The sequence below is a fragment of the Cryptomeria japonica genome, chromosome 2 (genome assembly GCF_030272615.1).
Source record: "Cryptomeria japonica chromosome 2, Sugi_1.0, whole genome shotgun sequence".
Classification (NCBI taxonomy): domain Eukaryota; kingdom Viridiplantae; phylum Streptophyta; class Pinopsida; order Cupressales; family Cupressaceae; genus Cryptomeria; species Cryptomeria japonica.
Genome location: NC_081406.1, coordinates 226,932,040 through 227,076,218, shown reverse-complemented (window position 1 = coordinate 227,076,218; position 144,179 = coordinate 226,932,040). Strand labels below are relative to the sequence as shown.

General features: G+C 36.6%; 1 non-coding gene across 1 annotated transcript; it reads right to left on the bottom strand.

The window, feature by feature from the left end:
• Positions 1-44,512: 44,512 nt before the first annotated feature.
• On the bottom strand, positions 44,513-139,833 carry LOC131046275 (uncharacterized). Its single transcript, XR_009359391.1, has 6 exons — positions 139,124-139,833; positions 137,928-138,106; positions 136,552-136,729; positions 45,990-46,865; positions 44,933-45,016; positions 44,513-44,842 (listed from the first exon to the last, which is right to left on the bottom strand). It is a non-coding gene; the product is annotated as an uncharacterized LOC131046275 (transcript).
• Between the last annotated feature and the right edge of the window lie 4,346 nt (positions 139,834-144,179).

The following is a 144,179-nucleotide window of genomic DNA, read 5'->3' as shown; positions in this document are numbered from 1 at the left end:
ACTCCTCATTTTGTACATATGTGCTACTACAGTGGCATTGGGGGTATTACTGGCGCAAACAAATGATCAAGGGAAGGAACACGCCATTTACTACATCAGTCGGACATTGGTAGGATATGAACTCAATTACACCGCCATTGAAAGAGCATGTTTGGCATTAGTGTTTAGCACACAAAAACTTTGACACTATATGCTGAATAACAAAACAAAGTTGATTGCCAAGATAGACCTGCTTAAATATCTCTTTTCTAAAGCTGCTCTCACTGGAAGAACCGCTAAATGGGTCATGCTCTTGAGCAAATTTGACATTGAATACATGGACAAAAAGGCAATCAAGGGACAAGTTATTGCAGATCAACTGGCTGAAGCTCCACTTCTAGGTGACCATCCTCTTCTAATAGAATTACCAGATGAGTTCATTATGGCTGTCAACACATCCCCCACACGGCAATTATACTTTGATGGCTCTTGCACCCAAAATGGATTGGGAGCAGGAATATTATTGGTCACACCTCAAGGAGATGGCATCCCCAAATCATACAAGATAGCCTTTGCATGTACTAATAACATAGCAGAATATGAGGCACTCATCACAGGTTTGTGTCTGGCTATCCACTGGAAAATAAATGACTTACAAGTTTATGGTGATTCTCAGCTTGTTATAAAACAAGTTAATGATGAGCACCAGACAAAAGATGATAAACTCCTTCCTCACCGTACCATGGTTGAAGATCTTAAGAAACATTTCACAGCAGTCACATTTAATCAGATCCCATGAACAAACAACAGGGCTGCAGATGCAATGGCCACCATTGTCTCCCTCCTTCAAATGCCAACACATAGTCAGAAGTGTGAGCTCTTGGTCGAGCAATTATTTATACTAGCATATGACCTACCAGAGTCTGAAATGGTGTGTGTTCTCATTGGTCCTAAGTCCCCTTGGTACCAAGAAATCTTTGCTTCCGTCAAACACAACACCATTCCCCCACATCTCACAAAAACCCAACAACAAACCTTCATCCGTCAATGTGCTCGTTACACCATCCTCGGAGACACCCTATTCAGAAGGCATTTCAATGGTTCCCTCCTAAGGTGTTTAGATAAACAAGAGGTGGAATGGGCATTACGCAAAGTACACAAGGGTATCTGTGGGCCACACTCAAGTGGGCTCACATTGGCTAAAAAGCTTTTGAGAATAGGATACTATTGGCCTAAAATGGAGGTAGATGCATATAATTATGTGAAGAAATGCATCCCTTGCCAGCAAAATGGTGACAAAGTTCATGCACCGTCACAAGAATTGCAGCCATTTATAACACCATGGCCCTTCTCATAGTGGGGGCTTGATCTCATTGGGAAAATCCACCCTTCATATTCCAATGGACATAAATTCATTATCACCACCACCAAATACTTCACCAAGTGGGTAGAGGCTATCCCTCTTACTTTCACCACTGACAAGCAAATATCCAAATTCATCCTGAACTATCTAATCTGCCGATATGGCATCCCAAAAGTTATTATCACAGATAATGGCAAACAATTTAAAAACTAGGATGTCAAAGAACTCTGCCAAAAATTCAACATCCAACATCACTTCTCTACCTCATATTATCCCCAAGGCAACGACCAAGCTGAGGCTTCTAATAAAACCTTAATCAAAATTCTCCAAAAGACAATTAATGAAGTTGGCCGTGATTGGCACCTCCAACTCCATCCCGCTTTGTGGGCCTACCGCACCTCCATCCGCACCCCCACAGGTACCACCCCTTACTCCATAGTCTTTGGTTCCAAAGCCATCATTCCCCTTGAGATTGAGATCCCCTCTCTAAGGGTATCGCTGCAAGACATCCTACCAGAGGAAAATACAGAATTGCCTGCTTACAAGAGCTAGAATTGTTAGATGAAAGGCGCCTCAAGGCCTTGAACCATCTCCAGGTATATCAGAACTGCTTGCAGACGATTTATCACAAAAAAGTCAGAACCTGAGAATTCCAAGTTGGTGATCTTGTCCTCATGGAGAATCAGAAAAATCTACAAGAAAGAGAAAAGAAAGGCAAGTTTGAGCCTAATTGGCTTGGACCATATGTAATCACAACAAAATATAGATCAGGAGCTTATCAGTTGGCTACTCCTGAAGGTGATCCTTTGGATGATCCAATGAATATCATGCACCTCAAAAGATTTTATGCTTAGTCCTCAGAAAGTCTTAAATTGTCAAAAAAAATCAAGAAAAAAAATATATAAAAATTAAAAAAATGAGAAAAAGATCCTGAAAAAATCGTCACTTTGGTGAAAACCTGGCAAATAGGCACCTTATGACACAAAAAAATTTAAAAATTAGAAAAAGAAAGAAAAACAATTCGTCCACCAGTGAAAACCACTTTTTGGCGCTATGGACAAGTACCTTGGTGAAAACTTCCATGCAGGCGCCAAGGTAAATAACTGGATCCACTGTCTATCTAATCGACACTGCAAATCATCCGCCATCCAGCCCACCCATGCATAACATTCCTTCTTTTCTGCCTCCCAATAAAACATGTGTATGATGATGAGTCTTCACCTAAGTCATGAACAAAGAATGTCCCATTAAAACTGAGCTTTTATGCCTCTGTGTAAGCTTCAAGAAGTCTTCAGAAACAATCCCAAGTCCACAAGTCACTCCCCAAAACCATAGAATCACTTTCCTAATCCAAAAGCCCACTTTGCCCTAGGGATGACCCCTTCCCTCGCCAGGCAACCTAATCCTTCATCCTAGTTCTACTCTTGGCAAGAGGTATCATTTGGTCGCAAGGAAGTGACTTGTTAGATTTTGTTAGATCTTTTCATATAGACTTGCATCTTTTGCCCTACGACTGCCACTATTTATGACTGCCTGGGTTCTTTCATATCCAGGTACGTTATGATAGGCACATACTGGAGCATATTTCATAGTAGGGCATATTTTGGATCCCTCTTGTATAAATTGATGACCTGGTACTAGTGTTTATCAACACTTACCTTCTCGTGTACAAGAGGTATCGGTGTGTTTGAGGGTTTCCTTGCACGAACCCACAAACTTTGTATTAGCGTTTCTTAACACTTGCATTGTTGTGTGCAAGAAATTCCTACTTGTCTATAGAGTCAGTCCATGCCCTGGGTTTCTCATGGCATCCTGATTTTTATAATCAGTGGTGCAAGCCACTCAGGGCAACATCAAACTAGGTTGGCTCTCCATATTTGTTGTGCACAAAATCTTACCATCATTCCATCAAATCCTAAACTCAATAATTCCATGGAGTTCTCAATTTCCCTCACTTCCCATCTATTCCATATTCTTCTATCTAAGTTCATTGTGTTATTATTGGCATATTCCCTCTTTTTATTAACTCATTCACATCATGTAGACTGCATTTCGTAGACAGTCATTTTTTTTTCCATAAAACATTTACCATATAAGATCGCATCAATAAAAGATACACTCATCCATATAGCATTACATTTAGACTGAATCATAAATCATTCACACATGCGTATTTATACATAAAGCATAAAAAACACTCATCTTGCATCCAAAAACTATGTCGGTAACCCATCATAAACATACATATATAAGCATCCACTCTACATCACAAAATAGGTTAGCATAGCACATCCATGATTGCATCCATATAGGACATCATAAGACAAAAAAAAATAATCCATCACAATAAATGCTACACATCATCTGTCACCAATCGAATCATGTATACATATATATATAAAGAGGAAAATATGTCCATCATGATACAATGACCCCTCATTGGGTCCGTTGTGGCGTATATGGGCCCCCAGGAGGGCCCATCTTCCCCCGCGATCTTGCCTCTCCTATTCTTCTTTCCAAATTCTTCACGACTGCTTCATATTTTTTCCCCATTTATCCCTTCCACCCTGATTCTTCTTCCTCTCTTTTTTCGATAATTTTTCATCCTTTTTTTTGAAAAAAATCTCGAGGGGGCATACACCTCCCATGCTTTACGCTAGGGCATCATTTTCTTCTTCTATCTTCTACACATCGCCATACACCTCACATAATTAATTTTGATTCTGATCATGTCTTATACAGGATGAATCCTTCCTGAAATCAGATGTTGCGCTCTGATCATGTCTTATATGGGATGCATCCTTCCTAAAACCAGATGTTGTGATCAGTCATGTCTTATACAGGACGAATCCTTCCTAAAATCAAACGTTGTGCTCTAATCATGTCTTATACAGGATGAATCCTTCCTGAAACTAGACATTGTGATCAATCATGTCTTATATAGGATGAATCCTTCCTGAAACTAGACGTTATGATCAACCATGTCTTATATAGGATGAATCCTTCCTGAAACCAGACGCTATGATCATCTTTGTCTTATACAGGATGAGTCCTTCCTGAAACCAGACTGAATCTAGATCTTATCAATCAAATCAATGTCATCATCAGAAAACAAGATTATTCTTTGAATCAACGCGTCATCACGCCTCGCTTCAAAGAGGGGCAAAATGTAGACACTTAAAAATAATTATTTTTAATTCCTTACATAATTAATTAATTAATTATGTTAATTCAAATTCTCCTCAATATTAATTAAATATAATTGATATTGTCACTATAGTATGTGACTGATTTATTTAATAAATCAATCCCTTTCTTTATTCTTCTAAAAGATTAAATCCTCACAAATATTCCTCTTGGCTAATTAATTTCAATTAATTAGTTAACCCACATGATTCCTACAATCCATCTTCTTAATTTATCATTAACCTAATAAAGTCTTCTAGAAACTCCCTAAACTCACTTAACCTTATTCTTCTAATTTTTAAATTCTCTCCACTCATTCTCTCTCCTAGTCAAATCTTCCTACAAATCCTAATCCCACCTAACATTTCCTCTAATCCCCCTCCTAATGAGTTGCTAATGGCTAATCATCATGATTAGCCACGAAATCAACTCCTTGTCCCTTCCATCCAACCACTAGCTTTTAATGCTCTTTTCCTAGGTGAATGTGAAATCTTCAAAATCTCACAATCCTCTAGGCATCTCCTCTCCCAGGGAATTTTTAATTCCTTCTTATTCCTCCAATCCCCATGATTATCCCCTTTTGGAGAGTTTTAAATTCCTCATCTCCATTCTTCAAGGAATGTCACATCCCTTGCTCTTCTCAAGGCACATTGGTAAGTCTTCCCAATGCACTTTGCTCTTCTCAAGGTACCTTGGGAAGTCTTCCCAATGTACCTTGAGGAGTGTGGAGACAAGAAATGTCTTTAAGGCATATCTCTTGGTCTCCACACCCTCTCTTGGACCTTGTGTGATCTCACAAGCGATCCTACCCCTTCATCTTGAATCCATCTCAACCATCCATTCTTCCTCTCCTCCTCTTATAAATTGAGGACTCCATCCCTTCATTTTTCATTTCCAAAATTAGTAATCTTATGCTGTCCTTTTAAGCCCAAAAAATCATCTTGGCAACCTTATCATGTTGAAATCATATCTCATCCACACTTGATCATCTCATCCTTACCATCTTCCAAATCCATTTCATTTGTGCACAACATTGGAGAGCCATCCAGATCAAGCAAGCAAACAAGAGGAGCACATCAAGTAGAGCATCACCCAAGGGCACCTTCACTTCATCAAGCTCCATCCGAAGGAGAAGGTAAAAGGATTGTGTGAGGTATATACATTTTCATTATTCATGTTTTCATACATTTCAAATTATGTCTTTGATTTCATATGCTTCCATGTTTGATTTGCATGCTTATTAACTAATCCACCTCACATGTCTTTTTCCCCTCTTCATATAGTTAATAGTAATCTTTAGTATTTTTAAGAAGAAAGGAAGGAATGGAAAAACAAAAATCTAATATGTACTAGTAAGCTTAATTCTACATTATTTTAAGCAAATGTAACATATAATAAATGTATTTTTCTTTTTAATTTAAATTCTATAATTAAGTACAATTTTCTATCAATTTAATTTATCACTAATTTATTCTTTAATAGATGAGGTCCTTATTTTTTTGAGTGACTCTGGTTCTACTATTTTTTCCCTTTCTTCTGGAATCATGTTTTGGATAATTGATTACAACTAATATTTCCCTCCCTTAAATGGAATCTAGTTTTTGATAATTTATTAAATATACTTGAGCAAAATCTTTAGAAGATTTTTATATCTAAGATATGTTGACTCATGGATATCCTTTCTCTTTTCTCACTAAATTAGCCTTTTCAGATACTTAGTGAACATGTCTCTTGTGATCTATTAAAATCTACTTTTACTTGTAAACTCCTAACAATATATTATTCATTGAACATTGTACATTAATTATTTATTGTACATTATATATTAATTATACATTATGTATGTGTTAATATTAATATGACATCAAGAGTTATAACCATAATCTAGAACTCCTATTTTTAAAGGAAAACAACAATTTTTATATATTTAGTGGACGAAGAAATAAATACAACAGATTAACACAAATAATAAGAGAGAGTGAAAGTCGTAATTCCATTATTCAACATACTTGAGAAAGTACATCTCAAGTCATAGACACGTTAGTCAAAGTAAGTCATTTGCATTGCACAAAACCTAGCACACCACAATGAAAGGTTGTTTACGAGATTGCTATGATGGAAGAGGGTGATTGAAAACTATGATGGAAGAGGGTGAGTGAAAACTCTCTAGTTAGCTTACGTATAACCAGAGGCATTAAGGATTTAACTGAAATTATGATGTAAGAGGCGGCTGAGTGAGAACTCCTTAGTTATCTTATCTATAAGTAGTGCATGTAACAGAGTCATCCATAAATTACAGAGGTAACATGGAGTTAACACCCCTTTGTTAGCAAGTTTTCCTTACCTTTAATTTTTCCTTGTTTTTACAGGTGTTGTTGCAGTTTTGATCTATTGGAAACTGTTGTTTGGTGGTTTTTCTATATAAGCTAACAAAGGACAACAATTTTATTGCTATTTTTTGTTCTTTGTTTTATGCTTTAACAGAGGCTATAAGCCATATAGGGCATGTCATTCCATTCATTGTAATTAATTACTATTTTTTGTTCTTTGTTTTATGCTATAACAGGGGCTATGAGACATATAGGCCATGTAATTCTATTAATTGAAATTACTTAATGATATAATTTCATTTTAAATTGTTTTCAAATTCTTTTATTTTGTTCAAGTTTTTTTGTTATTTTCTAGTTAGATCATATTAGATCATACTACTGTGATTGCGAGTGTTGTTACCCATTTGAGAGTTGTTGCCAGTTTTGATCTTCCATGAATTAGGAACTGTTGTTGTTGTAGTTTTTCTATATAAGTTAAGAAAGGACAACAATTTTATTACTATTTTTTTCTTTGTTTTATGCTTTCACAGAGCCTATATAATTTCATTTGTTGTAATGAACTTTTTGTTCTCTATTTTATGCTTTCATAGAGCCTATATAATTTCATTCATTGTAATTAACTTCAATGTAATTAATAGAAAAAAATTAATGATATAATTTCATTTTAACTTCTTTTCAAATTCTTTTATTTTGTTCTACAAGTTTTCTTCTTATGATAATCTACAATTATAATCTACAAGATTAAATAAAATTTTACACCCTTAAGTCTAATTCACTAGGAATAAAACCTCCCTTAAAATTAACAATACAAATTTAACTGTGTATGGTATCTATTGTGGCCTTCACTTCAAGGAGGTCTCAAGTGGCATGGAAGGACAAATCATTCCTCCATGATGTGTAGTCAATGGTAGATGTGCAGTCAATGGTTGATGTGCAGTCAATGGCATGTGCAATCAATGGTACATGCTCAAAATTGGATGTAGAAGGTGGTCCACGATGGTCGAATAACAATTTTCCCTTTAGGAAGAAATAAAATTAAATGCAAATGTAGGAATGCTTCTCATTTTTTATAGGAATTGGTTGGAAGTGGAATACAAATGGATGATGATGTTATTAAAAATTGCTTAGTAGTCTCTAAGATAATGTCAAAGTGTGACAAATGTTGATAAGATAAATCAAGTACCATAGAAGATTCAGGTATAGTGACCATGGATGTATGGTGATAGATGGACTAATGAGAATCTAGTACTACCATGATAGAAGCAAATATAGGCAAAAAGATATAAAGATGATTTGAAAATGCACCCATAAAATCAAAAGAAGATGAATCAAATCCCTTGGAGCTATTAGCAAAGAGGATATGCAGGCCCTCAATGGTGTCCTCCAAGTTAACAATGTGGGACTATACAAATAATGAAGCAATGTCTATCAAATGGGAATCCCAATTAGGAAGACAAAGAGATGAATGCTTAATAGGAATAAGATTCTCAATCAATGAAGGTATAACAACTATCTCTACAAGTGGAGAAGGAGCAACATTATATTTTGATGCACTCAAGTAAGAGTTGAAAAGCATTGTGTGAGAAATTAGGACATAATTCATGTCCATGTTGATTTCTCCCACAATAATCACATCTACAACCCTTATCCATGATTCACTCCTCAAGATAATCTCGAAAATGATACAAAAAAACAAGCCTCAATACAATGGATCTTTCATTCTAAATTATCTCTAATTTTTAGAACTTGCCAATAAAAAATGTTTATGCTTCTTCATAGCTCCTAGGCTCTAATACCATTTAAAGAAAACTTGCACATAAAAATAAAGAAAAACAAAGTTGCATGAATGAAAAATCTATCTCATTATATATTAACAAATCTATATGAATTACAAAGATTAAATAATTATAGGAGCAGAAATTATGAAGAAATGCATGTATTTTTTTACTACACATAAATTACAATGTAAGAGGCTGAGTGAAAACTCTTTAGTTAGCTTACGCATAACTAGTGCATGCGACAGAGTCATCCATAGATTATGGAGGTAATATAAAGTTAAAATTGCACTAACACCTTTAAGAAAACAACCTTTTTGCATTAGTAATACTTTTTACTTTAAAATGGCAGATAAGAGCTCCAAAGCCACCAATGCACACTTTTTTAACTTTGAAACGGTAGATAAGAAATACTAAAATTTGACATATTGCATAAATCAAGGTCTATAAAAGTGTTTGTTAATTTTCTATTTAATTTTTTCCTTTTTTGTTATCATCTCAAATTATTATATTGGTTCTTCAATCTATATATTGACATAGAAAAATTGACCTCTTAGTTTATAAGCATGCAACATAACCAATCTATGGTTCTTCAATCTATTTCATAATATTTAGAAAAAAAAGACCTCATAGTTTACGAGCACGCTACTTAACCGATCTATGGTTCTTCAATATATATTATAACATTTAGAAAACTTGACCTCTTAGTTTATGAGAACCCTAGTTAACAAATCTATTGTGATAACATTTTAATAATCTATGGTAATTATGGTATTTGGATTAAAGGTACAAACTATTACATCTACAATTTACAATACAAATATGATTCAAAATATCAACATTACTAGTGAAGCTTAGACCTTAGTAGTGAAGATTAGTAATACTAATGTTAACTAGAGCAAATAGGTGAAAGAAGTGTATTCATATTTATAATAATTAAAGATAATAGGAGTTCAATTATAGTGTTAATTAATTACTTTGATTTAAAAGATTTAACAAACCTTGATTTTCTATTTATTTTGGCATGTTTCATCCTTATCTATATCATTTAATTCATCAAAACCATTTTCTTCATTTATTACTCACCTTGATCTAGTTCTTCCACCAAAAATTTTGATCCCTTTAAAACTTCATCAAACATAGTGTTACTCAATTAGTTTGATTGCAATAATTTAACAAACCTTGATTTTCAATTATTTTGGTATGGTTTCATCCTTATATCACTTAATTCAACAGAACCATTTTATTCATTTATGACTCACCTATATCTAGCTCATGTACCAAAAATTTTGATCCCTTTAAATCTTCATCAAACATAGTGTTACTCAATTAGTTCGATTACAAATCTTGAACAATTTTTATTTGGCATGGTTTCACCCTTATCTATATTATTAATTCATAAAAATTAATTTCTTCATTTATGACTCACCTTTATCTACTTCATCTATCAGAAATTTTGATCCCTTTAAATCTTCATCAAAATTCAATTATAATGTTACTCAGTTAGTTCTATTTCAAAGATTTAACAAACATTGAACAATTTTTATTTTGATATTGTTTCATGCTTATCCATAACATTCAATTTATCAAAACCATTTGTAATAATCCAGGAATTAAAGAGATTAGAATAAGGACAAGATTACAACCCAAATATGAGCCAAGTTGACCAAATGTATTAGCTTATGAGGATGTACATATAGGGAGTAGAAAAGGCACCCAATCTCCATGAAATGAGGATAGGAATCCTCAAATATGGAGTGGTGGCGGGTTGCCTACCACAAAGGTAGGATAAGGTGTCAAAACCGAGTCAACATCTCTCTAACAACTCCTACCCGACTTGACATCTTTCATGAACAAGTGTCAACTGTAAATGCATGACTAAGTAGGACTAAGTAAGCCTAAGTGTAATAAAATAAAATAAATATAGTAACACCCCCTTTAAGCATAACTTAGGAGGACAATAAGAAAAATGGGCCTCGACTACTAGACTGGTGAGGTATCCATTGACAATGAAATATCTCATAAGTGGAGAAAGATAGAAAACCTAGTGGGAAATAAACTATCCTCCAAAAAGAGATGATAAAATAATGAATGTATTAGTAAAGAAGATATGTCATAGAAGAAAGGACTGATTAGGACTTCTCAAGATCTACATCTACGCACAATTATAGTAAATCATCCCTCCATAAGAGAGAAATGAGAGATTATGCAAACCCTCATAACGTGTGCAAGATGACTTCCCATTCTGGATGTGTAAGAAGTGATGTGGCTATCTCTTAAGTTTGCACATGATCCAAAGACCGAACCTCATCATACTAGTTTCCAAACCTACAGTGCTGAAAACTAGTAGGGTATGTGCAGAATCATGGTGTGCAAAAACAGGCCCTTAAGTGGCAATGAAATTTTAGAAAATTAAGGTTATGCAACTTGACATGAAAATTTGAATAAGTTGTGAACATTATTTTTAAAACATGTAAGAAGAGAATCTATAGAAAATTGAATGTAGTTTCTAAGATACTAGATAATTTTTGGAAAAAAAAAATCCCATTTGATGAAAATTTCAAATTTCAATGCAGTGGTACTAAAATTTCAGGAAAAATGATAAGAAGTAGGCGTATGTCTGACCAGCCTAATCACAATAAAATCATAATATTTTTTTTATAAGATTTATTATATAAGTATTAGACTCATGTCTGGATGTGACACATATTTTTTTTATAATTATTTAAGATTTTTTTACTACAGCTTTTCAAAAATTCAGAAACTCCTACGTCTGACTACCTTAAATTGGTCAAAACATTATGAAATTCATTTTATTTTTTATTTTTCCCTATAGTAGATGAAGCATAGGATGTGACGCATGTTTCGGATTCAAAAAAATTATACCGTTTGAAAGTTATGATTGTTTTTCAATCAGTCTATCGATCAGGACTTTTGTTAGAATTCAATTAGAAAATAAATAATAATAATTTATTAAAGTCAAAATAAGACAAGCCTTATATTGTTGGAAAGCTGAAAACATCCTTAAAAAACCCTTTTTGTTTTATCACTTCCAAGCCAAATCCCAAAGAAAACCTGAGCCAAAATTTCAAATTTGAAATTTGTACAACAAAAATCGGATATCCGATAGAATCGAATCAGATATCCGGTACAATCGGATATTCGATTATATCAGATATCCGATTTTAATAAGTAAACTCAATAACTAAATTTGCACATAATTAATCTATTGTTTATTAATATATAATATATTAATTTACAATATATTAATTTATAAATAAATTAGTATATGATATTAGGGAGAGGGAGAGGGGGAGTGGGGGAGAGAGAGATAGAGAGAGATAGAGATATTAGGGGAGAGAGAGAGAGAGAGAGAGAGAGAGAGAGAGAGAGAGAGAGAGAAGGGGAAGAGAGATAGAGAGGGGGGTAATATAGAGAGATTAGGAGAGAGAGAGAGAGAGAGGGGGGGGGGGGGGAAAGGGTCATATTGTGTCCTATGACCCCTTAGGACACCATATGACCCCCTTAGGTGTCAAATTTTTGTTAGCAATATTGGCCTTGGTCATATTGTGTCCTATGACCCCTTAGGACACCATATGACCCCCTTAGGTGTCAAATTTTTGTTAGCAATATTGGCCTTCCTTTTTATATTGTAATAATGGTTCATCTTTCCTCTTTATGACACAATATGACCCCTTATGACACCATATGGTTTTGCTAGAGGTCATATGGTATCCTAAGGGGTCATGGGACACCATATGACCCCTAAGGACAACATATGACCCCTTATGACACCATATTAAGTCGTTATGGGTCCTATGGTGTCCTAAGGGGTCATATTGTGTCCTACAACCCCTTAGGACACCATATGGCACATTATGACACCAAATTGTGTCATTATAGGCCATATTGTGTCCTAAGGAGTCATATTTTTTCATATGACCCCTTTAAGACACCATATGACCCCTTAGGACACAATATGACCCTTTACGACTCTATACGGTGTTGCTATGGGTCATACGACTGCTTATGACCCCTTATGATACCATATGGTGTCATTAGGGGTAATATGGTGTCCTAAGGAGTAATGGGATACCATATGACCCCTAAGGACAACATATGACCCCTTGTGACACCATATTGGGTCGTTATGGGTCCTATGGTGTCCTAAGGGGTCGTATTTGTGTCCCACGACCCCTTAGGACACCATATGGCCCATTACAATACCAAATTGTGTCATTATGAGTCATATTGTATCCTAAGGGGTCATATTGTGTCATATGACCCCTTTAAGACACCATATGACCCCTTAGGACACAATATGACCCTTTATGACTCTATACGGCATCGTTATGGCTCATATGACTCTTTATGACCGCTAAGGAAAACATATGACCCCTTATGACACCATGTTGGGTCGTTATAAGTCCTATGGTGTCCTAAGGTGTCATATTGTGTCCTACAACGCCTTAGGACACCATAAGAGCCCTTACGACACCAAATTGTGTTGTTATGGGTCATATTGCATCCTAGTGGGTCATATTGTGTCATATGACCCCTTTAAGACACCATATGCCCCATTAGGACACAATACGACCCTCTATGACTCTATAAGGTGTCGTTATGGGTCATATGACCCCTTTTGACACCATATAGTGATGTTAGGGGTCATATGGTATCCTAAAGGGTCATGGCCTACCATATGACCCCTAAGGACAACATATGACCCCTTGTGACACCATATTGGGTCATTATGGGTCCTAAGGTGTCATATTTATGTTCTACGACCCCTTAGGACACCATATGACCCCTTACGGCACCAAATTGTGTCATTATGGATTATATTGTGTCTTAAGGGGTCATATTGTGTCATACAATCCCTTTAAGACACCATATGACCCCTTAGGACACAATATGACCCTTTAGAACTCTATACGGTGTCGTTATGGATCATGTGACCCCTTTTGACACCATATGGTGTCATTATGGGTCATGTGGTGTCCTAAGCAATCATGGGACACCATATGACCCCTAAGGAAAACATATGACCCTTATAACACCATATTAAGTTGTTATGGGTCCTATGGTGTCCAAAAGGGTCATATTGTGTCCTACAACCCCCTAGGACACCATATGACCCCTTACGACATGAAATTGTGTCATTATGGGTCATATTATGTCCTAATGGGTCATATTGTGCTATATGACCCCTCTATGATAGCATATGACCCCTTAGGAAATAATAAGACCCTTTATGATTATATACGGTGTCGTTATGGGTCATATGACCCCTTATGACATTATATGGTGTTGTTAGGGGTTGTATGGTGTCCTATGGGGTCATGCAATACCATATGACCCCTTATGACACCATATTGTGTCTCATGGGTCCTATTTTTCCTAAGGGGTCATATTGTGTCCTACGACCCCTAAGGAGACCATATGACACCTTACGACACCAAAATTGTGAGTTGTTGAAATTAATTAGCCTTTTCTTATTATTTGAATTTCTAAATTCAAATTCTCCTAACATTTAACCACCTAACCTAACCATTCCTAAACCTAACCCATTCCATCTAATCACATGTCCCCTTTCCTTGAACACTTTACCCTCTCATGAGCCAAGCTTTGTGACACTTGTCACTAAGTGTTCCCTTCCATCCAACCTCTTCTAGAAGCCTCTTGACACTTGTCACCATAGGGATGACAGATGTTCCCTTTAATCCAACCTTTTTGCTAACCTCCTCCAATTTCACCATTGATATCTTTATACTTAATCATGACCTTTGATTCTTGCCACCTCTCCCTTAGCCTTGGAAATCCTATAAATAGACCCCATTTTGGAGCACAAAGGGTCCCTAATTTGATCCCATCTCGTTTGCATTCAAGCATTGTTACTAAAGGCATATAGCTCTTAGCAAATCATTCTTAGCATTGTTATCATGTTCAATTTTAGCTTAATTGCATCTTAATTTTAGCATGTTTTCTAGCATAATCATATAATCATGTAGCTTAATCATTATAATTTATCATTTAAATCCTCCATCTAGATGTCGTCAAGTCACTGGAATTTGCCTAACTAGATCTGAGAGAAACATTCATACTCGCATTTACTAGGAGGTGATAGATCGCTTACCTATGGTTTTATCTTTCTTTGCTTTAAATTCATTAACCATGCTTGTAATGATCTATTAAGTGTTTTGTGTTGTAGTTGCAGGTATAACAGGTACACACTTCACAGGCATGACAAATATTTATATTTTTTATTAATGTTTTGATTCATTTGTAATTCAACATTAGGACTTGTTCCTTTCTTGTTTAATACTTTTCAAATTTCTTGGTATTAACTTGCATTTTCTGTTTTATCCTCTTGTCATCAATTTGTACTTATATTTTGATTTCCATGTTTTCTTGTACTTTTTTAGTTGATTAATTATAGTATATAAATTTTTAGCTTCTTTCTTCTCTATACCTCTATTCATTTTATGTCATTGTTTTCCATTTTTATTATTTTGAATTTCATTATTGTTGGCTTGTTATTTATCTTTTAATCTGTGTTCTCTCTTTATGCATATCATACGTGTTAGTAGTAATTTGCACCTTTTTTCCACTTTTTTTGCTTTTTGTATTTGGTCTTATTTTTCTTCTCTTTGTGATACTTTCTTTAGAATAAATAGTATCCCTTTTAAAAAAAAAATTATACTCATTATCTCTAATCCATCTCTTGATGCATATGTATTTCTCTTTGTTTTTTTTTGTTTTTTTTGTTTTTTTTTGTTTTTTTTGTTTTTTTTTTCTTGTTTTACTGTTATTCATTAGATTTTTTTAAATTGAATTACATTTTTCAAGAAAAATATTTTTTATATTAGATTAGTGGGGTTTTGAAAGGATTGTAAATTTTTTTACAACACAAGAAAGCATTCAACCTAGCACATCAGAACATAGCCCACAAAACAAAAAGAACAAAAACATGGGTAAACACAAGGCACCCAAAACCTTGAAGGGTTTTAACAAGGACCCCAAAACCTTTGTGGGTTTTCAAAAGGCACCTAAAACCTTCACATTTACAAATAGACATATAAAAATACATAACCAAGATGGTAACTAGATCATCTAGCTAGAAAATTACCCAAGAAACCAAGTGCGATAAGAGGGTGGATTTTGCAAAGTTCCCCAAACCTTTAATAAGGGTTTTAAATTGGCGCCTTGAACCAACCATCTTCATATAGCCTAGAGAACCCAACAACGAACCAACTCCTTGCTATCATAACTCCTCTCCACCTTCGTAGGAGAGGATCCCACCTCAATAGGAGCTATGGGGAAGAATATTAACATAAGGGTGAACCAAAGAGGACCCATCACTACAATCGAGGAACTACCGTTGAGAGAACACCACATGAAGCAACCACCATATTCCTTCCACAAGTAGATCCCCATATCAATAGGAAATTCTCCCACCTCAAAAAGGAATTGGAAAGAGAACAACATTATAAAAATATGGCATTCCCACAATATAGCCAACAATAGAAACCCCACCTCCACAAGGTAAGACTTCACCTCCATAGAAGCCATATAGGAAGGAGTCCAATTATCCTCAACAACACAAGGTAGAGGAGTAAGATACGACCCCACACAAAGAGGAAACCACTGAAAGATCAACCTCACAACTTCAAGAAATAAAACAAGACTTAGAGAGAGCCATCTCCACTCAAGCCAAATGAAGAGAACCAAATCATTTTTCTCCACCTGCAGGGAAAAGAAGCATGCCTGAAAACCATAAAACATAGTAGGAGTCAGAAGACAAAATTGAGCCTCACCAAGAATATGGATCAAAGTCATGACTAGACATAGGAGCACAAAGGCACAAGATGGAGAGGAACACATCTAAACAAGATCCACAGGTAAAAAACTGAGAAGAAGTCCACATGGGAAAGGGGCCACCAAACCAACAAAGAGGGAATAGCAAACCAGGAAGAGGTAGAGGGCACGAAAACACTTAGCAATGATAGATTTACACAACCTAGAAACAAGCTACCTATATCCAACAATAAAGAGCACCGCAACAACCATGGGGCCCCAACAAACCATAGACACCAACTAGAAACATAGCCCTTCTCCAAAAGGAATGCACTCCAAGGCCAAAGGAGGGATTTGTAGGACAAAGCATCCCACCAAAACAGAGACCACACAAGAGAACATAAGCTCCCCTCTTCGACAAGACCCAAGGGATGCAGAAAGGGCAAGGCACATGGAGGCTAGATAATGAAACCCCCAAAAATAACATGACCAACAAGGGCCCTCCAATAGGAAACACAACATAGAATATAGCGACCAGGACCCCAACTGCAACTGACCCCACACTAGACACCACAAATAAGACACCACCAGATCACCATGAGTGAAGTACTACAGAGAGCATGTAGAAAACGACATTTAGCAACATCCTCCTCCCATTCTCTATCATCCCCTTCTTCCTCAGCTTCCCCTACATCCTCCATGCCACTTGAAATCGTAATGCCCACACTACAACAATTCTTTCTCCCCATCATTTTAATTTTTAATAGGTGTATACCATGTTGTTGAGCAATATAATTTATTAAATTTAATTTCAATTTCAATTTAAGGTGGCTCTTTGTTCTATGAACCAGCTCCCCCCCCTCCTCTCATTTTTTCTTTTAAGTTTTGCAAGTTTGTAATTATCTACTTTCTACTTCTTGATCTTTCTAATATCATGATGATGGATCGTAGAGTGTGATCTGAAACATTGATGCAAACACACACACAGACACACAATTGAATTTAGAAGAAGAAAGAGGAACACTGTATGTTGTTTATTTTTTTTATAGAGAAAAGTTGTTGAGAAGATTCTAATTTTGTCTATCATAATTGAATGGAAGATAATAATCATGTTAAGTTCAAGCATATTTACATTATTCTCTTTACTTCCTAATATAAATATTAAGATTGTGGATTAAAACCCCGAAAGAGTGTATACTAAGATGTAAGTCCATTTATTAAGTGTATACCATGTTTTTGAGCAATATAATTTGTTTTATTTAATTTCAGTTTCAATTTAAGGTGGCTCTTTTTTCTATGAACCAACTCCCCCTCCTCCTCTCCTTTTTCCTTGTAAGTTTGGTTAGTCTATAATTATCTACTTTCTACTTCTTGAGATCTCTAATATCATGATGATGGATCATAGAGTGTGATCTGAAACATCGATGCAAAAACATACACACACATTTGAATTTAGAAGAAGCATGAGGAACAATGTATGCTATTTATGTTTTTTAATAGAGAAAAGTTGTTGAAAAGATTCCATTTCTGTGTATCATAATTGAATGCAAGATAATAATCATGTTATGTTCAAGCATATTTTACATCATTCTCTTTACTTCCTAATATAAATATTAAGATTATGGATTAAAGCCTAGAAGGAGTGTTTACTAAGATGTAAGACCATTTATTAGGTCTATAATAGGTTTTTTTGTATTATTTCTTGAAGTCTTAAAATCATATAAGTTCATTCTATCAAAAAGATGTTGCTTTGGAGTTTCAACCATTCATCAATAAGTATACTTGTATATATGTTGCAGGCCTTTATAAAAGAGAATTCTTAAATATTATAAATTTAAATAATAAAATATTTATATAACAAAATTAACAATATAGATTCAAAAGGATAAATAACAAATTAAGAGAAAAAAAATGTTAACAAGAGAAAAGGAAAGAGGGACAAAAACCCTGGTTTCCTATGAAGGAGGTCTCTTTGGCTTTGGTGCTTATCAGGAAGATAGAGACAATGAAGATGGTGATGAAGATCTCCCTATAGAAGATGATGAGATCCTTCTCAATGTCATGTTGGTTGCCTATATGCTCAAGCCTATTTGGAGTATGAACTGACTTGTGTTTATACTCTAATGACAATTTGGAATGTTGGTCTAATTTTATTTCTCTCCACTTGTGGTTTCTATAGAGGATTTCTCTTTGCCCCTTTGGCTTCTAAGAATGATTGTTTTGTGAGTGGTTAGGTTAGTGTGGCCTCCATAAGTGCCTATGGGAAAGGTTATCCTCTACTTTGTATTACCTATTCTATGATTTTCTTGTCTCTCCTACTAATTTGGTAATTGTTGGGATAGATTCTATAGGGTTGGTTGGTTTAGTTGACTTAAATGGGCCCATATTTGAAGGTGTTTGTAAGATTGGGGCTTGTCTTTCTTTGGAATCTTAGAAGAGGTATATTTCAAATGATAAAGCTTAGCCTAAGTTATTTCTAGAAGGTAATAAAGGGGAGGATGTCCCCACTATTTCTCTTTCCCCCACTAAGGTCTCGTGGGTTAGTTGTACTGCAGAATGGTGTCTTGAATTATGCTAATGAGGAGATTTGCATTGGTACTTTAGCAGTTTCTACTTCCTCTAAAAGCTTTAAGGCACTAGTTGAGCCCCATGTCATTACTACTTCCCCTAAGGCTATCCCCTTTACTTCACTTGGAAATCCTTATTCTCTCTATGAGAAGGAGATTGAAGTCCATAGATTGATAATTCATTTCTTATTGATTATTTAAAGTGGCTAGGAAGCTCACTTATCAGGCTATTTTGTGGCAATATTCATAATATTGACACTATTAGAAGATGGGTCTCTCATTTTTGGAAGCTAAAAGGTCAAATTAGGTTAACTACAATGTTTGATAATTGTTTCCTATTTTCCTCTTTTGATACTAAGGACCATTTTATATTTTCTAGCAAGGCCCCCTGGTTCCTTGGTTTGAATGACTTCTAATATTCTAAATGGTCCCATTGTTTCAACCCTCTGAATGATTTCAAGTTCTTAGTTTGGGACCATTTATTGGGTCTAGCAATAGAATTTTTGAGTGAAAATATCCTTATGTCCATTGCCAACTCTTTTGAGAAATTGTGTGCTATTGATCCTATCACCAAATTCAAGAAGAATCTGTTGTATGTGCAATTTTTTTTTCTAATAGATAAGAATAAGGTGCTCCCTTATTAGCTTGCACATTCTTCTAATCATGGTAAATGGGTGCACAAAATTGAATATGAAAGTTATTTTATTATTTGTAACTATCGTAGTCAAGTGGGTCATACTTACACTACTTGTAAGATTAATAAGAATACTTTTGTTCATCTCTACTATTAAACCTAATCAAGACCTCCATGTGAGGATCCATATAGAAAATCTAAGTTGTGGACACCTATATATAGGATTTTGAGGGGAAGCTTCACCCAAGTCTTTCTATCCTAACCATGTCAGTGTTGATTAAGAATATTAATCTAGAGGAATACAAATCCTTAGATAGATTCATATAGCTTATAGAATACAAACATGAATATGAAGTAAGTAGACTTGATAGATAGATGGATACAAATAACAGATTCCTTGAAGTTGAACCTAACACAAATGTTGTTATGCTAAAATAATATGAATCTAGAATCCCCATTTAAATATTATTATGGTACTAAAAAAAATTGACAGTGAAACTAAAAAAGATTAAAGAAGTTAAAAAGATTGGTCTAGGATTTGAGTGAACTCAAGGAAGAAAGTAAAATGAGTAAGAAAAAATCTTATTACAAGTCAATTGGATATTTCAATTAACCATTCTAGCATAATATTTGGTTTCTTGAATGTCATTTGAGTATGGATACAGATTATTGTTGATTAAATAATTATAAGAAGGTCACAAGCAATACTTCCTTCTAATTCTTACAAAGCTATAATTGAAGAGAATCTTTGAAAATTAATTAAAAATATAAGAGAATATCCATATTTAAAGAATGTTATGTTTGAGTGAATTTACAATTGATGGAATGCCAATACCTTAATCATTCTAGCTAGGAAAGTTGGCTCTGGTTGAAATGGTCTCTATATAAAAATGGATTTCTAAGTAGTGACTCACGACCTTCCATAAGTGATTTCTAATGTGTTTTCTTGTATGAGCTTGTGTTGGTCGAATGTTGATGTTTGTATGAACAAGATATTTGTATTCGATATTCAATTAAAAAATTACTTGTATCTTAATATTGAATTTTAAAGCTCTCTCACTATTATTTAGATCATGTTGTCGCTACAACTTTGAAAAAGATTTGTTCATGGCCAACTAAATGGAAAAGAGAGTTTTCAAGTGCATGTTTTGTTTTCTCTCAACACGTCTTTATCGTTTGTTTCAATGTATTGTATGCAACATGGTTAGTTAGTGCAAAAATCCCATTCTTGACCAAATCTTACACACCTTGAGAATGACAAAAAACAATTAAGAACTCAAAAAAAATTCATTAAAAGTAGGGATTTAACTTTCATATCAGTTTTTTATTTGATGGAAAACTTATTTAAAAGGTCTATTTATTTTTTTTGGCAAAAAGTTAAAATTATATTAAAAGGAAAAATTATAGAAATACACAGCTAAGAGATTTAATTAAATATATATATCAAGACAAATTTAATTAAATAAATATATTAGTGAAAAAAACATATTTAAAATACACAAGCCAAAAATAATTATCTTAATAAAAAACAAACTTTTACAAACTATTCTTTACTATTCTTTTATAAGTTTTAAAGCTTAGTATATAATTTTCTATAGAGTTTACAATCAGTAATTGTTTTAAATAAATAAAGATAAATGAAAAAATTATATTTTTGAAAAATAGATCACACATTTAAATTCTAAGAAATAAAATATATACATCTTTTATTTAAAAATATAGGATACTATAGACCATATACAAATAACCCTTTATTATGAAGGAAACCTTTTCCTTGACCATATACAAATAGCCTATATCATGATTGACCATCGTAATTTATACAGGAATGTGACAGACCATAAAGGAGGGTGTACGTGGGAAACTAGCTTATCTCCAACATCTCGTTCCGCGCTTTCCCTGCGTTGTCACTCGTACATGCGTTCCAGAAGTTACTGATTCATGCGCTCCTGTTCCAAGAATTCTAGGCTTTCCCGTCGCTTGCGTTGCTGTTCCTCTTCTATGCTTCCTTGCTCTTTGTGTTCCTGATCCTCTTCTATGCTTTCCTGCTCTTGTTCCATGCGTCTGCGTTTTCTGCGTTCCTGCTCCTGCTCCACGCGTCTACGTTCAATTCGTCTGCGTTCTCTGCGTTCGTTGCGTTCTCTGCGTTCTCCTTCCGCCGACCTCTCAATCTTCTTCCCCACAGCTGAATCAGACTGTTCTCCACATCCCATATGACCCAATAAAACCCACACTTGACTCAGAAATTCCCCTCCACCACCCACGCACTCCGCATGAAATGGTGCCTTATTGTACACAGCCATGTATATCACCAACCCACCCCAGTAATCAGCCAATAACTTCCACCTTTCTTCTTCTTGTTTCCCCATCAAAAAGCGGGCTAGTCCTGCCGCCTTGCCTACGATCCCTTCGGCCTTGCAGTTTATCAAATCTCTAGGATCTTTGCCAATATATTCCTTCGAGGTGAGTTGCTCCACAACCTGCACATATGCAATCCTTGCCATATCTGGGTGGAGAGGCAAAAGATTGGGGTGCGACAGCAACAGATATGCACAGTACCTTGACAGTATTCTACTCAAACGTAGATTGTTATTCTCATTCTGTTCTAACGATTCTCTCCGGCTGTCACATATTGTGCCAGCTATGTGCCACATCAGAATGACCTCCTGCAGATTGCCATTCAGCAGCCACATATTAATGTGTTCGGTTTCCTCTGAAAACAAATCCTCCTCAAAGTTGTAAATTCTATCTCGGCATGCTTCACTGTCATTCTGCACAGAACATCTGACTTTTAGAATATTAAAAATGAAGTCTTTGAGCTCCTCTTGGACAGACACGTTGTGGATGTGCCTTAGTTTAATGTATCCGCTTACAATAAAATTGTCTGCCTTTAGTCCAACTTTCTTCCACATTAAAGGACACCTGTTAAGCCAAGCCTGTATCAGACAGTGTTGTTGAATTCGATTGCTCTGGTACCTATCTCCTTTGACCACATTCCGAACCTTGCCTAGCACAAGCAAAGCAATCTCTATCACCTTTAGTCTGCAGATTCTGCACCACTTAACAGCGCTCTGCGAGTGGGGATTTTTGATTTCGTCAACACGAGCACAAATTAAGTGGACCCTGGTCCAGTCTGATATCATCATTTGGCATAATTGAAACAGCTCCACCACAAGTGCCACTGAAATCACAACGTATGTCACCGTCCGCTGTGGTTCTCTGTATTCTCTGTATTCTCTTTTTCTCAATATCAGAAACCCCACGGCTCCCATGAGAGTGGTGTTTAGAAGGCGCACTAGTAGTCCCCACTTACCAGACGTTGTGCCGCTCCACTTGGAGAAGAAGGCATCGTGCAAGAATTTCAATTCCATCTCTACAATCCCGAATGCTTCCTTTCCAGTAAACGCAAACCAGACAGTTCTTGTCCTCTTCCATTCTCCTTCATCAAAATACAAATTTACAAACCTCCGCTTGTACATTTTGAACAAGGCATGGGAAAAGCAGAGATTGTAGTCCTTCCCTTCAATATTAGCACTCTGGACATCCAAAATAGTTACTATCCCTCTTCCTTCCAGTGAAGGCGCCTTTTGCCGCGCTTCCGATGTAGATGCTTTTTCGATCATTTCCTGCAGTTGCTCCTCTCCCATAATGACATACCCATGGCGATGCACATAAGAGCTTTCCTTTATGTATTTGGAAATTGGCAGACATGACTTAACTATTTGAGAATAGCTAGCAAACCACAAGGCAAGCGTCCTCTCTCCATACTTAGTGGCTCCTGCAACCAGCAGAAGTATAGCAGAAGCCAACGCGCTTACGTCTTGCAAAGCTGATGAATACACAACATACGTTGCAACTGAAACCTGATAAACCATAGTGAATCCATGTCTCAGCCATAGCTCATTATCAGCCATAGAATAGGCGGTTATGGCATCTGGGCCTCCCAAATGTAGCAGTAACACTGGAGCCCATATTCCATATATACCATTCCTAGCATTATGCATCATGGTTCCCAGTGCAGATATGGCCACAGCATCCGCAGAAATGTAAGCCCCCCACACCACAAAACGAAAAAACCCACTTGAACTCTTATATCTGCGAGCACCAAGAACAACCAAAACAAGCTGCAACATCATGCTAGTGAGTAGTAGAAGACTTACCAACCATTCCACTGGAATTCGCAGTGCATAATCTTGCAAGACACTGGACAGTGAATGAATTCCTGCGTCCATGGCCCACAAATTAAAATAGCTCCAAGGAAAAGATCAAAGTATGCACACTCTCATCCTCATGGAAAACTGCAGCTTTATAGATGCCATTTCAATTTTAATAAAAAATGGAATATCGTAAACTTCATAACAAATTTAAGAATAAAGAGATGCTGGCAATCCGTTTTACAGGTGTCAGCAGCGAATACGTTCCCTAAGCAGGAAAAGGAATTTTTCCGTCACACAGCCAAGCAAGGTATCAAATTTGATTATCGCTTTATGTGGATAGTGTTTATAAGTTAGATTTGTGATTGTTCTTCTATAACTTATTATATAGAAAGAAGATGGAAAAATTTCAGAAGAATTGAAAACGTTCAAAGCCTTAACCAGCACACTCTAAGCATTGATTGTGTTTAGGTGGCTAGTGTGGGGCTCAGCCATGATTCGTACGCTTTGGTGGATGCCTTAAAAATTTGAAACTGCTTCTCCCGCCCGGCATGACAAGTCGTCGTGCTGCTGAAGTAAATGTAAAAATAATATCCACCATAGCAAGTGACCGGCAAATTTGCATAAGTTGCTTTCCGTGCAAGATGTTAAAGTCGGTGCTTACACCAAGCTTTTGTTAATGATAGCGACAAAATACTTTTCCGTGTGTGAGGCATAGATGGATATGGTCCATAAAATTAGCCTCCAGTAGGCACCTTTGATTTGTCTTCTCTATCTTTTGAGGGATTGGGTTCAGATTCCACATAGCTAAGCGAGAGGGAGGAAACTCAGACAACACTAAAGAGCCCTCTGTTCATAACCGTTGATCCAGTCAAATGACATTCATTTTGACAGTCGACTCCTCGTAAATCATAGTTTTCTCACAGTTTATCTTTTCACCATTGCCATTTAAGACTGAATTTCATAGGGGAGGGAAGCCAGAAGTGGAGCGGGGTCTAATAGTGGTGATATGTGTGGAAGTTTATGGGCTCCATAGTTAAATAGTCAAGTTGTCAACACGTCATAAAAAATATGAGCAGCAGTGATTAAATAGATAGACATTGTACACAGGAAAATAGTTTTATAATATAAATAGATTTGTCAAATATAAGTATATACATGTACAGTTTTTCAAATCAGAGCATATCTATTTGACAATTGTTACAATACATATTGCAGCGGATGTGGTATGTAAATGGTCATAACTTTGAAATAAACACACCTAATAAGTCGAAAAAAGGTACAATTATGCAAATAAGTGAGCCTTAGACATTCAATTTTTTAACTTGTACTAAAAGATAAGTGAATCCACGTCATCACTTTACAATACATTCCATCCCATCACAAGTATCAATCAGATCCATCACCAATTAGTCAAATCCACATTCACATCACTTATCAAACCAAAACCAATAGATTGTGTCCCATTGAACATACTAAAGTTCACACATAATGGGCATTTCCACCACTTCCCCCCTTGCCCTTGTATCGAATAACAAGAAGATGTAAGGCCACCATTGAATGACTACATACTACAAGCAATGGATGAAACTAGTCAATTCATCCATTTATAGCTAATTTGAAATCAAATATCCTTATGTAAAAACACAATCCAAATAGTAGGACACATATTTAATTTCTCCAAATTAGACAACCAATCCACAAATCATTAATGTAAATAATTCAAATAGCTTTGATATCCACTCAAATTCATTTTATTACATTGCTTTAGAGAAGGTCATAGAGGAGGAGCAATTGATTAGGAGAAGCAAAACTGATTTTCAAGTAGGCATTCCTACATTCTATTTACTCTTAGGTTTTAAGTTATACCTTCGTTGGGTTTTTCAATTATATTGTCATTGCGGGCATCTGTATCCAACCGATATTTATATTGGATTCTAAGTTATACCATCCATGGCTGCCTATTTCTTAATGTAAATATCATTTATGGGGTTCTAAGTTATATTGTCCATGGCTGCCCATTTAATAATATAAATATTTTGTATGGAGTTCTAAGTTATGTTGTCCATGATTGCTCATTTAATAATGCAAATATCATTTATGAGTTTCTAAGTTATGCTATCCATGGCTACCTATTTAATAATGTAAATATCATTTGTGTGCTTGTTATAGTTGTAAATATTCTTTTAATCCTTTCACTATGCCTGCATGTTTAAAATTTGTGTGTCCACATCAACATACACTTACTCTGTCACATAGGCAAACTTAAATGTTGTATGTGTCCATTTAAGTACTACTATTGTCTCTTATAGACTTAAGGTTTAGTTTCAATCATTGCAATTTCATGTTCGCATATTGAAATACTCTTTTGAGTGTTATGAGTGTTGTTTAATTTTAGTCCCAATTTACTATAACTGGACCTAAGTGTTCTAATTGATTAAAAAATAGGTTTTAAGGACCCGAAACCTTTACATCATAGAAAGAGAAAGAGCAGCAAAAGGATTAAAAGTCCACATACATAACAACTGGCCAGAAGACCAGCGAATAAAAAGAACAACAAAACAACAAAACACAGCAAAGAAACCGGGGAGACGCTACTCAACAATTTTCTTTAGCAAGTCCTCTACCTTTATCACCAACTCATCATAGGTAGCCGCGACAGCTTTCAGCTCTTCCAGATCCTTGTTCATTTTCTTTTCCTTCCTCTTGCTTCTGGTGCGGGTTCTGGGACCTTGAGCTTCCCTGTACCTTCAACGTCCAGGTCAATTTCCTGGATTTCCTTGTCATCATCAAGCTTACTGATGAGGGTATGAGTATTATTGGCCAAGATTTTTAAAATACTAAGGCTCTGCTTTGCGATATTCTTAAGGCACTCCTCAATTTTTCCCACTTTAGTGACAGTATCCGAGAGTGTTTTTTCACTAGTTTCCGCAAGGCTTTTTCTGTCCAGCATCTCCTTTTCAATCTTCTCAAACCTGGGGTTGAAAGCATCTCTGATGTCTTCCGCTTTAGCAATAGTGTTTTTCAGATCCTCAATATAGTCAGCCATTGTATTCCCCTCCCTTATATTAATGGTCTCCAGAATCAGGACTCTGTTGCATAGTTTTTTATACTCATCCACAACTTTCTTGTAACCATCAATGAGCCATTCCACAGTTTTCATAAAACCATGCAAGCCCTCAGGAGGAGGGCCATCGGGGGGAGTCTCTTTTCCAGGGGTTACCTATTCATCTTTAGGGATATGGAGGGTGGAGATAGTGTCGGCAACCCTGAGAGTCTCTTCCATTGCCTCCTTTTCCAGGTTGTGCTTGGCGTCCAGGGTCCTAGCTTGCTTGTCAGCTTCCGGTTCCTTGCCAGTCTCTTGTTTTCTCTTATGCTTTTTCCGAGTATGGGCTTGGTTTTTAATTTTCTTCTTCAACAACCCTTTAGGGTTCTTCTTCTCCTCAAAATAATCTGAATCCTCTTCTTCCGAAGAGATGCTGATCAAGGGTTTGATTTGAAGTTTTTTGCCCTTGGAAGATGAGGGTCTTGTTTTCCTCTTCTTACTACTCTCATATTCTGAATCATCAGAGCTATCCTCAGTATCAGATGAGGAATCATTGTCGGATTCCTCCTCCTCCAAAAAAATAGAATCAGACATATCTTCTTTAGAGTCCACAGAGGGCTGCATCCGGTTAATTTGACTGGCCTTTAAATGGTCATAAATTAGGACCATTAGGCCTTGGTGCATTGCAGTATCGCCCAGAGGATTCTCTTTGTAGGCTTTAAGGGAAGCATTCATTGAGCAAAGCAAGAAATAAGGAAAATTCACCTTATCATTATGCCTAAAGTGGTTTAACAGAACAAAATGATACCCATAGACTTTCGTAAACCTACCATCTAGAGTAATATACCACATTAAAACAGAGAGAATTTCCCGCCAGGGTTTGGTAAAAGCCCTAGGTGGGTAGTAGGTTTTGCTCAACTTTACTAGTCATTTTTCTCTTTCTCAGTAACCGGGTACCTTTCAATGGCTTCCCTGCTGACCTTCCTGTCTCTGTAGAAGTTGCAGCCTTCCCTGTTGAGACCCATAGCTTTAGAAATTAAATCTTCATCAATTTCCACCATTTGGTCACCCATTTTTAACATGCCCTTCTTCCAGTTTTTGCAGAAAAGGCTAGTTACCATTCCATCACGGTCGTGGAGTCTCTCTATGAAGTTCAAGAGACCGCCCTTCTGCAAAATACCCCACACCTCTTCCTTCTATTTCCACTCTTTGCGGCTACTTGGCTCATATCGTCTCCTATTTCCGCCCATGATGTCGCTTCTCACAACCAAATTTTGAAACTTGTAGAGTTGGTTAAACAGAGAGCTTTTTGGAGCTAAAACAATTACCCAGCAAGCGTGGGAGTTGATGGCATTTATGTTATAATGAGAGATTTTCTCATTATAGAAATAACTCGAAGTGCTCACATCAGTACTTTTCATTATTACCCTATCAATCAAGAGTCTTTGGGGTACTTCTATGTCACTCATCACTTATGATTTGTCTGACATCTTCGGGGAGTCCGCTCTCACCCATCCACGTGGTAATTGTCTCATTTTTAACCGCCACATTGGTAGCCCAATCAGCAGAATAGTTGGCCTCCCGATAGATATGGGAGATATGGCATTTTTTAAAGGTTCTAATAATGTCAATAGCAGAAGTGATTATGTTGTGAATCGACCATGAAGGTTTTGAAGTCCCATTGAGGCACTTTATTATATTATTTGAGTCCCCTTCTATCCATAGATAGGGGCAATTCCATTTTTTGGCTAGGATTATGCCTTGAAGTGCTGCCATAGCTTCAACTTTATGGTTAGTTTGGGCTCCAATAGGGACAACAATCATCTCTTTGCAAATTCTTCTATGATCTCTAAGAATAGCTCCACAACTTGAAGGACTTGGGTTATCTTGGTTGCACCATCAAAATTGATTTTGAGCCAGCCTTGGGGAGGGGTTTGCCATTTAGCTTCAAGCCTTTTATTGTAGCTGAGATTAGGACCATCGGTGATCTTCATATTCCAAGCCCTTAAGATATTTGACTCCAAGGAGTTATTTGAGTAACAAGGACCCTCCATGATTCCCATATTTTCCTGGATAGCCCTTTGAATTTTCTGGAATACAGTATCTTGATTTAGGGAGACATCCCTGAAGATTCGGTTGTTTCTTTCTTTCCAAAGACCCCATAAGATGTGAGGAAGAGAGAGCTGCCACATACATCTCAAAAAAAGAGTTAGTCCATTGAATATTCTAGGAGGAGAACAAATCTCTGATGTTACTCAGAAACACCCAAGCTAAACTAAAGCTCTTGAGGAAATTTTCCCAAACTGAGGCTAAGAAGGAATAGTCGAGGGCAAGGTGGTCCATAGACTCTTCCTCTTGAAAGCACAACACACACTTGTTAGGAAGGGCAAAACCTCTGCCTTTTAGGTTGTCAATGGTAAGGATCTTATTTTGGAGGATAGTCTAGAAGAAAAAATTGATTTTGGGGGTGAGACCTTTTATCCATGCTTTAGACCAGAAAGGATTTATAGGAGGGGGGGGGGGGGGGGAAGACACAATACAATGAAGGCACAGTTAAAGTACCTTCGGGATCATGTTTCCAAATCAGGGAGTCCTCTTCATTATTTAGCCATATAGCAGACAAATGGGTCTTAAGTTTAGAAAGGCTAGGGTGGATACTATCAATGTTCTGCCAATTGTTCCCATCCTAGTATTCTGCCACTAAGGAGCCAAAAGAGCCAATACAAGAAGGGGCATGGGAGGCCCATTCATGGAATTCCATTAGGGGTTTATCAAAAAGCCAGGGATCCTCCTAGAATCTAACTTTTCTGCCATTTCCAAGTTTCCATATCACTCCTTTAGCAATCACATCTATACATTTAGAGACATGGTTCCAAATATGGGATCCATTTATACTGAGATCTGAATTAAGAAAATAAGAGAGAGAAGAAGACAGAAGAGAGTACTTACTTCTCCAAATTTTGCACCATTTAGAATCAAAATGAAACCATCTCCAAGCTTGTTTGGACAAGAGAGCTTCATTTAAAGTACGAATCCTCCTGAGACCCAGACCACCTTTGCTTTTCGGCCTACAGACTTGATCCCAAGCCACCAAGGACATTCTTTGCTTTTCCACCAAGGACCTAAGTGTTATTCTCAATTTCTTATCTCAATTGTAATTACCTTTGTAAGAAAAAAGTAATGTTCTACCATGTTTGTTGTAATTGTCATTCAGCTACACCAATTTTAAATCAACCATTGTATGTGCTATTGTGGTTAGTTTCTTTTATAGTTCAGGCTTCTATATGCATTTCCATGCAGTTCTAGGTTAAATAGTGTTTATGATTGTAAGTTATATTGTTTATGCCTCGACACGATGCTATGATATTTTGGGTTCTAGTGTTTATGCCATTTAATGTTTTAGGTTGTATAAGTGCATGTCTATGATGTTTACAACTAATTTTTTTACAAAACTCTCAACACATCTGTTACACTAAGAATGTACTATACAATACTAAAACATTGGTTCAAACATTACGAAAAATATTTTCAAATCTTATGTTCAAGCATCATTGTAAACATTGATTTCAAATTTATATTTCATTTTTTGAAGATAACAAATCCACGTGGAGCTAGATCTTGGCCTACAAAAAGAAGGGAAACTACAAGGTTCACTAACAAAAGGAGATTTAGAGTCCAACTAGATGAGGAGGCTCCATGTATTGTTGACAACACTCCATAACCTCATGAAGTTGAGGAGGAGGTTTCAACACCTCCAACATGGAGACGAGAAACTGTCAAAGAACATTTTTTGTCACCAAAAAACATGGTAGAGGCACTTTAGGAAGTAGAAGAGAATGATATGTCAACAAAGGTGGCTACAAGAAAATGGAATATCCCACAAACCACACTCACTAAGCAAGAAAATGGTAGAAATGTGAATGAGGTGAAGGCAATACCCTAGTCACATTTTTTAGCAACTTAATCCCCCATTTTACCTTATATATTAAGGGGGAGCCATGCTCTAGGTTCTTGTGGCATGGGGAAAGTTGTTTTTGTTTCCCTCTTTTTTCTTCTTTGTTTCCTAGTGGGTTCTCCAATATGGGTTAGTGCAGGATCATGGGGGGCCAAAAAGTGGTGATGTGAAAAAAATAGTAGTTTCCCTTTGCCTAAAAATGCAAAAATCCATGTTGACTTTTTGCTTGGCCTAGGTGTCAGTACACCTTGGCATGGTAAACATCTAGGCAAATCAGATATCCGATTTTTATAGGCAACTTTAAATTAAAAAATAAATAATTCTCGTTGTCACTTTTTTTTTATTGTTGCCACATTAATGGCAGTGGCAGAAATCAAATATCTGATTTGAGTACTCACATTTTAGAGAGAGAGAAATTAGGGGAGGGGGAGAGAGAGAGATTAGGGGAGAGAGGGAGGGGAGAGAGAGAGAGAGAGAGAGAGAGAGAGAGAGAGAGAGAGAGAGAGGGGGGGGAGAGAGAGAGGGGGGAGGGGGAGAGGGGGAGAGAGATTGGGGGAGAGGTAGAGAGAGAGATATTAGGGGAAAGGGGGAGAGAGAGAGATATTAGGGGAAAGGGGGAGAGAGATAAATTAGGGGAGAGGGAGAGGGAGAGATAGAGAGTAGGGGAGAGGGAGAGAAAGAGATTAGGGGAGAGGGGGGAGAGAGAGAAATTAGGGGAGAGAGGGGGAGCGTGGAGAGCGAGAGAGAGATATATATATTAGGAGAGAGGGAGAGAGAGATTAGGGGGGATAGAGAGAGAGATTATGAGAGAGAGAGAGAGAGAAAGAGAGAGAGAGACTAGGGGAGAGGGAGAGGGAGAGATTAGGGGAGAGGGGTCATATGACTCCTTAGGACCCATAACGACCCAATATGGTGTCATAAGGGGTCATATTATGTCCTAAGGGGTCATATGGTGTCTTAAGAGGTCATATGACACCATATGACCTCTTAGAACACAATATGACCCATAATAACTTAATTTGGTGTCGTAAGGGGTCATGTTGTCTTAAGGGGACATATGACCCAATATGACTCTGTAGGACACAATATGACCCATAACAACACTGTGTAGTGTCGTAAAGGGTCATATTGTGTCCTAAGGGGTCATATGGTGTCTTAAGGGGTCATATGACACAATATGACCCCTTAGAACACAATATGACCCATAACGACACAATATAGTGTCATAATGGGTCAAAGTGTGTCATAAGGTGGCAAGATGAACCATTATTACAATATAAAAAAAGCAGTGCCAATACAACTTATAAAAATTTGACACCTAAGGGGTCATATGGTGTCTTAAGCGGTCATGGGACACAATATGACCCCTTCCCCCTCCCTCTCTCTATCTCTCTCTCTCTCCCTTCCCCCTCCCTCCCTATCTCCCCCCTTGCCCCCTATCCCTCTCTCTCCCCTAATCTCTCTCTCTCTCCTCCCCCCTCTCCCTCTCTCTCCCTCCCCTAATCTTTCTATCTCCCCCCCCTTTCTCTCTCTCCCTCTCCCCATCTCTCTCCCCATCTCTCTCTCTCTCTCTCTCTCTCTCTCTCTCTCTCTCTCTCTCTCTCTCTCTCCCCCATTCCTCCCTCTCCCTCTCCCTAATATCATATACTAATATATTTATAAGTTAATATATTATATATTAATATATTAATAAACAATAGATTAATTATGTGCAAATTTAGTTATTGAATATACTTATTAAAATCGGATATCTGATTTCTATTGTACAAATTTCAAATTTCAAATGTTTGCTCGGGTTTTCTTTGGGAGTTGTCTTGGAAGTGACAAGCATAGAAAGTCAACTGAAAAAATGTGTTTTTCAATATTCCTTGATTTTCCAGACTTTACACTGGTGGCTGACAACTTTTTTTATAGCCAAAATTGATAAAACGAAAAGGGTTTTTTAAGGACATTCTTAGATTTCCAACAATATAAGGCTTGTCTTATTTTGACTTTATTAAATAATTATATTTATTTTCTAATTGAATTCTAACAAAAGTCTTGATTGATAGACTGATTGAAAAACAATCACAACTTTCAAATAGTATAACGTTTTTTGAATCCGAAACATGAGTCACATCCTATACTTCGTCTACTATAGAGAAAAAATTTTAAAAAATGAATTTCATTAATTTTTGACCAAGTTAAGGTGGTCAGACGTAGGAGTTTCTGAATTTCTGAAAAGATGTAGTAAAATATTCATAAATAATTATTTACCTTATAAAAAATTATAAAAAAATATGTGTCACATCCAAACATGAGTCTAATACTTAAATTATAAATCTTATAAAAAAATATTATTTTTTTATTATGATTAGGGTGGTTAGACGTACACCTACTTCTTATCTTTTTTCCTGAAATTTTCGTACCTTTGTATTAAAATTTAAATTTTTCATCAAATGATTTTTTTTTCCAAAAAACAACTAGTAGCTTAGAAACTACATTCAATTTTCTATAGATTCTCTTCTTACATATTTTAAAAATAATGTTCATAACCTATTCAAATTTTCATGTCAAGTTGCATAACTTTGATTTTATGAAATTTCATTACCACTTAAAGACCTGTTTTGGCACACCATGATCCTACACATACCCATATATCAATGTTTAAAGATACTCTCCTTTAGATGGAAATTATAGATGTATACAATTTTAATTGTTATATAAAATAACAATCTATAAAAAATGTGAAACTTTTTATTAAAAAAATAAAAAAAATAATAATTTATGATACATAAATTTTTAAATCTTATAAATATATAAATTTAATTATAGTATTAAACCTTTCTCAATATTTATAATTACTTTAAATTATCAGTCTTTAAATGTAAATTTAAAACTTTTTTGATATTTATATATTTCTAATATTCCTCATGTAAGGTCCACACTACATAAATCAAGAATCTCAATGTTGTATACAAGGGAGACCATGATAAAAAAATTTATGTAAAGATGTGAAGTAATTTAATAAGTTAGTGGAAGGAGAATAATAATAAAGGTCTTAATTGTAAAAAGTAAAGTTAGTGGAGAGAATAAAATAGATTATTAAAAGCATGATGTGATTTCATAAATAGAGCTCACAAGAATTTCCACGTTAAATTAGGAGTAAGAATACATTAATAAAAGGAAAATAATTAAAAGAAAGAGAGTAGGAATACAAATTTCAATTATAAGAGTAAAGTAAATGAAAGAGAATATATCAAACAAGACAATACATTGTAATTAATTATGAAAATTCTATTAAATTTTTTTTACATTCATTGTATGTTATCATTTGTTCAAATCATACCTATGAATACTCAATATAATGTTAAATGTGTCCCATTCTTTCTCTTTTATCTGTAGAATATTAACAATTACACTCAACAATATAAACAAATTAATTATAAAAAAAACATTTGTAACAGCATTCCCATTAAAACTGAGTTTTAAAACGAATTTCTTCTTGGTCAACAAATACCAAGCTTATGAGTACTCAATATAATGTTAAATGTATTCCATTCTTCCTCTCTTATCTGTAGATAAAAGTTACTTCCAACAATATAAACAGATTAATTATAGGAAAAAAACATTTATAACAACATTACCATTAAAACTGAGTTTTAAAAACAATTTTTTTCTTGATTATGCATATAAAATACTCATTCAAACACCTAGATAGGGGAGAGAGAAGTGAGAGAGACAAGAGAGGGAGAGATTTAGGTCTAGAGTTTGGGGAAGATAAAGAGAGTGAGATACAGAGCTAAAGAATGCTAATATGAGATTTCTGATTACTAAAATTTGACATGTTCATTACTAAAATTTGACGAAGTTTGAAATTTTATATGATCCTCTAAAATCTAGAATCTACATTATAACTCCTATAGAGCTAACACCACTCTCAAACATTCTGCCAATATATACATGGAATATAACTTAAAGTATAAAAAAGTAAATTCTTATACTTAAAAGTTGTATTTCATGTATATATTCTACTTCGGGGGTGGGTATAACTTATGTCCAAATTAGAAAAATGCAAAAATTAATAATTCACATTCACAAATTTGACAATGCAGAACATTTGGTGCACACCAAATTTGGCGCTCACTAAATGAAAAAAAAATGACTTTTAATATTTGGCAAGCACCAAATTTGGTGCGCGCCAAATGTGGAAATTCAAAATTTTGCATTTGGTGAGTGTCATATTTGGCACTCACTAAATGGTTTTCATTGGCAACCACCAACCCTTTGGGTTGGATTATACTTGGGGATGACCATTTCAAGCCCGAGACGTGTTTTTATCAGAAGATTAAAAAATTTCACATATTTTTGGTCATGCTTTCTATTAGGTTTGCATGTGTTTCAATGAAACTAAAAAAAATACCATAGCTACCTTAATCTCTCTTTTAGCTATCAAAGCATGTAATTTTTTTCACATTTTGATTTCATTAAGGCTTTCATCTTTAATTTGTTTTGTTAGTGTGTACGTTTTTGGTCAAAAACCAACATGCACTATTTTGGGTATAGTTTTTTACACATTCATCTGATTTCAAAGCAACTTAAATTTTTAGAAACTAGACTCCATTCTACACAATTTTAAAAAAAGAAGATTTTTGATTAGTTTTCAATGATTTTAGGGGGGAGCACACTCAAATTGTTGTTTTTTCAGGATGTGTCCACTTCGAAAATTAGTAAAAAATCATATTCTCATTAAAAAATTAGCCAAAAAAATGGCATAAACTACAAGGTGTTAGCTAATTTCTCACTGAAGTGATTTTAAAAATTCAAAAAAAAAATTAATATTTTAGGGGGGCTACAACAGATGTTGTGTTAATTTTTTGCATAAAAACAGGACCACTTTTTTTGGCCCTCCTTTTTTAAACCCTTAATCTCTACCATTTAAAAAAAAAATAGTAGTTTAGAAAGTAGACTCGAAGCACTTTGACTCCTATTCTTATTGCATCTTCAAATTTGGAGTATAACTATGTTAAATTTGTCGTTGAAGTTCAAACTTTGCTGATTTCAGAAAAAAAAAAAAAAAAAAAAAAAGTGGTATCTTAAGACCCCCTTTTGGTACCAAAACTTGGTACGTGTACCCAACATCTTCCCAAGAAATAAGCAGTATCCTCTTTCTTTCCCCAACACCTAACCATAAGAAACGTTTATGTATCTTCTTAATGATTTCAACAAACTTGGAAGGGATTTTGAAGAGGCTAAGACCATAAACTGGCAGATTCTAAAGGGAAGATTTAAGGAGCTAACTCTTCCCTACCTAACTGAGAAGAGCCCCTTTCCATCTAGCCAATTTCCTATTAAATTTTTCAATAAGAGAGATCCTGAAAGCATCAGGGGGTTTATAACACAATGGAAGACCAAGATAAATAGAGGGGAGGACACAAATAGAACAACCCAAAATGGAAGCGATCTTCTTTTGTCTTTCATTTAGGGTATTGAAGAAAAAGAGAAAGCTCTTCCTCTTATTCACTTGTTGTCCTTACACCTTTTCATATAGATCCAGGGTCTTCTTGAAAACTCTTGCTTCCCTTATGGTCAAACTTCCCATCAGAATAGTATTGGCAACAAATTGTTGATGAGAGCAGACCAAGGCTATCGAGGAAGGCTTAAGGCCTTTTAGGTTAAATCCATTCACCAACTTGTGCATATACCTTCCTAGACATTCTAACATCAAAATAAAGGGGATGGGAGAAATAGGGTCACCATGTCTGAGGCCCCTAGAAACCTTGAAAAATGAGAAGGGGAACCATTGACAATAACAACTGAGGAAGAATAGGAGATGAACTACCAAATTAGATGAAAAACAATTTCCATAAATCCAAAAGCCTTTAAAAAATTTATTAAAAAAGACTAGTCCACCCTATCATAGGTTTTGGACAAGTCAAGTTTGAGCAAAAAGCCCTGCTTTTTGGAAACCTCCAAAGTGTGGATATTCTCATGCACGGTGATAATGGAATCAAGGATTTGTCTTCCCAGAACAAAACCACATTGCTGGGGAGAAATTAAAACTAGGAGAACATCCAATAGTCTAAAAGTAAGGACTTTGGAAATAATCTTATAAAAGGAATTACAAAGATTGATGGGTTCGAAGGAATCAAAGACATCCATCCTTGGGAACTTGAGGATAAGAACAATAAATGTAGAATTGATTTCCTTTAGGATATTCCTTGACCCAAAGAATTCCTTAACAACATTAACCAGATCCTCAGCCACAATATCCTAGAAAAATTGAAAGAACAACATAGGAAAGTCATCTGGGCCCAAGGATTTGTTACCTTCAAAAGAGAACACCACTTTCTTCACTTCATCAAAAGAGGGAATGGCCAACAAAAATTTGTTTTGATCTGCATTTAATATACTAGGGATACCTTCAATAAGATCTTGTTACGCATTCACATCCAATCCATCCTTGATTGAGAGAAGGTTGCTGAAAAACTTAACCACTTCTCTTCCAATATCATCCTCCTTTTCAATCTTGACACCATCTTTAAAAACATGAGAGATCTTGTTCGCACAAAAAAAAAAGGAAAAGAAGCCTTTTGGCATCATGGAAATATCGACTTCGCCTTTCAATCTCCACTTATTCCTTGTGAAATCCCTAACAGTTTTGATATTGCGTCTATGACCCATGAACTTACCCACCAGAGATAAAGCCATTAAAAAAATGATCAATTTAATCTAGTTTGCAAGAAGGTGATAATCATACTTGCTATTTTTTTTTGGATTAGATTGTGTGATAATCATGAAATTTGGTCATTTAGATATTATCATTATAGAAGTGTAGGGCATAGATCCAATAGATAGAATTTGAACTTTTGTGTCAATCAAGCTCAAGAAAGTTTGGAAGAATAAATCAAAATAAATCATCAGATGAGTTAGAGATAGAAGTTTAAATTGTGGAAAGATCTCTCCCCTCAAGACAATACTATAGCTAAGGCAATCAAAGGAATTGGATGAAGAGGTACTAAAAGGTTGCATCTTGGAATTGGAAGTGCTTGATTTTTTCAACTTTGAATGTGTTGACTAATTAAGTGTACTAATTGAAGAAACCCTATAGATCAATCTAAATTTGGCAAATAAACAAATTTAATTGAACATCCCTAAGACCTTGGAAGATAAAGATACAAGATTGGAAGAGCTTCTAGAAGTAGCTAGTCATGGTAGTAATATTGAATAGCTTGATATGAATGAATGAATTATAATTGCTAAAATAATCCAGATTTAAAAAGAAACAACAACAATTGACCACTTTTATTATTTTTATTTACAACTTAAAATTTTAAATTTTATTTCTTTATACTTACATTTTACATAAACATTGTAAATTCATTTTAAAAATCATAAAAAATTCATACACTTCCAAATGACAAGGAAACACAATCTTAATTTTGTACTACAATCTATTCTAATTGCTATTTGAAAAGCCCCTCAAATTTGTTACAACTCCAATAATAATTCCCTTTGGTGTGGGCCTCACATGTGATAGCTCACTACCCTAAAAAATGGAGCATATAGCTCTCACGCCGTCGGGTTTCTCCAACACGCGCTTCACCAGTGGACGGCTGTGGCATAGTGACGAGATCGACAGAAGAATCAGGGCCGACAATGGAGTGGAGTTGTTGGTCGGTGGGTAGAAATATTTTCACATAGTTTAACCTCTATTCACGGTAAGTTTGCAGGTAATAATAACACTCACATGGCAATATGTACACATTAGACCTATGGAAGATGGCCAACAAATAAGTTGAAGCGTAGATGATAAAAGCTGTGTGAGTCATTGGTGGTCCCCAACGGCGACAAATTTTCTTACCAATCAAACACTTAATATCACTAGTGGCAGACACTTAATATCACTAGTGGCAGACACTTAATATCACACTATATATCACCGACATTTTCTATTTATCTCTAGTGAAGTCAAGTCAAATATTCTTTTGCCGGTACATTTTACTTATCTCCCTTTCTTTTGTCAAATCCAGCCAACTCATATGTGATATGGCATTCACATAGAAAGCCAATATATCAAATCCAGCCAACTCACATGGTACATTATCTACTGATGTCAAGTCTAATGCTTATTATTTCCTACAGCTCTTTTTTTCTTTATTATTTTCTACAGCTCTTTTTTTCTTTTCGTCTGCAACAAGTTAAACCCCTATACACGGAAAGTAATAATGGCATTCACATGGAAAGAGGAAGGACATGCGCGTTTGAGATAGACAGCTGCTAAGTAATGAGGACACTCACATGGCAAAACACACACATTAGACGTACACGGTACATTAGCCTTTGTACGATTGCCAACTGACAATTTTGGCGTTACAATACCACCACAAATCAATGACAAAGTTCCTCCATCCATTTTGTGAATGATAATTAATCGCTAATACAGGACACTTTAAACTGGTGGAGGACAGATTAGGGGAAAGGATTCAGTAGTTGAGCACATAGATGAAAAACTTGGCGAGCAATTCAAAAACTCGCGAGTAATCGCGATCCATAATCCCGCGCGAGTTAATCGCGGAAATACTCGGGGCGATTTTTTTATATACTCGCCGTGATTTTTTTGGCAAATAATCGCCGTTAATGGCCAAAACCCGCCCGAAACGTGGCACAAAATGCGAGAAAAACGCGACTTAAGTCGCAGGCAAAAAAAAAACCGAAGTCTTTATTCCATTTCGCGGCTCGCGCGACTCCGGAAGGCAAAAAACGCCACGCGATTTGCATAGGGTTTGCATTTGCACGCACGACTAGGTATCTTTTTGTATTGTTTCATTTCGAATACACAGTCATTTTGACTGTGTAATACATAGTCATTTGAAATGACTGTGTATTACACAGTCAAAATGACTGTATTGTTTGCATTTGCACGCATGACCAGGTATCTTTTTGTATTGTTTTATTTCGAATACACAGTCATTTGAAATGACTGTGTATTACACAGTCAAAATGACTGTATTGTTTGCATTTGCACGCACGACCAGGTATCTTTTTGTATTGTTTTATTTCGAATACACAGTCATTTTGACTGTGTAATACACAGTCATTTGAAATGACTGTGTATTACACAGTCAAAATGACTGTATTGTTTGCATTTGCACGCACGACCAGGTATCTTTTTGTATTGTTTTATTTCGAATGACTAAGACTGTGTAATACACAGTCATTTGAAAATGATTGTGTATTACACAGTCTTAGTCATTTCAAATGACTGTGTATTACACAGTCACAGTCATTTCAAATGACTGTGTAATACACAATCATTAGTAATTAGTAATTACAATTTACAGTCATATCAAATGACTGTGTATTACACAGTCATCAGTCATTTGAAATGACTGTGTAATACACAGTCATTTGAAAATGACTGTGTATTACACAGTCACAGTCATTTCAAATGACTGTGTAATACACAGTCATTTCAAATTTTCAAATGACTGTGTATTACACAGTCATCATTACACAATCACAGTCATTTCAATTTTCAAATGACTGTGTAATACACAGTCATTTCAAATTTTCAAATGACTGTGTATTACACAGTCATCATTACACAGTCACAGTCATTTCAATTTTCAAATGACTGTGTAATATACAGTCATTTCAAATTTTCAAATGACTGTGTATTACACAGTCATCATTACACAGTCACAGTCATTTCAAATGACTGTGTATTACACAGTCATCATTACACAGTCACAGTCATTTCAAATGACTGTGTAATACACATTCATTTTCAAATGACTGTGTATTACACAGTCATTACAGTCATTTCAAATGAGAAATGACTGTGTATTACACAGTCATTTTCAAATGACTGTGTAATACACAGTCATTACAGTCATTTCAAATGAGAAATGACTGTGTATTACACAGTCATTTTCAAATGACTGTGTAGTACACAGTCATTACAGTCATTTCAAAATTTCAAATGACTGATGACTGTGTAATACACAGTCATTTTCAAATGACTGATGACTGTGTAATACACGGTCATTTGAAATTTTGAAATGACTGTGTAATACATAGTCATTTTCAAATGACTGATGACTGTGTAATACATTAATCATTAATGTACATTGTAATTAATGATTGTGTATTACACAGTCAATTGTGAAATACTCATAGTCATTTGAAATGACTGTCAACTGTGTAATGTCAATGTGTATTAAAGTATTTCATTTAAATTTAAATTTGAAGTTAAAAACTTAAAAAAATACACAACCAATTAAAAATTTTAATTTTAGAGAGTCATCTATTTTGACTGTAAATAAAATACAGTTATACAGTCATTGTAATTTTTGGATGTTTGTGATTTTTTTTGGTAACAATGTTATTTATCTCTAAATGTTGCCTCTCTTTTGCTAGGTTCTTTTCCACATCTTTTTGAAAGAAAATGGATTCAGCTTCTACAGTTAAAGTTGGTGGCAAAAAGAGAGACCCTTGTTGGAAACATGGGAGACCAGGTCCAAAACGAGGAGATGTTTTTTGCAACCATTGCAAAAAAATTGTAAAAGGTGGCATTAATAGGTTCAAATATCACCTTGCAAAAATTCAATGCCGAGATACCACAAGCTGTACGGAATGTACTGAAGAGGCTACGAGAGATGCAATAGCAACGCTTGAAGCATATGATCAAAGGAAGGCAACAAAAAAGAGAACAGCAGAGGCAATGGCAGCCCCAAGGGCAGATTTGAGTTCCATGGGGTCACATACAGATGTGGGGACATCTGGTTCTTCCCTTGGGCCACGGATACGAGCAAAGGGAACTTTGGACAGCAACATGGAAAACTTCTTTATTCCACGTAACACTCCTGGTGCACAACCTGGATTGCTTGGCACTGCATGGAATAAAGAGGCTCACCAACAAGCCAAGGTGGCGTGTGCTAGATTTTTTATCTACAACGATGTTCCGTTCAATGCTATTTCTAGTCCATCTTGGGACCAATTGGTCACCGCGTTGACTGTGGCAGGTAAGGGGTTCAAATCCCCAAGCCGTTACGAGGTAAGTGGACCGTTATTGCAGGATGAGGTCCAAAACACTCATGCATTAGTGGAAGAGCAAAGGACTATTTGGGAAAAGAATGGCTGCACCATTCTTTCTGATGGATGGACAGATGGTAGGAACAGGACACTCATCAACTTTCTAGTTGCTTCAGGAGGACAGTTAGTATTTTTAAAATCAATTGATGCCTCCAATGAAGTGAAGAATGCGGAGACCTTGTGCAACATGTTGGATGAAGTGGTGATGGATGTGGGAGTGCAGAATGTCATCCAAGTTGTGACTGATAATGCAGCTGCATATGTGGCAGCCGACAAACTTCTAATGGCTAGACATCCGACATTATTTTGGAGCCCTTGTGCTGCCCATTGTCTTGACTTGCTCCTTGAGGACATAGGGAAACTAAGTTGGGTAAAGAAATTGGTTGAAGATGGAAGGAATATCACCAAATACATCTACAATCACACATGGGTCCTGAATCTTATGAGAGAACACACTGAAGGTAAGGATCTTGTGCAGTCGGGGGTCACACGCTTTGCTACCAATTTCCTCACCTTGCAGAGCATACTTGCTACATTGCCCAACCTGAAGCGGATGTTCGTGAGTGAAAGATGGTTGGGGAGTCCTTATGCTACAAAACCTGAAGCAGAGAAGGTTGTGATTGCCATTTTTGATACTAATTTTGCCAAGATGGTGGAGGAGATCATCAATGTAAGTTTTGAAACTTTAATTGATGATTTATTATTTAATTTTCTAATATTTCAATCTGCTGATTTTGTTAGATTTTTTATATCTAGGTGTCGGAACCGTTGGTGAGGGTGCTACGAATGGTGGATGGGGATCATAACTCCATGGGGTATCTATATGAGGCCATGGATAAGGCCAAAGAGGCGATTCAACACTTGTATGGGTCAAACAAGACCAAGTATGAACCCATATGGCGCATAATTGATCGGAGGTGGAACCATCAACTCCACCAACATATTCATGCTGCTGCCTACTTCTTGAATCCCAAGTTTTTTTACTCTCCGAGTTTCAAAGCAAATGCAGAGGTTAGAATTGGCCTTGACACATGCATTCGGAGATTAGTTGATGATGAGATCCTTCGAGACCTGATACTTGATGAGTTGCAGAGTTATAAGAAGGCCTTAGGGGAATTGTTTTCTTCACCTGATTGCAAACGTAGGAGAGCCACCTTACGACCAGGTAAAAAAAAACATATGTTTAATTTTTACCATTTATTTCTCTCTTTAAGATTATTGAAATCTTTACAAGTTATAAATCACATTTTGTATCCTTGCAGATTTGTGGTGGGAAGATTATGGTGCCACAACGCCTAATCTTCAAAAGCTTGCCATCCGCATATTATCACAGCCTTGTAGTGCTTCTGGTTGTGAGCGCAACTGGAGTGTTTTTGAGAACATCCACACAAAAAAGCGCAATAGGTTGACTCAACAACGCTTGAATGATCTTGTCTATGTGCGGTACAACATTCGATTACATGAGAAGAAGGTGCTAGGGCAAGATTCACATGAAGCACTTGACTTGGATGACATTGATCCATATGCAGCAGAATGGGTTGCTTCTCCTGATGATGTTGATAATGATTTGGATCCATTCCTTACTAATGAGCAGCTGAGTGAGTTGGAGAGGGCAGGAGAGGAATGGGATGCGGAAGTGGCAGCACGTGAGGAGGAGCAGGAGGTTGATCATGCAGAAGAGGCACCTGTTAGTGTTGAGGATGTTGCCACTACTTCAGCACCACCCACCCAGAGGCCACAATCTATTTTGAGCTTTAGTCGTAGACGCAATTTATGATTTCTTATTTTCATAATTTCATTGATACCAAACTTTGAACTTGATATGTAATCAGAATTTCAGAGGTTCTTGTTTTGTGGTCTATGACTCTATAACTCTATGAGACTGTCACTATGATACGTTGATATGTATTGAACTCTTATACATATGTTGCACTTGGTTTTTGGTTTATGCTATGATACTTGCATTTGTTGCTATGTATTACCAAAAAAATTTGATTTATATATCATGGAAATCATATATGTTATACAAATTTGGTGTAAATGTGTGTTTTTGAATTATATATATAAAAAAAATGTATTTTCAAATGTTCGATAAAATTGCCGAGTTTTGGCGAGTCCCAAGTTTTTAAAATTTTTTGGCCTTGCCGAGTTATTGCAAAATCCGAGTTTTTCATCTATGGTTGAGCATGTATCAATTGTTGTGAAAGTTGTTGATACCTTTTGTTCCAAAAATTGAACAAAGAAAACCTATTGTGTGTACCAATAGTTGTTAAGAAATGTACTAATATTGTAAAAAGTAACCAATCAGGTGATGTCGTGTCAGCTGCACAACTATTGGGGTCTCTTTTGCACGTTTATTGGTCTCACTTTTTGGGGGGCTGTTTTGGACACCTTTGCAAAAAGCATGCTGATGTGGCATCATATTTGATGATGTGGCCCTAAAACCTTAGTTATAAGCAGGGGACTTGCCAAGTAAGCTGATGTAAAAAAAAATCGGAGCGATTTGAAATTTCCAAGTAAGATTTTGAGAAGCACGAAGTTAGAGTGCACAACTACTGAATCCTTTCCCCTATTCTTACTGAATTTTAAAAACAATTTTTTCCTTGATTAACAAATATATAATACATGTAATTACATGTACAAATACATATAAAATTATTATATTTAAGCAACACTTATATTATTGAATATGTAACATTTTACAAGCTACCCATAGTTGGAACAGCAACGGACGAAAAGATTCATTAGAAAAAAACATGGAGAAACCATACTACTGTGCACTGTCTTGCTGTTGATAGCTTACTATCAGGAAAAACAAGCTTTTAAGTAACTATCTTATGCTACCAAAGAGAATACAGACAGATCACTCCTATTTTTACGATTGCTCATAAAATCCCATGTTTTTAAAGCGTGATGCACTTCACTGTCTGCAACTATAGTCTCATGGCATCCATGATAAAGCTCATTCTTCTACGCACGCCTGCAACACGAGATAAAATTTTACAGGCGAAATATTATCACATAGAGTGATTAGCAAACGAAAATGATGATCTGCTGTAATTAATTTTACCTTGCGTGAGAGGGAAAACTCAGCAGCAAACACATCGTTCAACACAGTTGTGGAAATCAAAGATGTCTCCAAAATCTCCAGTGCCTAAAAAAATGTTTAACATTTTACCACAATTGATTCAGTAATAAAATCCACAATAAATTTGCCCCAAAAGATTGAAATAAAACTAAAATCCACTTCTGGAATCTTTTGATTGGATTCCTATTTGGGTCAGGCTTCCTAATCTGCCAATGCAGTTTTCGTTTGATTCCTGAGGCTATCTGTAACTCTTTAGGTAATTTTCTGATGACTGATGATGATGCATACTACTTTTGCCCAGATTCTCATTGAGATGGATGTATCCAAAGATCTTCCTTTGGAGATCTCTCTGAAATCATCAAGAGGCAGCTGGGTTCAGCCGGTGGACTTTGAAGGGGTTCCTTTTAGATGCAAGAGATGCTACTGCCTGTGACAGGCGTAGGGTAAAGCGACCAGCTTCGTGGTGGAAGGAGGTGGCTCCTCACTAGTAGACGGTAGAGAAGGGGGTGGTGAATGACAACACTCCCCAAGATTCGTGTGGTAAGCAGAATGCTCTCAATGACAAGGAGACAGAGTTCAAGGGTAGTTCAGGTTCTTTAAATAATGGGGAAGCAAAGCAGAGTAAGGCAGGGGTTCACGAGGATGCAATGAAAGATGTTTCAAGTTGGGGTCTGCCATAGAGGTAATTGCTATGAACCAATCTGGTCGACCATGTCTTGAGGAAGGGGGGAGGATAATGTTGGGCGATTCCAATTTGATGTAGCTGGAGAATGCAAGGGAGGGAGGAAGGATGTATTGAGGTGAAAAAGGAAGAAGGACGTGAAGGTCAGAGATGAGAGATGAGAGATGAGAGTAGGGTACTGGGTTCTAGGAGGAGGGGTGTTAAACCACCAATGTAATCATTAATTTGTTTCTGGTCAGTCTTATGGAGAGGGACTGCCTGAATGTAACCCCAACTGGTTTGGACCAGTTTAAAACCCGCTTTCTTAATAAAATCAATTATTATCAATAAAAATAAATAAAAATAGAAACCTCTCACCTTATTGCGATCAACAATTGCAGTCCGCTCTTCAAGATCTGTCAAATCTTTAATATTGAGCTGATTGAGTAACGTTATACTGGTGATAGTTGAACTCCCTTTTATCGTCAAGTCGTCAGTTATTATAAATGTAAGCATTTCTTTCACATAACTGCTCTTCCGTTGCCCTTGCCCTTGCCCTGCAGTTTGGCTGCTACTTCCGCTGGTATTGGTATTCTGCAGCAGCTCAACGAGGTGGTTGATAGGTTTTCCACAGATACAAATATCTGTCTTGCTGGTGCTGATATTGTGAGTTGTGCTCATACCCCCGTCACTATCATAAACCCACGAAGAAGAAGAACCCCTCCCGATAAGGTAACTACAAACATAATATTTTCCACCTTCAATACTCAGAGAGTTATTAAAGTAGGGAGTTATAAATTTGGGGTCAAGCAGTTGGGATTTATCCGTGATCAGAAACAAAGAGGACAATTTTTCCATGCTATCATACAGATTGGATACAGAGCCAATTTTTCTATTGGATTCCAATGCATACAGTAATTTGAGGATAGAACCGATGGGCATGGAAAGAAAACTAAACAGAAAATCAACAAACTCTTTACCCGCTTCTGCATATACGATGCGTTGAGTTCTAGTATTTATCAGAAATCGTACATTCATGGCTTCAGAGCTCTTGTCCGCCATGCCTTGAGAGCTCTTGTCTTCCATTTTAAAGCAGGAAGGTAGCAATACTAAAAAATTCAACGAAGAAAACTTGACCTGGATTGATGAAAGAGAATTCTTTTGCAAATCAAAGTATCTTAGATTAGGATGATGTGAGATTGAGAGAATGGCTTTAAAGGCAGAGGGAGTCGATGCATATATTTGGCGCCCAAATTAAAGATTTCAAGCACAGATTGGGATTCAGTCCAGCCTTTAAAGTACATACTCCCTCCTGGCTGCTCACGCCTTTAGTAAATGCCAACGACCCACAAATGTCGAAAGGGATTCGTAGCCCTTTCTTGCACTCTTCACGGTCAATCTATTGATTCTTTTGTTTCTATAGTCATTTTTTTTTATTTCTTTAAGAGTTGACAAAATTGAATCTCAAGTTTTTCACTTAATAAATTTATCTTTCAATAATAAGAATAATTTATAATCAATGGAAAATCTTGATATGAACATCTCATCCTTAATTTGCAAAAGAGAGACATTGGATGCACTATTATCCTATTCTCCATCTTAAAGTAGATTTTCTAATTGAAATTGAAAATGTTGTAGGATGGTTATTTGATGTTGCAATAGATCAAGTTAAGTAAGATTTTGCTACTGTTTTGGAGGATGCTAAACCTTCCAAGTGGAATGTTCCTAAAGATGAGCTTATCACTTTTTGGAGGCTACTTAAAATATAGCATTGCCAAATTGTTAAAACATGGGCAAGGGGAACACCATAGTCACATGAGCAAGTTAGTCTACCACAAAAATGTTCAAATACCTAAACAATGGTGAAAGCTATAAAATCCTATCCTACAATCCAATTTATAAAAAGCTTTAAGCAAATGAAAAGTGGTATTGCCCAATCCCCCTATGATGATAACACCCAAAAGTATCTCATGCCCACTAAATAAATCATCCCAAACATTTATGGTATGCCAAAGATTCACGAGTGGTACACTCCTCTTATGCTTAACATTGACACCTCAAATTTTCCTACTTACAATCTTGTTGTCCATTTCTCCAAGTTGATTACTCTCCAATTGAGAAGTCTTCGTCTTTCATCAAAGACTTTATCTAATTTGATGATTTCTTCAAATAAAAATGGTTGATGATGATAGCATTCTTGTACGCTTTTATGGGGTATCTCTCTTTGCTAAATTCCCTTTGTAAATCTCCATTGAGTTAGTTGGATAGAGGACGAATGAGGAAATTGCATTCTTGGTTGCATTGTTCTTAAAGTCCATGTTCTTCACACTCCTTTAGATGTATTCTATGAACAATCTAATGGGGTTTTCATGGGACCCTATTATCTCCAATCATTACTAATTTGAACATGGTATAATTTGAAGAGCTAACCATTAACATGTTCCCCATTAAACAAAAATGATGGACAACACTAACTTATGTTAGCCCCATGGTCATGATCAACTTGAAATGTTTTACTTTCACCTTAACATTATTATTGTCTACGTCAAGTTTACTAAAGGACTCAAAACCAATGACCAGCTCTCTTTCTTGAATATCGTTCACATTAAAAATAAGCTAGTTCTCTTGGTTAGAACATCTTTAATAAGTCCACCCACATGAACCTCCACATTCATGCTTCCTTAAATCACCACCTTACCAAAAAGGTGAGTGTCCTAAACACTGGAAGTTGACACTAGGGCATTTAGCATTAATGATCATGTTCATATTAACCAAGAACTTTCACACCTCTATAAGGTTTTCAAATTAAATGGGTACCATAATAAGAATATCGCCAAGATCTCTTAAGAAATCCATAGCCCATCTTAATTCTAAACTAAAAATTCATGATTGTAATGTTTTTTACAATAACACCCTTCCTTACACGTAAAGCATCTCTAATAATATCTCCAAAATCCTTCATAAAAAAGGACTTGTGTCTTCAAACCAATCACTGCAATTAGAAATATTGCCTTGTCCATTAAAAATCCAATCTTCAGAACTTAGGAGTCTAGAATATTAATTGTTCTATCTACATGAGAATCAAAGGAGAATTTTGATAACAACAAGCATGAAAGGATTGGCAAATTGGCCCTTGTAGAGAACTTTCATAACAAAAAGCACTATTTCACTTGGAGGGTACATATGCCCTAGTCAAGGAATATATCATCTTCAAGAAAAACCTTAAAGAAGCTACTTTTTATAAATAATAAACCTACCAGCATAAACTCAGATGATGGGTTTAACCCGAGGCCTATTTGGAATCCTTTATTAATTTCCTCTCAAGCTAATTACCCATCCCCCTCTTCTATCCCCTAGTTTTGAATCAACCAGTCTTCCCCTTCCATGGTCACATCTCTCTTTCTTACTCCTTTCATTAGTCATTATTCATTCTCTTTGCCTTGCCTTAAAAAACCTCTCCCCCAACCTTTGTTTTAGGACTACTATATCTTATCCCAATATCCCCATCAATTTCAAGAGATGATCAACTACTATCTATTAACTTAAATTATTTTATTTGTATTAGTTTATCCGTGTTTTCTTCCTTTTTATAGTCATTTCCTCTTTTCCTTCCCCTTGTCACAACTTCTATAGTTTCTCGTAATTATTTTGAAAGTTTGTAATTATAATATTAACCTTTATTTTAGTTTACAATAAAATTAATGTTCAATTACAATTCCTTAGCATTAATTTTATATTATTCATTTTCTAAGTTTAATTTTATTTATTTTTTCATTACAATTTTTTTTCTTAAATTACTTATTATATTATTGCAAAGACCTTTAAAAATTAAGTCTACCATTATTTCTATTGGATCTTTTTATTGCAATCATCAATCCTAAGGAGATGCACAATACCTAAACCATGAGATTAGGAATTTAGGATATTGGAACAACACTATCAACAAATTAAGGACAAGAAAGGCCAACAAACAAGGCACTAAAGGCCTTCTGCACTTCAAGCTCGAGAAGGCTCAGAAAGGTATTCCTATATGAAGGCTTGCTTAAATGATAAACATATGATGGACACTAGATTTCAGACGTATCAATGTTGATGGTTCTCAAACATAAGAGAAGTGAGTGTTTCACAATCTACCAAGTTCAAGCATAATCACATTACATTGAATTCAACCAAGAACAAATAATTTAAAATATCTTCATCCCAACACATAGAGGCAATGCCAAAAAACTGTTGGTAATATTACATGATTACAAACAATGAAAGATTGTTGACATTTCAATAAGGATATTGAGAAGGTTGTTGATAATTATGGACATAACTGATTAAAGATGTTTTACTATCTTGATATTATTATTTTGTCATTGATGTCAAGAAATTGATTTTCTAATTCAGTATGATGTTGCCATATCTTGAGAAGTATGATATGAAGATTATAAAGAAGTCGGTAAAGACACAGGAAATAATATGATGAATAAGGGGATAAGTTATTCAATGGGCAACTCTACCGAGTCAGACAATGATGAGATCTTGATGTTTTAGATTGTTTTAACATCATACATATGTTGTAAAATGTAAAGGTTAATACTACACTATGATATCAGGCAAAGAACCTAGTCGGTAAACCCTAAGGTTATCGCTATTGGTTAATGAAGGTAGAATGTCTACCGAGTGAAGTTTAGTATTCACCGAGTTGTAACCGAGCTATAACAGAATGCATTAAATGTTTACATGTGCTATTTAATGAAAGAAGCTGATGAGCTGGAGCGGATCAATGATTAGTAAGCCGTGGAAGAAGTTTGTTAACGAATCTAAGGCAATGGAAAGTCAACATGAAGATCTATAGCTCAGATTGAACTGCATTACCCTAACACAAGTTCCAAGGTGAATGTGCAAGTTCCAAGGCAGGGTAAAATGTTTTCAAATCGAAAGATACAATGAACCTGGACAAGATTGAAGATCTGATGGCTATGATTGATCATGGGAAATGTGATCAAGGAGATTAAGCGGTTAGAAGATTGTTTATAAATAGGAAACTGTTGATAAACAATGTATGTGGGCAAGTGTATGCACAGGGATGCTACATAGTGATTACCGAGCATAGAAGCTTGAAGACCTGTTAGAATAACTGAGTATTGATGCCCAACAGATAGACAAGATTAGTTCTATGTCTAGATTGTATTGAACAAATAGGAATCTGCTTTAGCATTTTAGATGTAAGTTGCAGACAGATTTTATTACTGTTATTTTGTGAAAGTGATAGGAAATCTCTTAACCGAGTGGACTTAACAGTCTTATATGTAAATCCTCTGACAAGGTGACATTCTGATTGAGTGTTTGAAATCCTTTGACAAGGTCACTTCTAACAAAGTGAAGATCCTAACAGATCTGAGGGAAATCCCTTAACCGGGTCACATCTAGCAATGTGTTTGTAATCTTTAATATGATTTGCTTTTAACCGAGCATACTCTAGAAGAGTATATTTCTTAGTGGGTCCAAAATCCCACAGTGGTTTTTCCCTATTTGGGTTTCCACGTTAAATCTGGTGTTATGAGGTTTATATTGTTCATATGCTTTTGAGCTTGCATGTTTGACAGTTTTGGTTATATGACTGATATATATGTTACCGAGGTTGAATCTGATGTTTTTATGGATGATTAAGTTTGTATGGTTCACTCCCCCCCTCTCATCTTGTTGGCTATTGGATCTGTACTTATATTAAGTATCATAACTATCAATTGGTATCAGAGCCTTGGACTCCGAAAGGAAATTTTAAAGGCACTTGAGTTAAAGATCCAAAGATGTATAAGAGGGATGCACCTAAGCTGAATAAGTCAAGTTTCTCTACATGGCAGAAAAGGATGAAGCTACATCTATCAGGAGTTGGAGAATATGCTATATACTATCTGGAGAATGATTTTGTTGCACCGAGCACCTATCCATTAACTATGGAAGATATAAAGGCGAAGCAAGAACATATTCAAGCAATGATTGAAATAACATCTGCATTGACTGATTCAGAGTTTAATGATCTAGAAGGATGTACTGATGCAAAGGCAATGTGGACTAAGCTCATATATGTATATGGAGGAGATGAACATGTTCAAAGAGCAAAAGTGGATAGTCTAAGAGGACAACTTGAATCTATGAGGATGAATGAAGGTGAGAACATAACCCAGTACAGTACAAGACTAAAGGAGATTGTAAATCAAATCAAATGAGCAGGAGGAACTATTGAAGAAAAGGATGTGACAAGTAAGTTGTTAAGAACCCTTCTACCTACCTATGCAATCCGAGTCTCTGCAATCAATGAATTGAGGTCTGTACCTAATATGCCAATTTCCTTAGATGCTACTATTGGTAAGCTACATGCATTTGAGTTAAGTAATTTTGATAAGAGTGGGTCATCGGTAAATAAAGTTGAATCTACATTTAGTTATTTTCATCTGAATGAATCTAATGATTACAATGAAAGAAAGTATAAGTACTCTGAAGGAGATCATAGTGGAGCAAGTGAAAGATTTTGAAAGAACATGGAGGAGGTACACAAACTGTATGAAGAAATCAGAAAGCAAGAAGAGTTTGAAGCACTATTGGCCAAAAGGTTACCGAGAGGCAAAGGTAAGTATAAAGGAAAACTACCTTTGAAATGTTTCAATTGTGATAAGATTGGACATATGGCTTCTAACTGTCCTGACAAAGATTTCACTGAAAAGAGAGATTACCGAGATGACAGACATAAAGATAATCATTACAAAGGACACCGAGACTTCAGAAGAAGAGATAGAAAGACATGCTTAATAGCTGATGAGGAATCTAGCGATGATAAATCAGATGAGACTGATACAGAGGAAGTTGTTTATGTGGCTATCAAGGATGGATCAGATGAAGAAAGGTATGAAGAAAAAGCCCTAATATCTCACATAAACACTAATGATTCTTGGATTATAGATAGTGGATGCTCACATCATATGACAGGAGATAAACACAAGTTTGTTATGTTAGAAGATTATGATGGAGGCTATGTTAGATTTGGTAATGATGCACCATGTCCGGTAAGAGGTAAAGGATCCATAACACTTCTTGATAATGCAAGATGCAATGATGTTTATTGGGTTGAAGGTTTGAAATACAATTTGTTGAGTGTAGCACAGCTAAACAACACAGGTTACCGAATAGAATTTCAGAAAGGAATTGTCAAAGTTCATGACAAGAATGAAAAGTTAGCTGCTACCGGGGCACAAACAAAAGGTAATACATTTCACCTTGACTCAACTCACAATAAGTGTTTGCATGCAAAGATTGATAATACCTGGTTATGGCATAAAAGGTTTTGTAATGTTAATTTTGATAATCTGATCAAAATAAGTAAGAAGCACCGAGTAAGCGGTCTACCGAGTCTTGAAAAACCTGAGAATGCTATGTGTCAAGGATGCCAGATGGGTAAGATGACAAGATCTAGCTTTACAAGTAAGTCCTACACTTCTAAGGGAATTTTAGATCTTGTGCACACTGATCTTTGTGGTCCTATGAAAGTTCAAAGTTATTATGGTGATAAGTATTTCATATTATTTGTGGATGATTATTCAAGGATGATGTCAATAATGTTTTTAAAAGAAAAATCAAAAGCTTTTCAAATGTTTAAATGGTACAAGGCTAGAGTTGAAAATGAAACAAGAAGACAACTGAAATGTTTTAGATCAGATAGAGGAGGAGAGTTCACATCTTATGAGTTCAACTTATTTTGCAATGATCATGGTATTAAAAGACAAGTCTCTACACCGAGAACTCCACAGCAGAATGGAATAGCTGAAAGAAGAAACAGATCTATTGTGGATTGTGCTAGAACACTGATGATTGAAAAGAAAGTTCCACAAACATTTTGGAGAGAAGCAATAAGCATAGTTTTTTACACCTTGAACCGAGTTCAATTGAAGAAAGGTACTTTGAAGACACCTTATGAAATCTGGTATGGCAAGAAACCTAATGTAAGTTATTTTAAAATCTTTGGAAGTAAATGCTATGTTCATAAAGATGATAGAAATGGCAAGTTTGATCAGAAAAGTGAAGAAGGAACATTTCTAGGATATTCTTCTAGAAGCAAAGCATTTAAATGTCTAATCAAATCATCTAACAAAATAGTAGAAAGTGCAAATGTGAAAATTGATGAATTTGCAGAAAGAAATGATGAAGGAAATTTCAAAGAACCAGAAGACTATGATGAATTTGTCTATGTGCAACCGAGAAGTCCTACCGAGAAAACTGTTGAAGAAAATGAAGAAAATATCTAGTTACCGAGTGATGAAGAATATCATACAGAGCCTACCGAGCCTGTATTAGCCAAGTATGTCAGAAGACACTATGCACCAAGTCAGATTATAGGAGATAAGGATGATCCAATGATGACAAGGAACAAACTGAGACAGAACACATGTTTGATATTTGAATTTGAACCGAGAATAGTGAAAGAGGCATTTAATAGTGAAGATTGGATAAATGCTATGACAGAAGAGATTGATCAAATCAAGAAGAATGACACATGGACACTGGTCCCAAGACCGAAGGACAAAAATGTAATCGATACAAAGTGGATCTTCAGAAACAAGCTAAATGAAAAAGGTGAGGTCATTTAGAACAAAGCAAGATTAGTTTGCAAAGGTTATGCCCAAGAAGAAGGAATTGATTATGGTGAGACTTTTGCACCTGTTGCTAGACTTGAAGGAGTAAGAACATTGTTGGCATATGTTGCTTTCAAGAACTTCAAGGTATATCAAATGGATGTCAAATTTGCATTTCTGAATGGAATATTAGAAGAAGAAGTTTTCATTGAACAACTTGAAGGATTTGTTGAAGACAATAATAAAGATCAGGTATGTAAATTGAACAAAGCTTTATATGGTCTGAAACAAGCACCTAGAGCATGGTATGAAAGATTGCACTCTTATTTGATTAAGATTGGTTTTATAAGGACAAGTGAGAACAACAACATGTACATGAAGAATGATGAAAATGGAATACTAATCTCAGCCATATTTGTTGATGATATTATATTTTGTGGAAATGACTCTTTATGCAAGAACTTTGGAAATGAAATGAGCAAAGAATTTGAGATGTCATTAATCGGTGAGATAAAGTATTTTATAGGTTTACAAATACTGCAAATGAAAAATGAGATTTTCATTACTCAATCCAAGTACATAAAGGAAATCTTGAAGAAATTTGGAATGGAGGATTCAAAACCAGTAAGTACTCCTATGACTACCAACTATAATCTATCAAAGAATGATGAATCTGCATCTGTTGATGAGACACTTTACCGATATATGATTGGAAAGTTGCAATATGTTGTTCACAGCAGGCCAGATATAACACATGCAGTAGGTATTGTTGCAAGATTCTCTGCAGATCCTAAGGAAACACACATGACAACAATCAAAAGAATTTTCAGATACTTGAAAGGCACTAAAGACTATGGCTTAGTATATCAGAAAGGAAATGATTTTAATTTAAAAGTTTATACTGATGCTAATTGGGAAAGCAACATTGATGACAGAAAAAGAACAAGTGGAGGAGCTTTCTTTTTAGGAGAAAGACTAGTGAGTTGGCTTAGCAAGAAACAAGGATGTGTTTCTCAATCAACAGTCGAAGCTGAATATGTTGCTGCAGCACTAAATTGTACCAACATTGCATGGATCAAACAACTGTTGGAAGATATAAATGAGCAAGTTACCGAGCCTGTAACTATATTATGTGACAATACTAGTGCCATTAATATTTCAAAGAATCCTGTTATGCACTCTAAGACAAAGCACATATCTATCAAATATCATTATCTTAGAGAAGAAGCTCAAGAGAAGAAAGTGGTGTTGGAATATGTTAGCACAAAGGAGCAAATAGCAGATATCTTCACCAAGCCATTACCAAAGGACACTTTTGAATATCTCAAAAGTAAGTTAGGGGTCCTACCCCTATCTTCTACTCATTGATCGAGTTCGGTGAAAGCATCACTTCGATGACTCTATTGAATATCTTTTGGGGAGTTGATGCTGGAGTGAAACACTTTAGAATGTTTTTCTGAAAGTGTACAGGAATTATTACTGGAATTATACAGAGAACAAGAATTGAAGACAAATGCTCTGACTGAGACTCAGTTGATACACAACAGCAGGAAATAACTTCTTAAAGAAAGAAAATATGTTTTAGTTTTATTCTTTTTTTGACATTGTTGTCAAAGGGGGAGAAGACTACAGTAGGAGAAGACCTAAGGAGGAGAAGACCTACCAAAGGAGGAGAAGACCCGAGAAGACTAATATATGGGAGAAGACTGGGAGAAGACTACAAATTGAAATAAAGACTGAAAACAGAAGAGAAGTCTGATGTATGGGGGAGAGCATTTCAATCATTTTAGAATCACAGCAATCTGAATCTTTTATAGGTCAAATCAATTGGTTTTGTCATCAATGCCAAGGGGGAGATTGTTGGCAATATTACATTATTACAGACAATGAAAGATTGTTGACATTTCAATAAAGATATTGATAAGGTTGTTGATGATTATGGACATAACTGATTAAAGATGTTTTACTATCTTGATATTATTATTTTGTCATTGATGCCAAGAAATTGATTTTCTAATTCAGTATGATGTTGCCATATCTTGAGAAGTATGATATGAAGATTATAAAGAAGTCGATAAAGACACGGGAAAGAATATGATGAATAAGGGGATAAGTTATTCAATGGGCAACTCTACCGAGTCAGACAATGATGAGATCTTGATGTTTTAGATTGTTTTAACATCATACATATGTTGTAAAATGTAAAGGTTAATACTACACTATGATATCAGGCAAAGAACCTAGTCGGTAAACCCTAAGGAACCTAGTCGGTAAACCCTAAGGTTATTGCTATCGGTTAATGAAGGCAGAATGTCTACCGAGTGAAGTTTAGTATTCACCAAGCTATAACATAATGCATTAAATGTTTACATGTGATATTTAATGAAAGAAGCTGATGAGCTGGAGCAGATCAATGATTGGTAAGCCATGGAAGAAGTTTGTTAACGAATCTAAGGTAATGGAAAGTCGGCATGAAGCTCTACAGCTCAGATTGAACTGTATTACCCTAACACAAGTTCCAAGGCAGGGTAAAACGTTTTCAGATCGAAAGATACAATGAACCTGGACAAGATTGAAGATCTGATGGCTATGATTGATCATGGGAAATGTGATCAAGGAGATTAAGCGGTTATAAGATTGTTTATAAATAGGAAACTGTTGATAAACAATGTATGCGGGCAAGTGTATGCACAGGGATGCTACATAGTGATTACCGAGCACAGAAGCTTGAAGACTTGTTAGAATAACAGAGTATTGATGCCCAACAGATAGACAAGATTAGTTCTATGTCTAGATTGTATTGAACAAATAGGAATCTGCTTTAGCATTTTAGATGTGAAGTTGTAGACAGATTTTATTACTGTTATTTTGTGAAAGTGATAGGAAATCTCTTAACCGAGTGGACTTAACAGTCTTATATGTAAATCCTCTAACAAGGTGACATTCTGATTGAGTGTTTGAAATCCTTTGACAAGGTCACTTCTAACAAAGTGAAGATCCTAACAGATCTGAGGGAAATCCCTTAACCGGGTCACATCTAGCAATGTGTTTGTAATCTTTAACAGGATTTGCTTTTAACCGAGCATACTCTAGAAGAGTATATTTCTTAGTGGGTCCGAAATCCCACAATGGTTTTTCTCTATTTGGGTTTCCACGTTAAATCTGGTGTTATGAGGTTTATATTGTTCATATGCTTTTGAGATTGCATGTTTGACACTTTTGGTTATATGACTGATATATATGTTACCGAGGTTGAATTTGATGTTTTTATGGATGATTAAGTTTGTATGATTCACCCCCCCCTCTCTCATCTTGTTGGCTATTGGATCTGTACTTATATTAAGTATCATAACTATCAAAAACTCCTCCCAATTTAACCTATATCTTCTTTGAACATCGAGAAGATGCTAGAACTAAAATAACTTAGTAAAAAACAAAGGAAACAACAAAAACAAAAAGTTATAAATCATTAAATATTTTTGAACCAAATTCAAGAATCTAATAGATCAGCACTGGCTAATCCAATGGGTGTGGAGACAAAGGTAAGGTTATGAATGTACATTCAAGTTGTAGATCATTTCTAATTAGTGGATTTGTTAGCATTAATTCTTGACATTAACACAACTCCTTATGTTGTTGCACAACCATACTTGTTAATCTAGACTGCATCCTCCAGCTCATTACAACCTGCACATAGAATTTATTCATTTCCTTGAAAAGAACCTACATAAAAATTTACACAATTACAAATAAATTGTAATGATAAGTCAAGATTATACCATGGGGGCTTCACTTAGCGAATCTGGGTTATATCATGTGTGTTCATGGCATACTAAAGAATCGCCCTATTTTCAAAAAATATTGCCCTAAACTCCTTTTTTTTCATCCCCTCCCAATACATATCCCAAATTAAAAGCCCCTCTATTTTTACCAAATATTGCATTTTTTTATAGCCCAAATTCAAAAAACCCCTATTTTCATCGATAGGCAATATATTGCACCCTCATTTTTAGGATATTAAACCCCCCAATATGAATGCACGTGATATAATATTGCCTATTTAGTGAAGCCCCCGTGGAATATACTTGATATCAAAAAGTCTATTTTGTGTGTATTGTGGCATCATTTCATTCCTTGAAATAACATTTTTTAAAGAGCCTGAGGGCCTCTATCCCTTGCATACATCTTACCAAAGCATATTCAACTTCTATGTTAGACAAACAATCCCCCTTATCATTGTATTTAAAACATGTTTATATCCTATGACAAGGTTACCATTCTATGTGCAAGGGAAAATAGAAAACAATGATACCAATGATTCTATTTTATGCATATCCTAATGCTATGGCATACTTATTACTAACAGACTACATTCCTTGAGACATTTTACTAAACAATTGCATACTCTATCCATGCTTCTTAACTGCCCATACACTTGACTTTATTCCCGTTGATTGCATTTGACTTAACATTTTAAAAACAAAATCAACAAATTCATTCTGTATATTGGGAAATCATTGCATTCCATGAGTTGGCATCCATTTGTAGGTATTATGCCAAACAATTTATCCACATTTTACCGTGACATAATGCAAATGGTTGACAGGCTATATCTATGATTCATCATTCTATATGCATGTCTACCAGAGTACTTCAACTTTATAATGCATATCCATTCCCTAATCAACAACGCCCATAATGGTGTGGCTAGGACGATGCTAACAGGGGTTTTGGATTTGGGCTCTGCACTTGCCGATTGCATTGGCTTGAAGGTTTCTAAAGCCATTTCAAAAAGTCTGTTTTGTGCATATCTTGCAATGAGATGACGTTTCATGCATTCATTGCACAGTCGCACCCCTCTTCAAGGTGCATCAACGGGATAGTGGTATACCCCCACCCAACTGCAACACTTCTACCATATTTCCCATTTCTACTTGTGGGTTGGCGGTACACTCTTTGAGACAATACAGATTAATTCCATTTACCTCTTTAAATTTTGCATACATTTTTTAAAAGTGATTTATGCAATTACTTTTACTTCGCCAACACATTTAAATCAACTCTACAATAAATGATTCGTAACCTTCCTAGCATCACCTTCACTGGCTTTTGAAATTAAACTCCCAGATGTGAGAGCCATACCAAAATGGATAAGTGAAAATCTTAATTTTGAATATTCTGCAAATTGGGTAGCCTCTTAATCCGTCTTAAAAAACTAACCAAATCTCTCCATGGAACCCTAAAACTTGGACAAGTATGTAGACATCTGACCAAGAATTCACGGCAACAAATGGCTCTGCAAAACTCATCATGAGGTGTGAGATATTCATTGTCAAAGATGGCCATCTGAGCTATTTTGGCCAAACGTTGTTCTAGAAATAGTCCAAACAATAAAAAACTTGAGCCCTAAAAAATATCAAACAAAGTCCAATAACTGCGAGAACTGACAAGAATGCATATAAAAGTGGCATGATTCTACTGACAAATTGGTTTCTCATGTTGATCAACAAGTGTCAAAATATCGCCTTCCCAAGTTTACCCTCTTGATAGTTTCAAGTAGTGCAAATAGCTAGACTGATTCTACTTTTGGCTGGGAAAAAATAGCAAACTCAATCTTGAGACCTTGAAACTTGACCAAGGAGCACATGAATTCTAGGGGAATGCATAATACCAATCCATTTGTCATGGTGATCTTCCAGTTGTAAAATATTAATTCAAACAGATGGCTACTTCGTAGACTTGAAAGTGTGCAAACGACATATTTTCATCAATAGCCTCCAACTTAGTGCTTCAAAAATTGATGAAACTCAGTCATCGGAGTCAAAAAATTGGCAAACATAGTTATGACATGTGAGTATGATACCCAAGAGGTTTTTCAAGAAGTTCAAAGGTCTTCAAATTATTTGTCTCCAAAGTGGGCTACTTAAACAGATTTTGTAGGGGCATTTTTTCGACTGTAAATAGTAGATTGCAAATTGTGGAAATTTGAAGGCACCAACAGTGGCTTTATTGGGGGATGTATGCCCCTTGTAGGTATAGCAATAATATGGATCTCTAGAAGAAGAAGACCAACTTGATATATAGCAAAAACTGACACCCAAAAAGGGAAACCAAAACTGGGAGCATCATACGCTACTATGCATGGAAAAGAAATGTTTCAGGATTGTCCATGCATTGTGATTCCTGCATTGGTATGTTTAAAAAATAAAGCCACAATTGGTGGCCCAAGGCCACCAAAAAAGAAAGGCATATGCTTGCTTGTCTCAAACTCTCAAGTGATTTTCATCAGGTTGCACGAAGATTAATTTGATATATGAATTGAAATTTTTGCGATAGAACATACTGACATCAGTCATCGGCCTACAACATGCAGCATTCTTAAATTAGGTAAACACTGACGAATTTTATCATCATATTACAAACAAAAGTTACAACCACCCAACAAATTAGACCCATACTCCTTGTGACATTTTACTTCATCATACCCACTGTTACTCACTAAATGATAGCTCTCTAACTGAAACGGAAAGCAAGACCAATCAAATTGCATTTGACATCTTCTATCATCAATGTTAGCACTATCAAATAATTCAACATTAGATTTAAAAATATCATCTTCAACATCACGTGTGGCTTGCTCACATAGTAGTAAACCCTAAACTTCATCATTAGAATCAACAAATCGTAGATTTAACATATTCAAATCATCAACATCCCATGATTCAAAAGAAATGTGCATTTCTGATTTTAAATCACAATCTAATCTATTATTCAAATCCATATTCGTGTCTACAAAAAAAAAAATTAGAACGAAGTTCATTTGAATCAAAGGGTACACCCTCAGACAAATTTGCATTTGAAACTTCCTGCCTTGGAGTATTGCTGTGATGAACCTCACAATCACTAGTTTTTATGTCTTTTATTGAAATGAAAGTCTAAAATCATATCAACATACACATTTTTTAGATTCATTATAGTTATTATTACCATAGTTAAATAGTCTTTCTTTAGATTCGTATTCACAATTATCCTGCAAGCTAACTGATCCACATGATGAGGGAAGATCAAATACATAGGTGTCATACTTTGCACAGCAAAATTTGTTAAGTTTATTTAAATTATGTGATCAAGAGGCTAGAACAGATGAAGATATAGTCTGAAATTTACTTTGAATTGCAGTAGTGTGAATGGAACGGAAGCATAACACTTATCAATTTCGGTATTGTCCTCCTCCCATAGTGTGCATGTTATATATATGAATGAGAGGGTATGTAGAGAAGAGATATGTCTTCCCACGTGGGAAGACACATCTCTTCCTACATACCACTCATCATATCACCGCATGTTAACCAACATATTATTTGTTTGACTTATCGCGATTTATGATAAATCGTATAACCCAACCCGATATCAAGAAGGGGTGTGACGATGGAAACCACCCTCATTCGATATGTATTCATTGTTTATTGTTAATGTGAATATGTTAACATGTAATTAATTCAAGCATAGGAAATAGTACGACCGACGTTACAAGAATTAATACTCCCTCTTAGCTAGGGAGGACATATTTCATGTTAGAGGAAAACATCACAATTCATCCATTGATTGTGAAGAGAAGAGATATCACACCATAGTGATATTCAAAGATATGGCTCAACAATTAATATCAAGTCTCATGATACTCACCATAACTCATAGTTATCAAGTAAGGTATGTGCACTAGCATCAAGTCACATGATGCCTACCATACTGATAATGATTCATGGCATGTCCACAAATATTATGTCCATAATATTCACCATGAAGATCTCTATCATAATTATGGTTTATTTAATGATGTCAACCAATTGATATCTACCATAATGTCTCAGACATATATACTATCATGACATGTCCACAGATATCAAGTCTCATGATATCCATCAAGATATAGATAGACTGATAATTGTAAAATCGTCACCTTACAATATCAATTTGAAACAAGTGTTCATTATTGAGAAGTCGTCACCCTTCAATAATGTTCATAGGGGGCCCATGAAGTCATGGAGTCACACACATGACAAATAAAAGAGTTTACACATTAAACATCTTAAATATATTAGTATATCAGAATAAATGACTCTATCTCAAAATTAAATAACATTTTCAACCATACCAAGTTTATCTCCAAAGTGCTCAATCTTGATCCTAGAGAGAGGCTTGGTAAGAATGTCTGCAATTTGATCACCTGTACTAATATAATTCAGTTGCATCACATTCCTTTCCACCATATCTCGAACATAGTGATAAGGAATCTCAATGTGTTTAGACCTGTCATGAAATACTGGATTCATTGAAAGCTTGATGCAACTCCGATTGTCACAATAGATGATAGTAGGATTTAAGGGTTGAAAAAACAATCCTACAAGCAATTTCCAAAGCCATACTGCTTCTCTTGCTCCCATGGAGGCTATAATGTATTCAACTTCTGTAGAACTCTGAGCAACTAAAGATTGTTTTCTACGTATCCATGAGATCATTCCTGATCCTAAACTGAAGCAACATCCTGATGTGCTTTTCCTGTCAACTATGCTTCCAGCCCAATCAGAATCAGTGAATCCATGTAAGTCAAGGTCTACATGTTTATATTTCAAACCAAAACCAATAATTCCTTGAAGATATCTCAGAATATGCGTTGTAGCAACAAGATGTATTTCCCTAGGTTCGCACACAAATTGACAATGTATTAACAACATAACATATATCAGCTCTTGTGTTTACCAAATACATCAGAGATCCAATAATCTATCTATAGAGGGTACAATCTGCAAACTCTGATTCTGCAACTACTTCCTTTAGCTTGTGCAAATATGTCTCCATAGGTGTGGTCATAGATCTACAATCCATCATTCCAAATCTCTTGAGTATATCAATGGTGTATTTTCTTTGATTAAGGATTATACTATCTGCCTGCTGCCAAACTTCCAATCTAAGGAAGTAGTGAATAATTCCTAAATCCTTCATATCAAACTCGGAGGCTAATTCTTTCTTACATCGAGAAATATGATTATCCTCTCCTGTGATTAGTAGATCATCAACATAAAGAATAAGAATTAATAATTCACCATTGATTACTTTTTAGTAGAGATTTGGATCTGCTTAATTCTTGGAAAACCCTAATTCCAAGAGATAGTGATCAATTCTTTCATACCATGCTCTGGGGGCCTGTTTAAGTCCATATAGGGCTTTCTTTAATCTGCAGACATGTGATTCAGCCTTATGAATCACAAACCTTCAAGTTGCTCCAAATAAACTTCTTCTTCAATCTTACCATTCAGAAAAGCGGTCTTAACATCTATTTGATGGACTTTCCATCCTTTAGATGCTGCAATAGCCAAAACTGCTCGGATAGAAGTGTATATGGCAACAGGAGAAAATGTCTCTTCATAGTCAATACCTTCTTTTTGTGAGAAACCTCTGGCAAAAAACCTTACCATCTGCTGCATGTTTGATTTTGAAGAGCCATTTTGAAGATACCACATATTTGCCTTTAGGCCTAGACACAATATCCCAGACATCATTTTTCAGAATTGACTGATACTCTTCTGACATAGCATCTTTGCAAACTTGATGTTTGAGAGCATCTCCAACATAGGAAGGTTCTGCATCAATGGTCTCACTCATCAAGGTAACATAACTGGAAAATAGGTTAGGTCTCTTACTTTCTCTGAAGGTCCCCTTTGGAGCAGCATAATTTTCCGCTTCTTGAAGCATCTTTTTAGCCCAAAGTGGTCTCTTCCTAGTTTAGGGATAATTTTCTTCCAAAGGTAAGTCTTGAACTTCATGCTCAGCATTTTCAGGGGTCTCCCTCTGAATCTCAAGGGTGGGATCCTCATCCATGCTTGTAGTAGGATCTTGGTGTTCAAATTCATTAGAGCTTTGGGACCTCCTGAATGCTATGTCTTCTTCAAAGATAACATCTCTGCTTAGTTCAATTTGCCTTTGTCCAGGTATGTATACTTTGTAAGCCTTAGAAGTTTCACTGTACCCAACAAATACCCCTTTCTTTCCAGAAGGTTCTAATTTTGATCTCTTTTCTTTCGGAACATGAATATAGACTGGACACCCAAAGATTCGGAGATGACTTATGTCAGGTTTGTTACCAGTAAAGGCTTCTTCAGGGGTTTTATTATCAAGAAGAGAATGAGGACATCTATTTTGGATGTACACAACTATCCTAGATGCTTCAGCCTAAAATGAGGTTTCTATATTTTGGTCAAACAACATAGCCCTAGCAGCTTCTACTATAGTCCTATTCTTTCTTTCAACTACCCCATTTTGTTGTGGGTTATAAGGTATAGTTAACTCCCTCTTAATCCCAGCATTTATACAATAATCTTTAAACATATCAGAAATGTATTCCCCCCATTGTCTGTTCTCAAGGTTATGATTTTCTTACCTATCATGTTTTCTGCAAGAGCTTTGAATTCCTTAAATTTAGAAAGGATTTATTCAGACTCTTTGTACCTTAGAAAATATATCCAGTTTTTCCTAGAATAATCATCTATAAATATTACATAATATAAAATCCTCCTAAGGAGGGTAAAGACATGGGTCCACATAAATCAAAATGAACTAATTCTAATACATTTTTGGATTTACTGTTGCTAGAATTGAAAGACCCTTTAGTATTATTTCCCAAGGCACGCCCCTTGAATGCTCCTTCAGAACTGTGACTTAGCTTGGGTAAGCCAATCGTCATCTTCTCTATCTTAGGTAGGGCATGAAATTGAAGGTGCCCTAATCTCCTGTGCCAAAGTTCATTCAAATCTGGAGTCTCATGAATCAAGGCTTTAGGTGGAGTGGTGCAAAGTCTGTAGAGGCTCCCTTGTCTTGCTCCAATGGTGTGGGCTTTCTTGATGGTGGATTTCTTTGGCCAAGCAAGTACCTTTCCTTCCATAAAGGTTAATCTATAACCCTTATCTTCAAGTTCAGAAACTGAGACAAGGTTTCTCTTTATACCAGGTACAAATAGAACTCCAGTCAGCTATAGGGATATGCCTGACTTTAGGTTGATATTGCAGGTTCCTATTCCCATAACTGGATAATTTGAGTCATCACCAATTGTCACTTCTTCATTTGAATTTTCCACAAGTGTATCTAGGTGCTCACGAAATCCAGTGATGTGTTGAGATGCTCCGTTGTCAATCACCCATGTGTTGCAACTGGAGGTGACTTGACTAGAGAGGGATGAGTAGAAGACTAATCTCTCAGAATCACTCCCTTTCTTAACTTATACCATTGAAGCCTGTTGCTTGATCCTTTCTGGGAACTTCATTGCATAGTGTTCATATTGGTCACATCTGAAACATTGTACTTCAGAAAAAGTCTCTCTTCTTCTTTGAAGGCCCCTTTCCATTTGAGTCATTGTCCCTCTTTCTCTTAGAGTTCTTCTTCTTTCCTTTCTTGTGGGAATTAGAGAACTTAGAACTTGAATGTCCTCATTACCATTGTTTTGTTTTATTCCTCTTGTGACAAGATGTGATTCCTCTTGAATACAATCGATTTTCAATCTATCAAACTTAGGAAATTTAGAATGAGAACTGATTCCTTGAATGAACGATTCCCACGAGGTAGGAAGTCCATTTAGGGCCATCATAGAAAGTACTTTGTTGTCTATTAGATGTCAAATAGTGGATAGTTGATCCCTAAGCTCAGTGATTCTCAAGAAATAGGATGCAATTTTCTCTCCTTTATTCATCTTTATATGGTGTAGTTGATTCTTCAAGGTGAGAGCCTTGCTAGTGTTGTTGATTTCATAAATGTCAGCTAGGGCTTTGAACATCTGAAAAGTCATCTCATATTTAGAAGTAACTGGCACAATGGGGTCTCTCACTGAATCCACAATTATCTTAAGAGCGTAAGAGTCAGGTGAAGGTCTATATGATCATTACAGAATTTAATTTGATCTTCCTTAACTTAACTCTGATACCATGTTAAGTTTATTTAAATTATGTGATCAAGAGGCTTGAACAGATGAAGATATAGTCTGAAATTTACTTCAAACTGCAGTAGTGTGAATGGAACGGAAGCACAACACTTATCAATTTTAGTATTGTCCTCCTCCCATTGTATGCATGTTATATATATGAATGAGAAGGTACATAGAGAAGAGACATGTCTCCCCATGTGGGAAGACACATCTCTTCCTATGTACCACTCATCATATCACCGCACGTTAACAAACATATTATTTGCTTGACTGATCGTGATTTATGATAAATCATTTAACCCAACCCGATGACAAGAAGGGGTGTGACCGGTGGCAACCACCCTCATTCGATATTTATTCATTGTTTATTGTTAACGTGAATATGTTAGCATGTAATCAATTCATGCATTGGAAATAGTACGACCGACGTTACAAGAATTAACAAAAATTACCATCATTATCAATACAAATGTGTGTTGGGCATGGGATTTTAGAACCATTCTCATGTATATATCTCTGATATTCAATAGTCAACAATTTTGAAATTTGTTCACTACATGTTTCTTCACTCACCCCATGACTGATGGATTCTCTATATTCATTAGCTTCCACATCACCTCCAGACTCAGAATCATTCAAAAATGACAAATTAGATGTATTGTTTGCATCAACATGGTTTGAGTTAAACAAATCTAAACATGATTTTCAAATATACATACCTCTTCACTTACTTTATTGTTGATGCATTCTTCTTTCTTATCAACAAAGTAGGGGAGATTTTTATGTGGCATATTATCAACAGAATCCTCATCATTTCTATCCCTCTTCAAAGGCATGAGTTGTCCTTCCACAAACTCATCTTCATTTGCACCTAAAACACTATAGCTGCAACTTTCATTTGCACATTGTTCTCATACTAGTTGCATTGTGTCATTATTCTCCTCACATCTATTAATGATATTACAATTATTTGCATTATGAAGTTTAGCATTGTTGGAATTTTCATACTTGATCCTCTCTATGACACCAACCAATTCACATACCTGATCAAGAGTAGTCGGCCTTGAAAATTGAGGCCAATAGATTGAATTAGGTTCATTTATCCTCATTAACAACTCAACACACATAGATTCATCAGGCCTCGCATTAACGGGCATTTGCATATAAGTATTCAATGTTCTTTCAAACAAATCTCTTACAAATTTTCCTTTATGACTCACCATACCAAAGAATGGATCTAAAGGGGATATGCAACATTCTAATTTCTTTATACAATTTAGATTCTCTTCTTGAATGTGCAAATTCTCTTTAGTTTTCTCATCAAATTGATGCATAAAAGTAATCACAGGTTCATTCCATGAGCTATGCAATGCATGGCCAGGTTGGAAAACCAATGTTTTAAATCAACATCCTCTTCATGAACATGACAGTCAACTATTAAATCAATGAACTCCTAGGTATGTGCACCAAGTTGTGGTACCAAAGGGGGTCTTAAGATGCTACTTTTTTTCTGAAATCGGCAAAGTCTAAACTTCAACGACAAATTGAACCTAATTACACTCCAAATTTGAAGATGCAACAAGAACAAGAATCGGAGTGCTTCAAGTCTACTTCCTAAACTACTAATTTGTTTTGAAAATGGTGGAGATTAAGGGCTTCAAAAGGGGGGCCACAAAAAGTGGTCCTATTTTTCTACAAAAAACATAATATAGCGTCTGTTGTGGCCCCCCTAGAATGTTAACTTTTTTTTTGAATTTTTAAAATCGCTTTGGTGAGAAATTAGCTAACACCTTGTAGTTTATGCCAGATTTTTCAGCTAATTTTTTAATGAGTATATGATTTTTTACTAATTTTCGAAGTGGACACATTCTGAAAAACAGAAATTTGCGCGTGGTCCCCCCTAAAATCATTGAAAACTAATAAAAAATCAAAACTTTTTTTTTAATTGTTTAGAATGGAGTCTAGTTTTTAAAAATGTAAGTTTTTTCAAAATTTGATGAACGTGTAAAAATGTATACCCAAAATAGTGCATGTTGGTTTTTGACAAAAAAGGGACACACTGACAAAAGAAATTATAGATGAAAGACAACGAAATCAAATTTTGAAATAAATTACATTGTTGGATAGCTAAGAGGGAGCTCAAGTTTACCATAGTATTTTTTTTAACTTCATTGAAACACGTGCAAATCTGACGGAGAGCACGACCAAAAATATGTCAAAATTTTCAATGTTCTGATAAAAACACGTCTCTAGCCTGAAATGGTCATCTAAACCTTTGGTTTGGATGCCCAAGGAAAATCCAACCCATAGGTTTGGTTTTCCCCAAAGCGGGCCATTTGGCACGCGCCAAATATGGTGCTCGCCCTATTTGGCGTGCGCCAAATGTGATGAATGGATTTTCCCATTTGGCGCGCATGAAATATCGTCCATATTCCACATTTGGCGCGTGCCAAATAGGGAGAGCACCAAATGTGTACATAGAAACCCCCATCTCACCTCTCCCTTCTTTATCTCCCTTCCCTCATAGTTCCATCTCTCTCTATGAACTAGATCTAATATTCTCTCTCTCCCCTTACCTCTTCTCGGGCTCTTCATTCTTATAGATACATACTCTTCTTTGTCCCTCCCCTCTCTAGCTCTCACAATTCCCTTATTCTCCTCTCCCTTGAGCTATCTCCCTCTCCATCCTTACACCCATCTAATTCCCTCTCTCACCTCTTTTCCTCAGTTTCTTCCGCACTCCCTCCTCTCTCTAGGTCCTAAGGGGTCATAGCACACCATATAACCCCTAACAATACCTAAGGGGTCATATGGTGTCCTTAGGGGTCATAGGACACCATATGACCTCTTAGGTTACCATAGGACCCGTAACGACACCATATGTTGTCCTAAGTGGTCATAGGACACCATATGACCCCTTAGGACACCATACAACCCATAACGACACCATATGGTGTCTTAATGGGTCATAGGACACCATATAACCCCTTAGGTGTCGTTAGGGGTCATAGTGTCCTAAGGGGTTATATGGTGTCCTATGACCCCTTAGGACACCATACAACCCATAATGACACCATATGGTGTCTTAATGGGTCATAGGACACCATATAACCCCTTAGGTGTCGTTAGGGGTCATAGTGTCCTAAGGGGTTATATGGTGTCCTATGACCCCTTAGTACACCATATGGTGTCAGTATGGTTCGTATGGTGTCCTGTGACCCCTTAGGACACCATATGACCCCCAAGTACACCATATGGGGTCAGTATGGTCTTATGGTATGCGATGATCCCTTAGGACACCATATGACCACTTAGGACACCATACTACCCATAATGACAACATAAGGTGTCCTAAGGGATCATATGGTGTCTTAAGGGGTCATAACACACCATATGACCTGTTAAGACACAATATGATGCCTAACGACACCTAATGGGTCATATGGTGTCCTATGACCCATAGGACACCATATGACCCCTTAGGACACCATACAACCCATAACAAAACCATATTGTGTCCGAAGGGGTCATATGGTGTCCTAAGCAGTCATAGGAGACCATATGACCCCTTACGACACCATACAACCCATAAGGACACCATATTGTGTCCTAAGGGGTCATATGGTGTCCTAAGGGGTCATATGGTGTCCTAACAGGTCATATAGTGTCCTATGACCCCTTAGGATACCATATAACCCCTTACATGTTGTTAGGGTTCACATTGTGTCCTAAGGGATCATATGGTGTCCTATGACCCATTAGGACACTATATGACCCCTTAGGACACCATATGGTGTCATTATGGGTCGTATGGTATCCTAAGCGGTCATTAGGTGTCTAATGATCTCATAGGACACCATATGACCCCTTAGGACACCATATGACCCATAATGACAACATAAGGTGTCCTAAGGGGTCATATTGTGTCTTAAGGGGTCATAACACACCATATGACCCGTTAAGACACAATATGATCCCTAACGATACCTAAGGGGTCATATGGTGTCCTAAGGGTTCATAGGACACCATATGACCCCTTAGGACACCATACAACCCATAAAAAAACCATATTGTGTTCTAAGGGGTCATATGGTGTCTTAAGGGGTCATAGGACACAATATGACCCCTGATGATACTATGACCCTTAACAACCCCATATTGTGTCCTAAGGGGTCATATGGTGTCCTCAGGGGTCATAGGACACCAGATGACCCCTTAGGACACCATGTGACCCCTTAGAACACCATATAGTGTTGTTATGGGTCATATGGTGTCCTAAGGGGTCATATGGTGTCCTAACGAGTCATATAGTGTCATATGACCCCTTAGGACACCATATAACACCTTACATGTTGTTAAGGTTCATATTGTGTCCTAAGGGATCATATAGTATCTTATGGCCCCTTTAGACACCATATGGTGTCATCATGGGTCGTATGGTGTCCTAAGGGGTCATATGGTGTCTTAAGGGGTCATAACACACCATATGACCCGTTAAGACACAATATGATCCCTAACATCACCTAAGGGGTCATATGGTGTCATATGACCCCATAGGATACCATATGACCCCTTAGGACACCATACAACCCATAACGACACCATATTGTCTCCTAAGGGGTCATATGGTGTCCTAAGGGGTCATAGAACACCATACGATCCCTTACGACACCATACAACCCAGAACGACAACATATTGTGTCCTAAGGGTATATATGGTGTCCTAATGGGTCATAGGACACAATATGACTGCATAGGACACCATGTGTCCCCTTAGAAAACCATATAGTGTCGTTATGGGTCATATGGTGTCCTAAGGGGTCATATGGTGTCCTAACGGGTCATATAGTGTCATATGACCCCTTAGGACACCATATAACCCCTTTCATGTTGTTAGGGTTCACATTGTGTCCTAAGGGATCATATAGTGTCCTATGACCCCTTAGGACACTATATGACCCCTTAGGACACCATATGGTGTCATTATGGGTTGTATGGTGTCCTAAGGGGTCGTATGGTGTCCTATGACCCCATAGGACACCATATGACCCCTTAGGACACTATATGACCCCTTAGGACACCATATGGTGTCATTATGGGTTGTATGGTGTCCTAAGGGGTCGTATGGTGTCCTATGACCCCATAGGACACCATATGACCCCTTAGGACACAATAAGACCCATAACAACACCATATTGTGTCCTAAGGGGTCATAGGACACCATATGACCCCTTACGACACCATACAACCAATAACGACACCATATTGTGTCCTAAGGTGACATATGGTGTCCTAAAGGGTCATAAGATACAATATGACCCCTTAGGATACCATGTGACCCCTTAGAACACCATATAGTGTCGTTATGGGTCATATGGTGTCCTAAGGGGTCATATGGTGTCCTAATGGGTCATATAGTGTCCTATGACCCATTAGGATACCATATAACCCCTTACATGTCGTTAGGGTTCACATTGTGTCTGAAGGGGTCATATGGTGTTCTATGACCCCTTAGGACACTATATGACCCCTTAGGACATCATATGGTGTCATTATGGGTCCTATGGTGTCCTAAGTGGTCACTAGATGTCTTATGATCCCTTAGGACACCATATGACCCATAATCACAACATAAGGTGTCCTAAGAGGTCATATTGTGTCTTAAGGGGTCATAACATACCATATGACTTGTTAAGACACAATATGATCCCTAATGATACCTAAGAGGTCATATGTTGTCCTATGACCCCATAGGACACCATATGACCCCTTAGGACACCATACGACCCATAACGACACCATATTGTGTTATAAGGGGTCATATGGTGTCTTAAGGGGTCATAGGACACTAGATGACCCCTTAGGACACCATGTGACCCCTTAGAACACCATATAGTGTCGTTATGGGTCATATGGTGTCCTAACGGGTCATATGGTGTCCTATGACCCCTTAGGATACCATATAACCCCTTACGTGTCATTAGAGTTCACATTGTGTTCTAAGAGGTCATATGGTGTCCTATGACCCCTTAGGACACTATATGATGCCTTAGGACACCATATGGTGTTATTATGGGTTGTATGGTGTCCTAAGGGGTCATATGGTGTCTTAAGGGGTCATTACACACCATATGACCCATTAAGACACAATATGATCTTTAACGACACCTAAGGGGTCATATGGTGTCCTATGACCCCATATGACACCATATGACCCCTTAGGACACCATACTAATGAATACTAAGAGGGGGGGTGAATTAGTATGCCAAAAATCTTTGCGCTTAAACACTTTGCAAGACTAACAGTAAACCGGTAAAATAGTTTAGCAGACAAACCAGTTAGTACACATGCAAACCAAATAGCAAATAATGCATTCACCCACAGAAGCACAAACACCATAACACAAGAGATTTTGACGTGGAAACCCAAATGGGAAAAACCACGGTGAGATGGAACTCACAAGTAACTATCTGTAGAATAGGAACCAGACCGGTTAAGGTCAAACCGGTTAAGGTCTTACAATGTTCTTTACCAGAACAGATCCTGTTAAGAATCTCAATCTCTGGTAGGAGATAAGTCCGATTAAAGACTACCTTGCTAGAGGATTTTAGATCCACAGATGTGAACCACCTTATTAGAGGATTTACAAAAGGATTTTGGGCCTACCCGGTTAAGGGCTACAGACTTGTCGAAGATGTGAGTAATCAACAAGTGAGTGATCTAGCAAATAGCACAGATTGCTTGGTTAGATCCTTGATAGCTCGTTCCTAATGCATTATAGCATTACTTCAGTCTTCTACACATTCATACTCTCTTTGACTCCTCAACCACCTTAAACCCTAGCAAAAACATCAACCGCAACAACAACAACAGCAACAACCTAAAACCCTAGACATGATGTCCTTATAAAGGAATTTGATTTCATGTCGGTCCAATAGGATTACAATACAATTTCCTAGGTTCAATGCATCTAGGCATATCTGGTAACACGACACAAAAAGCACCATTAAAGTGTCGACACCGTCAAATAATCGGTGGATGGTAACTCATCACAAAATGCCGGTTGGTAACTCATCACAGAGTATTACTGGTTCATACAAAATACCGGTTCAAGCAAAATGCCGGTTGCCAGTTTGACAAAATGAAGACTGGGAAATATGTGTTCCGCCGCTTTGATCCTTCGTAGCGCTTGAGATCCTCGAACCACTTGGGGTCAACATACCGCTTCAGATCGGTAGTCACTTTCTCCAAAACACCAATAGTCTAAGGACTATGATGCATCATACCGGTTGGAACAATTGCCGGTTGAGCATAACTCATACATACAAAAATGATCTCAATGCAAGTGTGTGTCCATCAATGACAATCACAACATAATCATCAAAAAATCCAACACATACAACCCATAACGACACCATATTGTGTCCTAAGGGGTCATAGGACACCATATGACCCCTTACGACACCATACAACCCACAATGACACCATATTGTGTCCTAAGGGGTCATAGGACACAATATGACCCCTTAGGACACCATGTGACCCCTTAGAACACCATATAGTGTCGTTATGGGTCATATGGTGTCATATGACCCCTTAGGATACCATATAACCCCTTACGTGTTGGTAGGGTTCACATTGTGTCCTAAGGTGTCATATGGTGTTCTATGACCCCTTAGGACACCATATGGTGTCATTATGGGTCGTATGGTGTTCTAAGGGGTCATATGGTGTCCTAATGGGTCATATAGTGTCCTATGACCCCTTAGGATACCATATAACCCCTTACATGTTGTTAGGGTTCACATTGTGTCCTAAGGTGTCATATGGTGTTCTATGACCCCTTAGGACAACATATGGTGTCATTATGGGTCGTATGGTGTCCTAAGCAGTCATTAGGTGTCTTAAGGGGTCATAACACACCATATGACCTATTAAGACACAATAGGATCCCTAACGACACCGAAGGGGTCATATAGTGTCCTATGACCCCATAGGACACCATATGACAACTTACGACACCATAGGACCTATAACGACCTCATATGGTTTAGCATATTGGGTTATAGAGTCTATGGTTATTGTATAGGGTCAAGGATTTAGCATATTTGGTCATACGATCTAGGGTATTTGTTATAGGTTTGAAATGGTTTAATTTTTATGGTTGTGGCTATCAAACTATAGGGTATAGAGTAGAAATTTTTCAAAGTTTAAAAAATTTCAATGGAAGTCATTTGGCTAGCGCAGCCATATTTGGTGCTAGCCAAATGAGCTGCACTAAAAAACGGTTATATGGGACCCTTGACCCGTGATCCAAGCCCACATTCTCTCATTTTGTCTTCTTTCTGTGCATGATCAGACAAAAAAATGCTTTTTGCAAGGGTGTTGACATTTTATGCAAGGTTATTTTATACATTCCATGAACTCTCCACCACCTTTTTTTTCATTTGGCAACGTCGAAGAGGAAGAGCATAGTTTTTTTTATCAAATTTAAATAATTGAGGTAATATTTTCTTGTTTTTAGAATTCAAATACTTATTAAGTGTTATTTTATTTAAATGTTAGAATAAAAGTGTGAGTCAAAATTGATTATTGATGCTCTGCAAAAAGGATTAGAAAATTTGTTTGATGACAACACACACAAGAGCACAAGAAACAAACGTTAGTGTTAGCAACAAAAGATTATCCTAAACAGACATATCAAGAGAGATATTAAGCATGAAATAGAAAGCATATAAACATAGAATAAAATAGCTAATCAAGATGCTCATAGTTGCTCCTCCCTTGTTCCTCTCCTCTCCAAGTCCCAAATGAGTGTAGCTCTCAGCTTTTAGCACTAGCCATGGATGCCATATGGAGATTCAAGATGGTTGAATATGATAAGCAAATGCTATGCAAGTGTAGATAGTGATGCTATGAAAAAGCTCTATGCTAATGCCAGTATAACAACAATACTCTAATGCTTCTCTTTTGCTTGAGGAGAAGGGTTCTATTTATAGAAGAAATGGGGAAATGAAAGGTTAAGATTGAGTAATCTTAACAAGGGTTAGGATTGAAAGATATTCAATCCATGTGAGACTTTCAACCCAATCCCATGTTGACAAGTGTCACCATGAGGAGGCTTGAGAGGAGAGATAAGGAGCATTAAATGCTTGAGGGGACAAGATGGTTACCCTAGTCAAAGAAATAAATGCTTTGAAGAGACACATGGGTTACATGAGGGTTAAGTTAGGGGTCAAAGTCCTTAACCATGGGTGCAAGTGGAATTAACCATTAATGGTCATGTAAGAGCCATAAGTGGTTTGGAAGACTTTAGAGGTTAATTTGTTGAACATACAAAACTTTAATTGCTTTTCAAAGACTTTGGAGTCTTTGAGAAGCGACTCCAATTTGCTTAGGAATGTGACAATATTTAGGGGATGGATTAGGTTAATTAGGAAAGGTTTAGAAGAATCTAGAAGGGGTTTAGGCATGCAAGTGGATTTTGTAGGAAAATGCAAGTGGGAGAAATTTTGGTATTTTCAATTAAAATAAAATCATTTATTTCAATTAAATGGTGTAATTTGCATTTGGATAAATATTCAAATAAATATTAATTTATTTAAATGAGAAAAAGGAAGATAAAGCATTAAAATGCTTGAAGACTTTGAGGGAAACCATTAAAGGCTTGAAGACTTTAAGGAAAACCACTAAAGTCTTAAGAAGACTTTAAGGGAAGCCATTGAGTTTGAAGACTTTAAGGGAAACCATTAAAGGCTTAAGAAGACTATAGAAGGAAGCCATCAAGTTTGAAGACTTTAAAGCCATCAAGTTTGAAGACTTTAAGGGAAACCATTAAAGGCTTAAGAAGACTATAGAAGACTTTGAAGCCATCAAGTTTGAAGACTTTAAAGCCATCAAGTTTGAAGACTTTAAGGGAAACCATTAAAGGTTTCAAGTGGGTGAGGATAAATAGGATTTTAAATAAATAATTTATTTAAAATAGTTGTGCAACTTGCTTTTGTAGGAAAATGCAAGTGGGTGGAGGATAAAGGTGATTTAAATAAATGTTAATTTATTTAAATGTGAGAGGTGGGATTTTAGGGGAATTTAAATAAATATTAATTAATTTAAATGTGAGAGAAGATTTAATTAAATAAATATGATTTATTTATTTAATTAATGGTCTGAATTTGGTTAAGTGAATTAAATCAAATAAATTGAATAATTTATTTAATTAATAGGAGAAGAGGGTTAAGATGAATTAATTAAATATATTAATTTAATTGATTATTAATTGATGGTTAAATAATCAAATAAATACTAAGTATTCATTTAATTAAGTGGACGGATTTATGTGACTACAATTATAATCCTATTAGATTTACATTAGATTTAACAATGCATTTGAAGGAAGTTGCATAAGAAAATTATTTGTTTAGTGGTTTAAAACAAAACTTGCAATTTCATACATCCTTTTTAAGATCTTATGAAATAATTTAAAAAAGGAATACATGAAATAATTTCAATTTCATATATCCATTTTAACATATGCATAATGAGGACAGTCATAAATGCATTAGGACTGACCTAACATAATTAGGACAGTCATAGATCCATTAGGACTACCCCTTACGCCTCTTGAAATATTTTTATGAATTAACTTTATTCTCTTTTATGTGCATGTACATGTAGAAATTATCATCATGCCAAGGAAATGACCAAAAAATGTAACACTGGAAGAGCGTGAAGCTAAGAATGCAAAAAAAGAGAAGGAATGAAGCAACTTCGTGAAGAAAGGAAATTGAATACCATAGAAGAAGAGGTGTCAATTTAAGAGGTTCCAATTGAAGAGGAACATGAAATATCCATCCAATCTAAGAGAGAGACAAAATTGGCCAAACAAAGGCAATGGATGCAAAACCTTCGTGCAATGAGACAATTGAATCCTAAGGTTGAGAGCATGTCTACCACAATTCAAGTTCAAGGCACCCCATCTCTTACATCTCAAGTTGAAGTCACACTATCTCTTATTGGCACACCATTGCTGTCTACAACATCTCATATTGAATGCACTCCCTCTATGACATTTGACATTGCAAGTACTTCACGACTGACATTAAGTATTGGAGCTACACCATCTTGTACACCTCAATTTCAAGGTATGTCATCATTTTCATCTCCGGTTGAAGGTATGCCACCTATCCCTATTGTTGTTGACATTCCTAATCTTGAGGTAACTCAAAGTTTGAGAACACCTCCTAGAGTTTTGCATAGAAAGCCTAAGTATTTGATTGATATTGATGCTAATGTTTTGAGACCAATGGTTGACAAGATTCTGAAGTGTACTTGTCAAAGACATGCTAACCGGATATGGAAAATATTTTTGAGCCTTTAAATGAGACAAGAAGATGTCAACTATTTGTTGAAATGATGAGAAATCTGAAATTTAGGCCCATAATGAATATTCTTGGGCTAAGAACATCGATTGAATCAAGTGACAAATCTATTGTGAAGAATCTGATGAATGCATATGATACTGTTGGTTCTAACTCACACACAAAAGATAGTAATGCCACATGACATGTCATTACATCAACAATTGTAAGCACTCAAACTAAGAAATCTCTCCTCCTTAGAAAGACAAGTAAACAATTGAAGATAAGTAGACAAACTCTAATGAGAGCTATGGGAAGGTGACAAAGAGCGGAGGATCCATATAACAATGAGTTATGGGCATTTTCCGGTAGATTACCACAGAAAGATAAAGCAATTGTTGAAGGCTTGAGATCCCTAATTGAATATTTTTGGAAGAATAACACAAGGGTCTCTCCAAATCAAAGAGATATTGTAAGAAGGAGGATTGGTAGTAAAATCCATGATCCACATCCAAAACATTTTTTGGATATGACTCAAACATAATTTTTTGCCAAGTTTCAATGTATGTATCCTCAAATTAAAATTAGTCAAATATTCTTTGAAATGGTAAAGCCTTTTTATGTCAAAATAAATCACACACACACAACTTGTTGTTGTAGAGTACATATTGAATTTTCTAACCATTATGATGTTTATCAACACATATGTATAGATTTGCATGCTAACAATGTTTTGCAGGAATGCAACATAAATGGTCCACCGATATCTTCAAGGGAATTCATATCTAGCATCTTATGTGAAAGAGTAGATGGTCAAGTATATTACAATAAGTGTTGCTTGGATGGCTAATGTGTTGGTTGTGGTGGATTGTGACATTTACAAATTTGTCAACATATGGATATTGGACAAGAAATTGGTAATGAATTAGTAGAATTTGGAAAATATAAGGCAGTGGCCTACATGCTAAAAGATGGAAAAGAAGCAAAAAGGTGTGAATTGGTTAGTGAGAAGATTCCAATGTATAAGTTTATGGGCATCTTTCATGAGAATATAGTGTATGAGTATGCAAGGCATAACCATCGAGCTCGTTGGTTGGACTCACATTTAAGTTATGCAAGGACACATTTCCACTTCATACAATCATTTCAATTGTTGACTTTGTAGAGAATGACACACTACAACCGAGAACAAGGTGGAATCACAATATTACAACTCTAAACAAGTTGCTATATTTGTGCATATAGCATTCATTCATGTACATGATAGTATGGAAGAGGATAGGAAGATATTGAGGGAGTACCATTTTTACATCAGTGATGATCGCTCACACTCTACAGAGTTTGTGCAAGGTTGTTTTCAGATATTCTACAATGATTTGGCTAGTCGAGGCATATCATTCCGTCAACATATCATATGGTCAGATAATTGTGCATTGCAATTTAAGAACTCTCGGATGCTCTATTGGTTGAGTAGGATGCATAAGTTGACTGCTATTCAACATATGTGGAATTTCTCTGAGGCTGGGAATGGAAAAGGGGAGCATGATGGTGCAGGAGCATGTATTAAAAGAGCTTTAGCACGAGAAGAGTTAAAGTACAAAGGGAATGCAAACTTGAAAGATGAAAAATCAATTGTTCAGTGGTGCAATGGTACAATTGGTCCAAGTAATCAAGGTAAGTATTCAATTCACATATTTTTTTGGTTGGTAGATGATACTAACATTGCAAAATTAGAAGATTGTTGTACATTGACATGATCGAGTGAGCTACACTCTTTCAAAAGCTCTAATGTAGGTTCATGGACCATCCATACGCAATGGATGACATGTTATTGTTCTTCATGTAGATATGGTGCCTTTAATGAGTGTGAGTCAAAGGAGTGGGTGGACGAATGGTGTATGAGGCCTCTAATCCCACTTGATACATATCGACCTCCGAGTGCACTACAACTAACACAGATGGAAGCATCAGTTGACTTTGACCATGTGTCAGATTTAGTCCAACCAGATAAATTATCCACATGCAATTTTTTGTACTTTAATATTTTACCTTAGTTGTTTGCTAAATTCTTCTCACTTTATCATTGTAGGGCATGTTTATGCAATTATTACAATTGAAGACTATGAAGAAGGAACAAATTATTACCTATGTCGTTGTGTGGACACAAAAATGAAATTGGATGGCCTATGGTAGATGGAGAAAATATTGAGTACCCCACATGATTAGTAGTTGTTACTGGTACATGGCTTAGAAGGTACCTAGTGAATAAGTCTAACTTGTGGTTGTTTGAGGACTTCGAGACACATAGGAAGATTCTTCATTATTATAACCTTGTTGTAGCTTCAAATGTTCATTTGATCTGATATAGGGGTAGACCACTAAACAAGAACCCATTGAAGGTTCGTGAGTCTGAACATGAGGCCATACTAGACAAGATAAAGAGCAGAGAAAATCCAGATGGTTCATTGGATTAAATGTAAATGTAAAAAATTGTAATATAAATCTTATTGGATATATGTACATGACTTGTATTTTTGACTACTTGAGGCATTGTAATATAAAAAATTGTGTTTTTGTCTTGTTTATGTGATTTTATGTAAATAATTTCATTTTGGACCATTAGAGATCACATGGGATCATTTTGTGAAGTTTTAGGCTAATATGGCAAAAGATGTAAAAATTGCTCATTTGTTGTTAATCATTCAAAGTGTAAAAAATTGTCAAAATTCGGCATCATTTTTCTTGATGTTAGTGATATGTAAGAATGATTCATCTAATCCTATGGGATCGTGTTATGGCACTCTAAAAATCCTCTCTCGATTTAGGTAGACTTGGATCCAATTGCTCATGGCGACGCTTTCTCGATTGCGACAAAAAGCGTCAAATGGGTTCAATGAAAAGTTGCATAATGCCCCATCTTTCAGTTCGCTCATCGTGGCACTGAACCGTCAACTCGTACGTGTCGGGGTGGCTAGGTTTACGCTAGGAATTCCTTCTTTTTTCTCTCCAACTCGTCTGATCATTGCGGGCCACACCCTAGCAACAAAATCACCTAAGTGCTCAAGTTGCTCAAAGTTGTCAATATTTGGCATCGCGTTTCTCAGCGCCCGTTAATCACAAGAATAAGTCATTTGATCCTACGGGGTCATGTTATGGCACTCTAAAAAATCCTCTCTCGGTTTTGGTAGAATCAGATCCAGTTGCTCGTGGCGACACTTTCTCGATTGCGACAAAAAGCGTCAGATGAGTTCAATGAAAAGTTGCACAATGCCCAATCTTTCAATCTGCTCGTCGTGGCACCAAACTGTTAGCTCGTACGCATTGGGGTGGCTAGGTTTATGCTAGGAATGCCTTCTTTTTTCTCTCGAACTCGTCTGATCGTTGCGGGCCACACCCTAGCAGCGAAATTGCCTAAGTGCTCAAGTTGCTCAAAGTTCTCAATATTTGGCATCAAGTTTATCGGTGCCTGTTAATCATAAGAATGAGTCATCTAATCCTACAAGGTTGCATTATGGCACTCTAAAAAATCCTCTCTCAGTTTCGGTAGACTCAGATCCAGTTGCTCATGGCGACACTTTCTCGGTTGCGACAAAAAGCGTCAGATGAGTTCAATGAAAAGTTGCACAATGCCTCATCTTTCCATCCGCTTGTCGCGACACCGAACCATCAGCTAGTACGCGTCAGGGTGGTTGGGTTTATGCTAGGAATGCCTTCATTTTTCTCTCCAACTCATCCGATCATTGCAGGCCACACCCTAGCAACGAAATCACCCAAGTGCTCAAGTTGCTCAAAGTTGTCAATATTCGGCATCGCGTTTCTCAGCGCCCGTTAATCATAACAAAGATTTGTTTGATCTTACAGGGTCATGTTATGGCACTCTAAAAAATCCTCTCTCAGTTTTGGTAGACTCGGATCCAGTTGCTTGTTGCGACACTTTCTCGGTTGCGACAAAAAGCGTCAGATGAGTTCAATGAAAAGTTGCAAAATGCCCCATTTTTCAACCTTCTCGTCGCGACACCGAACCGTCAGCTTGTACGCGTTGGGGTGGTCGGGTTTACGCTAGGAACGCCTTCTTTTTTCTCTCCAACTCGCCCAGTCGTTGCGGGCCACACCCTAGCAGCGAAATCACCTAAGTGCTCAAGTTGCTCAAAGTTTTCAATATTCGGCATCGCATTTCTTGACACCCGTTAATCATAAGAATGAGTCATCTGATCCTATGGGGTCGTGTTATGGAACTCTAAAAATGCCTCTCTCAGTTTCGGTAGACGTAGATCTAGTTGCTCGTGGCGACACTTTCTTGGTTGCAGCAAAAAGCATCAGATGAGTTCAATGAAAAGTTGCACAATGCCCCATCTTTCAATCCGCTCGTCGCGACACCAAACTGTCATCTCATACACATCGAGGTGGGTGGTTTTACACTAGGAATTGTTTCTTTTTGCTCTCCAACTCGCTCGATCATTGTGAGCCACACCCTAGCAGCGAAATTGCCTAAGTGCTCAAGTTGCTCAAAGTTGTCAATATTCGGCATCGCGTTTCTCGGCGCTCGTTAATCATAAGAGTGAGTCGTTTGATCCTATGGGGTTGTTTTATGGCACTCTAAAAATGCCTCTCTTGGTTTCAATAAACTCGGATTGACCTGCTCGTGGTGACACTTTCTCGGTTGCAACAAAAAGCATCAGATGAGTTCAATGAAAAGTTGCACAATGCCCCATCTTTCAATCCGCTCGTCGCAACACCGAACTGTCAAATCGTACATGTCGGGGTGGCTAGTTTTACGCTAGGAATTCCTTCTTTTTTCTCTCCAACTCGCCCGATTCTTGCGGGCCACACCCTAGCAGCGAAATCGCCTAAGTGCTCAAGTTGCTCAAAGTTGTCAATATTCGGCATCGCGTTTCTCGGCACCCGTTAATCAGAAGAATGAGCTGTCTGATCCTATGGGGTCGCGTTATGGCACTATAAAAAATAATATCTCGGTTTCGGTAGACTCGGATCTAGTTGCTCGTGGCGACGCTTTCTCGGTTGCGACAAAAAGCGTCAGATGAGTTCAATGAAAAGTTGCACAATGCCCCATCTTTCAATCTGATCATCACGACACCGAACCGTCAGCTCGTACGCGTCAGTGTGGTTGGGTTTACGCTAGGAATGCCTTCTTTTTGCTCTCCAACTCGCTCGATCCTTGCGTGCCACACCCTAGAAGCGAAATCGCCTAAGTACTCAAGTTGCTCAAAGTTGTCAATAATTGGCATCGCGTTTCTCAGTGCCCATTAATCAGAAGAATGAGTCGTCTGATCCTACAGGGTCATGTTAGGGCACTCTAAAAAATCCTCTATTGATTTCGGTAGACGTGGATCCAGTTGCTCGTGGCGACACTTTCTCGGTTGCGACAAAAAGCATCAAATGAGTTTAATGAAAAGTTGCACAATGCCCCATCTTTCAATCCACTTGTCGCGGCACTGAACTGTCAGCTCGTACCCATTGAGGTGGCTGGGTTTACACTAGGAATGCCTTCTTTTTTCTCTCCAACTCGCCCGATCGTTGCGGGCCACACCCTAGCAGCGAAATCACCTAAGTGCTCAAGTTGCTCAAAGTTGTCAATATTCGGCATCGTGTTTCTTGGTGCCCATTAATCATAAGAGCGAATCATTTGATCCTACGGGGCGTGTTATGGAACTCTAAAAAAACCTCCCTTGGTTTCAGTAGATGTGGATCCAGTTGCTTGTGGTGACACTTTCTTGGTTGCGACAAAAAGCGTCAGATGAGTTCAATGAAAAGTTGCACAATGCCCCATCTTTCAATCTGGTCGTCGTGACACCAAATCGTCAGCTCGTATGCGTTGGGGTGGTCGGGTTTACGCTAGGAATGCCTTATTTTTTCTCTCCAACTCACTCGATCATTGCGGGCCACACCCTAGCAACGAAATCGCCTAAGTGCTCAAGTTGCTCAAAGTTGTCAATATTCGACATCGCGTTTCTTGGCGCCTGTTAATCATAACAAAAAGCCATCTGATCATACGGGGTCATGTTATGGCACTCTAAAAAAGCCTCTCTCGGTTTCAGTAGACTCGTATCCAATTGCTCGTGGCGACACTTTCTCGGTTGTGACAAAAAGCGTCAGATGAGTTCAATGAAAAGTTGCACAATGCCCCATCTTTCAATCCGCTTGTCGCGGCACCGAACCGTTAGCTCATACGCGTCAAGGTGGTCGAGTCTACACATGGAATGCCTTCTTTTTTATCTCCAACTCGCTCAATCATTGCGGGCCACACCCTAGCAACGAAAACGCCTAAGTGCTCAAGTTGCTCAAAGTTGTCAATATTCAGCTTCGCATTTCTTGACGCCCGTTAATCATAAGAATGAGCCATCTGATCCTACAGGGTCGTGTTATGGCACTCTAAAAAACACTCTCTCGGTTTTGGTAGACTCGGATCCCATTGCTCGTGGTGACACTTTCTCGATTGCAACAAAAAACGTCAGATGAGTTCAATGAAAAGTTGCACAATGCCCTATCTTTCAATTCGCTCATCGTGACACCGAACCATCAACTCATACACATCAGAGTGGCCAGGTTTATGCTATAAATGCCTTCTTTTTTTCTCTCCAACTCGCCCGATCATTGTGGGCCACACCCTAGCAGTGAAATTGCCTAACTGCTCAAGTTGCTCAAAGTTGTCAATATTTGGCATCACATTTCTTGGCGACCGTTAATCATAAGAACGAGCCATCTAATCCTACGGGATCATGTTATGGTACTCTAAAAAATCCTCTCTCTGTTTCGATAGAATTGGATCCAGTTGCTCGTTGTGACACTTTCTCGGTTGTGAGAAAAAGCATCATATGAGTTCAATGAAAAGTTGCACAATGCGCCATCTTTCAATCCGCTCATCGTGGCACCAAACCATTAGCTCTTACGCGTCGATGTGGCCTGGTTTACACTAGTAATGCATTCTATTTTCTCTCCAACTCACCTGATCGTTGCGGGCCACACCCTAGCAGCGAAATCGCCTAAGTGCTTAAGTTACTTAATGTTGTCAATATTCGACATCATGTTTCTCGATGCCCGTTAATCATAAGAATGATCCGTCTGATCCTACGGGGTCATGTTATGACACTCTAAAAAAGAATCTCTCGGTTTTGATAGACTCGGATCGAGTTGCTCGTGGTGATGCTTTCTCGGTTGTGACAAAACGCGTCAGATGAGTTCAATGAAAAGTTGCACAATGCCCCATCTTTCAATCCGCTCGTCACAACATCGAACCGTCAGCTCATACACATTGAGGTGGCCAAGTTTATGCTAGGAATACCTTCTTTTTGCTCTCCAACTCGCCCGATTGTTGCGAGCCACACCCTAGCAGTGAAATCGCCTAAGTGCTCAAGTTGCTCAAAGTTGTCAATATTCGGCATCGTGTTTCTCGGTGCCGGTTAATCATAAGAACAAGTCATCTGAGCCTACAGGGTCGTGTTATGGCACTCTAAAATAATCTCTGTCAGTTTTGGTAGACTCGAATCCAGTTGCTTGTGGAGACGCTTTCTCCGTTGCAACAAAAAACGTCAGATGAGTTCAATGAAAAGTTGCACAATGCCCCATCTTTCAATCTGCTCGTCGTGGCACCGAACCATCAGCTCGTACAAATTGGAGTGGCTGGTTTTACGCTAGGAAAGTCTTCTTTTTGCTCTCCAACTCATTCGATCATTGCGGGCCACACCCTAGCAGCGAAATCGCTTAAGTGCTCAAGTTGCTCAAAGTTGTCAATATTCGGCATCACGTTTCTTGGCGCCCATTAATCATAAGAATGAGTCATCTAATCCTACGGGGTCGTGTTATGGCACTCTAAAAAAGCCTCTCTTAGTTTTGGTAGACTTAGATCCAGTTGCTCGTAGCGACACTTTCTCGGTTGCGACAAAAAGTGTCAGATGAGTTCAATGAAAAGTTGCACAATGCCCCATCTTTCAATCCGCTCATCGCGGCACCAAACCGTCAGCTCATACGCGTCGGGGTAGCTGGGTTTACACTAGGAATGTATTCATTTTTCTCTCAAACTTGTCTGATCGTTGCGGGCCGCACCCTAGTAGCGAAATCGCCCAAGTGCTCAAGTTGCTCAAAGTTGTCAATATTCGTCATCGTGTTTCTTGGAGCCCGTTAATCATAAGATTGAGCCATATGATCCTATGAGGTCGTGTTATGGCACCTTTAAAAATCCTCTTTCGGTTTCAGTAGACTCAGATCTAGTTTCTTGTGGCAATGCTTTCTTGGTTGCAAAAAAAAGTGTCAGATGAGTTCAATGAAAAGTTGCACAATGCCCCATCTTTCAATCTGCTCGTCGAGGTACCGAGCCATCAACTGGTACGCGTCGAGGTGGCCGAGTTTATGCTAGGAATGCCTTCTTTTTGCTCTCCAACTCGCTTGATCGTTGCGGGCCACACCCTAGCAGCGAAATCGCCTAAGTACTCAAGTTGCTCAAAGTTGTCAATATTTGGCATCGCGTTTCTCAGCACCCGTTAATCATAAGAACAAGTCGTCTAATCCTACGGGGTCATGTTATGGCACTCTAAAAAAGCCTCTCTCAGTTTCGATAGACTTGGATCTAGTTGCTCGTGGCGACACTTTGTCGGTTGCAATAAAAAGCATCAGATGAGTTCAATGAAAAGTTGCACAATGCCCCATGTTTCAATCCGCTTGTCGCGACACCAAACCGTCAACTTGTACGCGTTGAGGTGGCTTGGTTTATGCTAGGAATGGCTTCTTTTTGCTCTCCAACTTGCCCGATCGTTGCGGGCCACACCCTAGTAGCAAAATCGCTTAAGTGCATGCATTAGATGAATAGAAGTTTATGGGCTATGCAATTTTTTTAGAGTGGGTATTGGTACAATGCTGTCTTACATTGTCTAATTTTGGTTCTTTCCATGTTTCCTTTATATAGTCTTATTTCAACTATAACTATTGAATTTGTGTTGATCTCCATAAGCTTGTGTCTTGGATTACAAACACATATTTAGGTTCAAAGCTTAAGTAACAATAAACTCTGTGCAATTATTCATTTAATCATTTGTACTGCAATTATGGATAACCATGATAAATGATTTGCATTAACCAAAAATCTACAAATCCATGCAACATTGTATACCGTTAAAACTATGAAATATATCCAATATAGACAAATAGGCTTGCCAAAAGCCATATGGACATAGAATTTCACGTATTCATAAAACAAAACATATGTTCAAAATTGCTATAAAGGCATACAATATGATATCCAATAAAGTGAAATAGGGGCTTGCCAAAAGCCATATGGACATAGAATGTCACATATTCGTAATGCAAAACATATGTTCAAAATTGCCATATAGGCATACAACATGGTATCCAATAAAGTCAAATAGGAGCTTGCCAAAAGCCATATGGACATAGAATGTCACATATTCGTAATACAAAACATATGTTCAAAATTGCCATATAGGCATACAACATAGGACCCTATTCTATTCATTTCCCTCTAGGGGAAGGAAATAGATCATGAGATATCTTTTCCTGTCGAGGGGATGGAGATGTATATGATGCAAGTGTCTTTCGAGTACGTCTACTCGACCTCCTCTCCAGACTTTTTTGTAACTCCACCTGATACAATGAAAAGAAAGATGTTAGCATATACAAAAATTGAATTTTAGAATGACATATAATAGAATAGTCATTTACCGCATACAAATAATCATGATGTTCATCCACAATAGGTGCACGCTCATGATCTGGAGTGACAAGCCCCTCCTGTAAGGATCACAATATAAATTAAAATAAATACAAGTGTCGTTAAAATTTTCAATAACATATTATTAAGATAACAAATGTAATGCTAAATTTACTAAATTTACAAATATGTCTCATACTTCTGTTAAAGCAGTTGAACTTGCTACTGCTGCAGCAACACCACGCTCCATTGACGCGCGGACAGCAAGAGGAGTCTCTGATGTCAACATCTAAAAATTAAACAAAGTATATTGATTAATCGCCAAAACTATCTATATTATTTAATAACAACATTAAAGATAAATTGTTTACCTAGGTGAAAGATTGTTGATGAAATACACTGCGAGGTGTTGATGTTCAAGCTCTAGCATCAAACTATTTGACATCCAAAATGAGTAATTAGAAAATCATTCACATAAGGTTCAACTATCTACATATAATAATTATATTTCTTCACTCGTTGTATACCTATGGAGTCGACGAAGTCGTGAAAAAGGGTGTTGCAGGAATGCTGCTAGTATTGAGAACACTTTGACTCTGATTTTTTATCATAATAATTTACTAATTTAGATATATTCTCAAATTTCCATATAAGATTTAATAAATGAAATGAACTTGTAATGAAATTCACCTGGGTATCAATGCCAAATGTTTCGTTCAACAAGGATTCTGTCATGACAATGTTCTATGTAGCAAACTCCGCTCGTGCACGTGCATTCTCAGAACTATTAGGATCATAAGTGCAAATAGAACCACAAGATCGACAAAAATGAGCTGGAACTCGATGCCTAGAAGAATCACCATCATCACTCGCATCACCCTCTACTAGAGACCTAGCATACTGTATAAGGGTCTGAGTGAGTGAACTAATGGAGTCTAGAGTTTTGACCTCAATACTTTCCTTCACAATGGAAGGAATAATAACATGCTCCACCATAGGTCTGGCCAAGGGTCTTGGTGGGAGATTTGGGTCATGCTGTGCACCCTCTCTATCATGTGAGGAACCCCCACCTCTACCTTGGAAATCTAGAAAATCAAAATAGTTTGGGATCTCATTAAGGACAAACTCACAGTACAATTTTCTCAAAAAGTATTGGGGTACCTCATGATTATTGTATGGGGTTGATCAAATACCATCCACCACCTATCCCAAAAATTGTTCTTAATCCCTTCATGACTACACCAATGAATAGGGAATCTCCTACATCCAGGGTATAAAGGTTGATTCGTTCGGGGGTCCGTAAAAAAAGCACACACGTCAAATTTATTAATTTTATTTTTCTTCACTGCCGCATATGATAATTTGTTAGCATAAAATTGCTTTTGTTCTTCCTTCTTACTAGACCAAAAATTTATTTTCCCACTCACATATTATATGTGAGATATAATAGATTGCAAAGAAATGGCAAGGTTTGTCCTATGGGAGTTTGTTCCAGTAGGATCTTTTAGCCTTGTGATTAAACCTTCAAGCTCTTTTTGGCTATTTTCTATTTGACCTAATAGGTTTTCTTGTGTACCTATGGGATGTCTAGGGATTGTAGGAGGTTCTTGATGTGCTTCTTCTTCAATATGGTCTTCATGAGGAGGTGATTGAGTGTTTTCAACATTTTCTTGTCTAATCTCATTTCTTGATAATGAAAATAAATTTAAATCAATAAACCTAGTTTAATCTTCAAATTAATAAAAAAATGACAATAAGAAAACAAAAATACATACCTCTTCGAGCTCTTCGATGGCGTGGCGGCATTTTGATGAGAGATGGAGAACTTAGTGCCCAATATCAAGCTTCTACAAAGGGTGAGCGCAAGAAAATGGTACCCCAAATCGCCAAAACGTGGGTTTGGGAATGCAGAATGCATCCAAAATGCGGACATGGGCTTTTTTAAAGTTTGAAATGCTCATAAGGCGCGTGCCTTATGAGCATTTTTTATTTATTTTGAAGTGTGGCACCTTTTTGGTACCACAACTTCGTGCATATACCCTCCTATAGATGTCTACACATGTTGATTCTGATTTGCTTCCATTAAAATTAGGCAAATAGCTTTTAACACTCAATGGGACTTGATGAGGAAAACCATGAACATTTTTGAAATCAAGTGGCTTGTATAATTCAAGAAAAATGGTCCCTTTTAAGAGCATAACTGTTGCTATTGTGATTCTTCCATAGTATTACAATTTGTAGAGGGCGAAAAAGAATTACAATACATGCCTTATATAACAATTTGCAGCAACTTTTAACCTTTCCTTTTGACTATAAATATTACAAATCTAAGACACTTTCACATTCTTTATCAGACCCCTTCCAAAGAGGAATGAGTTTTATTTTCTTCTGGGTCTTCTCCTATGGCAGAGTCTTTCAATCATCTCTTCACAACTAATGCAATAAATCTTCTAGAGCTGCAATTCTTTTGTATCTGAAACAAAATTTCAAATCACTCAACTTGTAAACTCTCCCCAAATGAATTTAGAACTTGTCTACCCAACAAAGTCGCCAATCTATTTGTTCTTTTTCTTGTAAATACACAATACCTAAAGCATGTACCTAAACCATTACCTAAACCATGAGATTAGGAGTTTAGGATATTGGGCCAACACTATCAACAAATTGAGGACAAGAAAGACCAACGAACAAGGCATTAAAGGCCTTCTACACTTCAATCTCAGTAAGACATAGTAGGGTATACCTATATAAAAGTCTAATTAAATGATAAACATATGATGGATACTAGTTTTCAGACCTAGCAATGTGGATGATTCTCAGACAAATGAGAAGTGGTGTCTCACAATCTACCAAGTTCAAGCATAATCACATTACATTGAATTACATTGAATTCAACTGAGAATAAATAATTTAAAACATCTTCATCCCAACACATATAGGTAATGCAAACAAACTCTTCCCAATCCAATTTCTATCTTCTCTAAACACCAAGAAGATCTCAGATTTAAAATAACTTAAACAAAAACAAAGGAAACAGCAGGAACAAAAGGTTTCAAATCATTGATTATTTATGAACTAGAATGAGGAGCCTCATAGATCAGTGCCTAATCCAATGGGTGTGGAGTTAAATGTAAGTTTACGAATGTACATTCAAGTTGTAGATCATTTCTAATTAGTGGGCCTCTTAGCATTAATACAATCCCTTATGTTGCTGCACAACCATACTTGTTGATCCAGATTGCATCCTCCAACTCACTGCAATCTACACAGAATTTGATCTTTTCCTTGAGAGGAACCCACATATAAATTTACACAATTACAAGATAATTATAATGAAAAATCAGAAATATATTTGATATCAATGATTCATATGAAGTCAGAAAACACAATTCGGAGTCAATTCTACAACATTTTCATTAATACTCGTGAACTTATTGACACTGCACCAAACTCTACATTCATCCTTTGTGAAATACATCCACTTCCAAGATAGATGACTGCCTATTCAACTTTCTCTCATCTCCCAGTTTAGAGCCCCTACATACAGTCTTGATTTCCTTTTTATAAAACAAGGGGCAACAATAAATTCAGGCTATTTAGTTACAAACTGAAAAACTGATTAGTTACTAGCAAAAAGCTACTCAACTATCCACCCAAAAGTCATTTACAATAAATAATGATTTTCACAATAAACACTTGGTCTTCAGTGTGCAAACAATTTTGACTTTTCGTCAAATAATAATTCTTGGTAGGAAAATGTATCTGCACAATATGTCTGACTTTCAGCATCCACCTTTAGTCATTAGCACAATAATTCCTTGTTCAGATTCTTCAGATTTTCTCTTAATTTTACTAATCTTGCCAAGTTTCTTCGGCTCTGCCTAATCTTCATTATAACAATCCCCAGGAACTTGAAAAACCAACCCCTCTCTATCTTCCCATTGGCATGACCCTCCAATGTGATTTGGAATCCTTCAATCTCCTGCACCATATCATCACCCACTTTCACTTTTGCTGCTTGGTCCACTTACATCATGGCATTCACTTGCACCGTGGTTTGTGTTTAAAGTCTCCTACATTCTAATTGTTCCACCTTCAGAACCAGAGGCATATGATTCATCACTAGGAAATAAACATACACAGTGAACTGGACCATGGTGTCCTCTGTCACACACGAAATCTTATCATACAAACCAACAAAATTATTTATACACATTTTATCACATGGTTCAAACGCCTTGTCTAAACTACCACATTTTACATGTATATCCTCAGGTTCTCGAAAGTACTTATAACCTTCTCAACAAATCTATTTTGTGCATATTATGCCATCACTTCATTCCCTGAAATAACATTTTTTAAAGAGCTCGAGGGCATTGCCTCCGTTCCTTGCATACATCTTACCAGAGCATCTTCAACTTCAATGTCGGACAAACAATCCCCCTTATTGCTGTATTTAAAACATGTTTATACTCTATGACAAGGGTCCCATTCTGTGTGCAAGGGATGGCACGAAGAAAATGGTACGAATGATTATATTTTGCGCATATCCTATCCTAATGCCATGGCATACTAAGAGACCACATTTATTGAGACATTTTACCAAACAGTTCACATGCTCTGTCACTACTCATACACTTGTCTTAAATCTTGACGATTGCATTTGATTTGAGCATTTTCAAAAACTTTTTCAACAAATTCATTTTGTATATCAAGCAATCACTGCATTCCATGAGTTGACATCCCTTTGTAGGTATTTTTCCAAACAATCTGATGTTTCTTGTATGTGATTAACATATCTTTGAAACATTTCACATGCCATGTCTCTGCATCCACGTTTTCCATACATTTTACCAGAGCATCTACAACTGCTGGTTGTATTTGTTCGAAAGTTTCTTAAGGTTTTCAACAAATCTATTTTATGCACATCGTGTCATCTTCTATTCATGAGATGGCGTCTTTGTGAGGCGTTCTGGTAAGTGCTTCCTGTACCCTGTTTGTGATTCCACGTTTTACTATGACATAACGCAAATAGTTCACAGGCTGCGTCTATGATTTGGGCTCTGCACTTCAACTTTAAAATGCATATCCATTCCCTAATTGACAGCACCCATAATGGTGTGGCTAGGACGATGCTTACAGGTGTTGTGGATTTGGGCTCTGCACTTGTCGATTGCATTTGCTTGAAGGTTTCTGAAGCCATTTCAAAAAGTCTGTTTTGTGCATATCTTGCAATGAGATGACGTTTCATGCATTCATCGCACACCCGCACCCCTCCTCAGGGTCTATCGGCCCAATTGCATCACTTCTACCATATTGCCCATTTCTACTTGTGGGCTGGCGGTATACTATTGGAGACAATATAAATTAGTTTCATTTACCTCTTAAAATTTTGCATACGTTTTGTAATGGGATGATGTTTCTTGCATTCACCGCACATCCACACCCCTCCTCAGGGTCGATAAGCGGGACAGCGGTATACCCTCGCCCAACCGCATCAGTCCCACCACATTGCCCATTTCTACTTGCGGGGTGGTCGTATACTGTTCGAGACAATAATAAATTGTTCCATTTACCTCTTGAAATTTTGCACACATTTTAAAAATGATTTATAGAATTACTTGTACTTCACCAACACATTTAAATCATCCTTGCAATAAAATGATTCAAAACTTTCCTATCATCACCTTCATGGACTATTAATATTAAAATTATTATTACTTAAATCAATTCATTTAAGAACTCAAATTCAAGCCTTTATGATTCCTTGATGCGAGATGCATCTCGAGTCCCGTTGTGGACGCAAGATGCATCTCGAGTCCCTTTGTGGACGTGACTAAATTTTTTTGACCTGAAGTAACTTTCACCCCAAAACTACTTTAGAATTGAACCACGTCTAATCTGGACACAACAATAAAATGGATAATTGACAAAATTTGAATTTTGAATCTTCTGCATTCTACTCAGAATAAGTTGGGTAGCCTCAATATTTGCTTTCAAAAACTAACCAAATCTCTCCATGAAACCCTAAAACTTGGACAAGAATGCAGACATCTAACCCAAGAATTCATGGAAACAAAATGGTTCTCCAAAACTCATCCTAAGGTGTGAGATATTCATTGTCAAAGATGGCCACCTGAGCTGTTTTGACCAAATGTTGTTTTGGGAATAATCCAAACCATGAAAAACCTCAAGCTTGAAAAATATCAAACGAAGTCTAATGACCACGAAAAACCAACAAGCATACATATGAAATTGGCATGAGTCTTCTCACAAAGTGGTTTCTCATGATGATCAATAGGTGTCAAAATATCATCTTCCCAAGTTGACCCTCTTGGCAATTTCAAGCAGTGCAAACAACTAAACTGATTTTACTTTTGGCCTGGGAAAAATAGCAAACTTAATCCTGAGACCTATTTGACCAAGAAGCAAATTAATGTTAGGGGAATTCAGAATATCAATCCACCTGTCATTGATATTCTAGTTGTGAAATATTAATTCAAATAGGGGGCTACTTTGCAGACTTGGGAGTGTGCAAACAACATATTTTCACCAAAAGCCTCCAACTTAGTACTTCAAAAATTGATCAAACTCAGTCATGGGAGTCGAAAAATTGGCAAACATGTTTAGTTATGACATGTGAGTATGATCCCCATATGGTTTTGCAAGAAGGTCAATTGTCTTCAAATTATTGGTGTCCAAATTGGGTTACTTAAGTAGATTTTGCAGGGGTATGTTCTGAGTGTAAACAACATATTGCAAATTGTGGGCCCTTCCATTTTTTGCAAATTTGAAGGCGACAACACATTCTTTCATTTCCACGTAATATTTTCCTCTTAGGTTAATATGAATATGTTTTTTATTGTGACTCCTATAAAATGTGTTGCATTGCATATTTTTAAAGTTTATTTCTTAGTTTTTAATATTTTCTATGCTCTTGTCTCATTGGTTTTAGATTTTCCCTCATAACACTTGTATTCCATATTGATCATCTCTCTCTTTAAGGAACTTACTCTATGCTTTTTAACCAATTTATCTTCTTCCTAATGATGAATCATAAAATTGGATTAGAAACAGATATGAAAGAAAGTTATACTCATTTTTTTTTCTAAAATGTTTATAGCTTAATTAATTTTAATAGTTCAGCTATATTTTATAGGAGATAAGGTATAACCATTAATTTAAAGAATGCAACATAAACAAATGACAATCATTAGTATAAACCTATTAATGTAAATAGTTAGTAACTCTTGGTTTAAATACTATCATTTAAACAATTGATAATCATTGGTTTAAAGGAAATTATGTGATAAGGTGGTGTGCATTGTGGAAGTAATGTAAATATATGATAACTATTGGTTTAGTTGTAGTCATGTAAACATGTGTTTAGTGTGTTGTCAATACATGTTGGCTTTGCAAAAAGATTTAACCTTAAGACTCAATTTTTCAATCATATAATTTTACCAACTTTTATGTGTCCATGTGAACATCAATAATTTTGATGAGTTTTATTTAGATTGATGTCAAAATTACGATTGATTTATTTGTTAAGATACACTAGTTAATAAATTCACAATAATCAAAGGATTTTTAATAAATAAATTGTGCCTTTTTATTTTTGTTCTCCTATCAAAGAAAAAGAATAATTTAATGTTTTTTTTGTTTTCAACCAATAAGATGAGAATTTGTCTAGGTGATCATGGCTATGCATATAGATATTAATACTAGTAATTTTATAATTTTTAATGGGCATGCAAATAATGGTTCACAAGTAAAGGTAATTTTTAATTAGATTGGAAAATATGAATGAATGCAAACAACAAGTTTTGTAAAAAGGATAGTTTCTTAAAATATAAGAGTTCTAAGTATTTGTTTAAATTATATGGCTCACTAAATATGTAATTGTTACATAGAGATGACTACCAATATTATTAGGATTAAGGTTCCATTTACCTTGCAAATCCAATGACATAGTTCCAACATCCTTGGAAAGTGTCCTAAGGATCATAGGATGTATTGGAAAAATATTTGGTAATATCTATTCACACTACTACTTGTAATACATTCATAAGAGGTGATGGGTTTCACTAGTAGTAGTAAGGGTGGGTTGTGAACATAGTTATTTAGTATTTTATGCCCCAAATATGGATGCCTATTTAATAGGATAAGTAATGACATGATAAGCAGACAAATGAGTGAAATTTGGACTTCTCTAAGTGGGAACTTGGAAGAATCAACAAGTGTCTAGGTATGTGCACCAAGATGTGGTACCAAATGGGGGTCTTAATATGCCACTATTTTTTTGAAATCAACAAACTCTAAAGTTCAACGACAAATTGAACATAGTTACACTCCAAATTTGAAGATGCAACAAGAAGAAGAGTCAAAGTGATCCAAGTCTACTTTCTAAGCTACCAATTTATTTTGAAAATGGTGGAGATTAAGGGCTTCAAAAAGGGGGCCACAAAAAGTGGTCTTGTTTTTATGCAAAAAACATAACATAGCGTCTATTGTGCCCCCCCTAAAATGTTATTATTTTTTTTAATTTTTAAAATTTCTTCGGTGAGAAATTAGCTAATAGCTTGTAGTTTATGCCAATTTTTTTAGCTAATTTTTTTAATGAGTATATGATTTTTAACTAATTTTCAAAATGGACACATCCTGGAAAATAGAAATTTGAATGTGCTTCCCCCTAAAATCAATGAAAACTAATCAAAAATCAAAAAAAAATTCAAGGTAATATGTAGAATGGAGTCTAGTTTCTAAAAATGTAATTTGCTTCAAAGTTCGATGAATGTGTAAAAAACTATGCCCAAAATAGCACATGTTGGTTTTTGACCAAAAATGGACACACTAACAAAAGAAATTAAATATGAAAGCCTTAACAAAATCAAAATGTGAAAAAAAAATACATAGTTGGATAGCTAAGAGAGAGCTTAATGATATTATGGTTCTTTTTCAGTTGCATTGAAACATGTGCAAACCTGATGGAGAGCACGACCAAAAATATATGAATTTTTTTAATCTTTTGATAAAAACATGTCTCAGGCCTAAAATGGTCGGCCAACCCTTTGGGTTGGTGTTTTCCAATGCAAACCATTTGGCAAGAACCAAATATGGCAATCACCCTATTTGGTGCTTGCCAAATTCAAAAATTTCACATTTCACATTTGGTGAGCACCAAATGTTTTGCATTATTAAATTGAAGGTTTTGTGAATGGGCAAATTTTCTAATTTGGACACAAGTTATACCCACCCCCGAAGAAGAATATATACATGAAATATAAAATTTAAGTATAATTCACATTTATTATACTTTAAGTTATATTTCATGTATATATTGGCAGGATGTTTGAGAGTAGGTTTAGCTCTATAGGAGTTATAATGCAGATTCTAGTTTTCAGAGGATCATATAGAATTTTGAACTTAGTCAGGTTTCAATAATCAACAAGTCAGATTTAAGTAATCAACATTCTCCTATTAGAATTCTTTAGCTCTGTATCTCACTCTCTTTATCTTCCCCAAACTCTAGACCTATCTCTCTCCTTCTCTTGTATCTCTCACTTCTCTCTCCCCCCTCTAGGTATATCCCACCCTCTCTACTTTTCAATTCCTTCATTATCCCCATTTCTATCCTTGATTCACTACCTCTCTAGTCTTCTCTCTCACTCCCTATTTTTTATGTCCCCTCTCCATTCTCTTGATCACTACCTCTCCCTTCTATCCACTCTCTCCCCATATCTAGGGCTCTCCCTCCATCCCAATTTACCTCACTATCTCTACCTCCCTATATCATTACCCATCACTCTCTCCCCCTCTAGGTTTCTCACCTATCTAAGTGTCCACCCTCCAATTATATCTCTCCCTCTCCACCTTTCTCTCCACCCCCCTTACCCCTATCCATTTATGAACTTTCTCCCTCTCTTCTCTCTCTCCAAACTTATCTATATCCTCATTTCCTAGGTCTCCCACTTTTTCCATGTCTACCTCTCCATCCATCCCCTCTTACTCCTCTCTTTTTTCTTCTATCTTGTCTCCTATCCCTCCTTCCCCTCTCTAGGTCTCTCTCTTCCTTTCTTCCCTTGTCCCTCTCTCTCTCCCTCCCCCACTCTATCGTATTCTCTCTTCCTCTCTTATTCTTGATATCTATTGCCTAGTTCATCACCTCTCCATCCCACCCCCTCTAAATTTCTCCCTCCCTTCCTCTCCACCTATCTACCTCTACATACATGTCTCATTACTCACCTCTCTCTATCTCCCTCTATCTATCACAATCCTCTCTCTTCTTATCTAGGTCTATCTTCTTTCTTTTCCCATCTAGTTCTCCCACATATCTATCTATCCCCTCTCTAGTTATCTCCCTCCCTCTTCCCTTCTATCTCCCTCCCCCTTTACCCCTATTTATTTTCGAACTCTCTCCCTCTCTTCACTCTCTCCCCCACCTCTCTATCTCCTCTTTCCCTAGGTCTTTCACTCCCTATATTCCTACCTCTCCATCAATCCCCTCTTACTCCTCTCTCTCTCTCTCTCTCTCTCTCTTTATTCTTCCATCTCTCCTCTTATCCCCCCCTCCCATTTCTAGGTATCTCCCTTCTTTGCATCCCCTTTCCCTCTCTACCTCCCTCTCCTTCATTATCCCTATCTCTCTCTCCCTTCTGTAATAATTCTTATTATATCTCTATTGTCTACATTATCATCTTTCCATCACACCCTCTCTCGCCCTCCACCTCTCTATGTCTCCATCCGTATCTCATTAACAACCTCTCTCTATCCTCCTTCATCTATATCAACCCCCCCCCCTCTCTCTCTCTCTCTCTCTCTCTCTCTCTCTAGGCCTGTCACCTCTCTTGCCTCCTCTAGGTATCTTATATCTATATAATGTTGCAAGGTGTGCGCCCTTGGTCTCCTTGTGTTGTGCAGCGTAGTGCTCAGGTTTATGACATGGCTTAACCACCTCCTATGGATTCTATGAGTATAGTGGTTGTATTGGGCATTAATAGGTCAATATTTTGGTGCAATGATAACCACACTTGTAACAAGTGGTATCAGAGCTTGGTCACAGGTTCAAACCCCTCACTTGCACTTGGGGGGATTGTTGCAAGGTGTGTGCCCTTGGTCTCATTGTGTTGTGCAACGCAGTGCTCAGGTTTATGATATGGCTTACCTGCCTCCTATGGATTCTATAAGTATAGTGGTTGTATCAGGCATTAATAAGTTGATCTTTTGGTGCAATGACAACCACACTTGTAACATATATAACCCCTCTCTAGTTCTCTCCCTCTTTCTCCACCTCTCTCCCTACCTTCCTACCTCTTTCTCTCTCTCTTCTTGAACTTATCTATCATTTTCTTCTCTTTCTCCCTCACCTATCTACCCATCTCCTCTCTAGGTCTCTCCCTCCCCCCTCCTTATCCCTCTCTTTTTCTTTGTTCTCTCTCCCTCCTCTTCTCTCTCATTCTCCTAAGTCATAAAATCTCCTCTTCTATCCCCCTTTATCTATGTTACCCCTCTATTCCCATCTAGGTCTCTAACCTCTCTCTCACCCTCTGAGTATCTCATCTCTCTATATGTACCCTCTCTATTTCTCTCCCTCCCCCCTTACCACTCTCCCTTTATATAATATCTTATTATCTTATCTATCTTCCCTCACCTCTGTATCTATATCCCTAGGTCTATCATTTCCTCCACCCTATTCGCTTAAACCTATACCCTAAGGAATTTATATACCCTGAACCCAATATTAGATATATAGAGAGAGATAGAGAGATTGGATGAAGAAAGATAAAGACATGGAAGGAGTGAGGGACCTTGATAAGGAGGAGATAGAGAATTGAAGGGAGAGAGAGATATTTCATTAAGGGATAGGGGTAAGGGGGGGTGAGTTACATACCTATAGGGGGAGAGAGAGGTGAGAAAAATAGATAGGGAAAGAGAGTAGTGAGATACACAGAGGGGGGTAGAGATAGGTGGGTAATGATACAAGGATGGAGAATTAGAGAGGTAGAGAGAAAGGGAGAAACCTAAAGAGTAGAGAGAGAGATATTGGGAGGGGGAGGTGATGACCTCAAGAATGGAGAGAGATAATAAGAGAGTGTGTGGTAGGGAGATATATATGAGGGTAAGGAGGGAGGAGGAATGGAGAGGGAGAGAGGAAGAAAGGGAGGGAGAGACCTAGAGAGGGGAGATAGAGGTGAGATATAAGAGAGAGAGGAAGATGGAGAGATAGAGAAAAGTATCAATATAACCAATACCCTCAACCATATATACCCTAAACTATGTACCATCAATCTTGTACCCTATACCCTAAACCTTATGTCCTACAACCTATTATCTAAATCATATACAAGGGAGAGAGAAGAGGAGAGAGGAAATAATCAAAAGAAAGAGAGCTACGAAGAGAGGGAGAGGTGGGGAGGGAATGATTGAGAGACCTAGAGAGTGAAGAGGTAGATCTAGGTTAGGGAGAAAGACAAAAAAAGTATGAGAGATAAGTTCACAAAGAGAGAAAGAGGGCTAGGGAGGTGGAAAGGAAAGAATTAGAGTGGAGATAAATATAGAGGTGAGAGATCTAGAGCCTAGGAAGAAAGAGGTGAGAAACCTAGGGTGAAAAGATAGAGGTGAGGGACATAGAGGGGGAGAGAGAGATGGGTAATGAGACAAAGAGGGAGAGGTAAAGATAGAGGGAGGGAGAAACATGGGGATGGAGAGAGAAGTTGGGAGAGAGAGGTAGTGATAAAGAGAACAAAGAGAGAGTGGAGAGAAACAATATAAGGAGAAGAGATATGGAGGGAGGGAAGGATAGATATGGAGATACATAGGGAAGGTGAGAGAGAGAGGGAGAGAGTATAGGAGATACTTAGAGAGTGGAGAAAGAGGAGAAAGAGAGAGAAGAGAGGGAGAGTAATAGGTATAGAGTTTTTAGGAGATAAAGAGGTAAGTGGAGAGAGAAGAAAAGGAGAGAGTTTATAAAGGAAGTTGGGTAAGGGGTGATGGAGAGAGAGAGAAATGGAGAGGGATGGACAAAACTAGAGAGGTGAGATACATGGAAGGCAATAGATAGGTTAAATACCTAGATGGAAGAGAGAGGGGAGAGATAGATAGAGGGGAATAGAGAGGTTCCTAATGAGACATGGATGGAGAGGAATAGAGGTGGAGAGGGAAGGAGGGAGAAACCTAGAAAGGGGAGAGAGGGAGAGGGTAGGAGGGAGAGGTGATTACATAGACAATGGAGAGAGGGAATGGAGAGAGGGTAGGTGAGAGATATATATGAGGGTAATAGGGAAGGGGGAGATAGAGGAGGGAGATACCTAGAGAGGGGAGAGAAAGGTGTGTGTGAGAGAGAGAGGGAAGTATCCATACAACCAATACCTTCAACCCTATGTACCCTAAACTATGTAGTGTAAGTCTTGTACCCTATACCCTAAACCTTGTATCCTAAAACCCATTGTCTAAATCCTATACAAGGAAGGGAGATCTGGTGACCTAGAGAGGGGAGGGAGATAGAAGAGGAGAGAAGGAATAATAAATAGAAAGAGAGATCTAAGAAGAGAGGTAGAGGTGGGTAGGGAGTGACTGAGAGACCTAGAGAGGGAAGAGGTAGATAGGTGAGGGAGAGAAAGAAAAGAAAATAAGAGAGATAATGATGCAGAGCATCTTACAAACCAAATGATCAATAGGATCCTTTATGATCCTTTCAACATTCATTCAATAATATCTTTGAAAAAAGGCAACTTATAAAGAAAACCACAACATTGCTGTCTTCAAGACAGTCTTTAAAGATTGAATTATTTGACCAACCAAAACTCCAAACCAAAATTTCTGGAAAATACAATGTTTGTAGATAACTACATTATCTATCATCTTATAAAATCTTAAGGTCTGATAATCTCATTTGATTCCCCAAACAATTATTTTTCAGACTATAAATTCTGATCCATGTCTCTGTCATAATCCAGATTTAAAACTCCAACCCCTGCCTAGGGCATCATATATCTTTCTCAAAACAATTTCAAATGATACCAAACCAATTCCATCTGAAGAATATATGAATCTAGTTTTTGAATATGTAAACTATTTATTTTTACCAATCATAAATAATTATACCATCACAACTCTTTTCCTGCAACTCCATTGAAGAGGGTTTAAAACCAGTCTTCATTAAAAATGTCATAGATTCCACAAATAGTCATGAAATTGAACCAAACCAAAAGGAAATGAAATATTACTCAAATATATTTCCAATGAATATAATTAGAGTTCTTGAATCTTCCATATACGTTCTTACCACGCATTTCACTATGACTGTTCTCAGAAATCCTGAATCTGCAAATACTAACTTTCACGAAAAATCTCATAACTTCCTCCATAGTTAATAAAAATTGATCAAACCAAAAGTATAGGAAAGAGGATTCAATATAATATCTAACCATTACTATATTATAGGGTTTACAGGCCGTACATGGCCGTACAAGGCCTGGAAACAACAACTTAACAAAAAAAAACCAATCAAAATAAGAGATTCAAATTCACTCAATTGCTCCAAAATGTTCTCCTCTTTCTCTATTCTCTCCAATATGATTTGGTTCGACCAATACATCATATTTATACATATTTAGGTAGTTAGAAACCACTTAACCACCCTTATGACCTTTCATCTTCCTTTTGACAACTTTTAATGCCTTTTTGCATTGTTTCATGCTTTACAATTTTTATGCATTTTGACAACTTTTATGACACTTAATAAAAATGACTCCACACTTTGTAAAATCACCCTAGACATGTCCAAATAACCTATTTAAGACCTTTTACATGATTTTTAGCCTTTATTAGACATTCTTTCATATTTTTGTCTTCTTGATCAAACTAGGACCTTAACATAACAATATTAACAATGTCATATAAATGGCTTCACATAGCCTTACATTTAGACTCAAATACATCACAAATGAATCAAATATATTTTAATACATGATATAAGGACTCTTAAACTCATTTATCTCTTGTACTTTAGGTTCCTCTGCACCACATAATATCACAAAGAGAGAAAGAGGGGTAAGGAGGTAGAAAGGAAAGAATTAGAGAGGTGAGAGATATAGAGCCTAGGAAGAGAGAGGTGATAGATCTAAGGTGGAAAGATAGAGGTGAGGAGATATAGGGAAAGAGAAAGGTGGGTAATGAGACAAAGAGGGAGAGGTAAAGATGGAGGGAAGAAGAAACATAGGTAGGGAGAGAGAGGTTGAGAGGGAGAGGTAGTGATCAGGAGAACAAAGAGAGAGTGGAGAGAAATTATAGGAGAAGAAGATAGATGGATCATCTTCCTTGATAGCTATAAACACCCATTCATTATCACTTGAATTTCCTTTATTAGATTCATCATCTGTCACACCTTCATTTGCAGCATAATAACATCTCTTCTAGAATTTAGGCTTGTAAGTTTTCTTAGGAACTCTTTCCGGACACCTTGAAGAAAAATATCCTATCTTATTGCATGAAAAACATTTAAGAGGCAACTTTCCTTCATACTCACTAGCTCCCTTAGATAGTCACCTAGAAATCAATGCTTCAAGCTCCTGAAGATCTTGCTCTTCTTCTTCAATTTCCTTCATCTCTTTCTCATATCTAGATATCCTCCTTCAAGAGCTTTCACTTGGATAAAATCTTTTCTTGTCCTTTCCAGAAATAGTCGCATTGAATGCATATTCTACCTTAGTAAGAGAATCACCAAATTCAATCAGTTCAAAATTTGATAGCTTACCAATCAAAATGTCTTTGCTCACATCATTCATGGTCCATATCTCCTCAATTGCAACAAATTTATGTTTGTAGGATGTACATAAGGATATGAGCACTTTAGCAATAATCTTTGATTTTTCCAACTTTTCATTGACACATCTAATATTGCACACTAGTTCATTTACCTTTTGCATAAAAGAAGTAATGTTCTCATCTTCGCTCATCTTCAATATCTCATACTTTCCTTTCAAGCTCTGCAACTTAGCAATCTTCACATAGCTGTCACCTTCATATAGGGTTTCCAACTTCTTCCAGATCTCATGAGCAGTCTGCAATTCCATCACATTTTTCATTTTTCAAATCAATCAGAACACTCAACAATGTTTCCTTAACCTTGATATTATGTTGAGCTTCCTTAATCTCATTCGGAGTTGAAGGGCCATTTGCAGGAATAGTATATTTGTCTTTAGTAACTTTCTAGTAATCTTTGCCAATGCATCTCAAGTGACACTTCATTTGATTATTCCAAAGAGAATAATTTGTTCCATCAAATCTTAGACTCTCCTTTTTGTAAGTCACCATCTCAGATCACCTCAAGCTGTTAAACTTCTCTGAAGGAACCCACTCTCATACCAGGTGATGAAAATAGGGTAGATAAATGAGAGGGGGGAAATGAACCAGTTCTCACAAAAACATACAACAACTTACTTTAGTTTATATCTGATAATTAATAGTGAAATCATAAATCAACAACTCAACATGAACACACATAACACTAAGATTTTTGACATGGAAAACCCGGTCAAGGGAAAAACCATGGTGGGAACCTACCCACAACATGATGATACCTTGTTATAAGTATATGAAATATTACAGTGGGGAAAGTACATGCGTTCGGGCACATTGCCTGGAGCTCACTTCTCAAAAACAACAGAGGGAAACAACCCTGGGAAGACTCACTATCTTACAAACACATTTGGATTACATCCCAAAGATTATAAACTGATAGAACAACATCTCCTCATTCCTGGTTATAGTTCTGTTAAGCACATATAACTTCTTTTCACACTTATGCTTGGCCTCCAAAAGATCAATACATTATTCACACATACACTCATCCACGACACACTCAATTATAATGATATTACATTTATTTATACATGACATCAACCTTGGACCAATATCATCAAGGTCGGATCAACACATATCACCTAATTACAAAAATATAACCTTACACGCTACAATATCACATGCAAACCAAAACAATATCAACTAAGACATAGCATGAACCTAAATAACCATCTTGAGTATGAAACACCTCCAAGAATTATGCCTCAAACATCCGCAACATGCCACAATCATCATGTTATCCAAGAACAGAACACCACTAGATCAAGGAAAATCATCAATAATATGCTCACCAATAAATTAGCACATGATCTAGAAACAACAAAAAGCATCATGAATCACCACAGCAAGATCCACACCAACTCAATTACTAGAATCATTGTTATCATCATACCAAACTTCAAGAACAATATATGAACTAACTATCAACCTATAAAAATGACTTGCGAAGCTCCAAACCATGAACCACTTGAATTGAGGACACATACGAACGTCCCAAACATAGTTCCAAATCCGCAAACTAAGATATTACAATGCGAAGCAATGCAGATCAAAATACTGAACATTGGCAATACTGAACAATAGAAAAATTGGCCACACCATAGATACTCATAACTCACTCAAATTTTCATGCAAACCTCTAACACTTGCACTTAATAAACTAGAGATATCACTCTACAAACTCTTTAATCTTCAAATACTGATCATCAATGTATAACACAAATCAACTAACTGAACTCTACTGCATCACTGCACTAAACAGATAAAATATGTTGCATCAATGACAACACATTTCTCAGATATCCTTAGAGTACATATTTGCAGCATACCAACAACAATATCCAATACTCTCCCCTCTCTAAGTTTCTCCCTCCCTTCCTCTCCACCTATCTACCTATGCATATAGGTCTGATTACCCACCTCTCTTTATCCACCTCCATCTATCTTACTCCTCTCTTGCTATTTATGTTTCTCACCTATCTATATGTCCCCTTTATAGTTCTCTCCCTCTCTCTCTTTACCTCTCTCTCTCTACCTCTCTCTCCCTCCTCCTTAACCCTATCCATTTATGAACTCCCTCCTCTTCTCTCTCTCTCCCCTAACCTCTTTATCTCCTCCTTCAATAGGGCTATCACTCCCTCCATGTCTACCTATCCATCCATCCCCTCTTACTAATCTCTTTTTTCTTTTGTCTCTCCTCTTCTACCTCCCTCCCCTCTATAGGTACATCTCCCTCCATTTCTTTCCCTCTCCTTCACTATCTCCCCATCCATACATACCCCCATATATATCTTGCTCCCCCACTCCCAATTATTCTCTCTTCCTCTTATATTATCTCTCTCTACATTCTAGACCATCAACTCTCTCTCCCCTCTCTAGGTTTCTCACTCCCTTCCTCTCCACCTATCTACCTTTGCACCACATCTCAATACTCACCTCTCTCTATCCCCCTCTATATATCTCAATCCTCTCTTTCCATATAGGCCTCTCATCTCTCTTTCCCCATCTATTTCTCTCACCTATCTGTTAGTCCCCTCTCTAGTTCTCTCCCTCTCTCTTCCCTTCTATCTCCCTCTCTTCTCTCTCTCTCCTTACCTCTCTATCTCCTCCTTCCCTATGTCTTTCACTCCCTCCATGTCTACCTCTCCCTCAATCCCGTAATACTCCTCTCTCTCTCTTTATTCTTTCATCTCTCATCTTATCCATCCCTCCCATTTCTAAGTATCCCCCTTCTTTTCTTCACCTCTCCCTTTCTATCTCCCTCTCCCTCCTTATCCCCATCTCTCTCTTTGGGCTGCCCTACTAATTCCTATTCTCTCTCTACTATCTACATCATTAGATTTCCATCACACCCTCTCTTCCCTTCTCTTGATTTCTCCCTCTTTCCCTCTCCACTTCTCTGTGTCTTCATCCTTATCTCATTACCAACATCTCTCTATCCTCCTCTATCTATCTCAACCCTCTCTCTCTCTCTCTCTCTCTCTCTCTCTCTCTCTCTCTCTCTCTCTCTCTCTCTCTCTCTCTCTCTAGGTATCTTATATATCTATGTAACCCCTCTATAGTTCAATCCCTCCCTCTCCACCTCTCTTGTTACCTTCATACCCCTCTCTATCTCTCTCTTCTTGAACTTCTTTGTCATTTTCTTCTCTTCCCCCCTCACCTATCTACTCGTTTCCTCTCTATGTCTCTCACTCCATGAATACCTCTCCCTCTCCCCCTCATTATCCCTCTCTTTCTTATTGTTCTCTCTCCCTCTTGTTCTCTCTCATTCTCCTAAGTCATCAACTCTCCTCTTATGTCCCCCTTTATCTATCTCACCTCTCTCTTCCTATCTAGGTCTCTAACCTCTCTCTCTCTCTCTCTCTCTCTCTCTCTCTCTCTCTCTCTCTCTCTCTAGGTATCTTATATATCTATGTAACCCCTCTATAGTTCAATCCCTCCCTCTCCACCTCTCTTGTTACCTTCATACCCCTCTCTCTCTCTCTCTCTTCTTGAACTTCTTTGTCATTTTCTTCTCTTCCCCCCTCACCTATCTACTCGTTTCCTCTCTATGTCTCTCACTCCATGAATACCTCTCCCTCTCCCCCTCATTATCCCTCTCTTTCTTATTGTTCTCTCTCCCTCTTGTTCTCTCTCATTCTCCTAAGTCATCAACTCTCCTCTTATGTCCCCCTTTATCTATCTCACCTCTCTCTTCCTATCTAGGTCTCTAACCTCTCTCTTGTCCTCTAGGTATCTCATCTCTCTATATGTACCCTCTTTAGTTCCCTCCCTCCCTCCTTACCACTCTCCCTTTATATAATCTCTTATTCTCTTTTGTGTCATCCCTCACCTCTCTATCTCCTTCACTTGGTCTATTATTTTCTTTACGCTATTCCCTAAAACCTATATCCTAAAGAATTCATATACCCTAAACCCTATATGAGAGAGAGAGAGAGAGAGAGAGAGAGAGAGAGAGAGAGAGAGAGAGAGAGAGAGAGAGAGAGAGAGAGAGAGAGAGAGAGAGAGAAGATAGAGAGAGAGAGAGAGAGAGAGAGAGAGAGAGAGAGAGAGAGAGAGATAGAGAGAGAGAGAGAGAGAGAGAGAGAGAGAGAGAGAGAGAGAGAGAGAGAGAGAGGTGGGTAATGATAAAAGAATGGAGAATTAGAGAGGTATAGAGAGTAGAGGAGAAACCTAAAGAGTATAGAGAGAGATATTGGGAGGGAGAGATGATGACCTCAAGAATGGAGAGAGAGAATAAGAGGGAGATATAATAAGAAAGAGTGGGGTAGGGAGATAGATATGAGGGTAAGGAGGGAGGGGGGATGGAAATGGATATGGAGATAGGAAGAAAGGGAGGGAGAGACCTAAAGAGGGGATAGAGAGGTGAGAGAGAGAGATATGGATAGATAAAGAGAAGTATCAATACAATCAATACCCTCAACCTTATGTACTCTAAACTATGTACCGTAAATCATGTACTGTATACCCTAAACCTTATATCCTACAACCTATTATCTAAATCCTATACAAGAGAGGGAGAGAGGAGAGAGGGAAGAATAAAGAGAAAAAGATAGCTAAGAAGAGAGGGAGAGGTGTGTAGGGAGTGACTGAGAGTCCTAGAGAGGGAATAGGTAGACATGTGAAGGAGAGAGAGATGAAAATAAGAGATAAGTTCACAAAGCAAGAAAGAGGGGTAAGGAGGTGGAGAGGAAATAACTAGACAAGAGAGAGATATAGAGGTGAGTGATCTAGAGCCTAGGAAGAGATAGGTGAGATACCTAGGGTGGAAAGATGGAGGTGAGGGAGATAGAGGGGGAGAGAGAGACATAGAGATAAGTGCCTAATGAGACATAGATGGAGAGGTATAGAGGTACATAGGGAATGAGGGAGAAACCTAGAAAGGGGAGAGAGGGAGAGAGAGGGTGGGTAGGAGAGAGGGGTGACAACCTAGAGAATGGAGAGAGTGAATAGAGAGTATAAGATAGAGTAGGGGAGGGAGATATATATGAGGGTACTAAAGAAAGGGGAGAGATAGAGTGAGAAACATGGGGGGAGATAGGTTGATAATGATATAGGGAGAGAGAGGTAAAGAGATAAAGATTACTAGAAGAGGAGACGTAGAAATGGGAGGGAGGGATAAGAGGAGAGATGAAAGAATAAAGAGAGAAAATAGTATGAGGGGATTGAGGGAGAGGTAGACATGGAGGGACTGAAAGACCTAGGAAAGGAGAAGATAGAGAGGTGGAGGGAGAGAGAGAAGATAGGGAGAGAGGTAAAAAATAAATAGGGGTAAAGGGGGAGGGAGATAGAGGGGAAGAGAGAGGGGACAAATGGATAGGTGAGAGAACTATATGGGGAATGAGAGATGAGTGACCTAGATGACAAGAGAGAGGGTTAAGATAGATAGAGGGGGATAGAGAGAGGTGAGTAATGAGACATGATTCAAAGGTAGATAGGTGTTGAGGATGGAAGTAAGAAACCTAGAGAGGGGAGAGAGAGTTGATGACATAGAATGTATAGAGAGAGAATACAAGAGGACGAGAGAATAACAAAGTGGGGGAGTGAGATATATATGGGAGTATGTATGGATGGGGCGATAGAGAGGGAGAGAGAAAGAAAGGGAGGGATATACCTAGAGAGGGGAGGAATATAGAAGAGAAGAGATAAAAGAAAAAAGAGATGAGTAAGTGGGGATGGATGGAGAGGTAGACATGGAGGGAGTGAGAGACCTATGGAAGGAGATAAATAGGTTAGGGGAGGAAGAGAAGAGAAGGGAGTTTATAAAGGGATAGTGTTAATGGGGTGGGAGAGAGACATAGAGAAGGTGGGAGATAACTATAGAGGGGACATATAGATAGGTGAGATACCTAGATAGTGAGAGAGGAGTGAGATAGATAGAGGGGGATAAAGAGAGGTGGGTAACAATACCTATATGTAGAGGTAGATAGGTGGAGAGGAAGGGAGGGAGAAACCTAGAGAGGGGAGAGAGGGTGGGATGGAAAGGTGGTGACCTATAAAATGGGGATAGAGAATGAGAGAGGAAGGGAGAAGACAAGAGAGTGGGGGAGGGAGATAGAGATAGAGAGGGGAATAAAGGAATGGAGAGACCTAGAGAGGATAGGGAGGGAGACGAGAATAGATAGAAGCACAAAGAGATGAGTAAGAGGGGATGGATGGAGAGGTAGACATGGAGGAGTGAGAGACCTAGTGAATGAGGAGATAGATAGGTTTGGAGAGATATATGGACAAGGGTAAGGGGAAGGGAGAGAAATATGGAGAGGGAGGGAGAGAAATATGTTGGCATATGATGAAGCGGTGACAATGTATGTTGTCATTGATGTCAATATATGCTCAAGTAGGTGAACCGGTATGCACTAGTATGAAGATTGTAAGCGATTATGGTCAACTAGGATGGAGTGGACTGGTGTCGGGGTTCACTAAGTGTGACTACCGGTTGGTAGTCTCTATTCAGCTCTAGGGTTTCCGGTATGGCTTGTGCAGTGCAACCGATGGTATTTTGTGAACGATAAGGATAAGGATTGGCATACCACGTCAGATGTGTGCAAGTGAAGAATTTCCTTGAGGATCTTGCGCATGAAGATCGAATGCATTGAATTCCTATCTCAGGAATGCGCAATTTTCTGAGCAGTGTGTGAAGAGCGTGTGATGGGTTACTATTTTCCAGATGCGGTGAAGATTGGATGATGCAGAATGTCTTGAGATCTGTCTTAGATCATTTAATTCTATGTAATGTGTTTGGACAGTCAAGATTGGACCGCTTGTAATTATAAACCTAAAATATTTAGGGTTTAGGGTTTATGCTACCGACCTAACTTCTGTCTATAAGGTTGATGAGTTTTGTTATTGTAGGTGTACTAGAAAAATTTGTGTGTGTCCGCGTGTTGGAGATTAGATAATTGCCAAACCAGAATGAGGAATCTGCAGAGTGTGATTTCAGAGGAGAGGAACTAAAAAGGATTTGCTTTAGCAAGGAGTGTTGTTATCAGATCAGAGTTTTACCTATTGTCTTCTAACAATTTCAACAGAAGGTAAAGCCCTTCACCAGGTAGCTTTAACAAGATTTTTTGTAAATCCTCTAGCCAGGTGGCTCAAGTTCATTGAGTTATTTAAATCCTCTAGTGAGGTAACCATTAACAGGGTTTCAACCTTTAAAAGGGTATATAGCCATCCCTTAACCGGGTGATCCCTAACAAGATCGGTTCCTTATAGAACCTTATTGTAAAGTCTTTAACCGGACTAGGCTCCTAACAGAGCGGACTTGAAAAGAGTTCAAAACAAACTTGTGGGTATTCATCCCCACCATGGTTTTTTCCATTTGGGTTTCCATGTGAAAAAATCTCTGTGTTATGGGTTGTGAATTCTTCATGTGATGATTGTGTGTTTCTGATTAAGTTAGTTGTGCAAGCAGTGTTAAATGGTTGTGGCTTTGTAGATACAACTCATGCATGATTATATCGGTAAAGTAGTCATCAAGATTTGAGATATGTGGAATGTTGTCTGAAGTATCTATGTTTAATCAGTATAGCCATGGTTATGCTTAGTGGTGAAAACAACCGTCCAGCTATGTTTTAATATGATGAAGTGTTGTGAAGTTTTTGTGTGTACTGATTCACCCCCTCTCTCAGTACCAGTCAAGACCTTAGTTGCTCATCATTATTCATCAAAATAGAGGGTAGACAATTAGATGGGTGAGAAACCTAGATGGGGGAGAGGTGGGTAATAATATAGGGAGGGAGGGAGAGTCCTAGATATGAGAAGAGAGAGGATAGAAGGGATAGGTAGTGACCAAGAGAATGGAGATGCGGGGGAGAGAAACAATAATAGAGTGAGAGAGAAGAAGAGAGAGGGAGGGAGTCAAGGATAGAAATGGGGGTAAGGAAGGAAGGAAAGGTAGAGAGGGTGGGATACACCTAGAGAGGAGAGAGAGAAGTGAGAGAGACAAGAGAGGGAGAGAGATAGATCTAGAGTTTGGTGAAGATAAAGAGAGTGAGATACAGAGCTAAAGAATGCTAATATGAGATTTCTGATTACTAAAATTTGACATGTTCATTACTGAAATTTGACGAAGTTTGAAATTTTATATGATCCTCTAAAATCTAGAATCTACATTATAACTCCTATAGAGCTAAAACCACTCTCAAACATCCTGCCAATATATACATGGAATATAACTTAAACTATAAGAAAGTAAATTCTTATACTTAAAAGTTGTATTTCATGTATATATTCTACTTCGGGGGTGGGTATAACTTATGCCCAAATTGAAAAAATGCAAAAATTAATAATGCACAATCACAAATTTGACAATGCAGAACATTTGGTGCACGCAAAATTTGGCACTCAATAAATGAAAAAAAAATAACTTTTAATATTTGGCGAGCACCAAATGTGGAAATTCAAAATTTTGCATTTGGTGAGTGTCATATTTGGCACTCACTAAATGGTTTTCATTGGCAACCACCAACCCTTTGGGTTGGATTATACTTGGGGATGACCATTTCAGGCCCGAGACGTGTTTTTATCAGAAGATTAAAAAATTTCACATATTTTTGGTCATGCTTTCCATTAGGTTTGCATGTGTTTCAATGAAACTAAAAAAAACACCATAGCTGCCTTAATCTCTCTTTTAGCTATCAAAGCATGTAATTTTTTTTCACATTTTGATTTCATTAAGGCTTTCATCTTTAATTTCTTTTGTTAGTGTGTCTGTTTTTGGTCAAAAACCAACATGCACTATTTTGGGTATAGTTTTTTACACGTTCATCAGATTTCAAAGAAACTTAAATATTTATAAACTAGACTCCATTCTACACAATTTTAAAAAAAATGATTTTTGATTAGTTTTCAATGATTTTAGGGGGGAGCACACTCAAATTATTGTTTTTTCAGGATGTGTCCACTTCGAAAATTAGTAAAAAATCATATTCTCATTAAAAAATTAGCCAAAAATTATGGCATAAACTACAAGGTGTTCGCTAATTTCTCACTGAAGTGATTTTAAAAATTAAAAAAAAAAGTTAATATTTTAGGGGGGCCGCAACAGATGATATGTTAATTTTTTGCATAAAAATAGAACCACTTTTTGTGGCCCTCCTTTTTTAAGCCCTTAATCTCTACCATTTTAAAAAAAAATTAGTAGTTTAGAAAGTAGAGTCAAAGTACTTTGACTCCTATTATTGTTGAATCTTCAAATTTGGAGTATAACTATGTTAAATTTGTTGTTGAAGTTCAGACTTTGCTTATTTTGGAAAAAAAAAAAAGTGGCATCTTAAGACCCCCATTTGGTACCACAACTTGGTACATGTACCCAACATCTTCCCAAGAAATAATCAGTATCCTCTTTCTTTCCTCAACACTTGACCATAAGAAACATTTATATACCTTCTTAATGATTTCAACAAACTTGGAAGGGATTTTGAAGAGGCTGAGAGAATAAACTAGTAGATTCTAAAGAAAAGATTTAAGGAGCTAAATCTTCCCTACCTAAATGAGAAGATCCCCTTTCCATCTAGCCAAATTCCTATTAAACCCGTCAATAAGAGAGATCCTGAAAGCATCAAGGGGTTTATAACACAATGAAAGACCAATAAAAATAGAGGGGAGGACACAAATTGAACAACCCAGAATGGAAGTGATCTTCTTTTGTCTTTCATTCAGGGTATTGAAGAAAAAGAGAAAGATCTTCCTCTTATTCACTTGTAGTCCCGACGCCTTTTCATATAGATCCAGGGTCTTCTTGAAAACTCTTTCCTCCCTTATGGTCGAACTTCCCATCAGAATAGTATTGGCAATGAATTGTTGATGAGAGCAGACCAGGGTTGTCGAGGAAGGCTTAAGGCCTTTGAAGTTAACTTCATTCACCAACTTGTGCATATACCTTCCTAGATATTATGCCATCAAAATAAAGGGGATGGGAGAAATAGGGTCACCGTGTCTGAGGCCCCTAGAAACCTTCAAAAATGAGAAGGGGAACCATTGACAATAACAACCGAGGAAAAATAGGAGATGAACTACCAAATTAGATGAAAAAACCCTTTCCATAAATCCAAAAGCCTTTAAAAATTTTAGTAAAAAAGACTAGTCCACCCTATCATAGGTTTTGGACAAGTCAAGTTTGAGCAAAAACCCTTGCTTTCTGGAAAACTCCAAAGTGTGGATATTCTCATGCATGGTGATAATGGAATCAAGGATTTGTCTTCCCAGAACAAAACCACATTGTTGGGGAGAAATGAAAACTAGGAGAACATCCAATAGTCTAAAAGTAAGGACTTTGGAAATAATCTTATAAAAAGAATTACAAAGATTGATGGGTTCGAAGGAATCAAAGACATTCATCCTTGGGAACTTGGGGATAAGAACAATAAATGTAGAATTGATCCTTTAGGATATTTCTTGACTCAAAGAATTCCTTAACAACATTGACCAGATGGGTAAACGCACAAAGTTGGGTCCCAATCCCATGGAAGTTTGTGGGTTGGGAAAAGAGCCCACTAGAAACGGGTGTCCGAAGCTAAATGGGCGCCCGTTTCTTTCAAATTGGGCACCCGATTTGAAAAAAAACGGGCACCCGTTTTTGAAATGTATTTTTTTTTAAAAACCGTTTTCCATCATTTAGTCTGGAAAATGAGTAGACGTTTCAGAGGAGCATGAGTACCCGTTTTTTTCACCCCAGCTGACCCCCAGACCATTTTTACGTCCTTCCAGGTATTTAGTTTTATTATTTTTCATAAAAAAAATGTTAATGTATTGTTATTTTTTAATTTTAATGTTTTAAACTTTGAAAATCATCTTTTATTTTATTTTATTTCAAGTTTAAAATAGTTTTTAGTTTTTAAATATTGCAAAAAACATGAATAGTAAAAACCGTAGGAAAAAAAACATGAATAGTATTTAAACCGTAGGAAAAAAACAAAAAACAAAAACGTAAACGAACAATAAACATTAGACACAAAAAACAGACAATAAACCCTGAACAAAAAAATGAACACTAAACCCTAAATAGAAAAAAACGAACAATAAACCATAGAAAATAAACAGACAACAAACCCTAAAAAATTAACAAACAATAAACCCTAGATGAAAATCAACAATAAACCCCCCTTCTCTCTCTCACACACACATACATGTTACCATCTCTATCATTACGCTGTCTCTCTCTCTCTCTCTCTCTCACAATCTCTCATTACCCCCTCTCTTTCTCACACACACACATTACCCCCCTCTCTCTCTCTCACACACACATAAACATTACCCCCCTCTCTTTCTTTCACACGTTACACTCTCTCTATCATTACCTACTCTCTATCTCTCAAATTATCTATTCTCTCTCTAACTCATTGTATCTCAAATTACCTTCTCTCTCTCTCTCTCTCTCTCTCTCTCTCTCTCTCTCTCTCTCTCTCTTAATCATGCATAAAAGTATGAATGTTTAAATTTATATTTCTAAATGTTGTATTTAATTATAGGATTCTTTTGTAAAAGTTAGATGTTTAATTTATGTTTAAATTGAACTTTAAAATGATAATGAATATGAATATGTTTTTTGTGTGTGTGAAAAATAGGGTTCTTAAATTTGATAATAATCTAACTATCACTATTAATCCTCACTATATCCTAACTTAGCCCAATCATGAAAGAGGATATCAATATCCTCAAAATAATATTTAACATATGTAATTCTAAACTCCTCAAACAAGGATAATATATCCAAAAGTTATGAATCCCAAGTGGTCATGTTTAGAAGGTGATTAATGCCATGTAGACTGAATCAATTGGGTTTATGTAATTGGTGATAATAATCTAAAATACTAAAAAATATTTAAGATGGATATTAGGTCTTGATAGGATGAGTACTTGAAGAATGAGACAAGCCTCTAAATTGTCAAAACATGCAAGACCTATGATATAATAAATTTCCTCTTAAGTATCACCATCGAAGGGTATGTGATCTTCATCTACAAAGGGAATGAAACAATCTATAATAGAATCCTCTAGGAATGGAGAGAAATGAGGGTATCCATGGATCTCCTAAAGTCTATTCCAAAGTGTGTGGGGGAAATCAATATCCAATGCAATACACATAGAATCATGATCTTGATACTAGATCAAATCACTCCTACATGGTCAATGATGTTACACCAAGATTATATAATTTCTAGTGTTTCTAGTTTAGGTATGACTCCATACATAGAAGGAAAATGATTACACCACCTAAAACTTATCAAGATACCATTTTACAAAAGAATCATAGTTATCCCTTTCTAATTTTACCACAAAAGAATGAATAGAGAAACCTATGATACCTCCTCAAATAAAAACTTAAAAGATCAATAAAATCAATACATATAAAACATATCAAACAAATTCATCTCATGTAAGACGATCATTTTCAAGTGCCAAGATGTCCAAGTAAATGACTAGAATGTGAAATCACAAAAAATAAAATATAAAATACGAGGGAATATTCTAGAAAATAATTGTGTGATCTATGAAGATTTATGGACCCCCTTTTCAATGCCACATGAAGCATGAAAAAATATGCTCTCTATCAAAAGTTACAAGGCTTTAAATTTACATAGCTTGATTTAAGTTAAGAGGATAATAAATCACACTAGTGGCAGATTTAATAAAAATAAGAATCAAATATAGATCAATATTGGAATCACATTTTGTGGGTTGTGACTTTGAACAAGAAAATACCAATATAAAAAAAAAATACAGTTTTTTTTTTGTTTTAACTCCTCCAAGAGTAGAGAACCTACTATTTATTCATGCTTTAACTTAGTGTAGTACTACTAGTTGTGATCACTAAATCATCCAATGATTCTAGCAAAGAACACAACAAAGTAGTACATGTATTGACAAGTTCATAGATATAACTTATGACTTTAATAAATTTAGTTAATTTAACCAAAAGAGAGTAGTTGAATCGAATCCTATCAAGTTGAAAATATAAAGTGGTAGCCTAATTGACGATAATGGTTAAATATTGCAAGGGTATTAAATTGTAATTCCATGGAAGTTACCTTCATTATCTAAATCAATAGAGTCATTTATTCATTATCTATTCTCTCTCTCTCTCTCATGATTATTTTTATGATTTTGATGGAATTTATACTAATTCATCTTTAGATGTTAAAAAGTATTGTTTGAGTTGCATGGGCATTATGATGTTTTATTTTGTAGAATATTTCTTATACTTTGATTTAAGTGGATAATATTTCTTAAATGATGCTTATTATTACCCACCTATTAATAATATTATAGATCTATGTGAGTTTCTTTTTTTAATATTTAAGTTGCTAAATTGTATTTAATTATAAGTTTTTTTGGAAGGTGAAATGTAAATTAAATAGTTTGTAATTGTAAATTTTCATGTTTGTAATTGTAATTGTAAATTTTCATGTTTGTATATATATGCAGATTATTTTCACATAGTGGATGAGTTTGAGATAGATGAGCTATTAGGTCTAGCACCACCTCCACCTCCACCCCATCCACTTCCACCTCCACTTCCACCCAATCAATTGAGATGGACAATTAGGATGAATATTGATTCTTTGATTAGAGATATTCATACTAGTAGGCGTGAGCCTCATCCACCTCCGCAGTTGTTATGCCTTGCAGATAGTATGCAAGACATTGTACATTCTGTGCAGGCTTTAGATAGTGAGCTAGATAGCTATCGTAGTTGGCATGAGGGATTGCGTGCATTTTACGCTGATGGCCTCACATACAAACAAGTTAATGAATTAAAAATAACAAAAATGGATTTGAAACAATATTTTGTGAACCCTAAGATGGGTGAAGAGATAGATTCGAAGAAGCCACATATCTCTATTCGATGGTGTAGGCACCTGGGCATTGCTAGACACGTTTGGGAGCGTTGGTGGATGGTCTTTGACCATCCACCACACTCCAATCATGAGGTCTCGATGTATTTTTTGAAGAAATTATGGGCCGAATTTGAGTTGGGCAAAAAGCCCAATTACTTTGATATTAGATCATTTCAGGGGGTTGGGAGAGGCATGCCCCAGGATAGGCCAGGAGCAAAATTGAGCGACAGGGTTAGAAACTGTGTGCGCGATGATCCATTGGTTCCTCTTCCATCACCAGTTGTTCTAGCACCTGCCCATCATCGAGCAATGGATTCTGCTCTAGGTTCATTGAGTGCCCTATTGGGCAATTTGGTACAGCAGTTGCGCGAGCTGAGGGTTGCCCCTAGCTTAGCACATGTTTGCACGAGTTGTGGGGATGTATGTGGGGTCCACAGAGTGAGGTTGCCCCTAGAGGAGATGGTGATTTTGATGATGTTGATGCTGCCCATGGTGGTTATGATGATGCCGAGGAGGCTACACATGCTGATGTCGTCTCTTCATATGTTGATCTCCTGTGGGTAGACGATGATCAACCTACAGAGGTACAAATTTATTTATATAATTTACAATGCAATATTAAATTCCTTATATATACACATATGAACCATAACATGAGTCATTTTTTTCTGAACAGAGGATGGATCATACCACGTCATTGAGGAACCCACGTCATGTTACCTCAATACCTAGAGATGTTGGTGCCCCATTTATGGTATGCACTTTCATCTAGATACATTGTATTGATATGTACATTTAAAATAAGCAATAAATTTTTTAATGTAATGATGTGTATGATATGTTTTTTCAATTTTGTAGGGTGCTTCGTGTAGCGCTGAGGTGGGTAGTTCTTCACGTGACCCGTGGACCACTAAGGCTCAGCCTCATATACCACTAGTATGTTTTTCATCCATTGATTTGAAGTGTTTATATGCTTACTAATTTATGTACAACTTTGATTCATGTTCGTTATTTTTTGCAATTGTAGGCTTCTGGATTGTTTGATGGTGCATCACATTTATGCCTTCGACCATCAATTACTTTGCTTGCATCATATGTATGATTTTCTGTGATAATCTTGTAGTCTATATATATACTGTATAATTTATGTATATATACAAGTTTGATTCATGCTTTATATATGTTGTTCATGTCGATACCACTACCAGTATTGGTATGGCTATGGGATTGAGCCAGATGCAACCATCTACATTGTCATTTGAGGTGATGATTAGAAAAATAATTTCTAATTTGTTTATACTGTGTACTTGGCTTTTATAGGGATTATCAAAATTGATGTACACTATTTTTTTTTGCAGGACTTGACTACGACCACTTTTCTTGTTCATGATAGTGGACCTCCACGTACCAGTGAGGGCATTGTAGAGCACAGTTGTATGGTAATTTATTTTAAATTTTTAGTATTTATTTTTTTATAAGTGAATTATGCAAGTAACTTCTTCTCATGTTAAATCTTCTTCTCATGTAAAATCTTTTAATAATATACAGGAGGGTGCAGACACTGATACTGCAGAGGAGGGTGGAGTCACTGATACTGCACAGAAGGGTGGAGACACTGATACTGCATAGACACAAGATGGTGCATCTTAGGACCATGTGTAGCAGAATGATTCATCTCAGCTACCCTCACGTGGAGTGAAGAGGATTGCAGATGAGATGCACGCGAGTTCTTAGATTATATATTTTAGATCATGTCATGTTATTGTATTATGGACTTTTTATGATGACACTTGTTATGTTATCCTGGGACTTGTTATTATGTGATTATATATAGGACTTGTTGTTGTTATGTGATTATATATAGGACTTTTTATTATGTCATTTCCTTGCTATTATGATATCAGGTCGTGTTATGTGATTTGGCGCACTCTGGTGATTATATATGTGATGTTGTTTTATTATTATGTTATTTGGACTTGTTTTAATGTCATTTCCTTATTATTATTTTTTCAAGACTTGTTATTATGTCATCAAGAATTATTATGTGATTGTATATAGGACTTTTTATTTATGACTTGTTATGTGATCTATTTATGACTTTATATTTTAACATTGTGATTGATCATCTTATAGTGCAACAGTTTATAATTCAATAAAATGATTATCCCAATTTACAATAACATCCTATTCTTAAAATAATAATAAAATCAAGAACTTACAATTAATCTATGAGGAGATTATGATAAAATAAATATATCATAAAAAAATAGAATTCAATTGTAACACAATTACAATGTGCACAAAATAACATTAAGAAGAAGATAACTAATACAATGTTGTTTATGAAACCAAAATTGTATCAAATGTAGACAAATACAATGTTAAAGGGACAAAGAAAAACAATTATCATGATTAAATATAAAAGAGTTCACACAAGTAACACAAACTTACATGCATATAAATTTGATATGAAAATTATAAAAGGATTATTAATTATAAATTAATCTCATAGAGGAATCCAATAGATTGATGGAACTAAGGATAACCAAATTATTAGGAAGGTTTGAAGCACATTATTCAATGATTTGCAAGGAAGTAGACATAGATTCTTTCTTGTCAATTTCTTTTTGATATGTATAATTCTTTTGACATTTTGAAGGTTTGGAATAAGTAAAGGAAGCCCTACTATATGGAATAATTACATTGAAAGATGGTAGGTGAACATTGTGACCTCCTTTTCCATAATATAATTCATTTGTATAGCTATAACAAAGCCATTGGGCAAGGAGTGTGTAACAACCTCGAATGCAAAATGTGTAATAGAGTAAGAGCTACAAACATAGTATCGACTTTCCTCTTAAGTTGACCACACTACTTTACTAGTGTATTGAAGGTTTATAAGTGCGGATAGCAGTGGTATGAAAAGCATGGATAGAATGGTACTAAAATAAAAAATCACACTATAAATATAGATTTGTCATACAATGATAAATATAGAGTTGTCATATTTAAGACATAATTCTATCTTTGAACTTACAATTAATCTATGAAGAGATTACGATAAAATAAATATATCATAAAAAATTAGAATTCAATTGTAACACAATTACAATGTGCACAAAATAACATTAAGAAGAAGATAACTAATACAATGTTGTTTATGAAACCAAAATTGTATCAAATGTAGACAAATACAATGTTAAAGGGACAAAGAAAAACAATTATCATGATTAAATATAAAAGAGTTCACACAAGTAACACAAACTTACATGCATATAAATTTGATTCAACCTAATGTACCATTTGCATCCTCTCTCTTCTGCAATGCGTCTATGATTGCCTCATGCTCTTCTACTGAAAGTGTCCACAATACCTTATTAGCAGGTCTACCTTTGTATCTTTCTAATTTGATGTTTGTTGCCACCACCAAATGAGAATAGTGTATAATCTTCTTTTCTAATTGGTAGTCTTCATAAGCTAGTAAGCCATTCCTTCTTGTTAAGTATTTGTGTAGCCATGTACCAACTACCACAACAGACCCAACTGGATACTGAAAACCATAATCATCTACTTGATCACATATCAACTTTTTCTTAGGTTCTACACATCTAGCTAGCCAATACTCAACCTGCTCATCATTATCCTCAGGTGCAACAACAACATACACATGTCCTAGAATTTTTTTTTACGTACATGTAGAAATAAAACTTGTTAGAATTTATAATTCAAATATGTAATCATAAATTATATGATAATACATAAAAATATATAATTTAAAGTTATAAACAAGAAATTGAATTAAATTACTAGGTTGTATGAGGTCTGAAACACGATCATAATCTTCTGATGCAAATGCATGATCGGGGTCTTTATTTCTTCTAACATCTTCATATTGTGTCTCAGTATGTGTTAAGGATTTGTGTTGCCATTCTTCGACCCATTCCGTATTCTCGCATTCTTCCCATTCACCTGCAACACAAAATTGACAAAAACATGCAAGCTCTCTAGTCCATATAGTCCAAGTGTTAGAATTAGAACTCTTAAATGAATGCCATCTAGCTGACCCATTGATTGTATCACAATCATATCTTGGAAGGGAATTCTCCTCTTTAACTAGCCAGAAGAAATGTCTAATTGTAGAGTTCTGACTTGATCCTGTGGATAAATTTGCACTACACCAATCCACAATTGCACTTGCATTTTTAAATTTAGCCTTTTCCTCGAATTTGAGTTTCTCTTTGCAAAGGGCTCTCTTAACACATGCACCGACACTGTCATGTTCTCCTTTCCCATTTCCAGCCTCAAAAAAACTCCACATGTGTTCGATATTAGTTTTCTTATGAATCCTACTCAACCAATAAAACATTATAGCATTCTTGAATTGCCCTATGCAATTATCAGACCATATTAGATGTTGTGTCATCTGAATTTCTCTCTCCCTCAAATTCTGAAAAAAGGTCTTGAAGCAAAACTGGACAAACTCAGATGGGTGTAATTTATTATTGTATATGGTGAAAATGGAAACAACAATATTGAAAGACTAAATAGAATTAACCACAAAACCCTAGCCTAACATCAACAAAGATCCACCATAACATATGAAGATTACCTAAGACAATGCAAATCAAATGAAATCACAAAGATTATACCATCACATGTCCAATAGGGTTTGGATCTTCATTCTTCCTATCTCCATTGATCTTGCTTGATATATTTGCTCTCAGATTTTAAATGTGCACAAGAGCTCAATAAAGAACGGAAATGTGGTTGTAAGTAGGCTTGATTGCATATGCAAGTTTGAAAGCATAGTCGGGGCTGAATGCATAGTGAGGGTTTGATAATGAAGGAAGCATCTCCTTATATAGAAGACACTATAAGAAATGAAGGGATAAGATTGAGAGGTGTAAAAAGAGGTCGGCTATGATTAAAGGGTAGGTAGAGAAAATAAGAAAATAATGAAAGGGTAGGTAGTGTAGGAATTAAGAGATGAATGACATGTGTCATGGGTGGAAAAGGCTAATGAATTAATTAAATAAATACAGATTTATTTAATTAATAGAAGAAGTGGGATAATTAAATAAATAAGATATTTATTTAATTTTGGAAAAGGACAATTTAAATAAATAAATGTATTTATTTAAATGAGAAATAAGGCTAGAAGAGGATAAATGAATTAATTAAATAAATAAATATTTATTCAATTAATAGAAGAATTAGGCTAAAGTAATTAAATAAATAAAGATATTTATTTAATTAGATTGGACAATTTTAGGTGTCTACATTTTGCTCCTCTTTGAGACAATGCAGCTTGTCGCGTTGTTTCAAAGAAAATAATATGAACTGATACAAAGTTGCCCCAAGATGGGAATGATATGCCCCCTCGAGAGATTGGATGAAAATGTTTGGAAAGATTGCAGATAATCTCTCGATAAGAAAGAAAGGCTAGAATGGACTGACTGGATAGAATAGAGTGATAGAGTCATGGGATAATGAAGACTAACTCGGGAGACTAGGGCTAGGTCTAGGTCTAGGGCTAGGGCTAGGGCAATCTATAAGATATACCACGAGGGGTTGACATCCTCATTGTCATCCACACATCCAAGAGATCAAAGTGCAGAGAGAGAATAGAGAAGCAACAGTCAGCAACGATGGCATTGGTTCATAGATTTGATCGCATTCGCTGATTTCAGAGGCCAGCAGATGCAGGAGAGCCGGTAAGTACCACAAAACCTCTTTGTACTTTGTTGTAATAAATGTTGTCATTAATGCATCTTAGGTAGCACAATAAATGCATTTTAGAATATGTCAAACAAGTTCAAAAAATGCTTAGGCGCGTTTGTGTTTGTGTCAGGTGCGTATGTGCAATATGTAAGTGTGTTTATGTCTTCTAGGCCAAATCAACAGTTCTGTGATGAACATACGCTGTCGATTGGATAAGCTGCTAAGAGGATACACTCAAGCAGGTCCTCTAGGGAAGACTAAAATAGCAAATAGGGCCAGGATTGACAATTCTGTGATAGAACATACGTTGCCAATTAGGAAACTACTTAAGATGATACACTCAAGCAGAGGCCCTAGGATAAGATAAATCAAGGCACTTTGTGATAAACAGGGAGTACCAAGACAAAGTACTTTGTGATGAACAAGGAGTACTAAAAAAAAGAGCAACACTTAGTGATGGACAGGGAGTGCAAATATGAGCAGCACTTTGTGATGAACAGGGAGTGCAAGAACACGTAGTACTCTGTGATGAACAGGGAGTATCACTAGGATAAATAGCAACACTTTGTGATGAACAGTGAGTGTCACTAGGATAGATAGCAACACTTTGTGATGAACAGTGAGTGTCACTTTGATAGAGTATCATAAGTACTTAGGATAATAAGAAGCATTTTGTGATTAATAGTGAATGCCACTTTAACTGACATAGTTGATTTGCTTGACTGCAGGAGTACTTACCTATGCTGGAGTCACGGGAGAGATTCCCATTGACTCAGAGGTTACGACCAGAGTTGACATTCGAGGACAGGGCTGACATTGAGGTTATCCGTCTGCGATACATTCTGTATGTGCCTGAGTTTCGGGCGAACATGGGGTTGCTGACTGCGCTAGCTGAGAGATGGCACTCTGAGACATGCACATTCCATTTTCCGATGGGTAAGATGATAGTCACCTTAGAGGATGTATAGAGGATATTGAGGATACTGATCGATGGGGCGTTGATTCCCTATGATCAAGATGGAGACAGGGAGGCCCTGAGACGAGTGTTCCAGGATCCAGGACTGGAGATGAGGGCTGGACACGTGGCTTGAGATACCATGACACGGACAGGATTGGCACTACCAGCAGTATTGGAAGGAGTGATCAGTGGGTTCCTCTGTCCGGATGGGGCGACACGAGGGTTGGCTGTGTAGCCATATGTATTTTGACATCATTGTATCATGACACTTATGATTTTAGTATATATATGAGATGATTCATCCTTTCAGTAGCTATATGCATGTGTACCTATGTGATGAGATGTTTCATGATGTATGTTTCTGTGTGATGCAAATATATACATGATGAAATGCAATATTTTTGTCCTTTTATGTTTTTAAATGTTATGCCAATGTGAATGTGAATGTATGAAATGCAAATAACTATTTACATGATGAGAATGTAAAATGTGCTAACATGTGTTGTGTGCAGGATGTGATGCAATTGTGATACCTGTATGTATGTATGAAATGCTTAATATGTGGTAATGCAGGTGCAACTACATGAAATGCAAATGTTTTTGGTGTGTCATTATACTCAGTCATGTTATAGCGGGATACACAGACTCAAGAAGGACGATGGAAGTCAATCAAGAAATGGGGATGGAAGATAGAAGATATGAAAGTGAAAGAGATTCTTGTGCGTTATCATCATTGAGCTTTATTATGGAAAGTAGGTTATGAAAATCGGGGCATATGTTCAACCCAGAAAGTCATTGTACCTGTTTGTATGGAGATAAGACAGTTGCAAACAAAGAATGCCCTAGTTCATACTAGACTCATAGTGTCCTCATATCCTTGGACAAGTCATAGCATTACTAAGAGACAATCCATAGACAGCAAAAGAAAAATAGGTGACGATACCCCATCCTCGCCTTTCTAGTCAAAGACATCCTGGAGATAAAATCTCTAGTTAGAGACATCCTAGAAAAGCTAAAAGACATGTCACCAAAAGATAAAATCAAAATAAAACCAAGACTCGACACCAAAATCCATTGTAGTCCTCAAGTTTAGTGTCTCTTGTCACTTGTATAAGTCTTATTTGATTGTGGTCACAATGTTAACTTTCACAAAAGGATAGATAGCATTGAACCATAATGTTGTCTGAGTCTGTTGAAAGATTTGATTTGTTGAAGCCCATTGTTGCTGCTGTGTCTCATCTGAAACTGATTGAATCCATGAAACTGATACTTTATTGTGGAGAAAGGAACTTTATTGTGGATTGGCGATGCATATATTGCTTTATTGCGGATTGTCCATGTATAGACTGAAGAAAACTGGAAGAATCTGTACTCCTCGAAACATGTGATGTTCTTAGTTCCACACCCATCACTAGACATAGGATTTTCCTTAGCCACAGATAGGAGCTGATTTATTATGAATGGAAAGGGGTGAAAAGGAGGGAGTATTATGGATGGCTAACCAATCTTGGGTAGATCAATAACAAGCCATGATGGGAATGTGTAAGTTTTATTATGGATGAATAGGTCGTGAGTGTGTGCAAAGTGATAGGATGAAATGGAATCGTGAAGGAGGAAGGAGCAATGTCTCTACACATGGCACTGGTAACCTGGTTTTCACCATGGTACTTGCCCAGGGTGCCACCGAAGTGGTTTTCACTGTTGGATGAAAATGTTTTTCTTTACTTTTTTTATTTTTTTGTGTCACAAGGCGCCTGTTTGCCAGGTTTTCACCAAGTAACAATTTTTTATGTTTTATGATTTTTTTTTGTATTTTTTAATTTTTATGATTTTTTTGTATTTTTGAATTAGGATACTCTGAAGAGATAAATGTTGTTGATAGGTTCCTCCAAAGGTCCGCCCTCTGTGGTTGAGAGCTGATATGCACCAGACCCATAGGTCGTTGTAATGATGTAAGAACCAAGCCAATTTGGTTCGAATTTGCCCTTCTTCTCTCTGTCTTTAGGATTTTCTCTGAGGACTAAGTCACCCACCTCAAATGTGTGAGGCTTGACTTTATGATTGTAGCTGCGACGTTCCTTGACTGAATGATGTGTAGCTTGAGTGATTGTCTTCCTTGATAAAGGAACTGAGATAGAATTACTAGTGTGTGGACTACACAAGCTCGTATGCGTGTCACCTAAAGAAGTTTGGGCATCCCTGATAACAAATCCCCTTGAGGAAGCTCCATTAAAGGTCCATGATGTATCACCAGACGGGAAAAGATGTGTGGAACAAGTGGATGAGGAATGAAGGCTTATGATTGTGAAAAGAAGTGAAAGTGTCATGACATGTTGGAGACTTAGGATCAACAAGTATTCTTTTTGACTTGAAATTTTAGAACTTTTGCCCCCAGTTATTTTGATATTAGGGGAGATCAACTCTTTTTATTTTTCGTTTATAGGATTTTTATCTTTGACCTTGATTTTTCAGAGTCCAATTGCTTTTGATTTTGATTTGTACTAAAGGACTTTTCTTTATTTTTGACTTTTAGATTTTTCTTTTCAAGGCTTGATTTTTGATCCCCAATGAGTAAGGGTTTTTGTAATTCTTGTTGATCCAAGTCTGGAAGTGGAGTGGAAATGGAATGAGTGGATGAAATGGTAAGGCTATGTGAGTTCTCAAGAGGGCTAGTGATACGCTCAATAGATTCTTTGTTGGAACCACTCTTACGACTATTAATATCAAGAGATGCTTGCACCCCTAGAGGAGATTTGCATTCAGACTTAGTAGCCACAACACTAGGTGGTTCACACCCAATTCCTTGGCATTGCAAATTGTTTGTAATTTGTTCTTGTCGACTGAATGTCTTAGCAGATAGTGGGAGTTTATCAACATGAAAGATATACTCACCACATCCCATGTCTTTAAACTTGAAATTTACTTTGTGCTCTGCTTGTTTTGATGTGGAAGCTTTCAAGGATTCTGGATCCACATATGACGAAGATGGAATAGCCTCTTGATTGACTGGTATTGTTATTTTTGATTGAGGCCACAGATTGTCGCAATATATAAATGGATTTGGATAAGCTTTGACGGTCACTTCAACTCCATTGTGTGGAAACTTGATACATCGATGATATGTAGATGGTACTGCGCTCATCTCATGAATCCATGGACATCCTAGCAATATGTTGTATGTGAGATCGAGATCTAGGACTTGACAAACCACATCCTTTGTAACAGGCCCAACTCTGAGAGGTAAAGTGACTGTGCCTTTAGATGAACACTCTTCATCATCATATGCCTTGATGGTAATTTTGTTTTTAGAATTCACAGCTTTATCAGAATATCCCAATTGTTTAATTGTGCTCAATGTACAAATGTTTAGACTAGTTCCTCCATCTATCAGGACTCGTTTTATTCGATGTTTGTGTAGGAAGGCTTCGATGTGTAAAGGTGCATTATGTGGCTGACTTACGAAGGCATCATCATCGGCTTTTGTGAATGTAAGTGAGTGTGGAATGGAAACGTATCCCACCATGGCTTGAAACTGGTCCACGTTCAAATCAGTAGGAACAGCAGTGTCTCTCAAGATTTTAACAAGAATGGATTTATGTGCGGGGGATATGCGTAAGAGCTCAAGAATTGAGATAAGCGCGGGTGTCTTCCCTAACTATTCTACAAGGTCATACTCAGGTTTGGTTGATGAAGAAGCAGTGTTTTTGGCTGGAGCACCTTGCAAAGTGAATTTACCTCGATGAGTTGTAACATTACATTTAGAGGTAGGTTCAGAAGAAGATCCAATGTCTTTTAGGCCAATCTTGGGTCTATGAGTAGAATTATCAGGCGTTTTGTCCTTGATGATAATGGTAGAGACATAATTGTCCATCAAGATGTGATTGATAGTTGAATCATAGTTATAAGATTCTTTGGTATAGTTGGTTTGGTCATCTGTGGCTTTAGCTTTTTCTTTATCATGCTTTGGGAATGGTTCCTTAAACATCTCATGTTCTTGATTGGATGACTGTCCTTCAATCTCAATGTCACCTCTATCAATGAGATCTTGTATGATGTTCTTCAGTCGATGGCAATTTCCCATCTTATGACCCTTGCTCTTGTGAAATTCACAATACTCATCATCATTCCACCAATTTGGTTTGACCTTTGGTTCATATGGAGGAAAATCTGGAATAGTGATTACTTTGTTTGCCACTAGCTTCTTGAAAACTGACTCAAGTGGTTCTCCCAATAGAGTGTACTTCCTTCGCGACTTTGAAGTTGTTTGAGTATTCACTTGATTATTTGTAGAGCTTGATCCGGAAAAAATGATCTTGGGACGTACTGTATTGGCATCCACAACACCATCATTGACTGTGTTTTTGTTTTTATTCCAAAATCTTGGCTTATTTTTTCCTTTAAAGTCATCTTTGTTTTCCTTGAATATCTTAATGACTCCTTGCTCAATTAGGACCTTCTCTGTTGCTAAGCCTTTTTCAATGACGTCCTTGAAGGTGGGCAAACAAGCTTTTCTTAGGTCATAACCAATGTCTTTGTTAACATTCTGGGTGAACATCTCTACCATTTATTTTTGTGGAATTTCACAAGAGCATCTGTTGGCTAGATTCCTCCATCTTTGTAAAAATGATGAAAAAGACTCTCCATCTTTTTGCTTGGTGTTGCACAAAGTAGTGACTTATATGTTTGTCTCTATGTTGTAGGAGAAATGTTGGATAAATGCCTCTGCTAAGTCACCCCATGACTTAATTCCAGCTGGGAGTTGAGAGAACCATTCCATAGCTTGATCACCTAAGCTTTGTGGGAATAATCTCATCAAATATGTCTCTTCTGCTGCTACCTCAATGCAAGCCGTGAAAAACTGTCTTATATGTGCCTTAGGATCTCCTTTTCCTCTATACTTATCAAACTTAGGAGTCACAAAATGTGTAGGAAATGGAGGCATTGGAATGCTTTTGTCAAATGGATAAGGACATATGTCTCTCATTGTGTAAGTTGGCTTCGGTGTATTTATGTCCTCCATTTTCTTTTGTAAATCCTTGATTTGCTGTTCCAAATTGCTCTTAGGTGGAGACCGACTTCTTGGACCATACCCCATGCTTGAGGCACCAATTGGAGGAGGAGCATGTTGCATATATGGATGATATTGATCATACACATGTTCATATGGAGGGGGTCTATAATGATGCTGCATATAAGGACCACTTGGTATAGAGTCATGATGAGGAACATAATATCTGCTTTGTCCCTGTATACCATACTCTATGGGCATGTCATGAGTTTGTTCTAATGTGTTGCCTCCAAATTTGACACGGGGTTTCCTTGTGTCCAAATTTTGAGCATGCCTTTGAATATCCAATTGCTTTGGTGGTTGATCCTTAGCATTGGTATGTGATTGAGCATATTTTTCTGCATAAGACTTCCATATTGGTCTGCGAAGGTGAGTATCATATGCTTGACCATGTGTATGTGGGACCTTTGGTTTTTGAAACAAAGATGATGGTGATTTAGGCACCATATGTGGTCCTCTATTGCCTCCACTATTAGGCCTCCTTTGATCCATGTTGGAGTGAAATTGTTGCAAAGGTCGATTTTCCATTATTTGAGACATGTCAAAATCATGAGGGATCTTGGCTCCACTATGTGCCATCATTTGTAAGAAATATTGTCTATCTCTCTTCATTATTTCCTCAACCAATCTATTGAAACGGGGATCCATATTTGTGTCTTCCACTTCTGCTGAATGTACGGAAAAGTTGTCCATATTGCCATTATGTGTATCATTGTTGTTTGTGTTATTCATGTTCTCAACATTTAGAATGTTTCTATAGACATCCATGTCAGGTAATGTGGTATGACCAGAATTGAAAAAGACATCATTATCATACTCATAGGAACTCATGTTTGTGGACTCTTGAGCCTCTTTAGTTTCTCTCCTAGATTTTTGGGAACGGGTTTCAACCATGAACTAGGTATTGACCAAGATGTTTGAGACTAGATGAAAATGGAAAGAGTATGGAAGACCAAGAGTTGGATGGAAGGCAAATGAATCTGAGGTTTACTTGCAATGTCCAAAGTGTAAGACCAAGTATGTATGTAGTAGAGTAGGTGTGACTTCCAAAGAGATGATAGTTTCTCTTGATGAGGTAATTTGACCTTGACTCTAAGTAAGACCAAATGAGACCCAAAGGTGATAGACCTTGATGAGGGACCACTTAGCAAAATGTTATTGTATGTAGTATGTTGACAAAGCAAGATGAGGACAAGCAAGTGACCTTTTGACTCAAGTTTAGACAAATGTGAATGTAATGCAAGATGTAAAGCAATGATGGACTTTGTAAGACCCAAAGACAGGTTGAATGCTAGATGAAAACCCTAGAGAGATAACCTAGGAAGCTTAATAAGCCTGAAACTTACTGTTCTTGTTTGCTGAATTATGAAAGTTTTCAATCCTAAACATAGATGTGCCTGTATACTTCACAAACGCACTTAAAGGACACAGACGCTATTCTGTCAGACACAAACGCGTTTCTGAGATGCTGCAATGTTTCTCAAAAGACACAGACGCATTTCTACCCTTCACAGACGTGTTTTGATGACACAGACATGGGTCTGTCAAACACAGACGCGTTTCTACAAACTTTGTGTAATCTTTCCAATCTGTGAAGTTTCTTTTTGTGTCCAAATCTGAATGTTTGATTGTTTTTCGTGACAAGAGGACACAGTGTTGATGAGGACTCAATGTTTGCAAGTGTTTAGACTCCAAAATGACTCAAAGACAAGTGTGTTGTTTGACGTAAAATTGTATTGCATACACTTGAAGACACAAAAGACACAATGTTTTGATGTTTGGTGTTGAATGTTTGATTGTTCAAAATAAGTCAAGCACAATTCTTATGGCTGGCCAAGACAATAGTTGTTGATCCCACATGGAGATTCCCTCAAGGCTACGCTATTCAAAGCAGATACTTAGATGCTTGACCCCATTAGCTCCACCCTTGGCACTCACTTCTCGGGGCAGCCAAGCATTAGTCCCCATGAAAACTCCCTGTGGTGAACTTTGTATCTCTACTAAGAACCATATGTGTGTGGGCCGCTACCAGAGGTCCAACCTCCTGCCCCAACAACTAGAAGGATTTTGGCTTCTAAAACAAAAAGGTGCTAGTAAGGGCATCCGCTCGTGTGGCCATACATGTGGCACTTTTAGCTCTGTAAATACAGAAGGCTCCCAGCCGGTAGGGGTTATGCCCTACAAATGATCAAATAAATTTGATTAAACGGGTTTATGGGGAGACATAGTGTCCTTATGAACTAATCAGCACATGTTATTCATAGTTTTCACCATGAATATAGTTATTTATAGTGGTTTGGAAGAAGATGGCTTTTCTTTTGCTACCACTTGGGTCATTCTCTCCTCACTAGTAGCCCTAATGACCACACGGGGAGACAGGCCCTCTAAAGATGAAACAAAAAGAGCCTATTGCTCAAGACACAAAAGACAATGGTTCAATTTTAGTGCACCAATTGAAGTGTTTGCTAATCTATGAAAACAAGGCACACAGTAAATATCAAAAACCCTTGCCAAGGTCTTGCAACAAAGATCTATTAATAGTTTGGATTGTTTGAAATAATCACCCCTTCCTACAAGCACACAAGTTAGGTAAATTTTAAATCCAAAAGACTTTGTGAAATAGGGGCCTTCAACAAAATGATTTTGCTTTCAAGACAAGCTGCACCAATTTTGTTAGCTAGATCTAAAAATGTTAGCTCAAAATAAACCAAATCTGAAATCCGAATGATGAAAAATTGAATCAATGAAACCAAAAATGCAACAACCGAACACAAATGCAGTTGTCACAGACATAGACATGCCTAGATCTGACACAAGCGTGACTCCTGAACGCAGATGCACCTGAAGACTTCATAGACGCGACTACGGAACACAGACGCGTTTCCCAAAATCTACAAAAAAAAATATTGTTGAAGACGCAAACGTGGTTCCAGATGTCACAGACGTGAAAGAAAATCAAAAACACGATCCAAAAGTGCGCAGACGCGAAAATATCAAAATGTTGTCGGAAATGTCAGATCTGCAACTTCAAAACAAAATCTGCAACAAAAGATGTTAAATTCAAAAGGGACAAGGGTCCCACCGGGCATGCCAAAATGTATATGGTGAAAATGGATAACAACAATATTGAAAGACTAAATAGATTCAACCACAAAACCCTAGCCTAACAACAACAAAGATCCACCATAACATATGAAGATTACCTAAGACAATGCAAATCAAATGAAATCACAAAAATTATACCATCACATGTCCAATAGGGTTTGGATCTTCATTATTCCTATCTCCATTGATCTTGCTTGATATATTTGCTCTCAGATTTTATATGTGCACAAGAGCTCAATAAATAACGGAAATGTGGTTGTAAGTAGGCTTGATTGCATATGCAAGTTCGAAAGCGTAGTCGGGGCTGAATGCATAGTGAGGGTTTGATAATGAAGGAAGCATCTCCTTATATAGAAGACACTATAAGAAATGGAGGGATAAGATTGAGAGGTTTAAAAAGAGGTCGACTATGATTAAAGGGTAGGTAGAGAAAATAAGAAAATAATGAAAGGGTAGGTAGTGTAGAAATTAAGAGATGAATGACATGTGTCATGGGTGGAAAAGGCTAATGAATTAACTAGATAAATAAATATTTATTTAATTAATAAAAGAAGTGGGATAATTAAATAAATAAGATATTTATTTAATTTTGGAAAAGGACAATTTAAATAAATAAATGTATTTATTTAAATGAGAAATAAGGCTAGAAGAGGATAAATGAATTAATTAAATAAATAAATATTTATTCAATTAATAGAAGAATTAGGCTAAAGTAATTAAATAAATAAAGATATTTATTTAATTAGACTGGACAATTTAGGTGTCTACAATTATCACTCATATAGAAATGGCACTCTCTCAAAATTTTGTGATCCTCTTCTATACTATCTGGTGCATGCCTATAGACAATATGGACAAAAATTGATACTTGCACTGAATTGTAGTATTGTGATTGGACCTCATCTCGTGGTGCAAGCGTGTAGTTCTCTACAAAGTCAACAACCGAAAGTATACTACCAACAAGAAATGTATCCTTACATATTCGAAACTGACCATCGAGCCATCTAGCATTTTGAGTGTGTTTAACATATTTAGGTACGTTGTTACTCTTGAATTCATTCATAAATGTATGAACACTAACTTTTTCAGTGATTAGATCACATCGTTTTCCAACCTTTCCATCCTTCAGTGGACACTCAACAATTTTAAATCTTTTAACATCAACTAATTGTTGTCCAAAATCATTTGAAAGATTTTCATGCAAACATTCATCCAACAATGTAAGATTGCCACATATATCACATACACCAGAAACACATGCATTGAAAAGAAAATCTTGTTCATTTGGTGGGTTGCAAAACAAACTTGAAATAAACTCCTTTATAGTTTCAGGTGGTATATTTATACCACATTCTTGGAACATTCCATTACTATGCATGGTAATGCATATATATCAAAATACATCATAATGGTAGCGAAATTGAACATGAGTTTTGCAACAACATGTGACTCTTTCCTTGTTAATTCGAACATACCAAGGTTTACACTTTTCAAAAGACCTTTGACAAATGCTAATAGTCAACACCTTATCATCCAAATTTTTTTTATACAATTCAGTTTGAGTTATGTCCAATAGGTGTTTTGGATGTGGATCACAAATTTTTGACCCAACTCTTAATTTAAGAACATCTCTAACATTAGGTGATACTCTCGTATTATCGTGCCAAAATTTTTCAATCAAATTTTTGACTTCACCAGTAAGTTTCATATCAGACCTTGGTAGTCTACCACTAAAAGTCCACAATTTGTTTGCCGAATCACTTTCAAAATTAACTCTTCTTTTTACAGCTCTTGACAAAGTTTTGCGATGAATATTAAGATATCCACTTATGTTACTCATCATTCTTTTATTAGAAGTTGTTTGGCTTACTAAAGTTGTTGTTATTTCCCGTCGTGCCACATTTTAATCTTTAGAATGACTTTTCTTTTCAATTGTATCAAAGGCGCTAGCAATAGTCAATACAAATTGTTTTAAAGACTCGTCCTTCTTCTTGGGTTTGACATAAAAGCCTAACTTCTTCATCACTTTTCTCATTTTAGTCATTTTAATTAGTTGTACCATTAATTGACATTGAAACCCAAATTTCTTATTATAAAAAAAATGTCTAAACAATCTATTTGCATGTGTCCTAATTTGTCTCCATGAAACCAAGCTAGGAAGGTTGTCTAGTACATCACTTTTAATTTCAAAATTTCCATTCATTTGATTATCATTCAAACATGTTTCATTTTCAATTGGTGTTTCCATGTCTACATACACATTATTGGTTTTAGTTGCAAGTGGATTTTCAATTTCATTTGGAGTTTCAAATTCGGTTTCAATTTCAGTTTCAAGTTGAGATCTAGTTTCATTTGGAGTTTCAATTTCAGTTTCAATTTGAGATCTAATTTCATTTGGGGTTTGATTTTCAATTAGAATTTTATTTAATAAGTAACCTGCTTCTACTAAATCACCAATTTCTTCATGAGAAAAAACATAGGCCTGTGAAGACATACATGTATCCAATAATGGATTAGAAGATGCACCTGAATTAAATGGTTCTATTGTGTTTCCTTCGTCAACATTTATGGTCTCATTGATGTTCTCCTCTTCTAAAACGATTGTGGAACTTGAAGCTCCTTGTCTCATTCTTGATCTTCTCTCTCGTTGACGCATTGCCTCCTTCTCCCTATTTGCTGTAATCTCCTCAGTTGTTAGAACCTTCCTTTGCCTCTTCCTGCATTGATTTGATCCCATGGCTACACCAAAATTTGAATTCGAATCGATCTCCTTACCAAATCGACAATAAGACAAACAAAGAGAATGATTAATCAAAACATTCTCTTTGTAGATCGTACCTGTCAGACAATGATTGAAAAATCATTCAATCATTGGGATTTGTGCTCATGGGCCAGATTCTGGCCCAACGGATCTTTTCAGAAATGGGCGCCCGTTATTTAATGAAACAGGCGCCCGTTTTTGAAAACGGGTGCTCGTTTCGCTTTCAACTGTACAAAGCGAAACGGGCGCCCTTTTTTTGAATTTAAAAAACGAGCGCCCGTTTATTAAAATTAGGGGCGAGAAACAACCCTTAGCTTTGTTTTTTGCTTCGGGATAGGCTTGGTCCCACCAAGCCTATGCTTGGACCTCCAAAAAAATGACTAAGGTAAAACGACATCAGATTTCTACCTTGGCCTAATTTTTTAAGGGACTTTCTGATTGAATTTTTTGACGAAACAAAAACCCATTAGAGTTTTCAACGTCCTGATTTCAGAAATGTAAATTTCATAGTGATAAGATTATTTTAACTATTTTTGTATTATTTATTAATCAAAAGTGGAACCTAAACCTAAAATACCAAGGTTCACTAAAACTTTAATAACTTTTTTTGTTTTTTAGGATTTTAGAAAAATAAATCATATGACATCAATCTACATACAATTCTTTTGAATATTTAAATTTTTTTTTTGAAGAATATGAAATTTTCATCAAATTATGGTGATCGTACACCCAATGTTTTGAAAATATACTTTATTGTTAGTTAAAAATTAATAAAAAAATATATATATTCAATAAAAAAAAAGAAAAAATATTCTCATCAATATTTGGTGTCTTAGGTATCATTTCCCAAAAGGATTTGCAAAAATTCGTTTATTTGCATCAAAAAAGGGCGGTCATACACATGTGTGGTATGCTCCCGAAACAGGCATTTTGAAAAACTGGTTTTTAAACATGCCTACTAAAAAGGGATTTCTAGCATGTGTGTATTAAAATAAATTACATATTTGAAAAGTAGACTCTGAGCACTACATTTTCTATTACTGAAGTTTTTTGAGATTGAATATGCATCAAATTTTGACATCAATCGACAGAAAATTTGAAAAACAGAGAAAACACTTCCACTTTTTGCCCAAAAGTGGGACTAATCTTCTTGCAGCCACCCAAATCCTCAGCCACAATATCCCAGAAAAATTGAAAGAACAATATAGGAAAGTCATCTGGGCCCAAGGATTTGTTACCTTCAAAAGAGAACACCACTTTCTTCACTTCATCAGAAGAGGGAATGGCAAATAAAAATTTGTTTTGATCTGTATTTAATATATTGGGGATACCTTCAATAAGATCTTGTTACGCATTCACATCCAATCCATCCTCGATTGACAGAAGGTTGCTGAAAAACTTAACCGCTTCTCTTCCAATATCATCCTCCTTTTCAATCTTGACACCATCTTTAAAAACATGAGAGATCTTGTTCACACAACAAAGAAAAGGAAAAGAAGCCTTTTGGCATCATGGAAATATCGACTTCGCCTTTCAATCTCCACTTATTCCTTGTGAAATCCCTAACAGTTTTGATATTGTGTCTATTAACAATTTTGATACTGTGTCTATGACCCATGAACTTACCCACCAGAGATAAATCCATTATAGAAATATTGTAGTCAATCATAAGATCCGGGATAGAGATGGCAAACTATTTTGAACTTGGATCCGAAATGTTGCTAAGCGAAGGAAGGGACATTTTCCCCATAGGTTAAGCCCCAAAAAGGGAAGACCACGACTTATTATTTTATCTCAAATCTCCATCTTTCACATTAGTCTCAAGAGACCCCCCAAGATTTTGTGGATCCTGCGTGCATAGAGTGTTCATCTCAGGATCCAAAGCAGGTTTTTCTTGGACTCCTTCTAGACCCCCTAGACCTTCCCCGAGAGGGAACTCAACTTTGCAAGGCATAGAAAAGTCACCTCCTGGGTCCCCCTACAAAATTTTAAAAATGAATCATGCCTGTGGGTCCCCATCCTCATAATCAACATCAATTTGACTGTTATCTAATCCTCCTGCCTTTTGATCCATACCTGAAGCTTCCAATAGTGATCCACCAGCTTTTAAACTAGATTCCCTACAACCATCTCTCGCTTGAGCAAACCTTGCACTCCCGCTCCCACTCATTTTCAAAAAGTAACTGTTAAGTTTGGAGCCTCTTTTCCAATATGTCAATTTGTTAAGACACTCTCCTTTAGATGGAAATTATAGATGTATACAATTATAATTGTTATATAAAATAACAATCTATAAAAATATGAAACTTTGCATTAAAAAAATTAAAAAATTTATAATTTATGATACATAAATTTTAAAATCTTATAAATATATAAATTTGAAATATATTATTAAACCTTTCTCAATATTTATAATTACTTTAAATTATCAATTTTTAAATGTACATTAAAACTTTTTTGATGTTTATATATTTCTAATATTCCCTATGTAAGGTCCACACTACATAAATCAAGAATCTCAATGTTGTACACAAGGCAGCCCATGGGAATTTTTTTAATGTAAAGATGTGAAGTAATTTAATAAGTTAGTGGAAGGACAATAATATAAAGGTCTTAATTGTAACAAGAAAAGTTAGTGGAGAGAATATAGATTAATTGTACTTAGAGTGTTGTATTCAACTATTAAAAGCATGATGGGATTTCATAAAGAGAGATCACGAGAATTTCCACGTTAAATTAGGCATAAGAATAAATTACTGAAAGGACAATAATTAAAAGAAAGTAGGAATAAAAATTTCAATTACAAAAGTAAAGTAAATGAAAGATAATATATCAAACAAGACAATGAATTGTGATTAATTATGAATATTCTATTAAAAAAAGTTTACATTCATTGATAACTTGTATGTTATCATTTGTTCAAATCATACTTATGAATACTCAATATAATATTAAATGTGTTCCATTCTTTATCTTTCATCTGTAGAATAGTAATAATTGCATTCAACAATATAAACAGATTAATTATTTAAAAAATATTTATAACAGCATTCCCATTAAAACTGAGTTTTAAAAACAAATTTCTTCTTGGTCAACAAATACCAAGCTTATGAGTAACATTACCATTAAAATAAAACTCAGTCAAACAAAATTTATATTTAAGCAACACTTATATTATTGAATATGTAACATTTTACAAGCTACCCATTAGAAAACGATTCATTAGAAAACCATACTACTGTACTGTCTCGCTGTAGTTACAAAAAAGATAGCTTACTATGAGGAAAAACAAGCTTTTAAATAACTATCATATGCTACCAAAGAGAATACAAATCACTTCACTCTCATGGCATCCATGATAAAGCTCATTCTTCTACGCACGCCTGCAACACGAGATAAAATTTTACAGGTGAAATGTTATCACAAAGAGTGATTAGCAGACAACGAAAATGATGATCTGCTGTAATTAATTTTACCTTCCGTGAGAGGGAAAACTCAGCTCCAAACACATCGTTCAACACAGTTGTGGAAATCAAAGATGCCTCCAAAATCTCCAGTGCCTAAAAATTTTTTTCAACATTTTACCAACTTTGGTTCCGTAATAAAATCCACAATAAATTTGTTCCAAAAGATTGAAATAAAAGTAAAATCCACTTCTGGAATCTTTTGATTGGATTCCTATTTGGGTCAGGATTCCTAATCTCCCAATGCAATTTTGGTTTGATTCCTGCTTTGAGGCTAGTAACTCTTTAGGTAATTTTCTGATGACTGAAGATGATTCTCTTAATTTGATGCATATTACTTTTGCCTGGATTCTCGTTGAGATGGATGTATCCAAAGATCTTCCTTCGGAGATCTCTTTGAAATCATCAAGAGGCAGCTGGGTTCAGCCAGTGGACTTTGAAGGGGTCCTTTTAGATGTAGGAAATGCTTTAAAATTGGGCACATTGCTACTGCCTGTGACAGGCGTAGAGTAGAGTGACCAGCTTCGTGGTGGAAGGAGATGGCTCCAAACTAGTACACGGTAGAGAAGGTGGTGGTGAATGACAACACTCCCTAAGATTCGTGTGGTAAGCAGAATGCTCTCAATGACAAGGAGACAGAGTTCAAGGGTAGTTCAGGTTCTTTAAAGAATAGGGAAGCAAAGCAGAGTAAGGCAGGGGTTCACGAGGATGCAGCGAAAGGTGTTTCTAAGTTGGGGTCTGCCATGAGTAAGGCAGGGGTTTAGGAGGATGCAGAGTAATTGCTATGAACCAATCTGGTCGACCATGCCTGGAGGAAGGGGGGAGGGTAATGTTGGGCGATTCCAACTTGAAGTCGCTGGAGAATGCAAGGGAGGAAGGATGGATTGAGGTGAAAAGAAGGACAGGAGGGTCAGATATGAGAGTATAAGCAGGGTACTGGGTTCTCAAGAGGAGGGGTGTTAAACCAGCAATGCAATCACTGATTTGTTTACGGTCAGTCTTATGGGGAGGGGCTTCCTGGATGTAGTCCCAACTGGTTCGGGCCAGTTCAAAACCCGCTTTCTTAATAAAATCAACTATTACAGATTAAAAAACAAAACTAAAACCTCTCACCTTGTTGCGATCAACAGTTGCAGTCCGCTCTTCAAGATCTGTCAAATCTTTAATATTGAGCTGATTGAGTAACGTTATACTGGTGATAGTTGAACTCCCTTTTATCTTCAAGTCGTCAGTTATTATAAATGTAAGCATTTCTTTCACATAACCGCTGTTCCCTTGCGTTTGCCCTAGAGTTTGGCTGCTACTTCCGCTGGTATTGGTATTCTGCCGCAGCTGAACGAGGTGGTTGATAGGTTTTCAACAGATACAAATATCTGCGCTGCTGGAGCTGATATTGTGAGTTGTGCTCATACCGTCATTATCATAATCCCGCGATTTACAAGCAACCTTCTTGATAGTGCGAGTTTTGCTCATACCGTTGATAAGGTAACTACAAACGTAATAATTTCCACCTTCAATACTCAGAGAGTTATTAAAGTAGGGAGTTATAAATTTGGGGTCAAGCAGTTGGGATTTATCCATGATCAGAAACAAAGAGGACAATTTTTCCATGCTATCATACAGATTGGATACAGAGGCAATTTTTCTATTGGATTCCAATGCATACATTAATTTGAGGATAGAACCGATGGGCATGGAAAGAAAACTAAACAGAAAATCAACAAACTTTTTACCCGCTTCGGCATATACGATGCGTTGAGTTCTAGTATTTATCAGAAATCGTACATTCATGGCTTCAGAACTCTTGTCCGCCATTTTAAAGCAGGAAGGTAGCAATACTTAAAAAATCCAACGAAGAAAAACTTACCTGGATTGATGAGAGAGAATTCTTTCGCAAATCAAAGTATGATGTGAGATTGAGAGAATGGCTTTAAAGGCAAATCAATAGGTTGAAAGAATAGCTTTAAAGGCATAGGTAGTCGACGCATACATTTGGCGCCCAAATTAAAGATTTCAAGCACAGATTGGGATTCAGTCCAGCCTTTAAAGTACATACTCCCTCCTGGCTGCTCACGCCTTTTGTAAATGCTAACGACCGACAAATGTCGAAAGAGATTCGTAGCCCTTTCATTGCAATCTTCACGGTCAATCTTCTTGATTGTGTTCTTATCATCACGCCTCCCAACTAATCTCAACACTATTATTGTGTTTATTCGTTAATTAAAAATTTAAAAAATGCTATATTTTTTAAGTAATTAATAAAACCACTTAAATATAATCCTAATATCTTCATACGCAATATTTAACAATAATCTATTGATTCTTTTGTTTCTCTAGTCATTTTTTTTTTACTTCTTTAAGAGTTGACAAAATTGAATACCAGGTTTTGCACTTGTAAATTTATCTTTCAATAACAAGAAAAACTTATAATCAATGAAAAATCTGGATATGAACATCTCATCCTTAATTTGCAACAAAGAGACATTGACTGCACTATTATCCTATTCTCCATCTTAAAGTAGATTTTCTAATTCAACTTGAAATTGTTGTAGGATATGGTTATTTGATGTTGCAATAGATCAAGTTAAGTAAGATTTTGCTATTGTTTTGGAGTATGCTAAACCTTCCAAGTGGAATGTTTCTACAGATGAGCTTATCGCTTTTTGGGGGCTACTTTAAATATAGCATTGTCAAATTGTTAAAGCATAGGCAAGGGGAACACCATAATCATATGAGAAAGTTAGTCTACCACAAAAATGTTCAAATACCTAAAAAATGGTGAAAGCTATAAAATCCTATCCTACAATCCAATTTATAAAAAGCTTTAAGCAAATGAAAAGTGTTATTGCCCAATCCCCCTTTGATGATAACACCAAAAATTTTCTCATGCCCACTAAATAAATCATCCCAAACATATATGGTATGCCAAAGATTCACGAGTGGTACACTCCTCTTATGCTTATCATTGACACCTCAAATTCTCCTACTTACAATCTTGTTGTTCATTTGTTCAAGTTGATTCCTCTCTAATTGAGAAGTCTTTGTCTTTCATCAAAGACTTTATCCAATTTGATGATTTCTTCAAATAAAAATGGTTGACGATGATGAAATTCTTGTACGCTTTGATGTGGTATCTCTCTTTGGTAAATTCCCTTTGTATATCTCCATTGAGTTAGCTAGATAGAGGACCAATGAGGAAACTTCATTCTTGGTTGCATTGTGCTTAAAGTCCATGTTCTTCACACTCCTTCAGGTGTATTCTATGAGCAATCTAATGGGGTTTTCATGGGACCCCCATTATCTCTAATCATTACTAATTTCCACATGTGGTGTATTTTGAAGAGCTAAGCATTAACATGTTCCCCATTAAACAAAAATGGTGGACAACACTAATATATGTTAGCCCCATGGTCATGATCAACTTGATATGTTTTAATTTCACCTTGACAATATTACCATCTACATCAAGTTCACCAAAGGACTCAAAACCAATAAGCAACTCTCTTTCTTGAATATTGTTCATATTAAGAAATAAGCTAGTTCTCTTGGTTAGACCATCTTTAATAAGTCCACCCATGACATGAACCTCCACATTCATGCTTCCTTAAATCACCACCCTACCAAAAAGGCGAGTGTCCTAAAGATGAGAAGTTGACACTAGGGCCTTTAGTATTTGTGATCATGTTCATATTAACCAAGAAATTTTACACCTCTCTAAGGTTTCCAAATTAAATGGGTACCATAATAAGAACATCACAAGATCTCTTAAGCAATCCATAACCAATCTTAGTTCTAAACTAAAATTCTAGATTGTAATGTTGTTCACAATAACACACTTCCTTACACATAAAGCATCTCTAATAATATCTCCAAAATCTTTCATAAAAAGGGACTTGTGTCTTCAAACCAATCACTACAATTAGAAATCTTGCCTTGTCCACTAAAAACCCAATTGGAATTCTTTAGAACTTAGGAGTCTAGAATATTGATTGTTCTATCTCAATGAGAATCAAAGGAGAATTTTCATAACATCAAGCATGAAAGGATTGCCAAAATGGCCCTTGTAGTGAACTTCTGTAACAAAAAGAACCATTTTCATTTGGAGGGTGCATATGCCTTAGTCAAGGAATATATCATCTTTAAAAGAAACTTTAAAGAAGTTGCTTTTATATAAAAAAAAAAATCCTACAAGCATAAATTGAGATGATGGGTTTAACCTAAGACCTGTTTGGAATCCTTTATTAATTTCTTATCTTATCCCAATATTCCCATCAATTTCAAGAGATGATCAACTAATATATCTTAACTTGAATTATTTTATTTGTATTAGTTTATATGAGTTTTCTTCCTTTTTAAAGTGATTTCCTCTTTTCCTTCCCCTTGTCACAAATTTTCTAATGTCTCATAATTATTTTGAATGTTTGTCATTATAATATTATCCTTTATTTTAGTTTATAATAATTAAAATTACTTGCCTTTAAAAACTAATTCTACCATTCTTTTTGTTGGTTCTTTTTCTTGCAATTCTCAATCCTGAGGAGATGAACAATACCTAAACCATGAGATTAGGAGTTTAGGATATTGGACAAACACTATCAACAAATTGAGGACAAGAAAGGCCAACAAACAAGGCACTAAAGGCCTTCTGCACTTCTAGCTTTGCAAGGCTCAGAAAGGTAGTCTTATATAAACTCTTAATTAAATGATAAACATATGATGGACACTAGATTTCAGACCTATCAATGTGGAAATGGGTGTCTCACAATCTACCAAGTTCAAGCATAATCACATTACATTGAATTCAATTGAAAACACATAATTTAAAACATTTCATCCCAACACATAGAGGCAATGTAAACAAACTCCTCCTAGTTCAACCCATATCTTCTTTAAACACCAAAAAGATGCTAGAACTAAAATAAGGAAACAACAGAAACAAAAAGTTTTAAATTATTCAATATTTCTGAACCAGATTTAGGAGTCTGATAGACTAGTGCCTAATCGAATGGGGGTGGAGACAAATGTAAGGTTATGAATGTATGTTCAAGTTGCAGATCATTTTTAATTAGTGGGTCTTTTATCATTAATGCCTGATATTAATACAACCTCTTATGTTGTTGCACAACCATAGTTGTTAATCTAGATTACATCCTCCATACTTGTTAATCTAGATTACATCCTCCAGCTCACTGCAACCTTGACAAAGAATTTGATCATTTTCTTGTAAGGAATCCACATATAAATTTACACAATTACAAGAAAATTGTAATGACAAATCAGGAATATCAATGATTTGTGTGAAGAAAGAAAACAAAATTTGTAGACAATTTTGGAACATTTTCTTTAAATTCTCATGAATTAATTGACACTGCACCAAACTATCCATTCTATCCTTTGTGAAACACATCCATTTCCAACCCATAACACATTCAATTTGCCCCTATCCCCTAATTCAAAGCCACTAGATACAACCTTGATTTCCATTTTATAAAACAGAAGAGAAACAATAACTTCAAGCTATTGAGATTCAAATACAAACTGAAATTTTACACACATTTTATCGCACAGTCTAGATGCCTTGTCTACAATACCACATTTTACATGTATATCGTTAGGCGTTTGCTTAAAAAGTTACTATAACCTTCTCAAAAAATCCATTTTGTGCGTATTGTGACATTATTTCATTCCCTGAAATAACAATTTTTTAAAGAGCTTGAGGGCATTGCCTCTGTTCCTTACATACATCTTACAAGAGCATCTTCAACTTCGATGCGCGTATTGTGACATTATTTCATTCCCTGAAATAACAATTTTTTAAAGAGCTTGAGGGCATTACCTATGTTCCTTGCATACATCTTACAAGAGCATCTTCAACTTCAATGTCAGACAAACAATCCTCCTCACTGTTGTATTTAAAACATATTGATACCCTATGACAAGGTTCCCATTCAGTGTGCAAGGGACGACACAAAAAAATAAATACGAATGATTCTATTTTGTGCATATCCTAATGCCATGGTATACTATCAGACCACGTTCCCTAAGACATTTTACCAAACAATTTGCATGCTTTGTCCATGCTTCTTCACTGCGCATACACTTGGCTTTATTTCCATTGATTGCATTTGATTTGAGCATTTTCAAAAAAAAATCAACAAATTCATTCTGT